The following is a 144,179-nucleotide window of genomic DNA, read 5'->3' as shown; positions in this document are numbered from 1 at the left end:
CCTGTAAGACAAAGCAAACAAGGGTTTGTGTCTCTAAGATGAAACCATGCTTTTCTTTTCACTCTGCAGGCAGTACTCGCTAGCTCCAAGGAAAGAGAGCATTTCTTTTCCATCTGCAGCCTCTAAGGAGGAGAGAACATGCCTGATGGGTAGTGATAACTCAGAAAATAAATTATCTGTTTCATAACACTAAGCCTCAGAAAGAACAGAGGTGCAGGACTCTGGTGGTGAGAAGCTGATGTGAGGTGCACAGAGCCATGGTCCCCATGGGGCTGCTCGCTCTCCTCCCCCTCTAAGCTCAGTGAAGGGGCCTGGATCATCCCACCCTAACACAGACAGTCAAAAGAAATTGAATTAATTGCATCATTAAGTGACATCGTTTACAAAAAGAGTGTAACGAGTCTTGGACGTATTGGTATAAACACTCTTGAGGTTTACATTTGGGAAAGTGAGTCCAGTGAGAGGCACTGAGGTTTCTTGTACCCGCCTGCAAGATGCAGTTGTCGTCTCTCAAAAGTAAATACATACGCACAGTATGGTCAAATGGTTATATTCTCTATTAATCTCTCTCCCTGCCACTGCACACACACACGTGCACAAAGACAAGCAGATGAGTCATGGTAGTAAATTGAAACAGAAAACAAGCCAAAAAAACCCTACAACATACCTTGCTCATATATACAGACATACACAGACACGCATGATTTTGCCACAAATATATCTACGTAATTTCTTAGCTGGCAAATTACTTCTTTTTGTCATCTTTAAAAGGCAGATAAGTCAAAGTATAGAGACCACTGTGAAAATAATTAAGCAATCTCTCCATCTGAAGGATGAGAAATAGGCCAGCGACTTGTCCTAAATAAACATGTGCAAAAGCAATACAGTCAGTTTGTTAAAATGTATGATAGACAGAGATCTAGACAGAGATTTTATGTGAGACATAATGCTACATGACAAAATGTAAAATATTCAAATTCAGATTTTCTTTCAAAGCACGCAATAAAACCCATGACTTTGAAAGGGGTTTGGATTATTTCAATGAATTCATGTTTGATCATCAACTATTACGTTTTTTTTATTTAGGTAGTCATTAATTATACTGAATTATAAATTGAAAATTCAAACACAGTGAAATTTATGTGTTTTATTGTACATTACAACACAGGCAAAAAACTCTATGGTGAAACATTTAATTAAGAAGTTTTCTGTGATTAAGGCTGATTAGCCAGCCACCTTGAGGTTCCCACAGGGCTGGAAAGGCAAAGCCCACCTCTCCCATTTCCCTGCCTGAGGGGTCGACTACAGAGGGATCGGCTGGAGTCCTGCACTTACTTCCCATTTCTGCAGATACAGAAGAAATGCCAGTCTAGGGGCTGGGAATGTCGTTAAACTGCCCTCTCCCACCCACTTCAGATTTACATACATAACCTGTAACTTACATCGATCCCTGTGTTCTTCTGTAGCATCAGAAATGAGCTGTTTCTCAGGAGACACAAGAAGAATCACTCCCTCCCTCAGTGCCCAGTAGCCTGAGGCAGGTGCCTCTCATTTCATGGAGTGCAACTATACAGCAAAGTCTCTCCCTCCCTCCTTCTTCCTTGTTGTGTTTCAGCCTTACCTTGCCTTTCTCCTCCTGCTACCTTTGTTTCAACATTAAGTTAACCTCCATCTGTAGGGTTAGTTAAGTCCTATCTCTGAAACCATGACACCAAACTAGGACCTGTTTGGAAAAGTTCACACCATTCCCCGCTCTAAAATGGTGACAATCATTGTCCACTCACAAAGTGTTACACAGAAAGTTTTGTCTGAAGTATACCATGTTACGTTAAACTTTGATGTTTCTCTTTCGCCAAAACACAATACTACTGAAATAATATTCAGCTTGATTCTCCTTGGAGGTCAGAAGAGGGACAACAACCAGAGGAAAGATTCATTCTTCAACCTAAAAGCTTTTAAAAGTATCATTATCATTTGGTTTCTACAGTAATAGCTTTTCATCATATGACTGCACATCTTCCTTCCACCATGACTGAATCCAAATATCTTACTAACCTTAAGTTAGCAAGCTTTCTGGTTTGGGTCACTCTCATCCTGCAGGCAGCAGAAAAACTACTCTTCTTACTTCCTAACCTTCTGCTTCTTATTTTTTGCTCCTGTTCAAAAAAAAAAAAAGCAAAACAAATTTGTTTGGATTTCAATTGCAGAGAGACTGAGTACATGAAGATGCTAAACTGTTTTTGCTGATCCAGACGTTACTTTCTTGTCCAGAGGTAACCGCAGCCCTTCTTATTACTATTTACAGCGGTATCAACCATATTCATGAATGATATGAGAAAAGGGGCAGTGGTGCAGTGAGAAAGTTTGCTGCTATTAAGGGGTTACGCAATGCTCTGCAATAAAATGGCAGGTGAAGTTCAACAGAGACAAATGCAAAGCTATGAACCTATGGAAAACTATATCATAACTTCACACATCCAATGAAGGACTCTAGGATGCCTTCAGGAGTGAGATCTCCAGGCTGTGACAGACAGTTCCATAAAAACACTGTTGATATGCTCAGTAGCAGCACAAAAATTGAGTTGAATAGGGAATAAAGAATAAAAGAGAAGCTAGATCACCACCTTATATATCCATGTCTTGCCCACACTTTGAATACTGCAAGTTGTTCTGATCCCCTCTGATCTCAGAGAAGGTACAGCTGAACTGGGAAAAGCTCTGAAGGCAGCAAGAGCGATGAAAGCTGGCTTTGCAGTGAGGAACGAGGAACTGCTGCTTAGTTAGCATAGGATTCTTCAGCCTGGAACAGAGACAACCTGGTTTATGGCAGAGGTCTGCAGAGCCAGGAGTTGTGTGCAGAGAGCAAGCAGGGATCTGCTGCTCAACGTCTCTCCTCGTACAAGAACCAGGGGCCATCTCAGAGGAAGCTGGCAGCAGCCAGGGTCAACCCGAACAAAAAAAAGGGGTTCTTCCTCTAGTGGATAGAAATACTCCCCAAAGGACAATGGGGATGTGAGAAGGCATTTTTCCAAACATATGTATACATATATCCCTGTTCTTTGTCCATAGGCCACTCCTGGAGATCAGATCCTGGGGTAGACGGACCTTTGGCCCAAAGTGCTACCATGACTTTGATATTCTGCTTACATCTTTATTCACTTTGTAAATTGTGTTACGCAGCTCTACTGCCAGCCCACTGGACAACGCGATTCAGCATTGGGTGCACCAGGTCCACCAAAGCCAAAACGCTGTCCCCAGCCTCTGTTGGCTAACGGTGAGTGTTGTGACTGCTTCCCTCCAAAGGGAAGAGCAAAACAGGGTAAGCACAACATTGTTCTTACCCAAAATACTCTCCTGCAAACTGTAATTCAGTGTCTTCTCATTCAGCCATTAAAAGAAAAAAAAAACTAGGAAAACTCTTAGCAGCAATTATTTCATTCTATTTTAAAAACTTAAGACTTCTCAGGGAATAATGCACAATTATCACTCAGTCAATTTAACACCAGCGTCTCTATGCCTAGGCTGTCATATACTGATGACATACACATATAAATAATACTCTTTCATAAAATGGCTGGCTTCTATCCTTATAACATTGTGGTGGGAGCAACTACAAGAGCTCTAATACATACAATAATTACTTAGAAAAATATTGATTTGCATTTGCTATTCAATTCCAAGGACCGCTTAACATAAAAATAGCCACAGTAAAAGAAGCAGGCAGACTTACTGGGATCCAATCTTTAAAAAATTCAAGCTGTTTAAAATCAAATTACTTTTTGGCAAAAGGTACGTTGTGGTACATGTAAGGAAAAAAGAAAAAAAAAAAAAAAGTTGTCCAAATTGTTACATTTAATGATTAGCCACAGAAGAAATGAACAATTTCTCTAATTTAAAAATATTGAGTAGCTAATTTTTTAGTTGGATGTCTCACATGGTAGAGGAACACAAATTATATCCTACTCCCAACACTTCTAATGAAGTGAGAATCCTGACAAAGTACATACGTAGAAGTTATCAGTGGGCGCTCTGATGGAGATAAACAGCACAAAGATAAAATAAAAATCAGTATAGACATTCTAATTCACACAGGGGAAAAAGAGACAGAATTTCTATGTTTGTTTGACATTTGCTTTAGTTCAAGACTGGAACAATCGTGTTTTATTTGCACAGGCATTGGCAGAAAGCACATTTTACACTTGCTTTTGCACATGTTCACACTGGCATACCACAGACTTCACACTCCTTGTTCTTCCAGGTCCTTCTCTGCACCCAGCCAAGCAGGGAACAGAAACATCTCCTCTAAATTTGTGACCAGTCACAAACACACAAGAGCATTTAGGGGACTTGGTTTTGAATGGCCCCGGCAAAATGTTTTCTAGTCATAACGTAGCAGAAACTAATGCTCACAAACCTGTATGCAGCAGCTTTGCCTGGCTGAAGCCGGCAGCTGCCTGACAGCTGCCTGTACTCAGCGGCGGCAGCTAATTTTGTCACATGCATTATTCACTGTGAACTACTACCAGCTTATTTGGTTATGTCTTCAGTGATTAAGTTCTGCCACCAGACACGCTTTAAACAAGGTTTTCTTAGAAGCAGTTCCCTTTGCAATTGGATTGGGAAGAATACCTGATAGATAGGGGTACAGTAGCTGTCACAACCAGTTAAGGCAGTGGCCCATCTGGGTCAGTGTCCTGACAGTAACTATTCCCCGGGGCAGAGATTTATCTCCATCATCATAAATTAGTTTGGTTTAAGTTACACAGTTTAAATGTTTAAGGCAGCAAGACTTCTGGTTGCCTTAAGAGCACGAATCAGAGTCTCTGCAGAGGTAAGCTAGTGAGCCTGCGTACGTCACATCGCTAACGCGAAGCCCCCAGGGGCTTTAAGCTTTAACAGTGCTTTTTCAGAGCATTATTATTAGCAATGCAGTAACTCCAGCAAATCTCAAATAGGGCTGGAATCTTATTGTCCTAACACTGTACAAAAATTTTTGAAAGGCACTCTACACCCAGAAGCTCTTATTCCATAAATTGGTTAGAAAGACAAGGGAAAGGAGGGTGGCAGAATTACACATCCTTGTCTGAAAGCACTTATGTTTTCACTAAAAAAAAATCACAGTAAAATAAAATTAATTCACTCAGTACAGTGTCAGAGGTTCAGTGTTCCTAAGCACAATTTTTTGCACTCTGGACCACAAGCTAATATTTTACACTACCCATTGTTATTGCTTTTTTAAACTTTGTTCCTTAAGATCCTATTGTTACAATAAAAAAAAAAATTCTTTATCTTTAATATGCACAAATCAAATAGCCTTTAATAACATCATTGTTTTAACAGAATGGACTGGATTAGTAAATACAGGTCATCTTTGAATTTATTAAGCAATATCTCCGTGAAAGGAAGAACTTTTTCCAGAATATCATACCAGAAGTATTTTTCACTTCTAATGAATAATTTTCACAAGCATACATGATTTAAAACAGATCGGCACTTTTGCCTTGACACAAGACTGTTGAATGATGGCAAAACATGGCAGCAGAAAAGGAGCAATTTATCCTAACACCCTCCTTGACACGAGGAGAATGAGTGGATGGAAAAATTCCTAATGTCTGCCATGGATGACCAACAACCAGCCTACAGAGATTCTGGAGATAAAAATATACATCAGAGAGGATTAAATAACATTTTATCACATTTAGAGAGCAGATTTGAGCTTCAGAGAAGTGGTGATAAAAGCCAGCAATTTTCAATACATTTTCAAGTAAAAAATAAAATTAAAATTGAGACATATACAGACTGTCCCCATCCAGGGCTTGAGCAGTAATTGGCAAGGAGTATTTATCTCAATTTGAGGTGGGTCAACTATGGTCAACTGTTAAAAAACACAGCAACCTTTGTTTACCATGTACTGAAGAAGGTTATTATGAGAGATAATCCTCCAGGGTTAAAAAATTGTGAATTGATTCAGAGTATTTTGTGCTAAAGTCCCACCAAAATGTCTCCTTCTGTGAATGTTCCCATACTTGAATGTGATTGCCCTTTCAGTTTGGGGTGTCCCCTTAAGAGGCCAGTGGCTTCTCTTATTATGCTCCCCAGCTTTTACCCAAACAGGGTTCCCTCCATGCAGTGAATAGTTGTAGGTGCCCTTAGAGTACAATTATTCTCATCTATCTCACATAGACTAACTTGGGGTACAATGAATCATCCTCTGGAGGTGGGATCATCCTCTGCTATGAAGGGAGCCTGGATGACTAAGACTAAATAGAATCACAGAATGGTTTGGGTTAGAAGAGACCTCTGAAGATCACCTAGTCCACCCTCCCTGCCATGGGCAGGGACGTCTTTCACAAGATCAGGTTACTCAAAGCCCCATCCAACGTGACCTTGAACACTTCCAGGGATGGGAGATCCATAACCTGTCCCAGTGTCTCACCACCCTTAGTAAAAAATTTCTTCCTTATGTCCAATCTAAACCCACTCTCTTTCAGTACAAAACTGTTGCCCCTTATCCTGTCACTACAGGCCCTGGTAAAAAGTCTTTCTCCGTCTTTCTTATAAGCACCCTTTATGTATTGAAAGGCCACAATAAGGTCTCCCTGGAGCCTTCTCTTCTTCAGGCTGGAGAGCCCCAACTCTCGCAGACTTCCTTCATAGAAGAACTGTTCCAACCCTCTGATGATTTTCAAGGCCCTCCTCTGGATCTGCTCCAACAGGTCCGTGTCTTTGTTATACTGGGGACTCCAGAGCTGGATGCAGAACTCCAGGTGGGGTCTCAAGACAGCAGAGTAGAGGAGCAGAATAACCTCCCTCAACCTGCTGGCCACCCTTCTTTTTACCCAGTATATGATTGGCTTTCTGGGCTGCAAGTGCACAGTGACAGCTAAGGTCCAATTTTTCAACCACTAGTATCCCCAAGTGCTTATCCACATAACTTCTAGATGGCTAAAGTCAAAGTAGAAGCAATCCCATCTTACAGAGCTGTTCCTAACAGTCCGTCTGTTACGGGCAAACATTCAGGGCCTGGCCAATGCAACTGTTACTGACCACCAATGTCCTTCAGGCACATGCAAGTCATCAAAGTAATAAATGCTGCATGGTATGGGAGTCTTACGTGGAAATTTTGGGGTTCCGAGGAGGCAGAAATCGTTCCAGACGCCATTTTCTTTGCATACTTCTGTCATAGCACAAAGAGATGTGGGTGGGACATGATCAGGCAAAGACACACTCACTTTAATCTTTCCATCTAGCTCTGTGAATGTGGGGATGCAAGCTTACCATGCTCTCTAACCAAACAAGCACCGGCTTTCTCCAGGACAACCCTAGGTGAAGGACATGTACCCCTTCTGCACTGCCACTCATACCTGCAGAGGGGCAGGTGCTATAAACCCGTGCCTCGGTCACTCCCCATGATAACGCAACATAATCCACATCAGAAGGAAATTACCGTTTGTTCAGGTTCACATTCTTTGTGCCTTTATGGTTAAAACAGGAAGAAATTCAATACAGCTAGATGTAATTGTATTGCCACACTTGTAATGTTACTGGCTCAATAAAGCATCCAGAATATGAGAGTGCCCGAATATAAAATTATTATTTGTAAAAAGAACAGACTCTGAAGATGAGTTCTCCCCATGATATTCCTCTATGACAGACCAAAGCACTAAACTGGCTATTAAACACTGCCTACAGTTCGTTTGACTTTGGCAAAGAATTATCATACCTATCCACCCATGCACTTTGTTACCAGTTTTTTCCCAGGATGGGTGGCAATATGGAAATCATCTGATGTGCAAAGTAACCCAGGGCATACCCTATGTCTCATCAAAGGATGCTACATGATGCTACAAATCCAGTCACAGTTAACTGTGAAGGAGTTTATCCGCGTTTCTAAACATTATCCCAATTTTTAAGATCCTGAAAACAAGAAACACAATGCCAAGGAAAATTAGAGAGGCACCACCTATAGAAGGGCTCCTCTGACAAATGGTGTATACTACGTGTTATGCACAAAACTGCAGAGCTGTGGCATTTGCAGACTGAAGTCCATACACTACTTGGTACTTTCCCTCCCTCCACCTGATCAAGGCAGTACTTTTTCAAACATTCAGACAGACACTCATGAGGTCCAATCTGGGTTTATTCAAATACATCTGGGGGTATGGCAGATGCTTAAACAAATAAGCTGTGCACATTCAAAGAATGTCACTGAAGACGGCACTCAGTTTTCTTAGTCTTTTTAACCTGAGTTACGCGGTGATGAAAATAACTGAACTAGCTCAAAATGCTGGGGATATAATGCTCAAAAATAAAGATTCAGTTCACATAGAAATGCTACAATAGTTCCAGATTTGCCATTTCAAGAGAAAGAGTAAGATTTCCTTTTTTGTTTTGCCACAGCAAGACATTAGTGACATTTAGAAAAAATGATCATTCCTGAACAAGGCAGTTAAGTTACAATACAGTTTACAACATTGAGATTTATTTTGGCTTGAGGCGAAGTTAAGATTAAAGAGATGGTGCCGCTAAGACTACAAAGGCTCATAAAACACTAAGCCATTATCATGACCTTAATATAGAACTTAGGATTCAAGACATCAGTGGTTATAATAGTCTTATATTCATTTAAAATTCAGCTACAGTTTGTCACAGTCCCCTTTTAGTTTTGATCTAAACTACCCTGAACTTTAGCTGCACAAAGTATTTATTATTTCTTTATTAGCTGCAAAATTCACGAGGTCCAAAGGTGGAAAGCATCAAGTCCCGGAGAAATCTAAGAAGCAACTGCAGCATTATCCAGGCTGTCCTCTTGTGCTGCCTTTTTATTGTAGAAGGTCAATTTACAGCATAATAGAAAACAGAATTACTACGATTTCAGGCTTGCCATGCAGGAATACATTTGCAGTGCGTTGAAGACAGAGATAAATTTTCACAGCATAACCTTGCAGTCATTAATAAAGAAGATTGTGGTCTCTGTTTGTCAATATGTGTTGCTCTTACAAAATATCAAATCAGCTTTTTTTGAGGATGGAAGGAGCAAAGTGAGTTTGCCTGTGAATGCTCTTGATTTCAAGTCTGTAAAGAGCATTATGCTAGAAAACTTAAACTTTTGCACCTTCTGTTTGAAGGTCACCCTCAGTCTGGTAATTATTAAACTGTAACTATTTGAAAGTTCCAGTTAGAACCCTGCATTCACTTGTATTCCCACAAAAGTAAAGACTGTTTTTGTGGGACAAAACCGCATAAGCAAAAGATAAGTCAGTCTTTTGAAAGAAAGAAAAAAAACGCAAAGTTGCAGTAATGCAAATATAATCAACAACAAAAGTTCGGTGAAAAAGAAACATCTGCTGGCCCCCAGGCAATGACTCTGCTGGAGAGAAGGGACAGGGGTAAACCAACATGGAAAACTTGAGGCATCAGGACCAACCGTCTTAGGACTTTTCTTGTGGCAGGCAAACAGTGGAAGCATTAGCATATATCTGAAATGCAGACCATAGATGGCAAGCAAAAAGACCGTATGAAAACCCTCATGTCATAATATTTGGGTTTCTAACCACAAATAATAGGAATTCTGTAAGAGGGTTTTTGCTTGTTTAAGAGAAATTATGAAATTATGAAAGCTACTAACAGAATCCCAGCCTCTATAGAAACACACCCATATTTATACCCTTAAACTAATACATACAAAGCAGATGTTTCCAACAGGAATAGGAGACATTACAGTAAAGGTTTCCCAGAGGCACGCTGCTGGAAAAAAGGAGGCTCCTGAATCCATTATCACACAAGAGCTTGTCTCTCTGGCTCGCATTTCCCGATAACACTACCCATTTTCTCTGACTTTCTTCCTCATCAGATTGCTAGCATGATTTTGCTTTAGCATGGCCTCATAATCTGTTCCCCTCTCACAAATACTATCTTTCCAGGGTAATGCAGTGGATCTTCAACTTAGGGGTAACTTCTCCAACCCTAAAATCTAATAAGGCGGCCAAACCTTCTCAAAATATAGCCAGCACGTCTGCTGGGTCCAGCAGCCAGAGACCTCCCTGCAGCCATGGCTTCCACCTCAGGGAGCGGTAGGTCAAGTCTCACATAGGAAGGAGCACCCATGAGAAACAGATCTGGACCATATTTTTTATTCAGCTTCAAAATGAGCCGGTTTTCAAAAGCAGGAAGAAATAACTCAGCCAAGTGCCTATTCTTCAACAGATACATTTGCCAAATATGAGTTACAGCAAAAAGATGTTTCTTCGCTCAAGTCCAGTTTCATCCCTTTCTGGTTCTCCCTTTTCATTTATGCCACTTTTTATTCCCCTCAGCCCCTCACCCACTATATTTGCTGCAATGCATACTTTCACACAGGAGTGAAAAATGGAAGCAATCAAAGGGTTGTCAAAGGATCAAAAACCTTAAGCTGTTGTTTTCAAGTTTTATTTATGTTTATTAAACTTTCCGAACTCATTTCATTATTTTTTGCTTACCCACCCTGCCAAACACCTCTTTGGTGGATAATAAAATAATTCAAATAACAGAAAAACAGACGTCTGAACCAATTTCTTTTGGCAGTCAAGAAAGAGAGGGAAATACCAGATAATTATGAAAAAAAGAGAGAATATTGCACATCCACAAGCATTTTGTAAACCTAAAGACCTCACTATCTAATGATCTCTATTTCCTTCTAGGTATTCCAAGTCTCCAGAAAACTACGTGATGTATATGTATCAGGGCATAAAATCTTATTCTCTGTGTGCCTCTGAGTACCTGTCCATGTAAGCCACCACAATTGATCAAATTTAAGTGTCTTGGCTTTTAAATGGCCTATAAAGAACAAAGATGGAAAGTGTCAAAACTGGTATCAGCAAATATTCTTCACAAAGGAATGGGGAGAGAGTCGCTATGCCTGGTTATTATGCTATTAATAAAAGATGAATAGATGAATTTCAGTATCTTTTCATAGTTTATTAGCAGACTGATACCTGGGACAATGTTCATTCATAGTTGCTTCACTGTTTCATGCAAACCAAGATAAGTTTTAATAAAAATGAGTCTGTTCTCCTCCCATCACCTTGCCTTGTTAATAGTATGTAATTTTCCACCCTCGCCTCATGGTGTTGTTTCTGTTCCCTGGGTGAAAACAGTGTTGCCTTAATAAACAGATTAACATGTTTGAAGAGCTGGACTTTGACCACTGAAAGGAGCCAAATATTTTGTAAAACCACAGACTTCTCTCAGATTAGGTTTGCACCTCTTGACCTAGGCTTTGCTCTGTAGATCATAATTAGGCTAATGAGCTTGCAAGCACCATTTTATTTCCATCCCAGTTGCACAGTTCATGGAAGGGAGTATCAGGCTGTGCAGCTCCTGCCTGAGAACCCCCAACTAGACAGGTTACTTACCTCTATTCAAAGGTATCTGGAAAAACAGCTCATCACAGGTGTGGTTTCTCCATTTGTTCCGCCTGAGCCCCTGGCAGAGCGCAGCCCCCAGGGGCAATAGGGATACCTGCACTGCGGCTCCCGGCCATGGCCCCTTGCTGAAGGGAGCAGTGCTGCTGGCATCCTTCAAGCACATCTGCTAATTCTGTTGGCCTCTAATTAACATCTCCATCACCAGTCACCCAAATCACTGTTATAAGCAAATTGAGAAACACATTGGCGGAAACGTATAGTCCTGCTTGGTGCGGCGGTGTGCCCTGAGGTCTGCACCCAGCTTATGCTCGACTTCGGGGTGGGGGGACAGGGGGAAGGATGGCAACATGGTAGCTAAGGGTTGTCTGGAACAGGGGCCCAGACATCTCGCTGGGATGCAAATATGACTATAAGTCAATCACCTTACTCTATAAATAGTGGACAGCCCAGGGCCTGTTGGGCTGTCCTGCGCAGCGGTAGACTGTGCGCCAGGATCTCCCCTTGAGCAGGGACACCTTTCAAGATTCCTACCTACCCATGAGGAAGGTAGAGTCGGACAGCATCCATAGCCTCTTCTGCTCCATTTCCTGGCTGTGCGGGGTAGCCATCTGCTCGATCATCAACCCCAGGGAACCCAGGCGGGTCAGGAGGCTGAACTGCGGGGTGAGAGGCAGGTGGGGGCCCCAGCACAGCCTCACCGGGACATGTGAGCACAGGGACCACCCGCGATGCCCCAAAGGCTCCTCACCTGGAAGAGATGGGTCGCCATGTTGATGTAGGCCCCTGCTGCCATCACAAACATGCAAAGGACGAGGCTGGTATAGACCCTCTTCAGGTGCTCCTGGCTGGAGGCTGAGCTGTGGGTGAGGAGGCAGCAGTGAGGCTGGTGGTGGGGCTGGTGCAGCCCCCCGTGAACCCCCCTACTTGAGCCTGGCCTGCCAGAGGCATTACTTGCATGTGGGAGAACACGAAGAGGGCGTCAAAGTTGATGTTTTGGTCTAGGACCCTCATCGTGCTGGGCTATGAGTGGTCCCACCGGCTGCTTCACAGAGGTGCAAGCTGCAAGAGGGGAGGAGGGTCAGGAGAACTCCAGAGGCCTCCCAAGCTCCCAAGGCTCCCGCCCTCGGCTGGCATGGGAGAGGACCATGGCTGCCCAGGTGAGGTGATAATGTCCTGGTTGCCTGCGCAAGGCTGCAGCAGGGATCTGATGCCCACGGGGCCAGGGAGAAACGTCTACAGAAAGCTTATGTGTCAGCGATAACCCTGAGGGATGTGGGTCCTAGGGCGAGCCGGGCAAGGGAGGGGGGGGAACTAAACTCCAGCAGGATCCGCAAATGGGCCAGTTTCTAATCAAAGAAAATCTAAGTGAGAGAAAAATGCACAAGGTGAGAAAGCTGCTTTTCAGCAGCAGCAAAGTGCAGCTCCTTTAATGAATCGTAGAAGGGACAGGGATAGCTCCACCACGGTCTGAAGACGCTTCACTTAGAATAATAGGATAGTTTGGGCTGAAAGGAACCTTTAAATGTCATCTATTCCAAACTCCCCCTGCAAGGAGCAGTGACATCTTCAACTACATCAGGTTGCTCAGAGCCCTGTCCAACCCGACCTTGAATGTTTCCAAGGATGGGGCATCTACTACCTCTCTGGGCAACCGGTTGCACTGTTCCAGTGTTTTACTACCCTTAGTAAAAAATTTCTTCCTTATTTCTAGTCTAAATCTTACCTCTTTTGGTTTAAAGCAATTACCCCTTGTCTGATCACAACAGGTCCTGCTAAAAAGTTTGTCCCCATCTTCCCTGTAGGTTCTCTTTAGGTACTGGAAGGCCGCAATAAGGTCTCCCTGGAGCCTTCTCTTCTCCAGGCTGGAGAGCCCCAACTCTCACAGCCTTTCCTCATAGGAGAAGTATTCCAACCCTCTGATGATTTTCATGGCCCTCCTCTTGATCCACTACAACAGGTCCATGTCCTTCTTGTACTGGGGACTCCGGAGCTGGACACAGAACTCCAGGTGGGGTCTCAAAACAGCAGAGTAGAGGGGCAGAATCACCTCCCTCAACCTGCTGGCCACTCTTCTTTTGGTGCAGCCCAGGATGTGGTTGCCTCTCTGGGCTACACAGGCACACATTTCTCCATTTTCTTGTTCTGCAAGAGGAACAAGGTCCTGGCCAGTCAGTGGCAGGTCTGTGGCCTCCATCCTGCCACCACTAAGGGGGAGATTTGTGTCCCCCCAGCCATGCCTGGGGGACCATCACCCACCCTGGTCATGCGTAGGATCATCAGGAGCTTCTGGAAGATGTTGGTGAAGTTGAGGAAGAGATTGACCAGTCCTTGGGGGAACAGAGGCATGCGCTCAGGGGGGCCTGGCCCATGTCCCCCCTACTACCCCAGCCCTAGTCCCCATCAAGTGTAATCCTTGTCCCTGCTCTCCATCTCCTCAATGATGACCTGCCTGTCAAAGAACACGCTACTGCCCATAATCATCAGCACCAGGTAGAGGCTGGCCTGCAGGGAGAAGAGGGGACGCTACATAGGGACACTCCCATGTTGACGTCACAGGTACGTACTGATGTCTGTCCGTCTTTCTGTCTGTCTGTCCACCGTGATGTTGTGGCAGATGGGAGGGGACTCACCATGAAGAGCCAACGGGATCTCATGAAGGCATTAACCTTCATCAACATCCACGGTGATGGACTTAGCTGTTTCCAGGAGGGGCCCCAGGTTGATGCCTGGAAGGACAAAGCAGCATGTCACCAGAGCCATTTCAGAGCTGGTTGGTGCTGTGGCAGGACCCTCTTTCCCCCATCCGCAGGGCAGAAGCTTCCCAGGCCAGGGCTCCTCAGGGTGAGCAGGAGCCATCCGCCCTACTGAGTCTACCACAACATCCGCATTGACTGTAAAGGATAAGAAAACTCCAGCCCCACAAATTTCTGAAATTGGACTGTATGTCATTAAAAATACAGGCCAACAACAAGTGTTAGTTAATCCATCATTGTCTCTTAAACTATTAGAATTATTGATGCAAATTAGCATGACAGTTAGTATGGTTACATGGGTGAATCCTCACCTCTCCAAGATGAACAAGAAGAGATGTGACTGGTATCATAGGGACAGGATTCGGAGTCTTTATTAGCAGAGATGCTGAAGTAATTGGGAATAAACTGAGCACAACAACAAGTGATTTAAACAAAATAGAACACCCATTGCAGTCTTCTCTATTAGCATTGGGAACTAACCAATGGCTCTTATCTGATATATTGCCTCAGTGGGAAAGAATTAATGAAAGGGACCACCAATCGATTGTGGATGCACTTAGTGCAGCCCAAAATAATGTTTCTCTGTCTCTTAGTTGTATCCAGGCTCAGCTGGGAATGTAATCTACGGAAGCAACAATTATTCAAGAAGGTGAAGAGTGCACCTTGCCCACTGAAATTCAAAAGATAATTTTGGATAATGCAACTAAACTTGAGAAAGTATTCCAGTCCTGGTGGTACTTAGTCAATTTTTCTTACGACCCCACAGCTTTTGTCTTAACCATATGCAATGCTTTGGTATACACCATATCATATACCAAATCATTACATTAGGATTATGTCACAGTGGAGTTATTTTCTATCCCTTAGAACATAGAGTGTGAGCCCAACAAAATGGGAGCAAATGGCAGATTGTTGATGTTAATGCATGTGTTGTACAGGAATAACAGGATTTATTTGTGAGAGCAACACCATCAAAGCCCAAGACAGTCTTGACACTGAAGAACACATTTGTCATTTTGAAATAGACCTGATGAAAATGTTAAAACTGTACTTGTATATGTGTTGTGTGAGAACCCTTTGTGATTTTATATTCATAGATAATGTTACTGTAGATAGAAGCAACCACGCAAATACTTGTGTTGGTAACTTAACTAAAGTTATGGGATGTGACTTTAATTACTCAGGTCCTGTTATGTGTTATCAATTGTTACAATCTAATTATACATTGAGTCAAGATTTATTGCCTACCCCCATCGGAATGAATCTTAGGTTGGTGAAGAATCTACTACAACACAATGACCTGTGTCAGCTGCTGGAGTGTGTCCGAAACAACGGACACAAAGCTCTAATCACTGCTCATCATGATACAGAAGCGATATGCCATGTCTTAGAAAGAGTGAAAAAGGATGGAGAACACTGTCAGTGGGAAATTCATCTTGGATGGTCAGCAATAGCAACAGGAATGTTTAATCTTATATTTTACCCCATTGTGATTTTTGCTTACTCTAATATGTTTATTGCTTATAACTATGTTGTATATAAAGGTTTGGTACATAATAAAACAAATAACCCACCTTCAATCACCCAAAACATACAAATCAACAAATAACAGTGCTTCACTGTCTACTTACCGTAGATCTATAAGCACACAAACTATCAGTGTACTATTTATGGCACAGAGGCAATAGCTGACTGTACCACCACTCTGTGAAGGTAAAATGAATTTACTATAGTCACAGGGTGGAGTGTGGCAGTGTGGTGTGTGTCCCCTGCCTTCCAGCTTAAGCTGTAACCACCACTGAGGGTTGTTATGGCTGCACCTTCCTTACACAGGACTTTGGAGGATGGACAGCAGCGTGGCAGCCAAAAGCTGTCTTGGTAAGCGAAAAGATGTCTTGCTCTATAAGTAGTGGACGGCCCAGGACCTGTTGAGCTCTCCTGCACAGCAGCGGGCTGCGTGCCAGGATCTCCCCTTGAGGGAGTTCCTGAGGAAGAACCTCCCTTGAGGGAGAACCACCTCTCAAGGTTACTTCTCAAGGTTGAGAGACTGCTTGCCACAACAGATCCTCAGTAAGTGATTTATAGCATGCTAAACATTGAATTCTTAGTTGGCTGATGTAAAGGACTGATTGATATAATGCTTTGGACATAAACCATTGACCAAGTCTGGGACTAGGATTGGATCCAGACGCACCTAGACTCTTCTCTGAGAAGGAGTTCAGAAAACAAGAGGGTCCTCTCTGAACCTCATGACTCAACGGGAGGGTCTCCCTGACAGTACCCTGATTCTTTCAATGCCCAAGTTCTGATACAACTCTGAGTTGACTATATCATGTTTACATTCGAGAAGAGTTGTCCTTATGGTCCATTGTATTAGGATTTGGGGAAACAACCACCATGAAGCATACACAATGGTGTCAAACTGATGACACCCTTATAAACTCCTAAGTATACTTTTGGCACTTTCCTGCATTTCACTGATAGAAAGATAAGGCTTTGGCTGTATATCGCTCATCTCCAGTCTTTTAAACACCATTAAAATCAGCTGTCCAAAAAGTGTGGGCTTTCACACATTAGCATTTTCAAATGCTTTACAGTCATTTTATAGTCTGAAATTTGGGTAAACAGATTGACTTTGAATTTTTGAGTATGCCAGCTGCCCTCCATTCAGGGTAATTGAAAGAAGAGACAAAAATTACTTTAGCTTCAGCTAAAACAACAGAAAACTGCCTGTGGGTTAGATCACATGCAAACCGTGACTATAGAGAGTTTGTAACAAACACAAGGGCAAGTGCAGCTCTTCACTTACTTACAGTTAAAACAGCATGTTATTTTGCCTCCACTTGGCCTGAGCAGAAAGCAGCAGACTTCAAGCCACTTGTGCAAGAAGTTTTATGGTTTGCCCGCCTGGCAATACTGGCTATGTAATGTTAAGGATGTTAAACTGAGGTGTGTAAGACAAAGAATCCGCAGGAGGTTGGACTGTAAGCAAAGGAACAATCGTCTGCCGTTTCTAAACTAGGAAACTGAACGTTCACAGGAAGGGTCAGTAAGTACACGTGTCTGAGTATTATTCGTCATCACCACTGTTTTTTTCAATCCTAAGGGAGTCAACCCTCAAACCTCTGACTATGATACTAGTGATACAATATTATTCAGAGCTCTGTATCACAAGGAGATGAGCAGGATTTTAGCGATCTCACAAAACAAAATTTCCTATTTCTACTATTGCCATATAAACATTAATTTGGGAGAACTAGGGGAGTGTTCAAGAGTTGTGTTTACACCATCAGGTTTCTGTCTCTTCCTCCCCTCCAAGCACTGACAGCTAGGAGGCAAAAGAAAGAAGGTATTTATTTCAGAAAAAGTTCTTAATCACAGTAAATCACAGAGCTGATTTTTTGCCATTCAGAAATTCTCTACCTGAAGATAAGGTTTGCCAGTATTTCAGAAACTATGGTGTGGTTGCTCTGGGATTGGAGTCACTGAGGGAACAGAATAAAGGAATGCAGCTGTGTATCAGCTGTGAAATGGAGAATGGTAAACAAAGAGCTTCAGAATTTGAAGTTATCCCAGCAAATGTGTTGCATACCATGAGAATCAATTGCTTTTAAAAAAAAAAATTACAAGAAATGGAGGCCAGCCAAACTAAGAATTGCCAAATCCTCCGTAAATTCAGCCATCTAACCTATTCTTAAAAGTAAAAAATGTTTAAGTGGCAGAGAGAGGACAAGTTTTGGTGGATGTTTTTCCTGGAAAGGACCATGGGGTTTTTAATGACATAATCTTGATCTTTCATCCAGCAGCAATATCCAAAATAACTCCAAGAACACTGTAATTGCACTTATTTGCTAACGCTTAAGCTTTCTAGAGAATAGACCTTGGGTTTGTAAGCTTTTTTCCATCCTAATGAGGGGTTTGGGGAGTTCATTCACTATATTTAGTCATTTTACAAGATATCAGGGTATTGTCATTCCTCTGAAGGTACAGTATGTCACTTCTGTGCAGCTGTGTAATTACAAGTAAGGATTATTCTGAAAACAATCAATTAATTGTTCAAGTGTTCTAACTACACATCAGCAACTACGCACAGTAGAAGTGATCCTTGAGTATCCAGTGCAACCTCAAGGAAGACACTATCCGAGAACAAGGCTGCATCACAGACCTCCACAGCAGTTAGTGTCATGATTTGAACCTAAACGATTAAGCAGTGCAAGTCCTGGTTATCGGTATATTTACATGGTGGAAGAAGGTAGCTTTAGCAAGGCAAGTCATGGAGGGGGTTTTGAAAATCTGCTCGCTCTCAAAATTCACCATCATTTGGACTTCAGGCTCCTGATTTTTATGTATTCGTATATCTCAAAAATATTGAGAAGCTTCACAGGTCTCTAATCAAGTACATTCAGTCTATAAATCAGTCACAATAAGAGCCTTATGCAGCTCTGAATATGCCAATTTTCTCAATGGATACTAATAATGGAAGTAGATAACATAATACTAAATGTAGTTCTAAACATACTAAAGCCTTGCAATCCAGCTATAAGACTTGTTATTTCATACTAACACCCAACTTTCAAGAAACAACATTATTCAGAAGGAAGTGCAGCTTTACAAGCATGGTTGGACAAGCGATAAGTCAGTGAAGCCATCATTGCAACAGACAATCCATCCTCTAACAGAGGAGCTTTATTCAATTTGTATATAATTATGTAAAAATAAGAAGCTTGAAGTCCACATTGACAAGATCTCACCAGAAGTTTGGCAAGATCTCTGTGGAGTCTTGGGAACCTGAACATACTATATGTAAGAAATCCATGCAGATTCAGTTTCTTTACATTCGAAATGATCAGAGGGTCTTTGTTATTGTCACCTTTTAGAGTACCAAAGACCTTGAGTCTGGTAACACCTCCATTTACTGCAGAAGTCACTTTTTCTACCTCAGCTGCAACATCCTTTCCGTTATCTTTCCAAGGACACTTTCCTTGGCTTCCTTTATCTCCTTCTGTTCTGCTTAGGGAGTTTTAAATCACACAGTGGCAGCTATTCTTCCCATTACTTTTTATGGTTCAGTCATTGGTTCTTCATGCAAATGTGCTGCCAGCAACAGACTCCTTGGTCTAAAATCCTCTCTCTGATGGCCCTCTTAGGATAAAGGTCATCTGGCGACCATCCAAATCAGGGTCTGGCATGGAAAGTGCCTCCACCACTCAGCATCTCCAGGGATGTAGCAAATATCAGAGCTAAAAGTTCTTTCTGGCATGTGCACAAGAAACTTCTACACAGTCTTAGGTCATTGGACAGGTCGTCAGTTTGGCACTTTTCATCACTCAGCCAGCAATGACACCGTAAGTCATTGACATGACATTTCTCACGTTTGCATTAGCAATGCCACTACCCAGGCCGACATTTCAGAAGTAAGAATGTTCCCTGGGAATTTCTGCTTGGTTAGCACAGCCTGGTGAAAACCCACAACGTAAAGTTCATTTAGAGACTTTAGCTACCTGGACCATCTTAGAGGAAAGCCAGGAGCCCTTTGCAGTTTTGATGAATTGATGCTTTAAGACCTTTTCGTTTCAAGAACTAAAGCTTTTTGGAACAAGCCCTTGGAATAATCAGTTCTGGCAACATTCATCCCACTTCAGGCTATTCACTCAGTTATCCAAATTATGAATCAATGCTTACTCCTTCTCATTCATTCCCTTGAGGAACGAAAAAGAAAATATTAGAAAGCATCACTCATGAAAATATGACACTACTGGAAATGGTCTGAGAGAAAGTGCTGTTGTATAAACACTACAGTCATTTTTATGTCTCCTAAACAATAGCTGACATGAACAATAAAAGTAAATGTTCCTATTGATTTCCTATCTGGTATTCTTTTTCACTCCCAAGGCATATTATTCAAAATATAGCAGCACAGATTCTCTGTGAAGAGACAACTATTCACATCAAAATATTATAGTCACTAGTGGAAAGACTGTAGTAAAAGAACAGGATTTAACCTTATGAAATCATGTAATCTCATTTTTCTTCATTCATAGCTTCAATATGGATTACTTTTCGGTTCTCTCCAGAAATCAACTAATATATTTATTATTGGCACCTTTCGTCAGATATTGAGCATTTCTTAGACAGCTTAGGCATCCATAAGGCCTAAAGCCACATTCAGTAACATAGACCTCCTCCTGTGCATCAGAGAATAATTTTTCTTTAAATATCCAATGAAGAATGGCTTTCCACTAAGCAAATGGCCTGCTTTTGCCATGCAACTCAGACTGTGTGCATTCAGTTCCTGCTGCATCTTCTCTTTCTGCTCTCTTCTGCTGCCTGGGGAGAGCGGCAGTGGAGCCCCAGAAGGGCAGACTGATGTGAGGAGCTCCTGAGGGGCTGTGGCCAGCACAGAAGTGAAACAGGCCAACTGCAGGTCATCCTGAGTGACAATCAAAAAGTGAAAGGGGGACAATATATGAGGAAATTTTAACTAATCTGTCTACAAACTGAAGGAATAAATGTTAATAGGCAAGTGTCAAAGAGAGACGCCTAAAATTCAGCACCCAGATCCATTTTTAAAGGTATTCGTACAAAGTGCTCGAGTGTCACAGATGAGGTGCAGTACACCAAAGATTTACCATCTTCCCCCCGCCTCCTGAAATACATCATTTAACTCAGGAGGTTTCCCACTTCCTTTGGGACCATCCTGGTTGCTTTCCAGATCCATAAGATTTTATGCTCCAAAATTAGAACAGCTGCTGCTCAGCTCCAGCGACCCAGCACTGCACCGTTCCATCTGCACCTCCTTTCATTTCCTTGAGAATTACCTCGGTGCCAAACTATACAGTTCGTACTAACCGCACGGTTCCCCTGTGCCCTTGGACAAGACCGGCACAACAGGCAGAGTAAGGAACTTGATGTTTCACATTTGGGCACTTTGCCATAATTAAAATGATTCTTGTACATGAAGTCTAACTACTGGTCATGATTTCTGCTCTGTATGTGTAGAGGATTCTATAAAAACCCTAAAGTCTTTCTCTCTCTCATTACCTTAGGTTAATTTTAGGCATGTTTCCTTTGCATAAAAGGCATTATAATACTGTCATTACAGAAAAGAGTGCAATGTGCCTCCTATCATCATCACTAGGCAATTAACCTTAGAGCCATTGAAACCTAATTTGAGAATTTTGTTTGTACAGGTGCTTTCATGCCACCATCATGGCAGAGCACTTCTGGCTACCATAAAAATATCCTTTGGTGGCACAACTCACATTTTTCAAAAAATTATTGCCATTTTATATACAAAACTCAGCACTACCATGCTCTTAAGTTGTAAAAGAATAAAATGAGCTTCAGTTATTGCAATGGCTTCTCTATCCACTTGCAAAAATGTGTGCCAATGTTCCTGCCACCACCTCAAGTGAATGCACAAATATTGAACGCACTAAGAAGTTGACAATAGAAATCCAGAAGAAGTATCTAATTGTCTATGCAAGACAGTATATACATTTAGGACCAGATCAATTATTCTAACTTTTTGCATCTAATCTGAGGAGTACCATCACTTAAGTCTCTAACAAATGGATAAAAATAGGTAATTGCAGAAGACGAGTCAGGCCTTAGATGGCTGGAATTAGACAGCTGGCACCCACACTGGTGCCTCTATAATGCTGCCAGTTTGAAAGGGATTGTGGAGGACTATGCCCTTACGTTAAGAGCTTTGGCTAAACATTTTGGAAAGCTGAGGTAAATCCAAGCCTTCATGGCAAACAGTAAAATGCTTGTGCCAGCTGAAATTCATCTTACTCTTTGAGACCTACTGGAATCAAATAGAGGCATCAGCAGGAAAATGGCCTGTTAAGGGAAGCAGATAGCCCTGTAATTCTACCTATACGGACTCAACATTATTAATGTTTTTGATATGCATTAGTACTTACGACATCAAAGCCTAAATAATACTTAACACTGACTTGCTTACCACACTCCAGTTCTTAATGCAGGGAAAGAAATAGCCTTTAACATCAGTCATCTAAGAATTAAAACTACTGTTTAAAAATACTTGCATCACATTAAAAAGAATTTTAGGATAGCCTATTCACAAAGCTAATTTGAATTCACAGCTACAACCACCGTGAAATGATAAAATTAATATATTTACTTTCTGATTACAAAATTTTTAGTTATGACTATAATTCTATCTGATTAAAAAACTTTGGTTTTTTATTATGGTTGATTAAGTTTAGATTAACATGGCCTTCTTGCCACTAGCATGTAAATTCCTCATCCGGAGAGGGCAAAACACTGAACATTTTTCCCTGGACACCTTTACCAACAAATCCAACCTTTGCTGCCAAGTTTTGACACCAAGGATGGATGATTAGATTAGGTGAAACCTGTGAAGCTCCTTTCAGACTTGTAGTCTATCTAGCCCCAGACCCAGTGGCTCACTTCTGAGCCTTCTGTTTTCTGAAATCCAAATTTACATTTTAATAAAGGAGTTTCTCCCATCTGCTTATTCTTTACTAGTATCAGTTAGTTAAATAAAAGATATTATCTCTCTCTACAAACCCTGCCTTTTTTCTACCCTTCAACCACAACAACTATACCACTATCACAACCCTTTCCCTCTCCGCTCCAGCCCCTCAGCCGTGCAGCAGAGATGACCAGATTTCAATCTGCCCATATCCAGCATCCCAAGATCCCTAAACTGATACGGTAGGTATCATGCCGAGGAGGCCTATCTCATTGCCTAATAATATTACATTGGTGTGTGCTTGTCCTCCTACCAACTGTATTTTTAAAGACCTGGATGCTGCTTCTGCTGAATTAGTGAACTTGCACACCGAGCTCACAGAGCCTTTAAAAAGAGCTTCATTTCCAGTGTACGCATACACGTGTGGCATTCCTCTGCACTGACTGATTTTTAAAAGCCCAGTTTCTGACAGATGGAAGTCTTAAACAGCTACATTCTTCTTATTTATGTGCAAAGATCTTCCAAGGAGACAGATAAAGTTTCATTTGTTCTCCTGAAAAAAAAGCCTTCTAAATAAAGCACAGGAAGACATTGCATACATTCAACGTTTTTCAAGCTTAATTCATCTACTCATTATCTCAAAAATCTACTCAAGCTGTTGACACAGAAACACATAGGACTTCAGTTTATTACCACTTCATTTTCAAGAAGCATTATATGAATATTACCTGTGCAATAAACTGTTTGCTGCATTTCATAGAGTTCAACCTGAATTCCCAAAAACACCCAAGTGATTTAAGGTGTCTTGACTTTATATTTACAAAAGCAAGCAACTGCGGGTTATTAGGGGTCCTAAACCTTACGAGCACCTGTCTGCTGTTTTTTCATGTGTAGCAGAAGCCTGTCCACATCTGCTGCTTGTGTGGGGATTCATCACTTTGAACATCTCTCCCTGGCACTAGGTCAGGTACACAAAACCAAAGGATCCCATTTGTAAGTTGCTTTGTAAATGTGGATTCAGGGACTTCTTCAGGCCCAGGCAGTGTGGTTCAAAGCAGGACGGACAATACAATTGAAGGAGCCTTTGTTTAAATCCACGTGCCACACAGACAACTCTCACTTCAACCAAGCCCAACTGAGGTCATGTTAACTCAGCATGTGCTAAGTTAAGAACTCACATCTAAAAATAATTACTGTGACTAAACGATAGTTGATATCAATTGTGTCACAAAAACATCATAGTTTGCCTGGAGGTAAAGCTGAAATGTTAATGAGTTGTAAAAGTGCCTGTTTAGTAAGAGAAGCTATTACTTCCCTTATTAGAATTTTTTTTGGCTTGAGTAAGTTTAGCAATAAAATTTCCTTTCATTTTTGTCATCTACCTTTCCATGAGCTATACCATCTGCTTTCAAGCTTCATTGTTAAACTTATTCTGAAGGCAATTTAAAAACTACTAGATCTCAGTTTTTCCAGCCGTAGTTGCTATGGTTACATATATGCCAATATACATCTGGATAAAAGGAGGAAGAACATCTGACTGTTTGCCTTTTAAAAAGAAGGGCATTATGTTCCACAGCTAAAAGCATGACTGAAGATCGTTTCACCCACTCTGCTTCAAGTCAGCGGAAGCAGAGCTGAACTCCTTGCCACCTTCTCTCCACCTCCCATTGGACCACAGACCGCTATGAAGATTGACCGCCCTACCTGCAAAAGCGCCACTGCTTCTTCTGCATGAGCCATCGTGCCCAGCAGGGCAGGCAGGATGCCTCCATTCGCCAGGTACATGATCCCATGTAGGTCATGCCTCGGAGTGGTGCTCCACACCCTCACACAAAGCACCTCAACCATCGTTCCCCTTTCTGCTCCCTATCACTCTTTCACTGCATGGTTTTCTGGTGTATGCACTCTGTGTCATCTCCAGTTTTGCTATATTTTGCAAACAAAGGCGGGTTTATTTCCCCTCCTTTCCTCACACTTCACTGCCTTTGGTAATTGAGATTTGACCTTGTGGTTATTGACTCAGACATGCTTCAGTTTTCGGAAACGCACAAGTCAGGTCTAGCAAGCTATTGTTTAGTCCCAGGGTCACCAGTGAACAGCATTTTGTGCCAAAACTGGGCCCATCATGTTAGCCGTAATTTGGAGCAAGCAAGAAAAAAAAAAAATCTAAAGGAATTTTGTGGCATTTTTTCTTTACAGCTGTTGTGGTTTAACCCTACTAGGCAGCTAAGCCCCACACAGGCACTCGCTCCCTCCTCCCTGGTGGGATGGGAGAGAGAATAAAAAGAGCAAAAGGTAGAAAACTCATGGGTGTAGAAAAAGACAGCTTAACAAGAAAAAGGAAAGAAAAAAAAAATGATGTACGAAAAACCTAATTGTTTACCAGACAGTCTCCAAGCAACCACAGCCCTGACAAACTTCCCCCAGAGGTTTTCTTGCTGAGCAGCACGTCACATGGCAGGGAATACCCCTTTGGTCAGTTGGGGTCAGCTGTCCCAGCTGTGTCCCCTCCCAGCTCCTCGTGCACCCCCAGCCTACTCGCTGGTGGGGCAGTGTGAGAAGCAGAAAAGGCCTTGATGCTGTGCAAGCACTGCTCAGCAATAACTAAAACATCCCTGTGTTAGCAACGCTATTTTTCAGCACAAACCCGGAACACAGCACCACACAAGCTACTATGAAGAAAACTAACTCTGTCCCAACCAAAAGCAGTACGACAGCATTTTGCCAATTCTGTGTTCCCAAATATCACAGTAATTCAGGTCATTAGTCATTATTTGTATTTTTGTGAGTGTGGAGGAAAAGTAGTCGCCTTTCAATTACATCTGCTTTGCAAGATCAAATTCCGTAGCATTAGTGCAAGGCATTGATCCTGGCACAACGAGCTTAAGTGTCTGTGAATTGACTTCAGATCTCCCACGGGAGAAGGTGATTCCTCTGCTTGTCTTGCAAAATTATAGTACAATTTTTCTTAAATGAGCATGGTTCTTACCAGAGCACAAATCAATCGTAAGTAGACTCTAACTTGAGTGGTTTCAGAGAAAAACCTTACAGTACTTTGTCCATCAAAGTTATTGAAGCTGCTCCCTATTGCATACACAAGATGTAGCCCTGGACAAGCCTCAGAGCAGGGAAGCTCCACAAATAAACTATTTCACCCCAAAAACCAGAAGCCATGATACAACAGAGCCTTATCAGCTGATCAGACCAGACCGAGCAAGAAAAATTCCTTCTTACTAACAATTATAGTGACCAGGTAAAGTATGAACATGCATGTGTTACCCCTTTTTACTGTCAACAAGAATGAGGCAGTAAGAGGAACTAAATGTTGAAAATCCCTCTCCTTTGGGAAACCTCCACTCCGCTTGTGTTTATGTTCTGTTCCAGTGCCATGAAAATTAATATTAAATTTACAGTGTATTAACACAATTGCACAAAGCCTGAACAAGGAGATAGTCATTACTGATATTAAGCTGCTGATATTTAAATAATTGCTTTCCTTTATCAGCCTTATTATCAAATGATCTTGTTACAGCTAAAGAATTACCTATAATCACTTGCACAGAGAGGATTTTAAGCCTGATCAGAAAAGAATCATTAAACATTAATTAAAATACTGCATGTGAACTCTGTATTTGACTTGACAGTTTGCAGGAGCAGCCTGTTAAACAATTCTTGCTCAGTGCAGAGATAAAGCAAGGTGTGTCTGTACTGAGTGCACAACTGGGAACTGGAAACATGACTTTAGTCCGTTTATAAAGTTTTCTCATTAGGTTTCGATTCAGGAGAAATGCCACAACGGTATTTAAAGGATATTCAATCACTCATGACAGAAAAGCTAGACTGACATTGCACAAATAGTGTTTGATTATTACCAATCTATCATGTCAGTTACCAGGAGGAAAAGATACATTTCAATTGATTTCAAAAGACCACCGAAACAAATGCGTTCAGGAAGCCGGGCAGCAACAGATTTCAGGTGCTGATTAATCCAGTATACACAAAACTGTATACCCTGGTCTTTTTTAAGCACACAACACACTCTTGAATAGAAAATTTGAGCATACATGACCAAACACTGGATTATTTTCTTTCTAGTCTTTTATTTGATTTTTGTGTTTGTAGGCTCAAGCTGACCGACACATTAGTCTGTTCAGCTCTCCAAGAGGTAGTGGTTACATCATTCATTTAAAATCTGGACTTCTACTCATTTGTTACATTGTCATCATAAGTAAGAAGCAAAACAGTGTCTTTGAGAAAATGACCTGAAATATTTGGGGACCATAAAAGTCAGTTGGATTACATAGGAGAAAGTAATACCATCAGCCAGGTTACGCTCCAAACATGGTGGAAAGGGAATGTCATCCACTGGCAATGCATTGTACAATCTGCTACCTAAAGCTGCTCTAAGGGGTACCAGGTGTCTATTGAGGGGTCTCCCTCAATAAGCAGACCTGTTTGTCAAAGAAACATCTCCACTGAGTTGTTTTTTCCCTTGCTGTGGACGCTGGTAGTGAAACCTGATGTGTAGTGTTCTCCAGAAACAACACGCAGGTTTTCCCATGTCTTCTGTGTTCCCAGATCTGTTTGCCAAGTAAACACAGAAGAGATATTGACCTTCCAAACATGAAGAAAACATGAAGTAAAAATAATATGTTCAAATCCAACACTCCGCAAGCAGAGGGTACTTACACAGAGGTTCCTGGCATACGTGATTCCTTACAAAGGGTCCCGTTACAACAGGGAAATCCATGGAAGTAGGTTAGGTTTATTTGTTAGATTATCTAGTGATTAGGACAAAGAATTGTCCTTGCAGAAATTCCCTTTTCTTTCCGAATGAGTAAGATAGCCAGACATTTTTCCAGGTCTTCTCCGGTCAGGATACCACAGAGACACAGAATCTAATTTTTTTTTTTTTTTTTTCAAAAAAAAAGGTCCCTTAAAAATACATTTTCAAGGGTGGAGAAAGGAGGAGACAAGGGAGAATTTCTTCTATGCAGGCTATTGCCTGTCTAGTTAGAACCATGTGGTTGGGGAGATGGCTTTGAATATTACTGGATGTCATGAAAGACTAAGTACAGGACCTGGAAAAAAAAAAAACAAACAAAAAAACAAGCTCCTTCATCATGCTCCTTTCACATTAACTCTGATGGTCAAGGCAATCAACAGAAAGAGGAGAAGAGTTACCCCTTTTGCTAATGTGACTAATGATTAACAAAGACTGTCTGGCACTGAGGGAAATATTCCAGCAATTAATGGGGAAAGTGTGAAATGTAATCTGCTGGCTTCTTTGTTAGCTGAGGAATTTGAGAAAAGAATTAAGTTTAACAGTAATTGATGTGGGCTGATGTAGTGAAAAAAACAATAGAACCAATCCTATGGTTCAAAGTCTCGTTCTCTGATGCTCCGGTGCAATCATAGAAAAACATCTTTTGCCTTCACGCTGGGAAAATGAACCAGAATACGAATCAATGTGAGGCAGTCTTTCATTGGAATGACTGTACATAGAGACCTTTTTGGCACTTCTATCACATTTCCTCCTGCTGGCAACTGGCAAGAAGCATAATACTGTTGGATGACTCCCAATAGACTGATCCATAACAAAGGCTTTGGGAAACTTGCTGAATTCCAGGTAGGGCTCCTGAATTCTGTATAATAAAGCAAAAAGGAAAGTAGGCAATCGGCTTCCTTCCATACGTGCCCGTGGTTGCTGCCCTCTCACTGGGATTACAACTATGGCTGAATGCTTGAAAGTCCGATTTCAGATTTTTCTCAATGTCGGTTTCTCAGTACAGACGTCTTTATTCCCAGCTGTAATGGCAGCAACTTTCAGTAAAAAGCATCCCCAGTTTGCCTCACAGTGACACTGAGCTACAAGGTCTAATCACGATTAGCTAACAGGATGCTGAACACAGTTTCTCCTGGTCTAGTAAGGCTATAAAATCACAATCAGAAACACAGCAGCCATTTATTCTTCAGGAAAAATTTCCACTTTGATAAGCATTTAGTCATGTTTTCAGTGACACCGTTCATAAAGTGAGGGACTGCTCAGTGAGAGTAAAGGAGGCAGAAATGAGATTTGTGATTGGCACCGTCCTTGTCGTCATATCAACCACAAAAAGTCATCTCTCTCCAGTTGGGTCCTATGGGGTGTTCTGAGCACATGGAAAAACAGAACTGGTGAACTAATTATTTCACACTTCTCATAAGAACAAAAAACAAATCTACTTTTGGGTCTGAAGATTTGTGTGACAAGTTCCAGTCCGTTTACTAAAACCCCTTGACATATGGAATTCATAACCACTCTGATGGCCTTAGTTAAAAGTGTGCCATTATAATCTGCCACACAACGTAACTATCTATTACGCAAAAGTGATGTTCCTGCATATTGACTTTGTGAAACGTGGGCAGGCAGGGAAAGAGGGAGGGAACTGGGATAGGGCAGCATGGCACCTGAAGAGGGCTTCACTGTCTCACGCCATTTGTTGAAAAATGCACTTTGAAGTTAATCACATTGCCTTCACCTCAATAACCAATGTAGACCCGGAATGTTTAATTATGCTACTGGTTTTATACCTAATCAATCTTTTTCATTAAAATCCAGTGAAGCAGACAACTGAGATAATTACTGAAGAATCATCTTAATTAAAAATTTTAGCTTCTAATTAAGAGTCATTGTTTACCTCATCAGAAAGCCATTAGGATTCAGGACAAGGTTGCCCTGTTCATTATGTTTTCACCTTCTTTTTTTAAAAAAAAAGCTTTGGGCGAAGAGAGCGATACAGGTTTTTATGTTAAAAAAAGAATTATTATAGTTGTCCCACAAAAAGGGAGAATATGTACAAGCCAGTGTCACCATTTGTCAGAAGCCCCATAGCATATTTACATCCAGAGTAATTGCAGAATATCTTTGCATATAAATTGACACTGCCTTGGTCCTTGAAGATAAAGCCATGTCTATATTTAAAATGGGCATGGCCTCCTAAATTATTTCTTTATTGCTTTCCAGCTACAGTGAAGATAATTTCAAAATCCCTCAACACTCCTGTCCTGCAATCATAACTTCTCTCTGCTTTTCGCTGTTGTTTTCACAAATGTCTGACACTGACTGAGGTCTGCTTCAACTTCAGGGAAGTACAATCAGACATTTCAACTAGGGAATGAGAAATGCTTAGCATCACTGAAGATGCGGAGCTTCACCACGCTGACACTTGCTGCAAGGTATCAGCACCAGCTATACAGATGCAATGATGTTTCACCTGACAGAATTAATCAGGGAAAATTATTATCCAGTCCTAACCCTTGCAGGTTTCCCCTCTATATATATTCCAAGGCAGAAGGCAAAAAAACAAAGATATCTCCATATGGAGGGTTTTTCCCACCTTCATTTCTAGCAGGCAAATTTGTAAAAATCATGATGATGTCAGACTAAGATGCTGAGTTCAGACATTTGAAGTCCAAAGCTAAACATGTCTGGCTGAAGTGGTTGCTAAGAAGCACTTGGCCATCCGCTATTAGATGGCAAACAATGTTAAGATCAGCACTAAAACAAAACAAAACCAGACCTATTTTATAGAAACATCTTGTTCCATGTATTTACTTATTTACTTTTAGTGGCATCCTGCAGGACATGGTGTAAAGAGCAATACAAACCTTCAGTCACACTTCTCAGCTGACACAAGGAGTTCACACTTTGGAAAACAACAGATCCACACATCCCATGGGGAACTGAGAAGACAGTTTGAAGAGTATGGAGAATTTCTTTTTCATGCAAGTTGTTTGTAACCATTTAAATAGGTAAGGGTAGAATGAATAGCTGCCAGGGAATTCATATAAAGACTTTCAGGTACCACCTGGCTGTTATTAAGTGATAATTGCCTCTATCAGTAGAAATGACATTTGCCAATAATAGAAGGTAGGCAATTATGGTTGAGAAGAAAGTATCAAGATTATAGGTTTGTTTTAAGGGAGGGAGAGAGCGATAGAGAAGACATTTAAAGGAAACTATGCAGAAGAGTAAATAACAGCAACTCCTAGCTACTTTCAGATAAAGAACTCAGTTGTGCTAGCTGGTGCCAGCACTTGTTAATCAGTCATACTTGCTCTAACCTTTTAATATAGTCTGATTGCAGGAGGCTGAAACAGTTGTTGCTCCACTCAGCAGGCAATTTGAGCATGCACAACTGAGTGGCAGGCAACCAGCTACAGTACAACAAAGTGGCACGCCAACACAGGCTTTAGGGGTCTGAAATGCCAGTAGGCGTACGTTTGCTGGGACACTCTAACACAGAGGAAAGGCAGGATAAAAGGTTGCATCTACAGACGCATCTGGGTGACCTCACTGAAGTTTCAGGTGATCTAATCCAAAACTTAGATGTTCAAGCTATTGTCAAATGCTGACTGCACAGCATGCAATACACAAATATTTCTATTACGCTCTCACTGAACTCACCAAAAATCTCTTCTCCAGTAAGTGTCTCAAGCCCTCTTAGGAGGCCATATCCTGTAAGTGCATTCAGAGATCAGAGACCAAGTTCAAATTCTCACTCTCTCTGACTTGCATGAGTAAGCAGAGGAAGACCCACACCACAGCCTAGCTGTTAGGGAATTCAGACCTCACACAACATTTCGCATTTCTGCTCCCAAGTAAATATGGGATCTTATCACTGGGATCTTGGATGTAGAGGAAGGAGAACCAAGGGTAAGAACAAATCAATCATTTTAAGAACCGATCAAGTCCCCTTAGCTTCTGAAACAGGTTCATGATTGCTCATCCAAAAGGAGGAGCAGAACATTTCTTTCCATGGGTTGGGTGCTTGCCTACCAGTGCTAGAGAACAGAAAGCTTTTCAGTACTGTGTCTGTGAGAGCTTAGGCACCTCTTCACTCAACTTTCTTGATTCTCAGTTGTTGGCACTTTTGCCTCCCCGTGCACTATAGGGGATCCTATCTAGCCTGATTTTGCAACAGAAACTTTCTAGTTAAGACTAGTCCTTGTAAAGCTAAGCCCTATCCACCACTACAGGGTTGGTTGTGAGTCACTTTTACTCATCACTTTACACTGTGCCCGTATAAAGCCTTTATTGTAGTCACTAATGAAAAACACATGCCAAACTAGTTACCTATTACAGCTGTAGGAAAGCAAGTGACATAAAACAGGCACAGTGCCTTGCCACTGACCCCCTATAAAATTTCAGGCCTGCTATTTTAATTGGTAGAACTAAATCAATTTATCGCTTAATTATGTGTCAATTTATGAAGAAAAGTGATTTTTTACTGAGCAGGGCTGCAGTGGCTAGAAAGTCAGTGGTTTAAACATAAAAAACTCCCATCTTGCATACCCATCCACTTTATCAGCTCCTTTAACAAAAGAAATTATCTGCTTACCCAAGAAACTAAATTCCAGAGTTTCTGAAATGCAACAGTACTGAAAAGCAGTTGTAAGGAGTCATAAGGTAAATGTGAAGATTTTCTAGGCTGGGAAAACGCATTTACCATTAGGGTAGATGAGCAAACATTCTCCATCTCAGTCTTTTGCTATCTAGGAAACCCTGAGACAAACGACAGACAAAAAAACCTCTAGCCTTTTAATCATTGGACTTACCTGGGCATAAGACCCTCATGTCCACCCATGTAACCCAAACTTACAGAGGGATTTTATGAAGTCTGAATGACACTTAACACTATATCCATGTGAGGCATAGGGACTGAAAATGCCCACGCTTGCTCTGTCCCTGGGGCTGGTTTGCTTGGTTGGTGGTAGGTCGTCGTCTCTGGGACAATGATGGCAGTGGCCACTGCGCAAACAGGTAGTTTTCCATATAGCAACGCAAGATCTGGCAGAATAAGAAGAACTGGGAGCTGCTAGCCAGCAGCAGGCTCTGCTGCTAACTGTATAAAAAGTTAGTCATAAAAAAAATCCCCTCAAAGGAAACCTAGTACAAGACAACATGCGCTGGCAACCATTGCGAGAGAGGTGTTCACTTGCGCCAGTTTGAGGAAAGGGAAGTTGAGAGAGGCCTCTGACTACAAAAAAAAGAAGGCTGTAGTTATTCTTTCTGTGGAAAGCTGATGGGCTTTCCATTCGAGGGACAATATCACCTGCCTGCAACGCTGAAGACAGCCTGGGGATGGGCACAGCGCATCAAAACTAGTCCAAGCATGCCCACACTTGCCTTTAAAGCTGAGTGGTTACAAAGCTATGAAACAGGGTAAGGAAAGAGATAATGAAGAGCTACAGCTAAACAGACAGCTTAATAGATCCAGGAAAGGTGCTGCCAACCCTCAAAACTTCCAGAAAGGCATTAGTAAACTGTGTCCTGGAAAGAAAATGAAAGAAGGGCCGAGCAGACCTCTAGACACAAGCACTGCATGAATGTCAATGGCAACAGCAGGGTACAGGAGGCATTTGCTACACATATCAGGGAAATACAGTGTTAAAGGAAAACTGTCAAATATCCAGATTTCATTCTGATAAGCACAACCGGATAGAGAAAAAAAAAAAAAAGAAAAAAAAACACATTTAGCAGTGGGACTGAAAGTTGCCAAAAATCATTAATCTTGACAATATGCAGCGGAATCCACATAAGGACAGCTCAAGGCAGAGGAAATTAGGAGATTTACTGACATGTCGGAGGGCATGAGACATCTGCAAAGACAATGAAGAACTCAAGCTCTCACTGAACGCAGTGTCAGTGGTGCATGTAGAGCAATGTGTGTCAGTAGCATTATGGCCAAAGTGGGAGAGTAGCTCCAGCATACAGCGTAATTAAGCATAATTGGAAAGGTGGAGGAATCCTCAGAATGGGTTATCTTGATTGCTGCAAGTAATAAAAACCCAAGCACATGCTGAGCCAGTCTGAATGTGCAAAGTCCCTTGGGACACACACACAGCTAAAAAGAGGAAAATTGTACCACAGCCACCCTCCCAGATATAACTTACAAGGACTCCACAAAGGCTGTGCATAGGAACAGCTACAGCCTACTCTCATCTGCTGGGGAAAGCAGAGGGGTCATTACTTCCATTACTGTGTTAGGAGGAAAGGATTTCTATACATTACAAACACTTCATATCTTAGCAAAGGCAATGAGATTAGGAGAGGGGAAGCCATCTGATCTAATACTCAAAGGAGAAAACTTGCAAGGCTTTAAAGCACCAACCTCCATGAAAGAGTTGAACCACACTGAAGCTGTGAACTCCCTGTTAGTATTTAAACAAAGATTAGGAGAAACGTCAGCACTCCCTTCAGGTCCACGGGATAGAAGAGAGCGACTGTTAGTGAAGGAGATGGACAAGAGCATCCAAAATACAAATTATGACAATCACACCCAAATGACTCAAATTAAAAGTCAAAAAAAAGAGATAAAATCCTGTAGCACCTTTCCTCTCATGCAGCAGGATGATGGCATACAAAAGAGAAGGTACAGAGGTTCGCTCATACCTATGGTCTGCCAACAGATGGGAAGGGAAGCACAGTGTGTAGATACCATTGATTTCTTTTTAATACAGCCAGAGAGGTCTGCTTGTCAGGCACAGAGCAAGGCCATCAGAGATGTTTGGATTAAAAAAAAAAAAATCAGGCTCTGCACGTGGGATATGAACAAGTCCAAAAGTGGTTTAAAAAAAAACAAACAAACAAACAAAAAAAAACCAAGGGATTACAGAGAATATTTCCTCCAGACATTTGAAAGAAAGGCTGTGAGGAATGCTAAGGTGTGTCACTGTACAAAAGGCAAACAAGTGCACAGGAATTTTCCAGAAATATTTCACAAGGAACATAAATTCTCCTAGACTGTTTTATTTATGTAAAGTATCAGAAAAAAAAGCAAGGAAGCAATGATAGTTCATGATGCACCTAATAGACGCTTGGCAGCAATTGGTACCTGATTTATATGAACCTAGGCAGAACCACTACCTGCTGATACTTGATTATTACAGTCGTTTTGTCAAAGTAACTCAACTTAGAAACACATTATACAGCACTGCCATGAGTCAGACCACGGTAATATTCACCAGGCATAGTATTTACAGCAAGCTAATTTAGAATAATGGCTTGCAATACATACCCAAGGAATTCTGAATATTTGCAAAGGACAGTATTTCACACACACAAGCAGCCGTTTGTATTAGCTGCAGTCCAACAGAATGGCTGAAAACACACATTTGAGTAAGTGAGCAGTCATTACTCAAGACAAATGAAGAGGAATGGAAATTCATACCTGGGTTTAATACACTACCCAAACCAAGTTGCGGAGCTTTGTCAGCACTGATATTAAAAGTGCAAGTAGCACTAAGAAAAGTGGGTAACACCCAGAGGTGCAAATCACTGAATACAGTAAAGCATGATGGGCAAAAGATAATGGAAATTTCACTATAAAATGTCAGGCTACTAAAATCTTTCAAGAGAAACATCAGTGTCACAGTACCACATCCTGTGCAGGAACAGGAGAAGACTATTTCAGGTTCTTCTGTAATATAGAATATTGTAATATATATGTATTATAACATAGCATACTACCTCATATGAAGTAAATACCAGCTCGTAGTCAGATACATCCCACAAAGAACCTGCCAAACGCAATGATCTGGCTAATAAGTGAGAAGTTGTTACTCTTGCTAACACACCTCTACCACCTCCTGGAGTTACATATTTCCCACCTGCAGCTGATGGATCTTCTGCTATCTGACCAGATCTGCTTTGCAAAGCCTGCTGATATCCCCAGGCAAATGCTGCACCTCCACATATAAATATGGGATTAATAGACAATTAAATATAAAATAGCACAGGAGTGAATATTAAAAGCATTAAGTGCATTAAGATTCAAGCACTCAGTAGTCAGAGAATATCAAGATAATGTTAATTCATGCATGCCTCATTCTGTCCCAGCACATGTAAGGACCATGAATAATTTAAGTGTTTCTTTTATTCCACACAGGAAAAGTGGCAAAACCAGGCCTGCAGAAGCTGATTGGATGCAGAGGTGCTGTACATACCATCCAGTTGCAAGGCATGTATAAAAAAGGCAGAAGAAACCTTCTTGGAGTCATGCACCACATCAGTATTCAAACTGGGACCAACACTAGTCGTCCTGAACCCCAGTTCAGAGTTTACTCTTTAGATGTTGCATCATAAGAAAAGTCAACCATTGGCCAATAACTTGGGCACGCTGCAGGATGCCGTGAAGCCATCAAAGTGGTTCCAAATTTGACTGCAAGAACACCAGCGTATTCATAGGTAATGAATCCTTCCTCCCAAGGTCACGAGTCCTGCAGACTCAGTGGTAAAGCAGACTAGACCTGCTGGGAGTAAACAGGCCTTGAGTTCATAGCTATGTAACAGAAATTCCAATATTATTCAAATCTTTAAAATAATGACTTACTTTTTTAATACCTAAATAATCCAAAGAAGTAGACTAGAGGATGCTGCTTCTCCCCAGACAGTTATAAGCAATGTCATATTTCTAGTAATACCCCAACAGCAGCCTGAATATGTAACAGATTAAAAGTACACTGAAAGAGTTGATTAACAGTCCATTATGGGCTCCCTCAAGTAACATTTTCTGAAATATTAATATTTAATTATGGAGGTGGCAGCAGGCTGCAGGGTTTCCCTTCTTTCTTTTCAATGTGTTCTCCTTATCTGTCACTAAAATATTAGAGATAATAAGAAATCATGTACCTGTGTAAACTCTAATAGCAGTAATATGGCAAAGCAGAACAGAAAAAGGAAAAGAAAAAAAAATAGGCCTCAAGCTGTTCATGGGGTTTCTGGTAATTGGAAGAGTCAATGGCTATATGATTCAAGAAAATACCTTCCCTGGAGAAGGAGACTGATTGTCCTGCATTTAAACAGCAGCTAACCAACACTAAGCAGGCTTTCCTTTGCATATTATTGGTGCCAGCCCAATGAGGCAGAAAATTGCATCGTGTCATTTAATTTCCCAATCTTTGTTTTCATTGTATTAATCTTTTGGCTTTGCTTCACTTTATAATTTGAAGGCTCAGCAAGAAGCAAACCAAATGGAAATTCAGCTTGCTTTCATGTCTAGCTGAATGTACGTTGCAGTTTTGGAAAGTTTAATTCTGTGTAATCTCACCCATGAATAATAATCATCTGGTTTTGTATGCAGACATATTAGTGGTTATTAAAGACTGCCTTAAAAATTCTTGGGATTGTGCCCAAAAGTCAGTCACCAAAACACGATTAACAAATAAGTTACAGGAAGAGAGCAGATAGATAGGTTTTTTTAAGCAGAACCATGTGCCCTGTTGTTACGGAATAAAGTAAAGAAGTTGGCAGACTTCCTGAACTTTACTAATGATTTTAAAGTTTACAATTCCCAAACTGGTAATTCAGATACTAAGGATGTTGAGAGAGAGTGGTTACCTTGGAAAAAGCACAGGAAATAAATATAGAGGTTTCACTTAGCTATATGGAAAGGGAGGAAAAAAACTAAAAAAACACTGATTCTGTCCTTGTGCTTACCTTAGTTGGCCCACCAAGGGTTGTGTTGTGCTGGGTACTGCTCAGGCAGCATGGCCCTGTCAAGATCTTCTCTTCAGAACCAGGAACAGGTTAGCAGGAACATCTCACAGAGAAATGCCTTACCTCCACCTCGTTTGCCATGCCAGGGCAAAGTGAGGAATAGATCTCAAATCCAGACCTCCAGTTCACTCTCTTCCCTCCATGAAACATGTTGACTCCTTGAAGAAGGTCTGAAGGCTCACTCAAATGCTCTTGAGTGCCTTATGTGCGTGATTCTTGTTTTCATTTATTGAACTATCATGAAAGACACACTGCAAATTTATACAAGACATCTGATATATATTTCATGCTGTGGTTATATGATTCCCAGTTCATCAAAAAGGATTCATGAGCCATATCCGATGAATAAAGCTATTTTAAAAATGAGATGTCTTTTTCATGATTCTGTCTCTGTTTTGTCAAAAAAGAGGATTTTTCTTTCAACCAGAATCTCTTGTAACCATGATGAAGAGCTTAAAGCTTCCCCTGCTCAGATCTCCAAGGACGTGTCTTACCCAGAAAAGTTTAGGCGTTTACCTATTATCTTTCAATTGTGGGAAGTTTTCACACTTGCATGCACCTTAGTCACATGAAAAGAACACTTAGCAAATATTGCTGTCACTGTCTCAAGTCCTAAACGATGAAGACCTAAACAAAATAAAGCTCGTGTTAAAAAAAAAGAGGAGAGGGTGTCCTTGAAACATTCATGACTCAGGAGGCAAAGGAAGACCACCATCAGCTAGACCCTGCACCTCAGTGCAGTTCTCCACTTCTCAGTGAGAGCTAGGAAACGTCTGACACGTTGCTAACTAACTGATGGTGAATGGAAAGACCCAAAAGAGACCACTATCTGACACAAGACTCACGAGAGTCTCATTACATAAGTTTAGCCAACATATTTCATCCCTGTCAGGGTGAGTAGCCCTACCCATTCACTTCTCTGTTTCCCAAAAAAAGATGTCCTCAGGGGACACTTAAGAAGCTGATTGTAATTAAAAGACTCCAAACTTGCTCTGTCGCTGTCACTTGCTCTACTTGTGTCCCCTGAATGCACAAATCATGTAGGGGTGCAATTTCTTCTTGCTACCGGAGCCTGTTGCAGGTATCTACAATTAAACGTGTCAAAGTAACTGCTAATCATCGCAAAGTAGGTAACATGTTTTACTGCCTCTTATGAGATGGTCATCATTCATGGAGATGTGTTTTGGAGTTTAAAATTGGAGTCTGAAGCTTCAGATTTTGAAACAGACTTTTGAAAAGTTTAGGAGAACTTTGCTAGAGTCAACCCTGCTCCAAATGCACCAGAAGTTATTGTACTGGAGCATAAAATATGTCAGGAAATTCTGTATCTATAGCATTCTAGATGTCTAGTCAGAGAGTCATAACGTTCCCTGTAGCTCCCAAATTTCACAGGAAAAGTTGAGCAGCGACTCAGAGTCCCTTAGTCTTACTGAAATCCTAGAAATACAGTCCTCATTAATCTGACTTAATCTATCCTCAAGCAAACTCAGAGCATACAGGGCTGCTTCAGTGTGCACAATGAAATAATCATTCTTCTCCCATTGTAGATTCCCTGTGAGCTCATTTAAAATAGACCAGAGATACCCAGAATAGTTTCATGGACCTCAAAACTCCCTGACATAAATTCAAATACTCCACGGATTCTGTTCAATGAAGTTTTCAAAGTTCATTAGCACAGAGAATTAGATTTAATTCCATATATCTAGAATAAAGCAAGTTCCAGTAACAAAAGGAATTGCAATTTTTTACATTCTGCCTTAAATTGTCAAGAAACGCAACGTGCTTCACCAGATTGTAATTGAGGCAATAGATGGATGTCAAATACTATGACATGGTATAGATTTAAAGGGTTTTCTTACATAAAGGTCGATATGTTTCTGGAAGTTAATTACTAGTATTTTGTGCAAACTGTCAAGCAGTTTTCATAGACAGGGCCTGTCATTAACGTATTGCTGATACTTAATTGCTGAACTGAGAAAAGAGGGAACATGTATCGAGACAACCAAATTATAAATGACACTTACAAGTCCTGAAGTTGGTAATTCCTGTTTTTCTTCCACACTTGATATCACTTTTTAGTGGACTTTCTGCTTTCTGTAGGAATGTTTTTCTGTTTAACTTGTTTTTTCCAAATGCTTGTTTTTCCTTTTTATCGTGATTTGATGCAAAAAGGATGAACCTTTTCTTTTGGAAATCTTGGCTGCAGAAGTAGCATGGGTATTTCGGGGCTGCGTTACTGGAGGAGGAGAAATAATGCGCACCTTGCCCTCTTCTTCCCACTCTACTTGAGAAGACCCCAGGATGAATCCATCAGTCTCCAAATACCTCTCTTCTATCTTCCTCATAAAACACAAGTAAATTACCTCTTTCAGCTCCTTTCTCTAGTCTGCTCCATTGACAAAACTGCTGGGAAGCAAGAATTTTAAATATCAGCCTTTTGCAGCACCAGAGCATGCCTGGTGGATCTCTAACCTGGGCGCCAGCTGAGGACAAGGCAGATGGGCTGGCAGCCAAGGAGAGCAGCCATAGGTCTAGGGCAGCAGCACAAGCATGTCTGGAGGATGAAAGAAGGAGGTGGGATAACCCTGGTACAAAAGGTTTTCTGCTACGGCTCAGCCTAGATGTTAAGGAGAAAAATGCAAACAATGAAGGGTTAGTCTTCCCCAGAAGCCTTTCCCAAAGACCTCACTTGACAGTTAATTTATATCTTCATGAAGATCTGTATGTGTGCAGACACATTTGTCAGTAGCTTAAGGCAACCATGAATACACAACTATAACTGGAATAATAATGAAGTAAACAGAATGACAATATTAAGAAGGTTGTCATCATCTTCAGTAGAAGAGTAAAAGGACTGTGCAAAATATTAAATAAACAAAATACACTCACAGACACTGACATGTTGTACAATAGGTTAACGTCCATGAGAAATTACACGTAGTAGAATAGCTTAATAAGCATATTTATTATAATGAGAGAAGAGAAAAAAAAAAAACAACCCCCCAAAAAAACAAACCCAAAAAAGAAAGTTGTTGGCAAAAAAATTTTAAGAAGTGTCATTAACATTATAATTATGCAGGATTTTTTCTTTTTCATTATGCCAATTATTCATATTATCCAGATTGCATTGTGTGAAAAAAATGAAAGCAAATTTGATCAGCCAGTCTTCCAATCTAAACGAATTAGTAAAGACTTGTTTGGTACCTGAATTAAGGGGTGTCATCTTTTTTTTTTTCAAGCTCAATTCCTTGAAACGTTAGCAAATCGTTTAACAGCCATTTAAACCCTAAACTGTTAATAGATGGTCTTCTTAATGCACCACAAGTCGCAGAATCTTGCTAACAAACTTAACAGCTCATACCACAAAAAAAGACAGGGAAAAAAAAAACAAGGTACCAAAGAAAGAAAAGAGCGCAGGCATCATCAGCTTTTTAGGTCCCCGTGATAGCAGGATATTCATTAAGAGGTAAAATCCTATTTGTGCTGGAAAATGAGCAAGAAACAAGAAAGTGTTCACGCTGGCAGAGAAAGTTCAAAAGAAGTGATGTTAGGTGTTTACACATAGAATTATGATAGCTTTTTTAATGCTTTTAGTTGGCAGAGTTTAAATTTGGTCTCTAGGACTCACTGACAGTATGTTTTAGCATACATAAACATATACATGTTCCTTGCCTGTCTGGAGATAAAGGTTCAAATGAGCTGATACCAAAGAAACAACTCACAGTTTCAGAAAGAAGCTCTCAGAATGTTTGCAATGGAAATTACAGCACTGTTTCCCAAATTTGTATCTAGTTGCTCTTCCAAAACCAAAACTCTCATACTTTCCACATCTGTCTTCTGGATGGACTATAGTTTTCTTTTACAATTAAAAAACAAAGGGGGAGAGTTTTAATTTTGGGGGCGGGGCGGGGGGTGGGGGGAGGAGAAGTTGGAGGGGATGTGGGGTGTACCTTCTGTGTAAGGCAGAAGAAACAGATGTTATAGCTAACAGCAATGAAAAAGAGCATTCTGTGGTCTCCTGTGTTTTCAGAGCTTTGTATGGGGACATCAGGGGCAGGAGGCTGCTTCATTTGTTTTTAAATTTCCACAGACTGCAGAATATTTTTTGTACTTTCCCACCACTATAACACTCTGCCTTAAATAGTTAGTGTGGTAAAATACCTTCAAGCTTTAAACTGTTGAAGAAACTTGAGGAACAGTTTTAGATTGCTCGACACTATGCCCTTGAGACCGCTATAGCCTTGTAGTGACAATAGAAATGATCTTTTGACTTTTCCAGACTTTCGATCAGACCCTAAAAGTATAGTTTCAGTTCCGACTAATTGGCTCAGATGAAAGGAAATGGTGATAACCGTTGCCCGAAGTGTTGGACCCATATGCACTTCCATGACATCTAGATATTAGAATAGAATGCCTGTACCGCCTGTGGCTCTGGCTTCTGACACCGCTTTTTAGGAAGACTGTCACGTTCAACAGCACTGGCAAGCTCTCAACAATAGGGGAATTCTGATGGGAGTGGGAAGGAGTGATACAGAAGTTATGGCTACAGGCAAGTGCTATTTTATTACTCCATAAACACCCAAATTTTGGGGCCTCAGTCTGGAGCCGGTGTCCCCCCCCAGAGTCTGTCCTTACTTGTCTGTCACAGCTTGTAGGAGACTGCTGCTGTATTTACAGTGGTGTGCACTGCAGCCCTACCATGTCCCACGACCATCCTGGGACTTGCATCTTCTTAGTTCTGCTCTATTTGGGAACAACACATCTCCTAAAATGTGAGAAAAGGCCAACAACAACAACAAAAAAGAGAAGTTCTCTAATAAGCATTATAGTGTCCATTTCACACAAGGGGAAACTAGGGCAGAGAGATTTGTTTGCCTGAAATCAGGGAAGAAATCTATGCCAGAACCAAAAACTGGAACCAGGCTCCGTGCTTTGACTGTAACCAGCCCATCCTCAGGTAGGTATTACCCGCATCCTACGGGGTGCGGTCACTAACCAAATTACCTCTGATGCCAGAGAAAACATCAGGTGCGGTGATGGCACCATGTGAAAATCCTCAGTCCAGCATTGTCAGGGTGGTTTTTACCTTCACCAGAAGATACAAATTGCCCCGTGGCAGTGTTGGGGTGTTGGATGCTAAGACAACACGCTCATCCCAACCTGGGAAGACCTGCACGAGGATGACGAGGTGGGCACTTCCAGGGAGATGAGCAGGTGTGTCGGTAGGAACAAGAGGCAGCCCTGCCCTGCCAAGGGCTCCACCAGCGAGCGACATCCCCCAGACAGGGAGGAAAGGAGGAGCAAGAGGAGGGAACCAGCTGGATCTATAAGGAGGTTCATGGGAGAAGTGCAATTGGAAAAGGTAACCTCTCAGCGAGGAAGAATTTGGTAGTTGGGAAATGGGAACATGTCCACACTCAATAGTTTATGCAAAGAATTTTGACAACTATTTGGAACAAACGTTTTGAGTCTGCATTTAAAGTTAAATTGGGAGAGACGGCAAATAATAAGAAACAATGCAGACAGATAAAGAAGGTCTTAGAGTAGATATTTTAAATACCAACCCAGCTAATAAATGCAAATGAAGTTCAGTGCCGATAAGCACAGAATTATGAGACTGAAAGCAAAGAATAAAAAGGAGGAACTATCTGCTTAGTGGCAATCAGCTGCACTGTAATGACCAAGAATGAGATCTGGGGAATTATTGTGAAAGAAATCCCTAAAGCTTTCAGCCCAGTGAGGAAATGATTGAAATAAACAAAATGATAGGCTTTATTAAACCACTAAAGTATAATGTTCAGCTTCCACACCCTGCGAAGGGTAGGAGTGAAATGCACCAAAGCAAACGGATTAAAACCAAAAAAGCAGCACTGGCCTCACAGAGTAAGATGGATTTTTGCCCTTGGCTTTTGTCTGGAGTCTGAATCTTTTCGATTGCTCTGCTCCTTTGTTACTATAATGTCCTCTTTTATTATTTCTCTTCCTTTTATTATTTTTTAATCTGTCATATAAAACTTTATGAGAACTTAGCCAAGAAAGGACAACATCTCCTTCACAATCACTGTAATCTATTGTTCAGGTCAGGCAGATTTTTAAAACATAAATCCAAATTCTACATTGGACGCCTGCCTGGATTACCAGATGACCTCAGAATTATGTGCAGGAGTAAAACTAAAAGCAGTATTACTGCTGTATAGCAACATTCAGAGAAGGTGTGAGCAGAGCCTGGGATATGGCAAGGAGGAAGCAGATTGGACAGAAGGAGAGAAGGACTTGCACTGACAAAGGTCTCATGTGGAGATAATACAAGAGCTGTATGCAGAGGAAACCTATCACTCCAGCAAGTCAGTTTTTCCCTCCCATCTCTCACCACAGACCCTCCAGTAAAGACTGGGCAGCTCCTGGCAGCCACTGGCATCTTCTGGTACAACCAGATGCCCCTTCGTCCCCATCCCTCATCCTCACTGCGGGCTCTAAGAACATGGCAGAACTGAAGAATGGCCACAGCGTGGCAGCCTGAAAGCTCATTTAGCTCAGACCTGCTAAGGGGTTAACCCTGGGGCGCACATGTAGCAACATTTTCCCAGGACTTTTTTGAGCCCCTAAATAAAATGCTGTTGTTCAAACGGCACATTCTGTTCCCATTTAGTTTGTCAGGTTATCTTCTAAACTCATGTAAACTTTTAGCACCCACACAATCTTGTGGCAAGAAATTTCCCAAGTCCACACAGAATAAGAACATAATCTTAGCTGAGGCCTTTCTATTGATGAACAGAGCAGGGGATAAAGTTTTTCTGCTTTTTATTTTATGGTTTCATACTGTGCCTCAAGAACATTCAGCTTGTGGTCCCCAGCAGCCTTAGATTTTTTTCCACAGAACTGGTTCCCAGCCAGTTGTTCTTAATCCTGGTTTTGGCAGCAGTAAACAACTGCACTGAGCATGGAATCCTGCCTTTGTCATTATCTTTTTTGTGTTTAGCCTGTTTTTGCGTGTTGCCAGCACGACTGAACCTGTCCTTCACATGGTTGCTCTCCCCTCCTTATTTTGTTTCAACTTTAAATTGAATAGGATATTTCCTATCCCTCAAGCAGGACATTAATGACAGCATCGACTTGTACCTGAACAAGAACAGACCCCTGCAGATACACTTCCATTCTGTCAGTGAAATACTGTCTGAGTGCTTTTCTAATGTGTTTTGCATCTACCTTGCAGTAGTTTCATCCAGCCCGTAACTCCCAGCATGCTTCCAAGAATTCTGTAGACAGACTCAGAAGACTCACAAACTTCAAGGGTTTGTTTTGGTTTGTTTTGATTTGTTTTTCCCGAAGGTACTTACTTGTATGTAGTTCATCTACTCCTGTATTTTCCTACAGTTCATAGAATCATAGAATCATTTAGGTTGGAAAAGACCCTTGGGATCATCGAGTCCAACCATCATCTCCACTCTACAAAGTTCTCCCTTACACCATATCCCTTAGCACCACATCTAAACGAGTCTTAAAGACATTCAGGGATGGTGACTCCACCACCTCCCTGGGCAGCCTATTCCAGCATCTGACCATTCTTTCTGTGAAGAATTTTTTCCTAATGTCCAGCCTAAACCTACCCTGCTGCAGCTTGAACCCATTCCCCCTTGTTCTATCGCTAATTACCTGTGAGAAGAGACCAGCACCAACCTCTCTACAATGGCCTTTCAAGTAGTTGTAGAGAGTGATGAGGTCTCCCCTCAGCCTCCTCTTCCTCAAACTAAACAGTCCCAGCTCCTTCAATCGCTCCTCATAAGACTTATTCTGCAGGCCCTTCACCAGCTTCATTGCCCTCCTCCGCACTTGCTCCAGCACCTCGATATCTCTCTCATATTGAGGTGCCCAGAGCTGGACACAATACTCAAGGTGTGGCCTCACCAGTGCTGAGTACAGGGGGACAATCACCTCCCTGCTTCTGCTGGTCACACTATTTCTAATACAAGCCAGGATGCCATTGTCCCTCTTGGCCACCTGGGCACACTGCTGGCTCATGTTCAGCCACTTGTCAATTAGAACCCCCAGGTCCTTTTCTGCCAGGCAGCTCTCCAGCCACTCTTCCCCAAGCCTGTAATGATGCATGGGGTTGTTGTGGCCCAAGTGCAGGACCCGGCACTTGGCCTTATTGAAGCTCATACTGTTAGCATAGTTGAATTCAAGTTGACTGGCCCTCAGCAGCTCCTCCACCCATTTTATCCTTCATGAAAAAATATACTACCTGACATTCTCCCAGAACCTCACCCACACTCGCTGAGCTTTCAGAGATAACTTCCTATGGCTCCAGGATCATTTTGGGCTATAAACATCCTAGTGCTAAACTTCTTACTGCACAGCAGGACCAGCGAATTCAAAAACATGAACTTCAGATAACTATGCTCCACCTTCCCAAGTTTAATTAGGATGTACCTGCACCTGCAATGAAAATGAAAAAGCAAAAGTCTTTAGGCACCCAGTTTCAATGACATTTTTGGTCCACATCTTTCCTGCTCTGTTGAGCAACAAACCAACCCTTTCCTTGGGCATCATCTCCTTCAGCAAGTATGGCTGAAGAACGATTTCTTACTGCTTCTTATGTCTCCTGCTAGTCAAGTCGATTATTTTCATGCAGAAGAGTAACGAGCAACTAAAATGACAGTGACACAGCACTGATGTGATCAGGGTTCAAACTGCTGAGCTACAAGTGCAGGTCCCCCATTGCCTGGTGATGTATTAAAAATGCCTCCTCTGGTCTATTCCTGCAGACAGCTGTTTTCAGATGGATTCCCGCATAATTGCACTTTCCAGGGCACATTGCTTCTCATTCTGTTCTAATCCTTCTATTTTGGTCAGTCCAGTGTACGAAAGCTTAAATCGAACATTTTCAGGCTGTCACAAAGGTTAAAAAACCTATTTACCACAAAATTAGGCTCTCACTTGCAGGAGACGCCGAGCTCCTCCGGGCTCAGCAGGGCTCCAGTCTTTATTAGGACCTCAGAAAACAGCCGTGCTCTTAATCAGGAGCTCTCAAGGTTGGGTCTTTTTGTCTCAGCAAGGCTACTTTGAGCTTCTCTACTGGCAAAACAGAGCCCCCAACTTGGGTTAAGTGCTGCCTGGGCATTTCTAGAGGGCACAAAGCCTCCAGAAACAACTCTAACACTTTGCCTAGGTGTTCCCAACACAGTAGTAAACAGCTGCTTTCTTTACCCCTTTGATTCCTTGTGTATTTAGAGGGAGGTCCCAAAGGGCAGAGAAATGCCATAGTAACTTTTGCCTCACCACCAAGCCACACAAACATCTGCAAAATGTGCCTGGGTCAGGGTCAGCTGCGGCTCAGCAGCCCCAGGGGGAGCTGGCACATGTCAGAGCAAACCCAGAGCACAGCTCTGCCTTTGGGTCATTGACTTTGTGACTTTCCTCACATTGAAAATAAAAAAAAAAAAAAAAAATGAAAGAAGGACATGATGAAGCATAAGCGTTTTAAAAGTACACCTTTAATAGCCTCTTCTGGGCAGAATCAGCTGAACTCAGATGCAAAACTGCTTTTTGCCAAACTGCATGAAAGCATCATAAGATCTCATTTTATCTCTGTTCTCTAGATTTATCGTAGTGATGCCCTCTCATACTTCCACTCCAAAAAGCATTCCCATTATCAGCCGCCTCCCTTTTTCAAAGAGTTTAACTCATCTCCGTACGTGCATGATGCTGTAGCTTGGCATACCAAGTCCTTAGTCCAGATGTGATTTTTTTTTTAAAGAGGCTAAAATGAGCTCTGCAGTTTTTGATTTACAGACACATAAAAACCATAAGATTTACACTTTAAAGAGCTAGGAAGAGTATCTGAAAAGCAGAAATGATTGAAACTGGGAGGGGAAATGAACTATCCCAGATTTTAATCCTGGAATCATCTATTTGAAAGGCAAAGTATTTTTCATCAGACCTCATCTTTTGGGTATCTACCCTTTTTAAACATAGCAAAGGCTAAATTGATTTCACCTTCACTAAAGGTGCTGGGGGGGGGGGGTAATATAGTAGAAACTGAGAGTTTTGCCTGTGATCCGTGGTTTGAGGATTTGTAGTTATGATTCAAGGAGTTACAAGGCATGACCAAAGGAACAAATTTAATGTTACCAGACACAGAGGGCAGCAATATGGTGTGCTAGCAAAGCTGGCACTGCATGCGAAAAGTAACAACTTTTGAGAAGTAAAGAACATGGTGGCTGATCCCTTAGAAATGCAGCTGCTGGCAAGCTGTCCACACACCCACATTGGGCAGTTTTCTCTGTGTGGTCTGAGCCCAGTGTAGTGGCCCGGGTAGCCCCAATAAAGCCAACTTAGTTTTGCTGAGAAGCAAAATCTGCCACACGCCAGTCAGTACTCAAGACATCCCAAAGGGGGCTCTAGGTGCCACAAAGCAAAGAAAGGTCCACCTCTGCTTTCCTGCATTATTGCCTGAGTCTACCTCTACCTGTTTAAACAAACAGGCATAAAAGTCCTAAAGAGTTAGTTTACAGCAAAAAGGAACAAGATGCAACTAGTAAAGGATGTAAAAAAGCAGTGTTTCTATGTCGGCTGTTGAAAACATCTTGCATAATTTTATAAACCACATGGTGTTTTCAAAAAGTGAAACCACCAGTGGTAGGATCTTTTATACCGTCCTGCTGATAAGCTAGAGTGGGTAACACAGGAGACCTGCTGATCAGATGTTCAGAATGGACCACTGGTCTCCTTTACTCTCTCCCTCTCGACCAGCTAAGTATACAGTGCTGCACCTTGTACCTCATGCCTCAGCTCGGCAGAAGCCAGCGGAGCCTAAACTCTCCAAGGGGCTGAGTACGTATTTCTTTTGCTAGTCAGTGCCATCACTGCCGCCACCCACTCTTGCTACTGCTCTCCCTGTGCAATAACCCAGGTATTCCTCTGTCCGGGCAGGAACCCTGTTAGGAGACTGAGCCAATAGTTCAAAAAGTTACACGAGCTCCTTGGTACGTACTTTGCTCGTCTTTCCACGTAGAAAAACCTAATTGACTAGTTTTTCTGCTGCCTCATGACAGAAGGAGCCTCTTTGCATGCATTTAGCCTCCATGTACTTTGAAAGACATGCCAAGCGCGGTGATGGAAGGGGAAGCTGAGGCTATCTCACACCCGGCATCACATCCTCCAAATCGCCTTGGCTTTGCTCTTATTCTCTCTCCTTCACCACAACACATGCATTGAAACAGTCTTTGAGCTATTTCAAGAGCCGTGCCAAAAATTTGGTATTTAACGAAGGCTGTGTGCTGTAATATTGCCGTCATAAACTTTGCCTCATGCTTGGAAGTGATCCAAACAAGAGAAAGTAGGAACTTCACACTTAAATTAGACAAGTTCGAAAGTCAGATCACTGAAGGCATTTCAGTAGCAAACCAAAATGGGTCAAGACACTGTTTACGGCCTTATTAATCGTTTCTTGTAAACTGAGTAATAGAAGAGATAAAATAATGACTGCTTCATTGTCTTCCTTTTTGATACATTGCCTGAAAGACCTGACATACTTTAAAAGGACACCGTAATTGAACATTTTAGAGTTCCCTTGACATTATTTTACTATATATTCTAGAAAATATTTAGCTTATTGAAACATAAAAGAAGTGCACAAGGAGATGGAAAAATAGAAGTGGCATCACAATTTTCTTTTTTAAGGTGATTCATAAACCAATGTCTTGGTAACTGCTGACTGAGGTATTTCCGTATGAATTTCAGAGTATTCAGTATGAAACTTCCTCAATCTGTTCTGCAGTGAGCAAGCAACGTGGGAACAGGATATTGACAAAGGTGCAGCTTTCTGCTAATCCACGAAACCAATAACTTACACTGCGTTCAAAAAATTAACTGCATTTGCTCTTACGTTCTAGTTACACTTTCTCTTCAAATTTACATGTAAATGCCTTTTAGACGCAGTATTCTCACTAGCTATCTCCTGCAGCTGTGAAGGTGTTGTTTTTCCCTCTTGATGGTGGGTAAAATGATCCCCCAACATAAGCCTCAATGGTAGGACATGGGATTTAAGTGGTTTTTGTTTAAGACAATTCTAGAAAAGAAAGTGGCATGGTATTGCAGTGCAAAACAGTAGCCTCTGTTTTGCAGTTTCACTTTTCAAAATAAAAAAATCAAACCACTTGAAAACAGAATCACTTAAAATTAAATTGGGGAGCTCAGTACTTTCTGCTGTGCTTGTTCCACCAAGCAAGCTCAGTTGTGGGCAGGGACTTTTCCTTCAGAGCAATGAATCCTGCAATAACACACGAGCATAGAGCATTTACTTTCCCTCATAAATAGTCGCACTTGAAAACATCAAAAAAACGTTTCTATATTCTCTTTAATCAAAATCAGTCCTATAAAAGCAGAATACAGGTTTAAAGGAGGCCTCAAATAGTACATTACCATGACACTATAAATCACAGGGTGTATGAGGTACGCTACACTGACGTTGCTACTGAGCTGGAGAGACCTGCAATGCAGTAAATGTTTGATAGGAAATGAAAGGCTAGGAAGGTTTTCATTTCCCTTACATGTACTCAATGCATTTCATATTTCCACATACTTATATAAACGTGCCCTTGTTTCAGGCTTTTAGGGAAAAAAAAACCAAAACAAAACAAGCACAGTTTACTACTAAATGACTACTATCTGCAAGTGGCAATTCCAGCTAGCAGCCTGTAATTTGTCAGGGACAGATAACAGAACGCTGTTCTACTGCACCTGGTTAATCCTAGCCCACTTTATCTTGTGTGCATGTCTGCGCAGCCCAGATGTAAGCAGTAACAAATCTCATGGCATATGCGCACGTGCTGTTGCCTTGTTCCTCTGATTTTATTGTACTTTTTAAGCCCCATATAGAATGTTCTTCCAAGGTTTGCTAACTATAGAATGTACCTTTGAACCCTAGGACAACTGAAACTTAATGGGAACCTCAACTCTCATTCAGCTGTTTTGAGAGAGGTAATGAGAGAGGGAGAGAGATTTTTCTAAACAAATGAGTTTTCATATTGGAAATAGTCTACTTTATGTTTTAATGTGTCATGGTGGAACATTAAAGTGTGCTGTGGAGGCTTTTAAAAGAGAGAATATTGCCATTTGTGGTTAGTCACCATCCACAGCCCATTATTTGAAGGAAAATATTACCCACTAATGGCAGCACATAGGAAATTGCTCCCTTGATAGAAATGGTTTACAGCAAGTAGGAAACAACTTTGGAATGTAGATTTGCTAATAGCTTTACCTTGTCTTTGCAACTTTTTATATTCTTCTTTGCCTTTACTGCAAAGTTGACTCCTTAATAGGATAGAGCCTTTACCAGAGAATATTAGTTATTCATGTAGCTTCTGTGAGCAGCAGAAATAAATCACTGCAAGTTGAAAATGTTTCTCAAAGACTATGAAAAGCACCTCTTTTAAATTGCTCCATTAGGTAAAATTATTTTATTTATTTCCCGCTTTAGATTTCACAGTTAGTATCTTGTTCAGTTGTCCTAGGGACGAGTTGTAATTTGTCTTATCAAAATCACCCAGACCAGTCCAAGGTTAAATTTAATTGGGAAAACAACCAGTAATGATATAGTTCATCTTTAGTAAATATAAGTGCAGTGTGCCCAGACTTTTACATTAGCAGACAAATACTACATGGAATAGCATGGATCCAACATTAACACTGGATGCCGCATCTTCCATTCCATCAGTAGACATGGCAAAATGCAGACGTTTCAGTAAAGCTATTTTTCAGAGTAAGATTTAACCGTGTAACTGTCTTACACACTACAGAGCGTGCACTAATACCTTTTTCCCATATTGTCTTTCACCTGACAATCTCAAGTAGCTTTTGAGATATTAAAGTATTAACCAAAAATGGTTAACATTCTACCAAATGAGATTTCTTTCTCTGTTCTTGACCTGTTCAAGTTTCTGTTCCCTTTATGGCTAGAATCCAAACATTGGGGATTTTTTCTAAGCCAGCCATAGAAGTCTGTTCAAAGGGGTGTTTGCTGTGACTTATTTTGAATTGCTGACACACAAAATGATCTTCATGATGTGTTGATATTTGCAGAGAATGAAGCCCTTTCTGATTTCCACCCCCAGTCCTTTTCCTCAGAAGTTTGGAGGTGCTGGAGAACAACTCATGGGCAAAAGTACCTGGTAGTTGGTTATATTGTGAGCCTCTGTCTTCTATCTGTCAGAAAGCGGGTAGTCAACATAGGAAGCAGAGGTCAAGGAAGATGCCTGCTTACCCATAAAACTCATGGGAGCTGATGTGGGAATCTGAGCAAGTAGCAAGCTTTTTCACAGAATCACAGAATGGTAGGGGTTGGAAGGGACCTCTGGAGATCATCTAGTCCAAGCCCCCTGCCAGAGCAGGGTCACCCAGAGCAGGTTGCACAGAAATGCATTCAAGTGGGTTTTGAATATCTCCAGAGAAGGAGATTCCACCGTCTCCCTGGGCAGACTGTTCCAGTGCTCTGTCAGCCTCAAAGTGAAGAAGTTTTTCCTCATGTTGAGACAGAATTTCCTGTGTTCCAGTTTGTGCCCATTGCCCCTTGTCCTGTCTCTGGGCACCACTGAAAAGATTCTGACCCCATCCTCTTGACACCCACCCTTTAGATATTTATAAGCATTGATGAGATCCCCTCTCAGTCTTCTTTTGTCTCTCTGGGTGCCCCAAAGAAAAAATAAATTTTCTTTTTCACCCAGTAAGATTAACAATATGCTTAATTCACACTCAGTTCACGGTCGTTTAGATCGGAACATCCAATAATCTGGGCACATACTTATCGTCCTCGAGAGCCTGAGTTGCCAGCTTACATTCCAGCTAAGTACCCTCTAGAGTATTCAGAAGACAGGTCTGCAGGTTCAAGCCTTACATAGACAGACCATGACTGTCTTCATGCTTATATAAATTGACACGTATTTTGCCAACTCTCTGTATCGCTACCTCATATGTTAGCCAACAGCACAAACCATAGCAGAGCTTGTCTCTTTTAGCTTGCAACAATGAAAAATGAAGCTAACCCATTTGAGCATCCCTCCTGGTCAGGAGCATATGCAGGCACAACCCTCTTCTCACATCGCAAGCCCATTTCTCCAGCAGGCAGTGCTTGTAGTCAGCTCAAGCCTGAACCCAAACGGATCAGCTCCGCGGTGGGAGGAACAAGCTAATAACCCACCAGTGGCAGGAGAAGCAAGATGCTGAGCCCTTCCAATAAATTCTCCCCACCTAGTAGGAACAGGCTGTTAGCTGTCTGCATAAGTTATCCCCACAATTCGTAAAATAAGGAGATTCTACCTGTCCAGCCTTCCCTCCCTGAATATATCATAACAGTAGGATATAATTCAGCTGCTGAAGATTAAAACTGTAATTCAGGTGCCCAAGTACTTTATAGGTGAATTAAACCTGTGTTTGAATTTTGTCTATTAAGCATTTCAGCTGAAAGGGAATGAGAAAGTTGCATAATTTATTATTTAATGTTTTCAATAGACCTCACTATCATATTCAAAAGCAAATAGTTTGCATGAGATGCATATGTAGACAGGAGTTATAAAAAGGCTGTGCCAAAAGGTTTTATGGTGATGCAGATGCAATAAGAAGATTGCTTTATAAATGTGCTTTCTGTGCAGTAGCTCATTTAAAGACTGGAGAATTCTTTGTTCATTATCACAAACGCATACAAGACAAATTCAGATTTTTTAATGACTGTGGAAAGCATGCCTCACTCAGGCTTCCAAATTTTGGTCCTAGTCTTTCCCTACCTCTCCTTACAATGTGACATTTGCCTATTTCCTAAGTAAAGGTTAATTTCTTTAATATCCCTTACAAAAGATGAACCAAACCAACACACTCCTTTATGCTTTTCTTTGGAACATCATCATTGCAAGTTACCTGTCCCATCAGCTCTCATTTTCTATTAGCTAGATTACTTATTAGCATCATATTCAGTTCCATCACGGGCTGTGCAATATAATAAAACCTCCTCAGTTTTTCTTTTGAGATGGTGTTTAAAAATACTACAATCACAGAATCCGGCTACTGTCACTACCTAAAACATGAACGGCCATTTCAACCATTAAAAGTCAGGTATTAAACACCAGTGTTGCAACCCAGTAGCATCTCCACCTACTTTTTGCAGTGGTACAGGCATCATTCCCTGCTCAAATTGTGATTACTGTCTCTCATACTGCCAAGACCTTTAAGGAGACAGAACCATTACAGTTGCCAGCTCAATGCACCATGCTAATAGAAAATCAAGCACACATTTGACTCCACAATGCCATGCAACAAAAAAAAAAAAGGCATTTTTTTCTGTTATTTAACCTAGACATTCTTTAGCTACTAAACACTGCAATCTGTAACTCAAGACCATGAATAGTTCTCCTATTTCAGGGACAAAAGGCAGAAGCTGATATCATCGCAGACGAATTATTAGGTTGCTTCAACACTTTCTCTGTCATCAGGCACATAACTTTACACATCAGATGTTGCCAGCAGGCTTGTAGGAGGCCAACTTGCTCAATGTCTAGAGACAGCAGCAATGACACGGCAGCTGTTTGCGAGAGAAAGGAAACCAACAATCCTAACCACGAGGGCCCCGTTCTGTGTAGGGGCACTGGATGACTAGGGAGCAGCAGGGAACCAGATACAAAATTCTGTAGACTCAAGTTCAATCGAGGGACCCTGTGGGATACCAGTGGTTTATGACAGAAGCGATCACCAGATGGGGTGGGGAAAATGCACAGATAATTGATTGAAGCAACGTTTGTGCCCAGATAACCCTCCAATTCTCAACTAATACTTAAAGGAGATGCCAAAGGAGCAATAGAGCTACCAATAACGATTATACCACTTTTCATCCTATAAGATCTTTGGATGCTTTTCAGACTGCAGGATTGCTCTTCCACTGCCGAATTACAGCTAGCTACAACAGCCATTTTGCAGCACTATACAATAGCTATTAGGAAGGAAATGAAGAATAAACTTCTTCTATTGATCCAGCAATGGGAATCTTCAATAGACAGAATGTAATTGCCTGAGCTAAAGCAGAGGAAGGCTGCAAAACAGCAGTAACTATGAGTATTAACAAAGCACAAACAAAGTTAGCAAAGCTAGCCTTGAAACAGCCAAGAAATCTCTGTGAAAAGTTACAGAGGACACAGGGGCAATCAACAGCAAGTTTTAGCATCACATCAGGGAGCAGGGAAGAAGGGAATCTCAGCTCTGCCCAACTATCCCACTCTCCTTCCCCCACAAATACAGCATCCTTTCCAGCCAAAACCACCACTCCCTATGGTCTTGTCACAGAAGTAAACAGTGACTGCATATGCAAATATAATTAACTTGGTCTGAAGAAACAGAGTGAGAAAGGAAGATAAGGAAGGCTTCTTTCCAAAACAGTCTCCCTCACACTGCCTGTGGGGAATTACACTACTTACGGGCCTCTTTGGGTGGCAGTCCTCCCTCGTTCTCTGGCTCCAAGGGAAGCGCTGGCTTTGCTTGCAGAACAGCAACATGTCCCGGGAGCACCCATGACTGTCATTGCACAGTGTTTCGTTCCAAAACTAGCTTGTAGAGACTCTCACTCTACAGCTTGAGGGCCCATGAAAATACAAGTGTGACACACTCAGCTATCTTTTTGCTCAGATTCTGCAGTACACCTTTGTTGTCTCTAGTTATTGCTCCTGCAGAGGACAGTTGCTTTCTTATGGAATGAGGGTTTCATGTATTCCCACAAAATACGGCTGCTTCAGAGCCCTAAGGAAAAGGGGATCAGAAAATCTCATCGTCCAAAAAAACAACATCATGTTCTGAATTTGCATGTTAATGTGCGAAACGACTCTTTTCTTTGTCAAAGACCGCCTGACACGTGCAGTGGAAGAGAGGAGCAAAGGTGGTTCTGAAATTTACCTACAAAAGTAGTGAGCTCAGGGATCTGCCTTTTTCTTTTCCCTAGATCACCTCAGATCTTCCTGTCCTCACTGATATCTTCCTACCCTGTCATCAGACAGCCCTTAGGATTGTTGTGCCCTTAGGATTGTTTTTCCAGAAATGTGTTGAATTTTACATTAAGTCATTAAATTAATTCATTAATCAATTAAACACAAAAGACATCGGACTTGAAGGAGTCGATGGGGTTTTTTTGCATTTACTTTTAAGATTATCCAAACATCTTCGGCTTCATACAAGTAAGGAATGTACCTTTTCACCCAACAGTCATACATCTGCAGGGGAAACAAAGGCCATACAGTACCAGCTCCTGGTAGTAAAGACCACACTTGGAGCCTTAGGCATCTGAAGGCAGCTTATTCATTTGAATTGCAAGCTCTTGAGAAATGTGAAAAGAAATACAAAGTCATTACAAATGACAAAACTCAGAAAAGGCATAAAAATCACTCCTTGACAAGGTGCAACAGTTTATCAACCATTCAGGGATGGACAGGAGTACGAATAAGAAGGTGCAGACCATCTTCCACTGGTACGGAGGAGAGGGGGATGTTAGTCGCTGGAGTCCTTTACCTCTTCCATCTATCATTTATCTGACAAAATCCATCAACTTTCAAAGAAAAAAAAAATTCATGTAGAAAAGTCCATTTTGATCAGACTTGTTGATCTGCCCACCATAATGAATAATACTGCTTGGAAGTTGGCATTTTCTACAGCTTGCAGCAAGTCACATCAGCAGAGTCAATCTGGGGAAAAAATCAAACAAAAAAAAAAAACCAAACAAAAAAACCCAAACTAGCTTTCATCTCCTGTTTGTCAGGAAACTGTCTGTCTCTCAGGTACGTTTAATCCATATTTTATAGACTTTGTAATATTCTGCAAACATTCCACTAAATGTTAGTTGTCGTGCTGGGGCATGATGCATTTAAACAACCTGATGACTTCATTGATTCAAATAGTCTTTGGATAAGACCCAAGCTTGCATCCTCACCTAGTCTCATATTTGCCAAAACCCAATTTAAAAACCATTAAGTCCCGTGAGGAGAGGATTATCATTAAGAGATTATTTTAATTCAATACCATTTAAGCTTAAAGTGATAGCTATTAACAGCAGGCAATGATTAAGAAATGTCTTTAGTGCTTTGAAGATAGAAAGTGTTCTTTGGTATTTGTACTGAAAGAGAGAGCGGATTTTGAGTAAACAGTGTCTCTTTTTAGGGGAGGGAGAAGGAATAAAGCAAGCTGCTATGTAACAGTCTGTAAATAAATAGCTTTTATGCTACTTGAAAAGGCTCAGACAGCTAATAAGGTTGACATCTGAACCAGAAGATTTCAAGTGTTTTGGTGCTATTAGGTACTAATCTATTTCTTTGAACGCTTTCATAAAAATGACCATCTTCATCAGACAAGTAAAGCAGCAAAAATCAGGTCTCAGCAAGACAGCTTTTCAAGAGCTTGCTAAATTACAAAAAAAAAAAAAAAAAGACACACAATTAATTATGGATTTGATTTAATTAGCTTGGGTAAACTACAAACTAGCTCTTCTAGTTTCATTTTTTCCTCACAATTGTACTCAGAGTTACTGCGCTTCAGTGATCAGAGGTGGATGAATCTCACAGGTGAACAGTTCTCCCATGCAACAGCTAAAGTCGTACACGTGTTGATTCATTTCCACCCTAAAGAATGGAGGTCGCTGGGAGCTCAGAAGGGTAGAGGCAAACCAGCCTGAGTTGTATCACCAGCGTGAAGCTGCAGCACCTAAAACAAATGTTATTCCAGCACATGTTAACAAGGGTTTAATTTGTGAGATAGCAAATGGGTTTTTCAAGAAAGCCTGAGACTGCTGCCTTAACAAAGCAAACGTCCAGGACCTTTGCTTCAGTGCTCTGCCTTCAACACCAAGAGCAAGATTGAGCAGCATGCGGTTCTACGTGAACCCATGACCTTCGTGGGGACTCTAATTGAATGTCAAATCTGTGATCAGCCCCAGTTTGACTTACTGTTGTCAAGCGTTGATGTAAAGTCATCTTCTCTGAGGCCCTTCTTTTGGCTTTGCTCTGTGGCAAGGACAGGAATGCAGAGCTGGCTCCCTCTCCGGGTCGGGGGAAGGTGGATGTGAGGCTGAGACAGGGCAAGGATGACTCGTGACTCACTGTGTGAAGTGCTCCACTGCTGCTCGTGCCCTGAGTTGTTCTCTAGCAGCGCTACTACATTAAAAAACACAGACTGAAGTTAATTCTGGTTAGCCTTGAATGGTTATCTTCTTCCAGACCCGGCTATGCCAGAAAAAAGGGTAACCATCATAGCTGCTGATCACCCTTCTCCCCTGTTGGAGGCTACTGTCCCTGCCAGTCTGTAAGTGGAGAAATCTGTCCAAGCAGTCTCATTCTATTTCAAGCCAAGCCATGTGAACTCACTCACATAACACCACAGGAGTTCTTTTCCTGAAGCAAATAAGAGCGAAACCTTGCACAAAAGTCCCCATAGTCTGACCAACATAGGACATAACCTCTTCCACCAGCTCAGCCAGAAGATACCTATGCACTGCCCGCACTGCTGGTTTCTTACATGAACAACTTTTTGTTTCCATGGACAGATCCTCCAGGTCTCAACCACATAATACCACAAGACAGTTTGCACAAATAGGTTACCAGTCTCCAGATAATCTGGCCTGTTCTCCTCAAGGTTCACTGTATTTCAGGAGTGCAGTAGAAGGGATCAGCTAAAGAAGAGGATGAAGAGTAGCAGCAACAAGATGACGCCTCTCTGTCAGAGTCTTCTTGAAGCCAGAATGAATAGGCTAAGACAGAGGGACCTCAGGACATCAACAAACAGCCTCAGAATGTTAATGCTGTTACAGGGCTCTCAGTCCTGCTGAGAAGCGTCTCCTGGGAGAAGTGTTTGCTTGTTGGGAAGCAAAGAAAGGAAGGAGACCCCCTTTGGGAACTGGGAAGGAAGGAGGTCCCTTGTTTTGTGCACTGTTGTGGATCACATGAATCTGCTACAGCTTCCACTCTTCACCCTATGGGTGCCTTGCTGCCTATGCTAAATGCTGTCTGATGACACGTTTGCTTTCAGGTGTGTGTTTGCTCAGGGTGACTTTCAGCAGATAACTGCTATGAAAAATCCTCTTACCTGTGCTAATAGAAAATGCCTTTCTGTATCATGAAATGGAACCAGGACGAGTAAAATGACATTGAAATTGCACAGAAAATTATAGTAATGAATCAGCAGGAAGACAAACAGTACTTCTGCAATTACATGTGCTACACAAAAAGCTCTCTGTCAACAAGTGACCTCTTCAAGTTGTCGTGCATAATATCCGATTGTACAATTCACCATCTATAGCACTGAAGGGAGACAGTTGTCAAGCATCATTTCTTTATTATTATCATTTTCCATAGATTCAAATGCTCTTGGAAGTGATCAGAGATTAATAAATAGATGTAATTTGTCTGTTCCATCACTCTGCAAAGATTAACACAATCGTGTCCTTGGCGAAACCTTGCCATGCGAAGCTAACATGAATGTAGCAGTAAGGAAGATGTTCAAAGGACTCTTCCAGATCTTGGAGAAATCTACAGCTGCATCCCCTGGGTGTCAAAACAGGACTACAAGATGAGGCCTCGTCCTGTAAAGGTTGAGTCTGTTTTAATATATCTCAGGAAAGGATATGAAATCAACTGAAATTGGCAGTGTATTTAACAAAAATTAGAAGAAAAAAAAAATAGAGCAGGCTCCAGTTTTTCCTTTGATACCTTGCTGATGTTATTGCCAATCACCTCATAAACCATACCCACAACACTTCCATGAGCTGCAAAGTGAGGTTAAATAACATGCCCAGGCTTCTTTAGGAAGTCTGCTGCAGAGCAACAAAAAATAAAAATTCAACCTGATCATCCAAATCCCAGGCTAGCCTCCCAAGCGCTGGAGCATCTTTCCTCTGCCAAGTATTTATCAGACCCCTTCACGATTCATTGCCTTTCCAAATAGCTTTCCACCGAGGAACAGTGAGTTGCAAAAGGCTTTGTAGATTGAGCTAGAAAGGTCTTCAGAAGGTGAGCCAGGAATGATTTCAGATACAGAAAGCAAAATGCTGTCTTGAAAGAGGTCAGAGAAACAGGTCCACATCACTTCAGTGATGCCGCAAACTGATACGCTGAACATTTAGCCTCAAACATGAACTGAGGCGCCTCCACCCCCCGCCTCCCTGCCCCTGCAGCCTATTACTTAGGTGCCATTTCAGAATTTTTCAGCTCTTTCATCTCTTACAACTGCTCCTCAGAGCTCTTCTATAGTCCCAGGGCAGACTCTGCTATAAAAATAGAATTATGCCAGTTACAGATGTGACTTTTGATACATTATCAGCCTAACCCTTTATGAGACACCAACTGCATCATGATGGTACCATATATGAACATTATTTCTTTTCCTCCCTATCCAATTAGACAACCAGCCCTACTGACCCTGTGAGCAGCGTACAAAACTCCTGTGACCGAGAGCCATAAAAACGTTTGTTATGGTCAGAAAGCCAAGGGGAAAGGAGGGGGCAGGTGACAAGAAAGGCTAGGGGATAACAGCAGCACAGACTCTAGGGCTCCATTGCAGGATGAGACTCAGCAAAATATCCGGCTGGATCCAAGGGCGCCCCAGCAAAGTTCAGCCAAACATCACCTAGTGACAGGATCCTGTAGTGGCATGCTGCACGTGGCTCAGGAGTCACAGGCTGGCCACGGGGAAGCCACTGGTACCACTTTCAGACACCTTCATAGTGGTATTCATGGGTCTGCCCTGGATTGAGAGGAGGGAAGTTTGTGCCCCTGCCATTATCTTGACACAGTTAGAGCAGAACAACTTTCACACTCAGGCGAGATTTCATTTCACTTATCTGACAAGAAAAAAAAAAAAAACCAAACTCCAGGGCAAAACCTTCTCAAGTGCATTTTGACAAAAAGAACTACTGGGAGCTCAGCCACTGAGGACAGCCACGTTCTTTCTGTCTGAAACTGTCAGCGGTTCCCTGCTTGGCACAACATCGACTCCAGCGCCACAGGGTTTGGGGGCAGCAGGGAGGAAGAAGGTAGATTTTAAACAAGTTCCATCAATAATGTCTTACTGGGTAAAGTGCAAGAGGTTATTAGACCCAGGACCTTTCAACAAGACTTTCAGTTTTCTTCTTCTGAAATCCTGCAGACTGAGTTTTCAGAGTCACTGAATATTTTCCCCAGTCTGATCATATGAAATGCGATTGAGGGATAAACAGACACCTGGACACTTCACCTGAATACCTGTTTTCAAACCGCATATCCAGTGGTGTTCAGTAGGCGATGCCACATGAAGTGCTCCTCCACATTTTTCTTCAAGCTCTCCACAGCCTACCAGCGTTTTTCAAAAACAAGACAGCACGTCTGTTAAAAAAACAGAAACTAAAAAGAGCTGCCAGTTTAGGGTCTTGAAGTCTAGTTACTGCTGTGCTAGAGGAAGAAGACCGCAAGCAAGGGGTCTAGTACGAGCAGAAGAATAAGGAGGAATAACTACACAGGTGCTTTTTTCATCCAGTGTGCTCACCTCAACTTGCCTTGGGGAGGGAGGCAAGGTGCCTGTTGTTTTGAAAAGAGACTGCACAGAAATAAAGTTCAAAGCTCTCCTAGTTTGGGGGAACTGTTACTGACCTCTTTCACTGAGTTGAAGGGTTTGGGGGGCGGCTTGTTTTTTTTTTCTTTTAAACTGTGAGATGACACTTCCCACACTAAACTCAAGTCTGCCAGAAATCAGCTGCTGCTTCTTCCTTACCTCACTGTCATCATTAGAAGCACTTTGATTTTAAAAAACAATTGAGACAAAAGTGTTTTTATTTACAATTCCAAAATGTTTTAATCTAGGCTTTTCTTTAAGGTGGTCAGTTTTGAGCTCTTAAAAACAAAAGAATTCAATTTAACATAAAGAAGTATTTGGTTTCCGTCTACCATGAGCACACCACTTACCTGGATTGTAGTTTGGCTTTTTGAGCTACCTCAACTATCTTTAAAGCACACCAGGGTTAGCGAGGCATCAGACATACCCTGTGACTGTTGTGAAATTGGCTGAGAGGTGGAACCAGTAGAAACCAGGCTGCCAGCAAACTGGGGGGTGCCATTGTCACCCCCAGAGACAGGTCCTCTGCTGTGCCACCCCCCAACCCCACTCTGACACACACATGTTGAGAGCAGAGCTTCAGCTTTCTCCCAGGGGCATGGATTGATTTAACCCAACTGACAGAAAAACACACAAGCACCTGTGAAAGCAGAAAGCGTAGAGATGTATACTGTGAGTATGCCTGGATATCAAATACTGAAATGTTACATGCTGTTATAAAATATTTGGGGAAAAAAAAAAAGAGAGAGAGATAAGGGACATCAACTTCTAAGCAGAACATCTCTTAAAACAATTTATTAGCAGCTAGGGAGGTATTCATAGTTCATTTCTTGATAAGAATATCTATTTGGAAACTCTCAGACACTATTAAGAGACATCATAGTTTGATGTTGCTTTCTTCTAATCAGTATCTTTAGAGAGAGTTTTAGGGTTGGGAATTTACTTGCACTGTAATCCATAGATCTTCCTCATATTTCTTCACTTCTCTATCTCATGATTGGTTTTAGCAATTTATTCTGACAAAAAACAAATACATTCACGCTAAGAGGTTAAATACACATGCAGCCTCCCAAGGAATTTCAATCTTGTTTATCACAAATGCATCTCTCATTTCTGCTTTTTTCTATTCCACAGTGGTAACCAGATGAGCTCTTTCTTGTTCATTTGCATCCAATCCCATCTCCCTTTCAGAAAGCTCAAAAATATACTGCCAGCTAGGTGCACTGTATTTAATTATTGCCTGACAGTTCATACAGGCTCCTTTCTCATTTGAGGCTCCATGGATAACACATTTGCCTTACACCATGAGCAAGCAGTAAGGTTGGGCAGCTCTTTCTTCTGATACCCAGCCACCTATTCCATCTGGATCTCTAAGCACTTCTGCAGTACAAGATATCATTATTCGCAATAATCATCCGCACTTTATTTGCATAAACAGTACCTCTTGATGCGCAGCATCAAAGCAGCACTGCAGAATCAACGTTGAGATCAGCAGTGCGTTAAGTTCAGTGTCAAAGAGCAGTGGAAGATTTCCCATATAAAGCGTTAAGGTGGTGTGTGTTAAACCAAAATGAAGAGTGAAAAAAAAAACCCTTCATGAGTCTACTGCAGTTTTTCCATTCAGTTGCATGGTCTGTTTTACCATACGTATGCCTTTCAGTTTGTCAAAATGGTGTCAAATTTGGGGTTAAACTCTTGAAACTATAAAGAGGAGTCCCATGTGATGCCAAGCAGGCATTTGTCTGTGCATTTGTCCTGCCTAAAAATAGGGTCTGGGAAAAAGGTCTGTGAATAGGAAGGCATTTCAGTTAAAATATAAAAGCCAGGAGAGCTGCATTTCCAAATTAAACACTTTTGACTTCCTTCTGTTCAAATTGGATGTATCTCGTGTCGTTATCCTAACTTGTAAGAAAAGCAATTGCTGAAACGATCATCCCAAACTCCTTCTCATGGGACAGAAGGATTACACTTTTCCTAGAGCACTTCCACACTTCCAAAACACTTCCAAGCACTTCCAAAACATTGCTGGGGGTCTTATTAAACCCTCCATATGTTAGAACTACACGAGGAATTTATCAGCTTCTGCATGCGTGTTCAACAATGGCATGGTCTGCTGGCCTATTGACAGCAACCTACCCATACGGTCGTGCCATGGCAGAGCTGACAGTAGGGTTGGCTCGTCTAACAGCACCTTAACGTTCAAAAATATCCCTTTGAATCTTACAGAAACATTACAACATCCTGCCACAAGCTCAGTGAACTGTGACACTTACTGAGTTTTCTTGAAATTCTCTGAGAAAAAATAATCTTTATTAAATATGAACAGAATTAAAACCAAAATGGAGTAGCTTTTGGCAGGAAGCTGCTGTATGTTTTTTATCAGAAGTCACCCATGATTAGCAGTCCACTGGGCAAATGCCAAAATCAGGGTGCCCAATAAGAACTGGAAATACGTCACCTTCATTTCCAGTTCCTGAAGTATATTTCAACCTGTATTTTTCCCTCTATTCTAGAATTTGTTTAATCACTTACGACAGAGCATCATTTAAAACAAGCTTTCTAACTTGCTGAGCTGTAGGGCGTTGTTCGCACAGGTTAATTTTTGCATCCGTATTGCCATAAATAAGGCCTTCATTTACGGCCTTATTATCTTTCCCCTTCTAGTATCTCTCAAAGCAACATTTTGCTGGGTGCTCTTGTGTCTGAGATGGAGTAACAATACGCACGGGTGCTGAACCACATTTATTAGAGAAACAGTCCCTCAGTTGTTGACTTACACTCCAACATGGTTCTCCTGTACATTTTCCTTGCAAATTTCAGAACTAAGCATTTCACGGGTGGTTTCAAAGCAGAGCAGTACAGCTTCTCACATACTTTTCTTTCCTCTTGGAAGCATGCCCTTGCAATAGCAAGCTACACTCATGTTTTACTGCTCATAGATTGAATTACATCTATCACTCTGCGAGCAGAAACAGCATGACTGCCCTTCTACATGTGAAACATGCAATTCATTGATTTCTGAAGCTGTAACCACAGCTTTGCATTTATCATATGTCAGTTCTGGTTTACTTAGCAGTCCCCTGTGTAGGACAATGTAGTTTAAAACATTGCTATAAAAAAGAAAAAAAAAAAAGAGAGAAACATTTCACATACAATGGTAACATTCATCAACTGTTCTTTGCAGAGCAATGTAGCACTATTTATCAACTACCAGTTTCCAATCTCTCTAGCAATAACTTTCCTACTCTCATAGATGGCTCAGAGATCTAAGTACAAAATGACAAAAAGAATAGTTCGAACACAACCCATATAAACCTGCTACTTGTGCTGAATGTCCCTTTTTTACGATAGGAAGAAGCAATTCTTGATCCCAGAACTTTTTGTCTGAAGGTTCAGATCAGCTTCACAACCCTTAAGGAAATTACTTTGCCCCCAAAATTAACAGCTTCATTCCCAGTTTTGAATACCTCCATCTGAGTGAACAACTCTGTATTGAGGCATCCTATTTCAGAAGCCCCCGAATCCCTCAAGCACTCGGCTTCGTGTGGGCAGCCCCTGATGAAGGGGACTCTCTGCTGACCTCAGGGATGCATTACACACTCAAACAAACCTTGGCACCTGCCACTGGGTTTTCAGATTAAATAAAAATGAGGATAAGTGACAAAAAAACTCACCCCCATCTCAACTATTTAAGTTAATATCTGCAAACACATTACACCTTTACCTGGCTCTGAAGCTCTTCCACCCACTTGCCCCTTTTTTTAATTTGTGGCTCTGATCAGCACGACGGCTCTGACAACTGGTTGGGTGTGCGGGGCCAGCGTCTCTGGTTCCTGGCCAAACAAGCCTATTCGGTTGTCTAGGAAGTCAGGAGACAGTTTTCTTCCCTTCTCTTCCGGAGGTGTTGCACGTCTCTTCCAAATCCCAGATGGACAGTGGGAGGGAGGCTACAGAAACACACCTAGGATCATCTGCAAACTATTCGGCAAGCAAAATTTCAACAGCCTGGAGCTTGTCACATCTCTCTAGACTTGAAGGAACAAAGTGTATTTCGGCAGGAGGAGCAACAAAGCGCCGGTTTTGCCTGCTGCCAGACCTGGAGGCACAGCAGCTGCCTGCCTGACGCCGTGACAGACGCAGCAATGCAGTCACCCACTCGCTCCTGCTCAAGCATCTTTTCTTAGTGCTTTGCACTGGAAAAGACAGCTCTTGCCAGAAGAATAGCTTGTCTTGGAGTAGGAGGAATGTGGGGGGAAGAAGGTGGCAACTGTCACCACACCTTGTTCCTCCAATTGAAATAAAACATCTTCATCTGGCTGAAGGGAAAAGCAGAATTTGTTCTCTCAGATGACCACGGGGACACATCAGCACAACTGCAGGAACCACCAGACTTCTTATTGAAAATACATTCTCAAAGGCAAATGAAAGCAGAATGGCTTAAACAAAATGACGTTTTCTTATGACACTTAACCTTGAAGATTGTTTCTTTCTTTCAGAACTACTTTCATGCACTTTACAACATGAATAGCAAAATCACGGACTCCTTAATCACAAAGCAGGTCCTATTTGTTTGTTGTTGTCTGTGTGTGAAAATTGCTTTTCTGGTTAGTGTCAAAGACGTCTGAAATGAAAGGCTGCAGAAGAAAATCTTCCAAAAAAGCATTGGCTTCCACTATTGTGCAAAAATATGTTAGCAAAGAATAAATTATGTAACAATTTTATCTGTTTTATCGGTTCAGGAGTAAATTATTTTTAGATGAAATAGGGCATAGGAAAAGATAACCCCCAAGAACTCACATTTCTACCTCCTGCAAAACTTGTTTGTATGAAAACAAAGGAAGGTCTTTCCAATGTTTCTTATTAAGAAAATGTGACCATTTCCACCCACCAGTTAGGAAAGTCACTTGAAAAGCGTGAGATCCACATTTGAGGTCTCACAGTCAGTTGGGCAAAGCAGAGACTTCAGTTTGTCTTTCTCAAATCCCAGGTCTGGAAAGGACCTCAAAAGGTCAAGTGATCTGACCTCCTTTCCAAAGCAGATATGCTAGATCAGGTTGCTTATGGCAGTGTCCAGGCTAGCTCTGAACTCCTCCAAGAATGGAGATACCACAACCTCTCTGGGTACAGTGTTTGATCACACTCAAAAAAATTCCTAATATCTGCTTGGAATCTCCCTTGTTGCAGCTAGTCTCTGTTGCCTCTTGTTCTTTCCCGGTGCACCTCAGAAAACATCACTAAAGTCTAAACATCACCCATTGCACTCCCTTCATCTGCTCACCACAGAAGGCAGACAGGCTGCTCAGGCACAATCTGCCAATGGTACATCCATGTTGGCTGCTCCCAGTCACCTTCCCATCCTTCATGTGCTTGGACATGGGTTCCGAGAAGACAGGCTCCATAATCTTCTTGAGGACAGAGGTCAGGCCAATAGGTCCCTGGATTCTCCTCTTTGCCCTCCGTTAAAATGGCCAAGACATTTGCCTTTTTTCTCTCCCCTGACTGTCATGACCCTTCCAAGATGGTAGAGAGGGACCAACGCTTAGCACCCTCGGATGCAGCCCACGTGGTTCCACAGTCTTTTGTTAGCCCTGTGGACTTAAGTGCTCACTAACAGTCTGCCTTCCCTGTAAGTCAAGTATCAACCCCCTGGCCTCTACCACTAGACTCAGAGAGCTGGGAGGCCTCAGGACAAACCTTACCAGCAAAAACTGAAGTAAAAAGGGTATTGAGTATCTCAGCCTTTTCCATGTCCTTTGGCCTTAGGTCCTGCGCCACACTGAGCCATGGCTTCACAGCCTGGCTCTTCCTTTTGTTGCCAGTGTATTTATAGAAGCCCTTCTTGTTGCCCTTCACTAGATCCAGGTCCGCTCCAGTCATGCAAGATAGCCCAGCACATTTCTGTAATCCCAATAGTCTTCAACTGCATGGGGACTTCAAGTTCCTTCCATTGGCTGTATCACCGTTCTTGGATAGCTAAAAACTGGAATAGTAAGTTAAAAGCTTTCTTTTTGCCTACACATGGGTTTCATAAGCTAGTCAAACACTAGTTGTTACTCCCATGTCCATAGTCTGAAAATAAACACACAAAAAAGCAGATAAACCAGAGAGGGTGAAAAGGACTCTGAAGGGAGAGTTGCAGGACAGACAAGAAGCGAGAAGTGATGTACAGTTGGGTATTCTTGGGTATTGATACTCTTCCCTAGTGGTGAGGAGTATTCCCCGATACTGAGCACAGAGTTCAAATTATTTCAAAGTCTCAAGAATTAATTAGAGGCAAGAAAGATTTTGGCTCTTGTGTCCAAGTGCCATGGACATCGAAAGCGCACCTTACAGAAGGAATATTTAATTTAATGGAATCGAAAAGGCCAAGCTCCAATGGAAGTTGAAGCCAAGTAAATTTAAGTTATACTTAAGTTTTTTAAATAGTGTGGCAGTTGTAAAGAAATGCACTACAACGCATTTGTAAAGAAAAAGGTCGAGTCTCCAGCTCTTCAGTTCTATTTAATGACAGTCTTTCTGGAAAGTATATTTTAACAGAGCAGAAATAATTGGCTCCTGAAAAAACATATCTTCTGGCCTCTTATACAAAAGGTCAAATGCGAATGTACTGATAGACCTGAATGTCGATAGACTGAAACCAGCATAAAGCGTGTCATTTCTTGGTTCTGCCTACACAGCAAGCAAAATACTCAGCAAGCACCATAGCAAGTCAGAGGTGTCCCCAACAGCATCACGTTCAGTGTAGCTGCTAAGGCACTTTCTGCTGTAAAAGATTCATTTTCTGTTTACTTGAATTAATAAATTCAGACAAAGTTTTAGGCACACTGATGTGAATACACCAGCAATGCAGTAGGGCAACCACCTGTTTATAGTTCTGTAGAATGACATTTATTGCAACGGTGAACGTTACAAACACTTTGGACCAGATGGTGACCGGTCTCCTTGATGGCACACGGGGGAAGGAGAACCCCTAAGAACTGAGCACAAAGGAAATCTCGGCAGGTCACAAGGTAACACCTCCACTGACAGTGGCTTTCCCGACGCAACAGGGGTTTTTGTTTGCCCTTTACAAGGGGCTAAGCCTCACTGGGTGTGAGCACATCAAGAGGAGCAGACATGGCAACCTTGTCAAGACGGACAGAGATGTCCCCTGTTCCTCACAGTCTTCAGAGATTGGGCCCTTCAACTGAACTTTTGAAGGCAGTTCAAGCCTAGGTTGAAGTGTATCAGAATGTTCGGAGAAATCCTAAAGTGAGAACAAACAAGGACAATGTTTTGGCAGGTAACTGTCCTTTCTTGTTTAGGTCTCTGATCATTTGCTCACATTCAGCAATCCTATTTTAGCTTTCTTCCTTTGCTGCCTGAGTCAGCCCCTTTTAAACAGCTTGCTGTCCTGACCCTCCAAGCTTCAGATTTTGGTACCCCACTGCAATGAGCAGAACTTCATGCCCACGCTGCGGGCACGGAGCAGAGCCCAGCCACTCCAGCCAAAGGGGCTGGGAAGCAGAGACATCTTTCCCCTTCCCTCTCCCCTAAGATGACTCCCGTGTCCTGTTCGACTCTCACAAATAGGCTTCAAATTGTTTGCAGGTAAATGCTAATCTTCTGCCTGCACAGGCACACTTCTGTCTGCACACTGCAGGCACATTCTTTTGGTTTTATGAAACGCAACTATTCGCATCAGCAAAATCTACATGCCTTACTGGGTCCTTCACTGTTCATTCTCACCTGTACCAAAGAAACAGGATGCTCTTTGAGATAGCTGTTGAAGGTACTCTTTAAGCGCTTCTCACTGCGTACATAGTGCATACAGAGCGCCACTGTTTGCATATACCTCTGCAGTGCAGCATTTGAGAATGTACATTTACATATTACCATATTGCAGGCAACAAATACAAGCTTAGTGTAACGACGTATCATTTTCACAATCATCCAATGTATATGTTAGAAGGTCAACTCTGCAGACTCCTCTGCACAGACAGCATAGCAAAAACATTTTAAAGAAAGAGTTTTAGAAATAAAACTCTGGATGCTACAATTCTAGGAGAAGTGACAACTAAAAGCGAGAAAATCATGCAGGCTTCATTTTGGACTAGTTGAACTTATAAGTACAGCTGCTTCACACATTTTCCCAGAAGAACTGAAAGCCACTGGAGGAAAAAGCATTTGTGTGCACGCATGCATATCTTGTGCATACACACAGACCCGTACTTTATATTTATGCATGCACATGATGTGATTTCTCCTTTGCACTGAACAAAAAATACAGGGTCCTAAGAACTACCAGTTAATTTGGTGGCTGTATCTTCAGATATAGAGCACATCTGCCAAATGACTGAGAAACGGATTGATAGCCACCGATATTTTTTTTTATTATTATTTGATGCTGATGTAATTTATCTCAGAAGCAGAGCTGGAATGCCAGCCCGGACCAGTGGCGGGCTGCGGCCCCAACGCTTTAGCTCCCAGATTCCTCTGTTAGTTGTGTACATCTGTAGATCTATCAACCTGTCAGGCCCAACTTCTGAACCGCTTTAATGTGCTCCAAATATAAACAGTCCTATATTTAGGAAAGGAAATGAGAGGCTTCTTTTGCTGATAAAAACATGATTTACAACAGGCGTTGGGACAGAACCGTTCCAATTAAAAACACCACTTTAAGCCTTTTTTTTTTGGTCCTCAATATCAATGAGATCAGAACACCAGTGTAATTCTGTTTGTTAATTTTAACTAGATTTACTGGGAATAATCCCCCTGAGCCGGTAGCTGACCTCCAAAGCATTCCAGCTTCCTGTGGGATAACAAGGAATAATAAGAAACATGCTACTGGAAAGTAAGCAAGGCTGGTGTGAAGTTTGTTCCTGTGTTGTCAGATAGTCAAGCCTATAGCAAGTACTCAGCAATGATCAAATAAATGCCCAGAGACCTTTTTCTAACAGACAACTCAGCAACTTCAAACAGATTTCTTGAGCTAATTCACTCGTGGTATGGGCCGATAAAGCAGTATTAATCTCCTGCTTTAAATCAAGTTTCTGTCATAAGGCTCCATTAATCTCTCCCGTGTTATCAAGTGTCTTAGTGGTAGGAAATTATATTTTTAAATTGAATTTTGTTCTCTTTCAGTGTAGTAAGAAATATTCTCCAGACTTCTAATAAGAAGTGTAAAACCTATGATGCCGACAATACATTTGAATAAATTAAAGCTATAAATTAAAGCCACTTTCTTCCAAGCCCCAATGTTAGAGCAAAATAACAAAAATTGGTTACCTATAAAGAAGAAATTAAATACAAGATTTTAAATGAAAGTGAGGCAACAGATGGTTAACTTTTTTATTTACTGTTTTATAGCAATTGGATTTAAAAGAAAAAAAAAAAGTGTTATAGCCAAATAATCTCCAGGCACTAATAAAACACTTACTGATTTTTAGTGTGTATACTTATTCTACAAGATGTCCTAACCTGCAGCCTCTACTATTTTTAGTGGAAAGATACTCTTTACACAAGTCTGCAAAGTTAGTGCCCCTTTGTTTCATGGGAGATAAATTTACAGTAAGTAAACGTCCCTGCATTAAATTTACTATGCTAAAGCTAAAATGAATAACCACAGGCAACAAAACAACTTAATTTTATAGCCAGCAATACAGCCGCAGGGTGGATAGGGGTAAGAGGCAGCAGAATCTACTGCAGCATTTACAAATTTTACAGCCTTTGCATTTCAAGAACAATACCGCAATCTCAGTAGTGTTTAGACTTGTCCCACAGACTTCTTTGAATCTTATCTACTGTTGACCATTATCATCTCACCAAGTGCAACAAACAGCACTTGTCAGGGGTTTAGATCAGAGATACCACCTGCACTGTCGCACAGCAGTTAATACAGAGAACTTTTACATATCAATATATTTGGATTTCCATTAGGCAAAGCCACATGCCTGGGCACCACCACTCAATCCACCTCAGCTTTGCAGCCAACCCCTAATCCAGGTGGTACAAAAGGAAGGAATCATCTTAATTTATCTGGCTTTGGATGAGTTACATGGATTTAATTTCACTCAGATGCAATTTACATTTTAAAAAAAAAAGAAGAAGAAAAAGACAACCCGTGTAGCTGTAGATTTATTGCCTCTCTATAAAAATCAGACTTTTCTCACAAAGGGAAAGGCAGAACCTTTGCCACAAAACCTTTATTTTGGGGAGCAGTGGGGGTGGTCTTAACTTTTAAGTTCAGCTGGGAAACATGACGTAGTGGCTGAATACAATCAAGAGCACAGCAAGAACTGATTTGCCTTAAATATTCATGTTGTCACTCCTATGACAATGGTCTTGGAGAATCCCCTCCAGCATCACCATGCTCTTCATTCCTGCATTTTTTCATATGTCCCAACCTTTAAAGTATCTGTCCTCAATAAATAGAGCCGATCATGAAAACACAAAATAGTTGTGAAAGTTTTGTCCATAAGGAAAATTTATTATAAACAAGGCTAATACAGGCATGTGCACGATGTATTTACAAGTAGAGCAGTCGCATACACACACAAAACAACTAATAGCAGTGAGCCGAGGAGGCCATGGTGAACACCATCTCTCAGACCACTGGCTACTTCTGGTGGCAGGAACTAAATAAGACTTGATGCAGAGCCAAAATATAACTTAAATGTTTCCACAAAACTGTCCTCTTGGGTTTTGGCCAACTTAATTTGTGACGGAGGAAAGGATCATTCTCCCATTCAATAGAATAACAGGGAGAGAAGAGAGAAGGGGGGGAGGGAGAGAGAGAAAAGAAAAAGCAACAGAGAAAGAGAGAAAGGCAGCCGTGACTACTGAGGCTGGGGAGAAAGGGGGATCGCATCCAGGAGCTGGCAAGCCTTAGGTCAGCATCGCAGCAGCTGTACTGCAGTCTCTGCAAATGATTAGTAATGAAAGGAGCCTGTTCCCGTCGATGCATCCAAAGGGTCCTCAACAGTTTTTATAGTCCCTTCGTTTGCCCATTGGGCTACTCCCTCCCGACATTAATTTTATCCTCTTTCAAGTAAAGCTGGTTTACTGCACGCATTTGAGAGGCGTTTGCAGCCCCAGCTCCAAAGCAAATAGATGACGCGTACCACCGTGTTCCGCAGCCTGTGCACAACACATCTCTGCGGAAACTTCTTCTGGGGTTTGCCCTAGGTATCCCTCTGATAAGTAGCAGAAGAAACGTCTTCCCAAAACACTGATGTTTTCCCTGGAGACTGCTGATCAGAGTCTTTTCCTACCCTAAATGCGATCCAGCAATACAGGGGAAACATGGTCTTAGGACAACGTAAGCAGAATGACACGCTCCTCTAAAATTCAGGATTTTAAGAACTTCTCAAGAGTACACGTAAAAATGTGTAGAGTAGGGCAGATGTTAACTCTCATATTTGAAGGTGCTTTTCTACAGGGAGAAAAATATTCTAAAGAGAGAAAAAGACTCCTTTAAGATAAGTGTCCTTATTTGTATTACCTGAATTCAGTAAAGATTTAGATAAGTCTCTGCTCAGAACATAAACATAGAAGTTTGGTGCTAAAAAGAAAGGCCAGTGATCAAAAATGCAAAGAAATGACAAAGCAAGCTATTCAAAGGTCAAACCCACACCTCCCACAGACAGCAGTCTGTTAAAAAAGGGCTAGCATACAAACACTAAATTCACTAGAGGGAAGAGGAATTAGACTAATTATCATATAATACTGCTCATTAGAGGAATATTGTATTATCTTCCCACCCCAGCAATTTCTTATACCAATTTACAAGCAAGAGACCATTTTCTTAAGCAAACTGTGGATACAAATGATGCCTTTTCCCAAAAGTTAAATGCCAAGCACCTTTGGAAGTTCGGCAAAGATTTCTGAATAGAGATTTCCCTTTTTCCACCAAGTTAGACGAGCCTGATGTACAGGACGGCAAATATTTCGTTGCGCTTTTGACAGGTTTAAGGCCAGGCATCCTGCAAAGACAGAAATCAGAGCATTCTACCACTGGCAAGGGAGACTTAGCAGCAAATATTTCAAGACGTTAGACTTAAATGCGTTCCCGTTGCTTGATGATATTGATTCATTCCTTGCATGAAGTGTGCAGCAAAACAAAACCAGATGTTTACCTCCTGATGTAACCTTATATGCCAAAAAAAGCAGCTTAAAGCCCTGAGGTAACAACGTCTTATAATATTTAATGGAATGGCTGGCAAGGTGATCTCACTTGTAAAGCTGGGTGCCACCAATATCTCAACTCTCCTGCAGTCAAAAAGGAAACACAAGTGTCAGCAGAAGTGTGTGTTCTGCAAGCAGCCCTGTACGCTTTGAGATCTGGTACTCTGAGACCATAATCTGAATTTCACGTGCTATAATCAGAGATAGAGAGGTCATGCCACCTACAAACATGGCTTACGTCTTTCACTATGAAATATTTTTAATGTGTGATTTCTTGCTTCCGATGATGTCGATCTTTACATCACACTCAGGGAAATACAAACGACATAAAACCCACAAATAATTAAGTTCCCTTGAGCAGGTTCAGACATACTGAACTAGCACAGCTTTATGGTCCAGGATCAGGGTAGATAACTATCTCCTAAGGCAGAAAAAGCAATGGAAATATTTTAGATAGATTTATACTTGGCACTCCTTTTTTTAGGGCTGGTGGGAGCTGATGTTTGGCATATATCACCACCTGGCTATATATCACATTCAGAATTAAAGACCTTCAGACCTTGCAGATTCTTTGCTGGTTTACTGCTTTCTATCCTTGCCTTCATCAAGACGTGTTCTGAAGCATTCCTGATGCTGTGAAGTTTGATTTGTCTGAAGGAGAGGACGGGATGAAATTTAAAGGTCTGATATTCTACACTCACAGAAAAATAATATACATTTTTAAAAAACAGCGTCTCTGTAGAGCTGCACCTGGATGAAAAGACACACATTTCTGGAAAACCAAGAAACTCCCCACCCTTGCTCCTCAACTTTTTTTTTTTTTTTCCTTCATTTAAGTGCTGCCTGCTTCAAATACAGACTTAAAGTTCTTTCATGTACGTAACTGTTCATCTTACAAAAGATACAAAGCGCAAAACAGACCAAACACCACTTATCTTTACACTGTCTGGAAACTGCTTTCCACTTTGTAGAAAGCACCAACACCCAACTCACTATTCCCCTCCAGAAAAATTATTACAGAAGCAGGAGGCATGTACCTACACCAGTCAAGATAACGGTGGGCTTTAAACCATGATGCCAGTGCAATACTGGGGAAAAATAACTCAGGAGTTTAAGTTAGACAAAACCTGCTAAAATATAGGCATTGGGCTTTATTTTAGTAAACTAAAAAAAAAAAAAATCATTATTTGTAGCAAATATATATTGAAGGCACATAGCAGATTTAGTCTCCCAGTCTCTACGTAACAGAGAAAAAAAAATGCAGACTTATCTTAAGTATAGGTTGTACTACTGAGAGCTTGCATGTATAGCAAAAAGGTAGGAGCGGCCCAGGATGGACTGCGGGTTCAACTTCAGGTGGTTAGTCTTGGTAGGGAAGTTGCCAGGAAATGTTGAATGGATACAGAAAAAGACCCAAACAAGAGGGCACTGACATCAAGGCATCGGAAAATGAATTTGATTTCTGCTGTGAGGAGAAAGTAAGATTTCCCATAAGATAACCCCTACTGCTTAAAAGCAACTTTCCAACTATGTCAGAAGTTGGAAAGCAACAACTAGAAACTTATTTATCTGAAAGTTAAGGAATCAGTGTTAAACCTTGGGGATTTCCCACCCTTATCAAATGCACCTCTCCATTCAGGTTTCTGGACATAAAGCCTCCAGTAACAAAGCAATGAAGAGTCTTGAGAAGATGATGCCTTGAGGGCAAGTTAAAGCACCTGAGTCACACTTTTACAGAGCATCCCCACCAGTTCGCTAGTTCTTGAACATGATTGGTTTCCAGGCAGATCACAGGAATGAACCCGTTGCCCCACACTTTGCCAAGCATATAGTCAAGGTGACACTGAAGCAGAAGCAGCAAGCCTTGGAGAGCGCTTGGCTGATCCTAAGTCCTTCTGTATAACTTGATCACCATTTTCAGACTCTGTGACCAGTGAGCACTGAACGGCATTTTCAAGATGGAGAGGTTCCTAACTGCATGTTTGTGACAGCCATCCGCTCTGGTTTGCTCCAGCCGCCAGAAGAGCTCAGCGGGATGGCGAGACAGAAGAAGAGCAAGGAGACTCCTGAGGTTTCACTCAAGGGCTGTCTCCAAAGAACTGTCACCAGAATTAAGCCCTGGGTAAAAATACAGACACTACATCTGGACACTTCCAGATGTCCCTACCGAACTCATCTGTTCTGTGAGGCGTCACACAGCTACACAAAGGGTGTCTCCTTCCCTCAGAAGTTTACAGTCTAACTATAATAGCATGGGCCTACGTACAGAGGGATGAAGTGATTTACTGAGGTCACAAAGGAGGTCAGTGGCAGAGGGAGACATCAAACGTGAGCCTCGGCAGTCTCTGTGTAATCTGTCCGTTGAACTTTGCTGGCTGTTAAACACAAAGGTACATGATGGAGCAAAAGCCCCCGGTGAACTCACTTCAAACCGGTCAAGACTGAGTAACAAAAAAAGCTTGGTACTAGATACAAGACAGACACAGAAGCAGAAATAAACACTACAGTCCAGCAGTGCAAGACACGGCCAAAGGTGGTTTTCTGTGAAAGACAATAAGGAAAATATTTTTATCAGGCTTTTACACGCACACACAAAGTACACATAGCTGAGCTGTAATTAACACACTGGCCTCTTGAACAGTTTTAATCAAAGTATTAATACAACTTACAGAAAGCATAGCTTTACATTAAAGGTTATCACAGTTACTCACTCATACTTTTCCATTATTTCAGTCCATTTATCTGGTAACGCTATTAGCGGAGATGCAGGAAATCATCGCCAAATACACAGAAAGAAACTGTAATGAATAGCAAAGACTGTAAGTATGTCTGTCTGGTCTGAGACCATTCTTAAATTGTCACAATCCGGTCCAGACTGGAGATGGAGATTCTAATTATGCTAAAACAAAAGGACTTCCACAGGAACACTGAACCTAAATAAAGCAAGCAACATCTACTTGAATTTAGTCCAACTGGATTTTCAATTTCTGTGCGTGAATTACTTCAGAGTAAAGGCAGGAGAACGGCTCTTTGTTGTCAAGGAAGGTAATATTAACATTTAGAATGTATTTTTGTTTTAAAAATACACACACACTATTTCCAAGACATACAGGCAACATAAATGAGGTGCATTTGAAAAACATATCAACAAGCTAAGGACCAAAAGCAGAGATATGATAATTAACTCCCACGTGTCTTGCCCATGGAGTTTACATTTGGAGTTTTCTGAAATTAGAGACACATTTTAGTAAAGTTATGCATGCCATTGTGCTTTATGAGTAGCATCTTGCCTGTACAGAAGGGAGCCCCTTCTCATACACAATCCTAAGCGGTGGCCTTTCAGCAGAAGCTTAACTTGCTTTAGCAAGTACTGCCAAGAAAATCTACCTTAAGGCATAGGGGAAAAAAAAAAAAAATCAAAATGACAAGTCAGCAGAAAACTCATTCTGGACTAGTATTAAATGCAAAAGAGAAAATTCACCATCTCCACCAACCCTCCCTCTAGACCTGCCGAGCCTGACCAGTCTGACCAGTGTCCGAGGCAGACTTCTGTAGCCTTCAGAGCAAGTGCAGAAGAAAAAACGGATCACATCGCGAGGAGGCCCGAGCACTTTTCCCACCTGCCAGCTGAATGACATATCAGTTGTCGAAAACATCCCTGTTATTCCACATTTACACTGAGAACACTACTCACCCCTTCCCTGAAGGTACTCTTCACTTCCAGAAGTGTGCTTCTACCATTTATTTTCTCTTTCCTCTTGCTTAGGTCTTACACCTAGAGCATCAGTAATATGTGCCACAAATCAGGGGTAAAGCGCAGTAGTTGTCTCCGGGCCAGCTCACCAGGCCTAATCTATTATGGAATTTAGATTCCCTGTAGGACAATCCCTTCCTTTAGGTGACATACGCCTAAAAGCCAGACTGCCATTACATCCGCGGGCGTCCAAATACCAATCAACAGCTGCATCACTTTATTTCCACAAAGGCAGCAATTAGAAGAATTAATCTAAAATAGCGCTTATGCATAGACTCACCTAAACACGTCAGAATACGCTTATTATCGCAGACAAGCCGTGTAGTAGATACCTGCAAAATCTTTGCCCACGTGCATGTAAACTGGTATCACTCCTCATGTATTCAGTTTTCCTTCCAATCCACGTAATTTGTAAACCAAGGTGGTTTTATATACTGGACAGCACTAGGGTTCAGTTTCCTTTTACCAAAGGTTATAAATTTGACTAGACAACAACAATTGCTTTTTAATCTAAGCAAACTGATCTGTCAGAGGCAATCAGTACAGTGAAGCTATCCCAGGAGAATCCTAATAATCCCGATGAATCACTCGGTGCTGTATGAAACTCAATAGTTGAACTCTTGGCACAGACTGTCACAAGCACTTAATGCAGCGAGTATATACGGCTGCAAACAGTGGGCTCGGGGATGTAAGCCATCGCAGTGTTTGCACTCCTGCGGAATTTCTACACCTTTTGGCATAAATCAGCTTCTAATCACATTAGAACTACTTTTTTTTGTTGGTTTTAAACAATTTCTCATTAAAAAAAAAATTAACACACATTTAGGGATGTTATTTGATATCCCTATCAATGGGTAACTGTCACATTCAGAGAAAATGGTCCCAAAAAAATCTGGGTGAGAAATCGGGAGGGTTCTGTTGTAAGAGAAAATTTAGCAATAAACAGTAGTCGATGAAATGAGAGGACCAAAATGGACGGAAGACACTGATTTCAGAGGAAATATTGCTATGGACCTTTGCAGCCCTTCTCATTGGTGTTTTGAGCCTATCTATCTGCAATATTTCAAATGTACTAAGTGAGCCTTTCAAAAATAATGTGCTACAAATAAGTTACATGCCACGCACAGAAAAAAATGCCATAATGGCATTTTTTTAAACCCAAACTGAAGGTGCATAGGAAACCCATTCTATTTTAATCCAAATTTTATTAATTTATTCTATTACTTCAAATTACATGCATGTTTTTATAACTAAAACTATAAATACTGCTTTATATGCGTAACTAGAAATGTTTCAACCTACCCAACTGTATAGGACAATTTTCAAACGAAACCAAGTATAAGAGTAAGCCAGTAACCTTATACTAGATTTACTTGTGTGGTTTGATTCCTACTGCCTCTAAGCTACACGTCATCCCACAGAAGTACATTAACTCTGTTATTGTCCTTAGAGAGTAAAGAAATTGTTGAATTGAGAAGTGTGTCTATAAAACATGTATCACAGTCTCTAGACTATCAGCTGTATGATTATCTATAGTAAGTCTGGGTACAAACAGATGTTCTGACTTGAAAAGCACTTATCTTTACAACTCAAGAATCCCTGAGGAAGTTTAATCTAGTTGATTTAAAGCTTTGGTTCTTAGCGTCAGTTTAGTAGTTGGCCAATTTTACTTCTTAACTGCAAAAATACTCTTCTACGGACACGCTAAAAATTCTTAGTAACAACAGCTGCATACACAAACTACTGATTTGCCCACAATTTCAACAGCCTCACTGAACACCCACCCACTCTTTCAAAATGAAGGTAAAGAACGCGGAAACGTACATCTCCAACCACAAGGCTAACAGTGAAAGCCTGCTTTATTTAATCCATACAAAAATCATCCAGTTAGTAGCATTAATCAAAGAAAACAAAATCTCCACAGCCTAAAACACTCTGGTATGTAGCATTTTACTATAGTAGTACTAATAATATTGTATAGATATTTAAAACATGTGATGTGTAATTAAAATGCTTTGGGCTTATGTAATGTATATATTTAATATATATTGTTGGTTTATACTTATTTAAATATTTATTGTTATATATTATATATAATGTAGCATGGAAACTATAAAGAAAAAGAAACTAGCCTTTACGTTCTGAAAAGCTGTCTCAGGAAAACACTGTCTTGTTCTCCAGTCTTGAACATCTACGTCACATTCCAAAAGCTTGTGGTGGAGATAAAAGGCACTTAACACAGATCACTGTGCCTGCCCGGTAACAATTAAAACAGGGTCATCCATTTCCTCTTACCACGGTTCATATTTATCAGTCTGTTAATTAATCAGCTGGTTCTCCTCAAGCATTCTTTCTAACGTGCAAGAAAAATTCCCATAGAGGTAGTTTTTTGTTTTCCAAATTCTTTGTTTTCTGACTCCTGCAAAGGGAACCGATTACTTACTACCTGGAATAGAGGATACCAGAATGGCAGTCAATAAAGCAATACGTTCGATTTAACGCTGCAGCTTTTTGGCTGCCTGAAGTACCCACTCCAGAAAGACTTTCTGTAGAAAGAGCGGCTCCTAGAAAATAATCTTGCATGAGAAGGGTTTGTAGGCACTGAGTAGTGCAAGGCTTCCCAGGCAAACGGCTGTTCCAGTGATATACTGACACCATCTCCCATTTCTTTTAGAATCTATCCTGTCTTCCTTTTTGTCCCTCCCTCACATCTCTCTTGATTGAGACTCGAGGTTGACATCTATCGTGATCCAACAATTTCCGTATAAGACGCATAAAGAGAGAAGCATGCAACGTGGGAAAAAAAAGAGAGAAAAGAGACCTTGAAGAAGTCCTGCTTTCCACTCTGGTGTAACAGCATTAGGCAGACATCAGACATCTGACCTTATGGAAGACTCCTCCCTTAAACTACGGGCATCGCTCTGTTCGATCTCATCTTTCTCCTCTGCTTCCCCCATCACTAGGCCAGGAAGTATTCCTCCTCCTTTGCCTTTTCCCCCCAGATGAAACCCACTCCCCAAAAGCTAAGACACCAAAGGAAAATGGCACCTTAGGAAAGGAAAAAAATGTACCACAGGAAATCACACCTCTTTTTACAGACAATAAGCCATTTAAGGTAAAGATTGTCTCTGTCTCTGCTCTGGAGACCGCGGTGGTGTTACAACAGGAACAAGCTACTACGATAAGGCATTCCTTAATTCACTAGCTGTCTGCCTTCTTCATAAAGGTGCCTAAAAAAATAAAATATTTCCTGTGTGACTTCACCGGACTTTTCAAAATTATCAACACAAAAGTTGTACTAGAAAGTGGGATACGCTAGAGTACTTTTTCAGTATCGTTTAGTATTTTAAGAATTGCTTGAAACATGTATGTAATAGAGTATTTTTTAATAAGCAGTTATTGACAAGGTCTTTAAAATGGTGACTGGGTGCTCTTAGTGAGACTTCTGATTACGATGGGCTGGTTTTGTTTGTTTTTTTTACTTCTAGAAGAAACATGAAAAGTTTATCAATTGATAAACTCGACTTTTGTCAAGATTTGCTGATGCACAGTTAGCATTGGTACACTGCAAGGAATTCAAGGTTACTCTAGATAACAACCAAACCACCAAACACAGGGGCTTTACTGAACCAAGAATCCAGAACTCAGCAACTCTATTTCAATAATGCCAAGAATGTCACACAAAGAACTAAAATTGTGTTATTACAAAACCAGTTAATCCTGTTGGGATCATTCAGCAGCTGTATTCTTTAGATTCAATCGATTAGAAAAATTAAGTCTTGATCATTGAGGGAACTCCAGATTCTGCTGGTCAGCCATGGACGCCAGCCTGGCAGAGGGCACTGGGAGGAACGGAAGGTGACCAGCGCCAGGGAAAGAATTCCACTGCCTGAAGAGCAAAGGACCTCTTGCGTCCGGGGGGGGCAGAACTGCCAAGACTACTTCGCTTCGGAGTGAAAGATCAAGCCACTATGTGTCAAAAAAGGAATGACAAGCGCTTGGTTCGATTTCTACACCTGATTCCTGTGCAACGCCATCGAAGTATTACTGGAAAATCACCTACACGTTAAGACTTGGAGGAACACCTATGGAGTATTGCTGGTCTGTGTATTGTGAGGGACAAATAAGGTTTTTTATTTATTTATTCAAAAGCTCTAGAAAAGCAACCTGAGCAACCTTCTTAGCCCTTCCCTGCTCTATGCGCCGTACATCCAGGTTGGATGTCATGAAGCGAGCTTCCACTCCTGCTCAGGCCTGGAAGGGGAAGAGCAAGGCTTCTCTGAGGCACTACTGAGCTGCACTTGCAGAGCTGAATCAGCTCCTTAGACTTCAAGAACAATCCAACTAAACTAGAACTACAATTTTGAGTTTATATTCTTAAATAGAGAGTTCACACACTTCCGGAGCGGAGATGGTCCTAGTATTTTTCTACTGTACATGGAGAGGTCTTCAAGTTTCTGGAAAATTCGGGCCAACCCACCTTCTCCCCCTCATTCCATTTTCAATCGTACCGACAATGGAACATACAGTAGAAGTCATTAAGCTACATTTCACAGTTTATGGTTTTAATGGTTTTGCAACATTAGATGCACAACACATTTTCAAGCATCAAAAACTAGGCTTTGCTATCTAACATTTCATAAAGATAATAAAAGTTAATGAGCGCTCATGATCTATGATCTGACAAGACATCTGTTCTGTTCTTTCCGAGATAAAACACTCGCCCTGCCTTGTTCTGGCACAGTAGGAGAGAACAAATATAAACCAATTAATCATTCTAAACTATAAGCTATATTAAGTTATAGTTTCTCAACAGGCTTTTCATACCCCGTTGCTAATAGGCCGCAGGTGTCCTAAAAACAGTCTTCCAATGCAATAATTAAATCCTGTGAACTTCACATGGTCAAACGCAGCAGACAGTATTGTTTAGCATTTCATCAGGAAAAAAAAAAGACCGTTCAAAACGAGCAACAACAAGGTTGCTCTTACACCAAGAGTCCAGTATTAAGAGCTCTGTTCCCATTTTCTACACATTTTCACCGTGCTTTTTTTATTCCAGGAGTATTTCAACAAAATTTCATTCTGACCTATCAAGGGAGTATTTGGTACAAATATCACAAGAAATCCTACAAGACACTTCATAGGGGACATGAGTAACATTGGCATGGGGGAGGAAGGGGTAATCTGCTGACGAACCATTTCTGAGGCTGTACCAGGGAGATCTGTCATAGGCAAGCGTTGAGAACATTAAAACTCTGCACTCCGTTACATTTCCAAACCAGCGGCCGAGCATTTTGGGAACAGTTTGAGAACAAATTCCGCTTGTTGATACCTATGTCACCTACGGTATAATACAAAAGTGAAAAGGAAAAAAAAAAAGAAAAGAAAAAGAATCTGGTTCTTTTTTCCCCTTCACTCAGCCTTATGGTATGACATGTTTTGGACACTACACCGAGTATGCAAGGTTTCTGTTTCCTGCAGACTGCTGAATGTTACCATGAAACAGAATACATGAAATAAAAAAAATAAAAAAAAAAGAAAACCACAGATTGTGTAGTAGTTAATGAACAACAGTATTTACAGTAAAACCCTCGGATAAAGATAAAATCCTAGTTTACATAAAGAAAACAGAAATACATAATTCCTGACAAGTACCTTGCACTGCTCAAAACACCGTCCTGCTATCAATCTACGTCGCAGAGGCACACACAGAAATCAGCTTTATAGCCAGGGAACCAAGCACTGCCCAGCTGTGCAGAACAGTGAAGTACTTCTGCTAACCGAGGGATCCAAGATAACTGGGATTTAAACGCTAAACCCCCCTGCAGCCTCAAACATCTAACGTATTGAAACAGTGTAAGCTTCCTAGAGCATGCCAGAGACGAACGGCATCTCTCTGCCGACTGAAGCAACAGTCTCGCCAGCTTTCACTGGATTGCCCTGCTGGAAGGGTCTGCTCTTTCTGCTAACTAAAAGCAGTATTCTCCTTAAGTCGCAGCCACAAACACCGCATAAGAATTTAAACCAACATTTACACGTGCACAAACAGAACCAGAAGGGACATAAAGCTAGTTAAGTCTAAGCGTAAAGCTTAGCCCTAAGGAAAATTACTGTGGCACCACAGAATCAGGTGGTCCACAGATTTCTCTCTCCCACCACCAGAGGTTATGTATGCTTTAGATTAAAACAAATAAATAAAATCCCATAAAACAGCACCAAGCAGCCTAGACAGATCAGCTGGTGAACTCAGGGTACACATGTACTGGCACTTAGTGTAGGAAAACATGAACGGATCAGTAGCAAACACCGTGCCGAGGACCTGAACCTTAAAATTTACGTCTTTGGGGGGTTCACTATGTCTCAACTCATTTACTAACTCTTCAGATCACCTCTTCTGATCACTTAGGTCTTGTAGACATAATTAGCTATTCATCCATTAGCATTTGGTACCTTTTTGGATCACGTTTTTCTGTTTAGTTTCACCTGGAGAGAATCCAGTTAGCATTCTCTGCAGCAAAAGCATGACAAGCAGGGATGACCAGATTAATTTAAAAAAAAAAAACAAAAAAAACCAAAAAAAAACCCACAATCAAAATCACCCTCAAAACAACAATAAAGCCCACACTCCTAACCTGAACCAAAAAAATAATGTAGATCTACCCTAGGGTCCCTAAAAAGCAGTTATGCAAATGCATCACCTACCCCAACCAGTGCAGCTGCTTATCATCAAAAACACTTGCTGATGAGCCATTGCTGTGTCTTTTTACATTTTGAGTAATATATTCTAATTTTATATAAATTTTGACATGAGATTCTAATTATTATAGTCTTGCCTGTTAACCTCAATAAGCTCAAGTTCCTTCCTTGTGCATTTGCTTATGTGTATCCATACAATTTGACAATGCCTTCTCAAATGCTGCTTCCACGACAATTCAAATTATAGTAAGATGAATAAAATCCCGAGGGAAAAAAAGAATAAACCACCCACAAAGACACACAAACTTGTCACATTCAGATTCTGGTAAAAAATATTAAAATTTAATAATACCTTTTGAACATACAATTATGTCAAAGAAAGAGTAAAGGCATTCAAACAAATGGATATAGATCTTAAATAATATTTACAAATTCTAAACTGCAAGTTGACTATAAAGTCACAAATACTTTAAATATTTAGTAGAATATAGTGTAAATTCTAATATAAATTAGATATTAACTTCATCTGTTATTTTTTCCGGTGATAACAGTCTAATCTTTACATACTATATACATTGAAGTACTAAAAAGTTATAAAATTTTATTTCTGTTACTATGCAAATAAATGGAAAATACATCAGATTTGTCTTATTGTACAAAATCCCAATTGAACTTTCTATAGAGTGTTCTCTGCAAAAATAAACGGCACTTTCACATGCAACGAGGCATAAAGTACAAGTCTGTCCATTAGTCGCATGCCATTTGAGTGCAAAGTAAACTAAAACACATATCATTCAACCATATAGTTGAAAATCAAAAGTAAACTGTGGAAAGAGATTCTGACAAAACCTCCTGATTCAGACTGAAGCAATAATGAAAAGCATGTAAACTGATTTCCATACAGATCTGTCATTTTACAAAATGAAAATGCAGCACACTGAGAAGTTTGTTGTGACGGTATCAAGGTGACTTTTGACAACATATAATGGAGGAAATAGCTGATGATCCTGGATGAGTTCAGAAGCCCAGCCCTGCCAATGGGCTGCAGCATCTAAGCTGCTTTTCTATTGACAGTTTCCAAAATTACTTCTGCCACTCTGAATCGCACATCAGTAGTCAGATGAGTTTTCTAGAGTTCATTATGCCATTGTATAACCGTAGCTTCCACAGTGCAATGCCACAAGAAGCCTATCCTTAAGGATTTCTTTACTTGGGTATTCGGGTAACTTCAGCATGTTGATACTGAAAAGAATGAAAAAAAAAGTCACAACACACTTCAACAATAAACCCACCAGTAAAGTATTTTGATAGAAAACCCTGAAGATGTCACATTTATGGAAGAAAAACAAACCTGTGCTGCATTACAGTACCACTGAGCATTCAAATATATTGCAGGAAATCAGGGTTTTTTTTCACTTCAGTAAATTGTAAATACAATAATTTAATTTGAATATTCCCTTACTGATCCCCCACTGCCTTTAGTTAAGCAAAATGACATAGTAAACAAAGAGTAAACATAGTGTAACATCACCTGGGTTAAAACCTACCACTTATGTTGGATAGTGAATACTTCACAAACTAAATTTTTTTTTTTGGCCTTTTAAAGAAAATACTCGAACTGTACTTCTGACTGTGACTGACATGAAAAAGCCCTGTTTTGAAGGTATTTCAGTGAGACTAGTTAACATACCATGTGCTTGACGTTGGTAAAAGATTTGCAGTATATGGCACAGCAGCAATTGTAAAATTTTGCAATCCGCTGCCACCCATTATATGGGCAAAACCACCATGAGGCACCCTGGAACTGAGAAAATTCACAGCAATCAGACCATTACAAGAATGTTATAAGCCAAAAAATACAATCTTTACACTGCAAATACCTCTAACTGCTACACATGACCAGTTACTAATATTTTTATCAAGGTTCCCCCTTTCTTATCCATATCATAATTCTCATTGTCTAAATGCTCTTAATTACAATATTGAATAACACATCCATTTACATTAGGCATCAAATTGTCTGAATGATATTTAAGAGAATTCTGTCTGCAAACAGGACTCATTTCTACAACCAGTTTTTGTAACAGAACGTTATCTCAGTGTAGGCAAACATCTATGGTTATTTATATTTACGGTTTAAGGAATACTGCAGCGAGTAAGATGGAGCACAAGTATCAAGATGGAGCACGCAAGTGATAGGACAGGAGGCAACGAGCACAAACTGAAATCCATGAAATTTCCATTTAAACATAAGAAAAACTTCTTTACTGTGAGGTGGTCAAACACTGGAACAAGTTGCCCAGACAAGCTGAGGCGTCAGCATCCCTGGAGACAGTCAAAACCTGGCTGGACAAGACTCTGAGCATCCACCTCTACCTGACCCTGCTCTGAGCACGGGATTGGACTAGACAATCTCCAGAAGTTACTTCCAACCACAGCTATTCTGCAGTTTTTATAGCTAGCAAAGAAAGGATCTGATAAAAGAAAAAACCTTCCAAAAAAAAATATATAACAGCTGTTAGAATTTTGGATTACAGATACTTACATTAAAAACAATGCTCCCATATCCACAAAATAAAAGGAACTGTAAAAACCAGGAGCAAGAATGAAAAAGAAGAATGAAGTAATATTTCCACTCACAGTAAAACTACTTGGCAAAAATGCAAAAGAGTAAGGGTTGCTACTGCCAAATGTTAAGGAGCTAGGACAGAGCTCACAGTAATACTTTTTCAACATGCCTTTAACAGCTAGCTATAGTGGCCAACACATAAATCTGTATCGCCTACCTTAATGATGGCAACATTGGGCATATAGTTCTAGCACTGGTATATAAGGCAACCACTATGGAGGGAAGTACTGATTATTTTCAGCACACTATTTCTGACATACGATTGGAATTGTGCTCACAGCCACAGTTCAGAACAGTTGTAAAGATTTTACAGCAGTACTCTTTTATACCATGGTTTTGGCTCGCATTTCTAATACAGTGCTGCCTCCCTTTCACTGACTTTTTTTTCCCCCTCTGATGAACCAAGAGAATTCCACATTCAAATTAACAATAAAACACAGACATAGCTGTTGAAAATTTATCATTCAGCCCACTATTAGCTAAAAGTTTTTACAATCTAACTTATTAAAATGTTTTTCATACAACAGGTCAAAATCTTTAGTATGATCAGGGCTTTGAACATTCAGAAGTAACAGATGGCTGCACACTTACGCCTCCAAGAATGAGTTTTCTTTCCAAGTAAAACACTGCCAATACAGTAAAAAAAGCCTTCCAAGTATGTGCAAATAGTACCCCAAGATCTTACCTCTCTTACTGCATGTGCAAGTAGCCTTCAGCAAGAGCAACAATATGGTTTCATAGCTTTGGAAATTTCAATACTATTAAAACGTTTAAGTTCACATCTGAATCCTAACTTTTCTATCTTTTTTTCCCCACTTACAGATTTTGCATAAATTTAGTTAAAAAGAAAACAGTGTAGAAGAGATACTTTAAGTCAGTTCCCTTATGTTTTGTTTTACTATTAAAAGTAGTCATATATATCTATCATATTTATCAAATACACAGTATTTCCCTTAAAATAGCATAAAGCTTATTACTCAACAGAAACTACAATCCCCTAAGAAGTTAAAACAGCAATCCTGATATCCACAGAATACCAATAAAGTAGAATTTATCATGATAAGCTGTCAACATTTCCCTCCAACTGTTAACTAAAAAGCTGATCAAAAGTTGCCAATGGATAATTAACAATAATTTAGCCAAATACAATTATAAACACCAAACAGATCAAGAGGGAAAAAGTAAAAGCATGTGGAATTGGTGCTATGATCTCAAGCAGCTGTCAGCAGAGAAAAAGCAGGTGGTACACATAAGTAAACTTTCAGATCCTCACCATGAGGCACAAGAATATTTAGGCTTTTTTTCTTAAGTGTGCTAAGACCTCCAAACACACAGAATCTGCTACTCAAACACTGCTCACAACAACTACTTTACTGTTTAAAAAATGGCTCAAAATTGGTATGAATGATGAATGGAATGGTGTCTCTGCCAAAACTACCCAAGCAAGACTTCATTATATTGAAGAGAAAGAGGTGTAAGAATGGGGGAAAAAGACAAAAGGCAAAGTTTAAGGAATATTTAGAGACGTCAGAGAAACACTTAATACATCATAAGTGTAACTGTTTTATTTAATTAGCTAAATTAATTTCATAGTCTTTGATTGGAAAAAAAGAATAGTACCACTTCACGCACAGACACCAAAAAAAAAAATAAAAATCAAGTAACTGAATATGCAGAAGAGATTAAAGGGAAATGGCTAAAACAAAGAAAATTTTGAATGCAGCCTGCTAATGAGTACACGCAGAAACAAATTCTTCACTAGGGAAGCGTGACACCAGAAAAAGATCGTAGTTTAAAATCAGGTATACTTTTGGTATACAATTTTACTTAAAATACTGGCCTGTACTAGACTAACTGGCATTTTAGTTCACGAGGCAATTCAGCATCTAAATCTTCCATGCCCAGAAACTAGGACTGTCTGGGGATTTATGTGCAAAAATGCCAGCTGCATTCCTCTATTAGAGGTAGCTTTCAAAACCTAAATTTTTATGGGAAAACATACATGTTACATTTCCATTACTGAAGAAAAACCACAATGGGTTCCTCCTAGCTGATACAGAAAAAAACTGACCAACTTGTTTTTAGATTCCAGCCCAGAGTTCTGAAGAGAGACTAAAAATTTCTTTCCTACTAGCAAGAAATGGGTAAGAACAAGTCAGTACGTGATTTGTGACCAAAATTAATGGTGCTCAAGCACGTATTAATCAGACAGCAAAATTGTTTACTTGATAGAAAGTGTCTCTTAGAACCCAGCAGATTATCCCAAATGGCATGAAAATAGTGAATGCCACTTCAGTACTATTTGGAATGTTATAACAAGTATTTGAAACATGACCTTACATCTTAAAGATCCTTATTTGCTATCTAGATTTAGAAATGGACTAGTCCACTAAAAATGAAAGACCAGCAGCTGGCGTGCCACAGCTGTGCAGTTAGAACTGCAGGAATCGTTTCTGCAGAGGGCAAAAAGAAAAGATTGATGTGCACAGAACTAGCTTCTTAAATTATCTGTGATCCCTAAAAACAATGAAATTCATAATAAATCAAGTGAAACTAATAGCATTTGAAGACCGTGCCATTTGATGATACCTCCGTGACTGTGAAATTCCTTAGTATAAAAGACAAGGTTGATGATCTTCATTTGTATTTTACCATTGCCTAAGCACAAAACTTATGAACAAAAGGTCAACTACTCTACTAATCCTAGAATATGACGGGAACATCAAATAAAGACGATAGTGCGATCTCCACCTGCCACCAGAAAGAGACATTGATTACACAGCTCAGGTGCCACATGTATGTCTATGGTTCCACTTTGCAAAATGTCTGTATACACAAACTCAGCAACTCACCCAGCTCACAGGGGCATTTATTGCTCAAAACTTTCCCCCACTGTCCCCAAACCATAAGGGAAATAAAAGTAGCTTTCCCTGAAGAACAACTAGAATTTAGGACAGAAATCCTATATAAAGCAATCACAGTCTTGCATAAGGTTACATCTTCACTTGATCTTGACACGCTGCGCTAATGTTAAATTCAGCTGAGCTTTAGAAGGATGTTCTGTTTACACTGACCAAAGTGATACCTAGTTATCTCATATATTAAAGCCTATATTGATTACTGAAGAAGCCAAGAGCCACATAAACATGCAGCAGAAAGAAGAATATAAAGCACAGTTAAATTCACTACTGCCTTGTTAAAAATTGCCTGGGACAGCAACTTAACTATACAAAGACCTCTTGCAAAGCAGCCAAGTATAATAAATATGTAATCAATCATTTTGCTGGCAATACAGGCAGCAAAAGTATTAACACACACTTTGTCTACTTTGATCAACATATGGAACACCAAACTATGCAAAATAGTTTCTAGTTAGATTATCTTGTATGGTAATCAGAAGTCTCTTGACTTATTTCAGAGTATCCAGACAACATATGTGTTGTTACAGAAGAGTTTCTCACCTGCCAGTAACAAACTGTAGTAGCAATACTCTCTCTTCCTGAGTTAGTTCTTCCACAACATCCCAGAACCACTAAATGAAAAATAAGTTAGTTTGTATTTTCCATTAAATAGTTGCAGTACTTGAAAAGACAATGGTAAAACAATAAATGGAATATTTGTGTTTGTTACTTAAATGATGGAAATTTTCATATGAAATTTATATATAACCAAGTCACGTAATACAGGAAAATAGTATTAAAAAAATGTCCACAAATTTCAGTAAAAATAAGCTTCCATAAACACGCACAGAAACTGACAACAAAAACAACTGCATCTTTTTGGGGTTAAAAATGCAACAGTCTACATTATTAAAAAAATAATTTTACCTGTATAACTTGGTCTCCCCTCTCATAGCCACTGGTGTATTCTGTATTTTTTAGCCAATCATTCACATCAATTTCTGGCATACCAGACAACAAAAGCTCCTTCAGAAGAAGCACAGAGATTACGGTTAGTTCTCCTGACTAACCACTAATTTCAAGTGTTTATGCTATTTTAAAAAGTAATGCTTTAAGAAGTACAAAAATTACAGTGCTTTTTCTGTTTAGTTGCAACCTCACGGAATCTACAACTAAATTTTAATACAAGAAGATTCTTGAATTCAAGTAACTTCATGTGATCTGTTTAAATTCAAGCACATCTACATCAAGATGTAGAAATTATTGCCAAAGAACCTAAAAGAAAAAAGCTCTGAGTTTTGGCATGACTTAAGATTCCTTGGTTACAGAAGATCAAACCACCACAAAAACTTAATTGGAATTTGATTTTGTGACTCAGAAAAAGTCAAGACAATAATAGACACCACCTCCTTTCTTTTAAAGAACTTCTGTACTTCTGAAAGAAAATATGAAAAGGTTTGAAGGCCACAATATGCTGATCCCACTTTGAAATTACAATTCAAGGCATTTATCGCTGGCATGTGAGGGAAGATGGTCATTCAAGTAAACAGGATAAGCAGAAATACACATATTGTGATCCTCACTGATAGATGCCCAGGAAAAAAGTGAAAGGTACAAAATGTTTATTTTTTGGGTACTGAGCTTTACGTTTACGTCACTACACCACTGATGAAGTATGCTGAACAAAGTATTTTCAAGAAGCATAGACATTTTTGCTTACCAGTTCATATTCATCAAAAAGCTGGATCAAAGATGGTGGAATGAACATATGGAAGCCTTGTAAGAAGGCATTTATCTGAGGCTGAATGGCTCTTGTCATTCTAAGCTCTGTGACAAGCTGGACATACTCAGCCTGCAACACAGAAAATTACATTAAGATATACAACAGCACAAATACATAGTGCTCATGCAAACTCTCCCACACACACAAATGCAGTCCTCAATACATTATAAATATCATCTACTGTAAAATATTAAGAGTCCCTATGCACTTTCCACGGACAGAAGCAACCCAAAATAATTCAGAAGGTCCCTCAGAGTTCAGAGCCCCTTCTGCTCTTCCCCCTTCCTTCCTTCCACAGAAAATTCCCAAACAAAAGTGTTTAAATTGTAACACAAACCAGTCAAAAAACAGGGATTTGGATTAAGACAAAGGAAGTGAATAAAACTTAGTTTGTCATGCCTGCATCTAATACAACCATGGTTGTGATCATCCAAGGACATAAACAAGGCGATACTTGTAAAGAAAAATATTCTATTAAGCAAACTGACATAACTCAGGAAAAAGGGTAAACTTATGAAGGAATATTTGCGAGACAAAAAGCCTAATTGCTACCTCCCAGTCTAACAGAATAACAATTGATTTTTTTTTTAAGAAAGTCTTGAAAATCTCCTCAGTTTTTAAAAAGGAAAACAAAAAAATAGAAAAGCATTTATAGCATAACCATGTGACTAGACAATATCATAAACTGCATGCTTTAGAGATCTGGGGGCTCTGTCCCCTTTAAAGATGCCAGTTAGAAAAGGAATCCACCAGAACTTTGCTTTTGTTTAAAACACAAAAGCCTAGGAGGCAGTTAATGGAGGAAGGTTTTTAGAATGAGACAGACAAAAGTGACTACATTAAATCTGTATAAACATGTCTCATCTACCCTGACAAAACTATGCTACTCTAATAAAGCTTCTTTACTCAAGAAAAGAGATTTCTACTTGAGAACAAAATTTATTCCTAGATTCTTTAAGGTATTCAGTTTCAAAGTAATGATTTGGCTTCCTAATCATGTTTTTTAATAATGAAATCATGAAACATAACTCCCAATTAAACCATCTCGACTATCACCTTCCTTCAAGACACTAATCTTATAAATAGACTACCTTGATTTTTAATTTTAGAAAACATTAACCTAAACTTTTAGGTTCTGAACCTGCACAAAAGCAACCAAGCATTTTTTTCTTTCTCCCCTTTCAGAAAACAGGGTATTTTTCCAAGGGAGCTCCTTACATTCACAGAAGTATAGAGGGGTTGCCACTTGCTTTACAGTTGGAAGATATTTTTAAATGCATTACTACCATTTTATTAAAGTGAGAAGACAATTAATTTGTGAAGTGCTCTGAAGAGGAAGAACATTACCTAATCATATCTTCAAATGCAGAGCTGTTCCCAAAAATCTAGTTTCAATCTAGTAATCTCCCTACGTTGCTTCTACTGTCAGTGGAACTGAAGACACCTCCCCTCTCTAAGGAATTAGAGGGGTAGCCAAAGGAAATTAACTGCACTAGACAAAAGTCAGTCTCTGTGAAGACATCTTATGTGCTCTAGGAAAAAATCAGAAACTTTAGCAACATCAGGATTAGAAGTAGCATTAACACTGGTCTTCAATGATCAGAAATACTTGTTTTACATGTCTTAAATTGCTGTTACATAAATTAGGCTAGTCAGAAAACAGGGCTGTAGAAAGAAAAATTCACAATCTTATTTTAAAAAGATCTAATAGAAAAAAAAAGGACAAACTTGTTTTCTGCATTACAAAAATATTTACATTAAAACACTTTTGTTATGAGAGAAAACAGTTGCTGTGCTTTAGGTGTAACAAGAAATGTTTTAAACAGCCCAGAACAACCGAGCATCCTATCAGCACTGGCACATACTGAAGGACCTGTACCACAGAATTTACATAATATATGCCGGTCAAAAAACTGGTCAATTTGTTTTTCCCTCTTTTCACTTCGTTTACATTTTATTCCCTCTCAGAAGCCTTAGGAGCACATTACAAAACAGAAATATCTACATAATTTCAGATCTACATATGCATTCCTACATAGTGCATAAAAGCTACAATCCAGCCTTCTTTTAAGAAGGGAGATTTGATTGAACATACACAGGCATCACAAATATGATGACAAAGTCTAGTTTGGGTGAGGGGTTGAGCTGTATTTTCCTTTGAGGTAAATCAAGCTGAGATCGTGCTTCCCCGATTTCACAACCCCATATACTGTGAGACGAGGATCAATGTTGATTATGATGTTCAGAGAGCGGCTCCATTCCAAAGCTGTTTGAAAAAAAAAAGTAATTTTTTTTTTACGGCCAAACAGCACAGCCAGCTCACAGATAGAGAAGTTCTGGGAGGACAGAGAGCACCACAGGACTGTGGAGATTTGCACCATTGTTTTTAAAATGGCATATGGTCTAGCTCTAATTTTATTTTTTCCTAAAAAGTAAGTAGAAAGCTGCAAAAATATACACAGCAAAGAACAAAGAGAAATGCTTAGCATGGACACTGGAGAAAGCCTGACTTTTTGCTTTGAAGTCTCTCCATTACCATGACAAAAGGCAGCTGAACCACTCCTATAACCAATACTTCAGTTGGAGCTACATGGACCTTGCAGTTGCAAGACTGGAACATTTGTGTCATATGGTCCTACAACCATTCACCTATTACACAGCTGATGTTTAAAACGAAAATTCCCTTGTTCAAAGAAAGCAGCTTTTTACAAACAGCTATTACTACCGCTCCTCAATGGGGCATTTACTCTCTTTATTTTCGTTTTCAATAAGAGGGAGGTGGATTGTTTGGGTGATTTCGTGGGTGGGGAGGTGTGGGGGGTGTTTAGTTTTGGCATTTTTATTTTTTTTTCGTGGGTTTGGTTGGGGTTTTTTAAGGAATGGAGAGTCACTCAATTTCCTTTTTTAAAAAATGCTATCCTTTAAACAGGTAATCTGCTAGTGTGCCTACGCAGCAAATTCCTTTAGAAGCGGAATTCTCTTCTCCCAGAGGTATAGCAAATAGAATGAGTTTTAAACAGCAATCTTTTATTCTTCGGGTAAAGGCAGAAGAAAGATATCTCTTGCAGGAAAAAAAGATGTTTTATAAAGTAAAGTAGAGACTTTCCTGTTTAACCTGTTAGAACTGCTAAGCTTAAACATACTGCAAAAACACGTCAACTTAAAGAAATTGGGAAAAATCCCCAAATGCCATTTAAAATACAGATCTAGTTTTAAGCAATTTGGCTTGCCACTGTCAAAAAAATCAGTGAACAAGAGACAGTGCCATCTTACAGATGTTTGTTGACTTCACACTTTGCAGCTTCAAATTCAAAAATCAACTAATATTAACAGTTTCAAAGGTACCACAACAGCCATCTGTTTCTTACCACCTTTCAAATAGAAGCTACACACACTCCTGTCCCCTCTTGCCACAGCTGAGGAAAGCTGATGAGCTAGAATGGAGGCATCTGTTCTACACACGTTCAACCACCCTTTTTAGTCTACACCCCAAGCCAGAAGTTAACAGAGCAATGTAAACTACTAATGACTGAGGGTATCCTCGCGTGGGCAAACTTCCAATTTCATGCTAACTGATAACAACTTTTAAAAATTTGCTATCAAACCACAATTTATGTCACATACATCTATTTTATGTATTGAGAAGCTAAGACTGCCCAGAAACAAGAATCAACAGCCTTGTTTTCTCTGATATGTTATAAAGAAATTATTCATCCACTGCCTTCACAATTAGACTTGTTTTACCATCTGTGTTCTTTCATGAATGACTATATTGCAGGAAACAGTGCAGAATCAGGCTAATAATACGTATTCCTGCTATTGGAATGACACTCTACCTTAATGAAAGCAAGGATTAAGCATATAAGAAGCAAGTGCCAATTGCTCCAACATGAACTACAAGTTAGAACAAATGCTGGCACCAAGCGGTCATTTACTAATACAGCAGCTGTCTACGAGACTGGCAGAGCTGAATGAATACTGTGGACACAAAGCAAGTTTAGGCTAGCTCAGTACAAATGAAATCCAAAACACAAAGCAGACATAAGGACCAAAAGAGTCAATGATACAAAAAATTGCAGGTCTGCCCATGGCACTCCTGCAGTTACTCAGAACTATCTAGTGGGTAACTGCAGAATTCAATTAGACTGATGTCCATCTTAATTTTTAGATGATTTTCAAAATCTGCCTGTATTTTTACATATCTGTTTTTGAACTAATGCTGCAGAGAACTCGGGGATTTTACAAACTGTCCCTATTAAAGTAAATTAAAAAGGTTTATTTTATTTCTATCTATATATTTCTATATATATTTCTATACACACTGAGTGACTTGCAAATGGCTGAAAAAGCTTCCTGCAGCCTTTTACTCTGTCAATTATCCATATGTTACTGTAGAGCAATCCAGCACCATAGACTGCCCTAGCAGGCAGCACACTTTGCAACATCACCTACAATTTTTCTTTTAGCAATTGCTACTGTTTTACCTTCCTAGTATATATACCCACAACTTAACTTTAGGAATATTTGTAACTTTGAAAATAAACCCTTCATTTAAAGCTGACCCTATTTTCCTTCCAACAGTTCTGTCAGAAAGAACCTCAAACCTCCTCAAACCTGAACGTTTACAGAGATTTTAAATAGTACTATTTCTATAACTAGAAAAGCTAGAAAAAGGGGGAAGAGTGTCGGCAGCTTTTTTATTTTGTGTATTTCTTTCAAGATGGGTATACCATTTATGCTTTCAGTTATTCACTTGTTTTTCTTATACTATCAACTTCTGAATAAACCTGTATACTCACCTTGTTTTCCTGTGTAACAAGTATACTTGCACCCCCTGGCTTCAATGGTACTTCTTCCATTGCTCCAAACACATCAGTCTCAACAGAGAAGGTCAGCTCTAAACCCAGATCACTGATATCATTATCTAAAATCCACTGCAAGTTCTTTGCATACTCTGGATCAATAGATGCTACATCCTGATAATTTACAGGTATACCTAGAAAAAACAGAGAGACAAAAAAACCAAATAAACAGGATAAAGCAAAAAGGGTTCCAAACTTAATATATGGTAGAAGATTGCCCTCTAGAGAGAAACTGGAATAATGCAGTAATAGGAAAAGGGAAAAAGATTCACCATTACGAACTATAGCAGAACTGTACTTACTACACAGATGTAGTATGTTTTAAGATGTACTACTACATCTTAAAAGTATAAAAGAATCAAGTTTCCTCTGTATGTTTTTCTTCCCAGTGCAGCAAATAGCATACCACTCAAGCAACAACAGTTTGCAGAATTTTAGTTCGCTAATGTATTTCAGTAAAAGCATCTAACCATACAGAACACACAATGTTAAATGAGTTTCCAAAAAAAAATTTTTTAGGTTTTCTACATAGCTTTTAGAAACCCAAATACTATATTTCTCTATACAAAAGTATCTTTTCCCTCAGAAAAGGATTTATAACTGGGGAAAAAAAAAAATGAAGACAACTTTTCTGTACTTAGAAAATTCTTTTGCTCTTCTTTTTTTTTTTCTTTTTAATCATGTTTGCTATGAGACCTAATATTCAGTTGAAAAAACTATCAGGAATTACTCTCTTTGCTTCACCATTTTCTGTGCATTGTGAAATGTCACCAGGATGCCGATTAGTAAAGGTCTTAGCATGCTACGGACTGAAGAAGCAGTACCCCAGAGAGCAACACAAAATTCAAAGGTTAGCAACCGGTGCAAACATGTAAATGCAAAAACTGTTATAGTATTTCCCTGGAAGAACTGACTAGGGCTGAAGTGGCATGTACACAAGCTGTAAGATGTTGTTTTTCTAATAAAAAAAAAAAAATCAAGCAACGTTCCAGTTAACGAGAAGGACAGATTATTTACTAGTGAATTTTCACTGTCATTTCTCTCTCAAAAAAAAAAAAAAAGAATCTAACAGCTGTCTAGTAGTTTCTAGAGGACTTTCGGTTTTGCCAACTAGTACGCATATGCACATTTCACATATGAAATGTGGAAATAATGATGTCTCTGAGGGATATAAGCAAAACACGTAGGAAAAGAAGCAGATTGAAAAGTAGGAATCAGAGACTCCTTTAGAGAAGAAACTGAACTAGAGTGTTATGATGAGACTACACTTATAGTCAGCATGTTGTGAGACAAAAGCACTAAGCTCACACATTTGCTTGACAGATATTTTGCCAATCAACAGGCTCAAGCCAGGCAGTTTTAAAGAAACTCTCTCAGATTTACCAGGACAAAATTTGAATCCCATGAAATACTGTGTAGCTTTCTCTTGATATGCCCTTAGGGCACCTGAGTTTGAAAAGGAAAAGAAATCTACCTTAGCATATTTGTGATAAACAGGTATTTCTGTGCAACACAACTTCAAAATGATACCACAGGTGAGCTCTGAGACAAGTTCAGTAAGTATTCAAGGATTTAAGGCCTCCAGCTTGATATATACACTGACCCAGAAATTAATTTTCATTTTTTATGTTTATGCCATTTCAAGGAGTATTTTATATTATATCGGGAAAGAGCAGACTTAAGTCTAACAGCAAATAGCACAGCTAGGAATTTATCTGCTACATGTCTTCCTGTGTTGGAAGCGGAAGTTTCCTTTTCCAAACAGAAAAGTAATTGGCTACTTAGAAAAAAATACAAAGTAACTGGACAACTGCACTAGCGAAACTATCTTCTCCTCTCTTGTTTTAGCAGAGGGCAGACAGATAGGCAGCTTGAGAAAAACAAACCTAAGAGGCCTTACTAATTTCTGACTACATTTCTGCCTCAGTTTTACATCTGTAGCACAGCGCAGCCCTTATGAACAGGAGGAACTATAGAATAAGGTTTGATTTAACAGAACAAAAAGAAATCATGCAAGCTATGTATCTAACATTATAAAGCATATTAGTTGTGTGTTAGCTGGGTCGTCACTTAAGTTGGTGATCTTTCGTTGCCTACCAGACATTGTTGCAGAAAGATCTCAAGCCACCACAGTGAAAAAAGGTGATGCACCCACCTGAGTCTCAAAAAAGTGGCCATCCTTGTTCATACAGGTTTCAGCTCCTAACTAAGTACTTCCTCATCATGTCTGTTCACTAAAGAGAAGAGCTCCTCTTCCTCAGATACAGGAGATCTTACCACACAACTGGTGGATTCAGTGCCATCAACAGGAAAGGCTACGGAAAACAAGGATCTCGGTGCAAAGGAATGGAAATGGTCTCAGGCTTCAAAAGATTTCATACTCCACTACTTAAGGCCTGACAAGTAGCTGAATGGAATCCCTATGTCTGTAACCTGGTAACTTGTATTTGGCATGAACAACAGTTAGCATAACCCATAGCTGAACTTGAAACAAAAATAAAACAAAAATCCCTCAGGAGCATCTGCTGCTGTGCAACTCAGGTTCCTTAAGCAAGGAAAGAAGAGATGCACAAATCTGAGGGAGAAAGACTTGGAAAGGTTTAAACAAACCACTGTGATGCAGAAAAGGCAACTACTCTGGGAAGTGGAGGTGTAATTTTTCCCAATTCTCTGTCTCCATTAAGTAACAAGAAGTGATAAAAACCTGTGAACTTAAAGAAATCGAACATGCACAAATCTCTAGAGAGTTCCAGGATGCCTATTCAACAGAATGACAAGACCTTACTAAGAGGGATTGGTGAGATCTTATTAACAGAGACTACTTGCTGCTGTTTGGTTTGCAATAGTTACTCCAGCAGGGAAAAGGGGAAAAAAAAAAAAAAAAAAGAGTAAACAATAGGTCATCTTATCAATTCAGAAACCAACAAATCCAGCATATAATCATGATTCAAACTAGAAATTAATTCAAATTCATTAGTAGTCATTTTCAAAAGAGGTGACAAGAGCAACACTTGGCTACTCTCAAAGTGTCACTGAACAGCAGAAAAATACGTTTTTCTCATTTGTGAATACATCACAGAGATCAGCCTGTGAGCATCATTCTTCTGCTCACACAGAGGAATCTCTTGAGGCCAACCCTTAAGTCAGTGCCAAATTGTGCCACATAAAAATACGTCTACCACTTTCCTGTGTGAAGATCAATGACTAGAGAAGCTTGATGAGGCATTGCCATCATGGTGCTGTTCAGATCGGCTGTCCTCCACTGCCATTTGCCAAGTATACACTCACTCTCCTGCAGCAGAAGGCAGTACTGAGGGAGAGAAGTAAAATGCATCCCTTTGTCAGGAAGATCTTGCCTGTACCATCAAGCTGCAACAGTGTTCCCTGAACACTGAGGGAAGAGATGCAGTAAATCTGAAGTTAAGACATGATCTGTCCTGAACTCAGCAAACAGGACAGGAAGACTGTAGGTGGACAGAATGACTGCAGAAAACTAAAATGAGATGCAAACAATCCCTTGAAAACCTTGCTAGGTCTTAAAGTAAGGAGCGGTTCTTGAGGAATGGTAAAACTTCCAACATCAAGCTATCTTATACTTCCAAAGAAAATTAAAGAATAGCACTCAAACACAAAGCAAATGCTGCATACAGTGGCAAAGGAATTTATGTACTTCGAGAAGTAACAGGAATGCAAAGTGAATTTACTCTTCTATCACGTCTTCCTGAGGGAAGTGATAAATTTCCCTTCAAGAGGGAAAATTTTTCATGACAATGCAAAACAGGTGCATCATGTTCAACAATTAAGGTTCTCAAAGAAGAGCAGAGAAAAGCCCTAGACCACAGATACCACCAGCTAACAGCAGGCCTTCTCTATTAAAAAGAAGTTACGCTTTTATAAAGATTTATGACCAATCCTCTTGAATGCTACAGTAATCGTATGAATTAATTTTCCTCAGGAAGGAGACAGGATGAGCTTGCATTAGTGCTGAAAGACTATTTCAGGAAGTAAGTAGTATTTGTTGGAGTCGGTAGACAGGGAGGTTCGCAACAGTATGGATTCACCTTGTTAAAATATTACCCGACTGAAGGACTCCAGGCATAATAAAGAATGCCTGATAGATTTTTGCCAGATTACATAAACGTTATCAACTTTGTAAGTCTGTCCTAAATTAACTAGGGACCGATTATTTTCATTTCTCAAGAACGACATTACATGGCAAGAGAGATGAATTTCACAATTGTGATGCGAAGAATTGCATACACCACAAAAACAACTGGCTGCACCAGTCTGCCTTTCAGGCATTCCTAGTCAGCAACATTAAAGACAACTAAATTATATGATTATGCTTTAGACAGATTAATGATGCCTGCCTTGTTTTTAATTTAAGATTCATATTCAAATCTAAATGGAAAGATTAACTATTTTAATAAAAGTTGCTAACTGTATGAAATTCCCACATAGTTTTGCTAATGTATTTCTGTATTTTACAACTTTAACAGTTCCTAAGAGAGGTTCAGACTGGAATAGCAATTACTGCCATATTACGCTGTGACTCTGATGTACATAAAAGATTAACAAGACATTCATTTCCAAGACTTTTTCACTTTTAATACATACAAAAGTAAGAAAGGAAAAGATTTACTGCTTAGACAATTGTTATGACTAATAAACAGGACTTTAATAAAACCATACCAAGAATATGTTTGTAGAATGACCTCGTGAAGTAAATGTTCACCAACTGCCTGTGATTCAGAGCTAGCCCCAGGATCTGGCCTGCGAAACGGAAGTAGTTCAAATGATCTGGATTTACAGAAGAGTTGCTGTTGGGCTGGAAAGTTGTTCCTACAAAATACAAAGATTATCCCATTTCATGACTTTAAAAAAAACAAGTAAGCAAAGTTCATATTTATCGAATACACTAAGCACCTGAAACCACTCAAAGAGTTTTACTTTGTGGTTCTGGAAGACCGTTTGGGGTTTTTTGTTTACAGCAAAAAGACATCAGAAAGAAATGTATTAGAACACAATGACATCCTATTATTACAATGATACTGCTTAGCCACTCTCCAAGGCACCACTCTGAAATAATTATCAACAACATAAGGGTAACCACGATCAGATAAATTTGGTCCTCCATCTTACTATACAGCTATGTGCATTTTTTTGCTCACACTAACAGGCCACATTTCTATCAACTTGTGAACATGGTCAAAGGAAGGATCAGAATGCGTCCACCTCCTTTCAACAGACTCCAGATGCAGACAGGAGACAGTTCAGCCCTAATCTCCTTGAAAAAGGCCACCTCAAACAAACACCCCTGAACTTTTCCTTTTAACTTTCGGGAACTAATGTATGCCCCTACTTCTGACTGAATCCCTTGCCACTTGCCAAGACTTCATCAGGTAGAAAGTAAAACATTTATCACTGATGATTATGTGAAATCTTTTATTGATAAAAATTTGCTTTATAGGAAGCACCCAAAAGAAAAAAAGTCAAATACAAGGTAGACTTGTGGATATCAACATCCAGCTTTACCACAAAAATTAACTGATTGAATTTGTGGATTTCTAAAAGGAAATAAAAGAATACTTCCACAGTTCCCTTGCAGATGCAGAAGAAAGGAAAACACTTTCTATACTACTCTCAAAGTGTTACGGCCTTCTAGTACCAGGCAGAAATAGCATGGGCTCATTAAAACCAACTACTCATTCTCCTCTTAGAAAAAAGAGGACAAAATCAAGGAAACATCAAATTAAGAAAAATACTTCTTCTGTAGTTATAAAAATGTACAGTAGATCACTTCTCTATATGAGATCAATGCTGTTGGTGTTGCTTTTAAAAAGTAACAATCATATTCTGAAACGAATTAAGTGGCTTTTTTCTTGGATTATAAAAACGCTTTTATGAAAGACACCCTAAAATCAGGTTAAAAAAAGGCAGACATACCATCAGCTGACTGGGTAAATAAGGCATAATCTGGGTTAACTATTTCACTGGATAAGATATCAAACCACTCACGCACCACACCCTGCCCCTGCATGTCAAAAGAATAAAACATATTAGTACATAGAATTTTCACTGCACAAACAGTTATGCTGGGTAACCACATATTTCTTAATAAAGTATAAAAGTTATTTTCAATTAGGATTTAGTTCTAAATAATACTTGTGAAAGCAAATTAGTATTTACCTATATAAATACCATAAAGGAAAATCATGCAGTTTTACCCACCATGCCTTCTTCTCCATGAAATCTCACAGCAATCCCCTGCTTTAGTTTTGCACAATTTGCTTTAGACACAACTTCACAGCTACTCCTAAAAATAGAATCTAAATACAAAGCACCGATTAATTTTTTTATCTTAATTCATTATATTTCAATGTATTTCAAAGATACAGTACTTCCATTTATAACACTATACCTCTGTGAACCAAAAGGATGTCATTTTCATTGACAGGCCTGTGCACCATGTCCGAATCTGGCTGCCCGGCATGCAGATGTTCATAGAACCATTCACAGCGATCTTTAAATGGCTACGAAACAAGGGGTAAACCACATTACACAGATGCATTCAACTGAGTAATTCCTCTCTCTAAGCATGACTAGAAAACAGTTATGCATATTTCTCAATTCATTTTTGAGATGTGCAGAGATACTCAGTGGTGCTACCTCAATATGCTATAAAATATTTTGGAAAGAGGAAAGGACTAGACATGCCCTTGAGTGCTTGCTGAAACCTGGTATGCAGAAACACTAGACCATCAGTTATCCAGAAATAGCTATTGGAGTTCACCATGCAGTAGAAAAACAGCACAGAACTTCTTCCAGGTTAGTGGGGGGAAGGAATCTAGATAAGAAGCAATTCACTGGTTTCTGTAACACTACTGAATATCAGCCACAGCTGAGCACAGAGGCACAAGTGATATAAACAAGTTACATTTGTAGTAAAGTTCATTGGCAATAAAAAAGAGCCCAAAGGAACCAAAAACCTTCCAAAGCAATTCCTAGGTGAGAAGGCCCTAGCTTTTTTGATTCAGCGTTTAGATTGGTATTTTGCAGTACTTTTGATACAGGTATGACACAAGTATGGCCTCTTTGATCTATCGATTCATGTCACATACTTTCAATTGATCTGCCAAACAGGGTACCAGCTCTCAAGTTCTCTTCATTATTCATAGGTAATGAATTTCAGAAATAAACATTTCAACCAAAGAATACGTAAACAATACCTCTACACCATGTCCTAAAACCACAACCAGATTACCAAAAACAATGTACATTTAAAAACAAAGGCATAGTACTGTTTACAACTAAAGAAATAAAGCTTTTGGAACAGACCCTCCACAATTATTTGGGGGGTGGTGGCGGGGTTCTGGTTGGTTAGAGGAGTTTTACCTTTGTTTTGAGCAAATTCTGTCATTGATCAAAATATTTTAATATATGAAACCTTTCTCATAGAGAACAAAGCAAAAGTATACCAGTGAGTGTTAAACGAAGGAGTTCCAAATAGCTCATTATTGCCCAAAGATCATCTTCATTTGTGATAGAACAAATGCACAGCTGTCTCTGAGCTACATGTAGACAATCACAACCTTTTAAAGATAAGTGATGAAAACACGGCAGAAGCTTAACGCTACAGAGTTATGTAAAGTAGCAGACTTCCATACAGGGGTTTGCCCGCTATTTTTTCCACTTAACTGCACTAGTCTTCCCTAGAGTAACTCTTCAGTCTTGAATTCATGTTCTGTGTTAAACTGAGAAGTGAGTTTAGGTTATGCAAGACATCAGAATTTTACTCAAAAACATCCCAATCAAACAAAAGGAAATGGCAGGAAACAGAGTAAAGGATAACAAGACAACTCGATGTTTCACTGAAGGAGCTGCTGCTAATTAACTAGGGCCAAATCAACTAATAGTGATGTATTTATCCTCTGGTTTGTCTCAAAATGTAAGTCAACTACGGAAAAAGCACAACATTTTAAAGATCAACATATTAGATGTGCACAAACAGATTTAATAATAGAAAGTTAACTCTGTTTAACTGAAAGTTGGACTTGTAAGACATAGTTAACATCGGTCATCCCAAATGGACTTACACATGTATTTTAAAGAATGAGAAGTACAGAAATCTGGCTGCCATGTCTGTTTAATCTGATTTTTCAACATCGCAGATTCAGAAGCACTGTAGGCCACGCTTTGTTCTTCCAACCTCCCCAAATGGATTTTTTTTTTTTTAAAGAAGTATTATTATTATTAAATGAAACACCCTCTTTATATTCATAAAAGTCGTAACTAAGCATCTCCTCACACTTACCTGAGCTTTTATGATGTGCATAAATCTGGACATTAGTTCAGGACATTCAAGAAGAAAATGAAAGTGATCAAAAATTATTTTGGGATTCCTGAAAGAAAAATAGGTTAGAAGCCTGTTAGTCAGAGATCTAATAATAATGCTTCACAATACACAAAGTCTACATAAAGAGACAACGCACTCTAGTCATATAAAAAAAGTTCCAGTAGACTCTTCTATTTTGTAATGTTTTCCTACTTCTTGTTTCCAAATGGCTTATACTACCTCATCCTTTGAGCATGGAGGATTACAAGCAGCTCTCCAGACAGAAGCAAGGTTATGAACTGGGCAATCCCAGAGAAACTCTGGAAACAGCCAAGTGTACAAAGATGGTTTAGACTCCTTTAAGAAGTCATTAAGTATAACACATTTGAGGAAGAATTAAATTTTTCATCTGCCTCAAAAGGGAAGGCTTTATTTGGAACAAAGATGAGGAAAGAATCCATTAATGAAATTGTTCCGCTGCTATATGAAAAACAGTTTGTTCACAAAATCTCACAGAATCTTACATAACGATTGCTTATATATGTGGAAGAGTTCATTTAAGCCCGAGCTCTAAATCATTAATACACACTCCCTTCAATCTGGCAGGACCATTAAAGTGCATATGGTACATATGTCACAACAATAACCTAAAAATACAACCCAGTAACAAGGAAAATATGAGTTTGAAATATTTTGGGAAAAGAAAAAAAAAGAAATTAGAAACTCTGTATTTCTTGAAGCTTACCGGTTAACAAAACACTTAAGGACATCATCATGTTTACAGACAAATTCTATAAAACGAGGCGATGTCATCCTGTTCAAAGAAAATCATAAGATGCTTTTGGTTAATGAAGTTGAAAAGAATTTGAATTACACAAATTGCTGATTCTTTTTAATAAAATACTATGCAAATAGAAACCGATGTTGTTTAACTAGTGAATCATGAAACTAAATACTCAGCAGCATTAAGATTTCATAATAAACTAATAGAAAAGGCAAAAACGCCAACAATCAAGAAGGTCAAGCAGCCTGCCCACTAACTGTTACTAACTATGTGAACAAAATAAGCTCAAACTAATGGAGATACACATTTTTCTACTGAATCTTTCCACCTTTCAATACAACAGTGGAAGCACATATACGGAAGGACTGATATTACATGCACAGTATACTATATTCTTGTTCATTGTATAAAACTCCCACGACAAACCTTGTAAATTGTGGTAAGTAAGAAAAAGAGCCAGGAAGAAATATCATTACAAACTTAAACTTAATAATGGGGGGCAAGGTGGTATTTAATGGCTTTGTGAAATAATAAAGCTACTTGCCGGGCAAGCGTCTCATACACTATTATAGAATTTTATTTTTTCTCCTAGATAGATCGAGAACAAGGGAAGGATTAACATGGCTGCAAATTTTACTCCATTTATTTACATCTATGTTCTGCATTTTTTTTAAAAAGCAAAATTCTGATTTGGATCCTTTAGTTTCAGCAAAAGATAATGAATACTTGCAAACAAGGATAAAACCCTCTCATCAAGTGCCTTGAAAGGTTATGAAAAATAGTAGAACTGTTCCTGTTCCCAACACCAACTTAGACAAGAGCTGCTCATTTTCTGTAAAACAACTGAGCTATTTTTCTTCTCTCCCTTACTGTTTTGAAGAAACAAGCCTTGCCGCATCATTCCACTCATCCACACAAAAAACAAACAAGCAAATAAAACCTTCCATAGACCAAATACGAACTCTGTAAACACTATTCTGGTCTGAAAGATAACCTGAAAATATTAAACAACTTAAAGAGAGTCTTTCTTCCCCAAAAGGCAGTGAACTCTCTCTACCTGTAAACTGACACACAAGCTGTAAGGTGCAATATACAGAGAAAAAAAAAAAACACCTTAGCATACACTTGTCAGTTTTGATGCTGAAAACTTGGAACATTGTATTTCAGTATACTAACTCAGAATGTCTAGATTCAATATCAGCATTGGCAGAAGCAATCATGGCAAGTAAAAGAAAATAACATCAGTAATTCAAATGTTAACCAGCTGATTTTCCATTTAAGCATGAAATGCCATCTTTATGGCATGAATATTAGGAACAATGGAAAACTATGAGCTCTGTTTACTCTCCTCCATTAAACATAAAGACACTCAAATCTAAAATTAGAGCCATTTTAAATTATTTTGTCTGAAAATGTCATTTGCTATAATTTCAAGTGTTATTTGAAGATGGCAGCAGTATTGAGTTACACCATTGTGCCATTTACTCCTATTAATATGAAAACTTCAGTAAGTCTCAGATCTTTGTACTTCTCTAGGCAGTTCTGAAAAGCCCTAAAGCAACACAGAATTCAGGTGTGCTCTGCCTTACTTTCCTGCATCCCAGGGAGTTCTCCCACTTGTCACTGAAACACTTCTTACTCTCCTGGCTTCTAGGATAACAACTCTCAATTAAACTTACATAGTAACCACGGGAGTTCTCTCTAACCTGAAGCATAAATTATGCATAGGGACAGACTCACTGGGTAAGGTCCATCAGAGAGTCACCCGGACACAGGGAGACAGTCACCTCTCCAATTGAATTTTGGTATAGAGAAATAAAGCTGGGGGGGGGGGGGGGGGGCGGGGCACGGAGTGGGACACACTGTACTTAATCACTTCTATAAACAGTTCTGCTTTTCATTTGGCTGCTATAAATAATTACTGGCATTTTATCTTAGCAATGTTTGATGGACATTTCAAGGGAAATGGCTATCCAGCAATCCTTTTTTCAAGGTGGAGTAAAACTAAAAGTGAAAGTACTGAGGTGCTCATGGAATGTGCTGAACCCCAGATCATCTTCCAGAGTGTCCACAGAGGGGTTTGCCCCAGACAAACAGTACTGACCGACTTGAAAGCTTTTATTCCACTAGGTCTGGCAGAAAAGAAAAACCCTTACAGTGGCTGGGAATAACCAAGAGTTGCCATGTAGTGGGAACCTTGCTTCCAGATTCCTCAGGAAGCTTGTAATACCACCATACTTGCCTAATCCTCCACTCGAGAGGGTCAAAGGATCCTTTCCTTGCAAGCTCACAAATATAACCCATAACAACCTTGGGCAGACTAAGCTCTCAGTTAAAGTGGACATGCTTTTTTTCTTTTTAAACCAGATACTGATTGTATTAAATTTACCTAAGTTGTAGTACCTGTTCCACACAAAGCTATGTTTGCCAACACAGGACAGAACTCCAAGTGAGCATTACTTTGCAATTAAACTCTACTTGTTATAAACTTCTCCAATATAGCCAAACAAGTTTTGCCCCAGCTGCCATTTTCATACACAAAGAAAATTTGCGTTTTTTTCTGAGCTTATAGCTGTTGTTGGATAATCACATTAAATTTAGGGATAATTTCACATTAAGCACCAACAGCAAGAACAGCTAAGTTTCAAGAGATCAAAATTAGGTTACCTGCAAGTAACCATGGCCATCTTTGTAGCCTACAAAGAGCCATCAGACATTCAATATGAAATCTGCCCCAACGCAGCCACATTCATAGGCAGCAGCAATATGGAACATTTGCCATGCTGTTTGCTACCATTAAAACCAGAAGAAAAAAAAAAAATCATTCAAATAATTGAACTAGTGAAAGCATTAAAAAGCATATCCTTGACTGTCACTAATATCATCTAGTCAGCACCAACATTCTGCCAAGAAAGCATACATGATATTTGAATGGTAACAGTTTGGGTAATAAACAGGATCCCCTCCTTACCCCTGAGGCATCTGACAGGAGCAGCACATATAAAAGGCTTGAATGACAGCACTTAGCCTGTTTGCTGTCATGGAGATAACATCCTGGCAATCAGCACAAGCTTCCTGCTTCCCTGTAACATCAGTAACATCATATGTTTTTGACTCGCCAGCATCAGAGGATAGCTCTTCTCTGCCCTCAGTTCCTGCAGCAGCAAAGGAAGGTGTAGGAGAAGCATCCTGGTGATCTGGTCCTTTTTGCTTCAGTAAAATAGAAGTAATGTTGGCTGAGTCCCTTTTGTTTTTCATCAGCTCTGTGGCTATAAGAACAAGCCATTCATCTAGAGAATGCCAGAGCAGTTCCAACGGCTGCGATAAACACATGCAAAAATAGACAAAAAAGGAACATGTTGATATTAGATAATATTAATGATGTGATAATCCTCTTAAGGCAAATAAATATCATGCATATTTAAAAGCTTTAAATGATCCTTTAGTAGTCATGTTAGAGATAAGAGTCAAATACTCATAAAAAATTCTGTACTTGTAGCCATACAGCACAGAGAGAAAATTTCATATACAAGGAAAATAACCAAGCAGCAGACGGAATATATAAAATAATTTAGAAAGGGTGAAATACTGAACTATTTAACCAAGTTTGGCTTCACAGTTGTTACACAGCACACTACTGCAGTCAAGCAGAGACAATAATACACATGTCAAGTTTCCAGAACAAGAACACGTCAGTTCTTTGTTACGGTCCTGGCCAAAGAAGCTCCATGTACCAGGTACATGGAGCAAATCCCAGAAAACACCACTGAGACTCAGACTCATGCACCCATCTAGTGTTATGTGCTTTATGCACAGTGTGAGCTCATACAACTCATTTTGATAGTATCTCAGATGTCTTAGAGTAGCAAAATATCTCAAATGTCTTAGAAATAGCAACAAGTATCAGGAGAATCACAGACCAGTTTTCAAAGCCATAAATTTTATTTGAACAAAGTCATTCTTTATTCATTACCGCCAGCTTAAAACCAATACAACCGAAACCTGGTACAACTCCATCACTACACATATGCTCTGAGGTGCCTTCTACAGAGGAGAGAAAGGGCTGAGAGACCTGTGGCTGTCTCACAGGCATTTCAAAAAACACAAGGGCTGACTGTGCTGTCCCTTAATGGTGTTTGAGGGGACATTTCACAAGCATACAGTCTAGTGAGCACAGGAATGTGTATATCCCACAGGGAGGCAATTCTGGCTCAAGCCTTTCATAGCATTCCAAAACTAAGAGTGAGCTTCTAAATGCACTCCTTTTTACATACATTAGTATTACATCAACATTTTTCACCAATTAAAGCATTCAAAGACTTAGCAGATATTGAAAATTATGTTCTCATCTTCTAAAATTGCCTTTAAAAAAATCAAGAGCTATTTGCAGAACAGCATACCAGAAGCCTGCACTATCTGGAGCGCTGTCAGTACACCTAATAGTGACACGCTCGCAGTACACAATAAATTGCTTGTCATAAAAGCTGTGTATTAAAACATTCTGTTGAAATTTACCATTAAAAAATTTCTAGTTTTTCCCCAATAAGAAGTTTGGGGAAAGCCAGCCTGATCTCTAAGACTGGTAGGCTTTGCTCAACGTACTGTATGATACTCATTTAATCCTTGTACTCCTTGTGACCACACATTTCTCTAGATGCTGATCTGAATACCTCCAGTGTAGGCACCATTTTCTACACAAACGTCTGCCATACAGGATCGAGTTAGCTTCTTTCCAAGCTACGTGGTTTTTCTACCTAGCAGATCTTCACCTCAAAACATGATGTAGATAAACTTTCTAATGGAAAATAGGATTCATTGAATACATGGAAGAATTGAAATGCAACTGTGTTCTTTACATGTAAAGCATGAGAAACTAGGTAGTTATTTACTAGAATACGAAATGTAGTTTTCTTCTCTCAAACTTTGCAATGCCTAGCTTGCCAGACACCATTTTTCTGCTGATAGCTTTTATTATAGTGTTATATTTATAGTGTTTTATCTTTTATTTCCCACAGACTTAGCATGCCTTTCAGAACTCTCACAACTGATTTGTGTTTTTCCAAAGCTAGTTTTTCACAGATTCTAATCACAAACTCATTCAGAAGTGTAGTCAAGCATAGAGACTTCAACATTTCACTTTCTTTTTTTCTAGTCTAACTTCAAGATATAAAGCACTCCTCTAAACATTGCCCACCACCTCCATATCCATGTCTGTCAGCATTTTACGTTAGTATGCACGATCAGACCTTTTCAAGCACAATATGGACATATTCAATCAAACCATTAGCACGTTTTTTTCAAAACTACAAGTCAGCATTTTTCACTCGATTCTTACCATGAACTGCATGTTAAACACAACCCTCCACTTAACCTTCAGTTTTCATATCTCGCACTTCAGAAAAGTTTCTTTGGAATTATACACCTGAGTCTGATCAAGTGCTAAGCTTTTACAGCTGCACACCTCATCTCTCAAATGCGAGGATTTAGCTACGCAATTCCTTCCTCTTTACCCATCTAGAAAGCAAGACACTAGAAATCAAACCCATATTCAAACTGCAACATTGGAGCAAAATCTTTTGCCCGGTGAGATAGTTGGTCTTTTAAGACACAGGGAACAGGAGATCACTAATCCGTGAAGTGATTGTGTCACAGCAGAGAAGTCAATTCAATTCTAGAAAAGAATCTTAGTATTGGAAATGAGAGAAAAGAGTTACGGGCTTCCCAACTTTGTTCAACTAGAGAGGGAGATTTTGCAACAAGTTTCCCTGATATGTGATCAAGCTGAACACCAACTGGAAGAGCAATACATGAAAAAGCAATAAATGTAAGCCTGGTCAAAATTACTATTCACAAAGTTTCTCACTGGTAGAATCTCATCTGAGTTAGCAGTAGTTTCTTTCAAGATTGGGTGTCTAAATTCAATGACTATTTTGTTTCTTGCAAGATCAGCACAAGAGTGTATCTTAATTAGCTAATGTTTCCACTTTACAGCATTTGGATAGGCCTGAATTGACCAGGCCTGTAATGAATTACATACAGGGAACTTCAGTAAAGCAAAGATGGCCCTGTGATTTTCTTGTCCTTGTCAAGCAATAACATTCATCGGTAGCCTCAGATCAAGATATAGTCACATTTTCAATCCCTTCCACATTATATTACAGTGACAACTCTTCAAAATACGTTCAATCAGTATACTAACACAGAAAATCTTAACAAAGCATTAAGGAAGAAGTCAGAAGAAAGATTTTATTTCTTATACTGGATAAAACATGTTTTTGCACCAGCTTTTTAAAAGGAGTTGTGAAATACACCTTTAAAGGTCATCAGGTACAGATATATTTGGACTCAATGGGAGTGTATTCAGAAGGAAAGAGAACAAGCCTTTACACCCTGCAATAAGGCCTGATCATGTTCCTCTGCATATCCCACAAGGGTACCACAAGACAGAACTCCTGCCACTGCTACCCTCAGTCCTCCACAGATAAAAGTTTCTAACTCCATTCTTGACAGAAGACATCATTGAACAATAGATTAGTTTCCTATACAGTAAAGAAAGACAATATTGAGAGGTCCTCACTTGCACAAATAAACAGCATTCAAAGTGGGTGATGACCTGTATCACCTTCTTGTGCTCTAGAAAGTACTCAAGATCTTACATGGGACATGAACAAGCAGTCTGAAAGACTTGGTTTTCCCCATAAAACCTGTATCAAAATTCAAGTTATCTGCAACATTTATCCCCACAAGTGAATTTTAAGATCACCAGCAAATTCCAATTTAAAGCTACTTGCCGCTAAAATTTCCAATATGGATCTCAAATTTAAAATCTTTAAGTTCCATGTTGACTTTTTTAATACAGATTTAACTCCCATTTTGGGGTAGCAACCTCAGTGGTTTCCTTAATGGTCTGTACTAAACAGTCACACAGCCTATATTCAAGAAAACTCAAATAAAACAAAAAAGCAGAAAAGGAGTTCTGTTCCACTGACCTGCAGGTCCCACATGCAAGTACTGGTACCAATGAAGACACGTAACTGCCAGGTCAAGTAGCCTCCATACCATTGTAATAATCTAGAGAGAGAGTGGGCTTTTTCCGCCCTTCTCCCAAAAGGGATCATCACAACTATGTTTTCAAGAGAAGGCCAAAAAAGAAAAACGAAAGGGAAGGTAGGAAAAAGAGAGAACAGGAAGTCACCCAATTGACTCAGCACTATGTCTCATCTCCCACTATCCAGTTACTGTAAATTCAGGGAAGAACAGGCTAATCCAACCGCAACTGAAGATTAACTCAGTGTTGCCAGAACAGTATGCCCCATTCCCAAACAAGAACAAGTTCTCAGCAGCAGTTTTGTATTTTTGAGTTCGAAGTTTAAATCAACCTTAAAAATACCACAAAGACAACAGTGACCCTAATGAAGGGCTGCCTCAGTTTTAATACTTCTAAAATAACTAAATTAAAATAATAGCAAGAGTAATTTTTAAATCACCCTGATTTTGTTTTGTTAGCTAGTGCAACAATAGTATATATATTTTGCTCATTTTTTAAAAACATAAATGTTGTTTTTACATAATTAAGAATTACTGATATTTTCTGACACAACTGTGCCAGTTGTGTAATGTAAATCTACCGCAAAAGACTTAGCTCCATACTAAATTGAGAAACAATTCTTTCCGCATACAAAGTAGTTTCGGCACACAGATAAGTGATTCTGCTGAAATACAATTTCCTTCGCAAATTGCAATTGAATGTTTTCATTTGTTCTATAGTGAGTTCTGAAGTGATCTGGAGTTGAAAAGCACAAAACCTTCAGGTTTTTTTTTTTTCCTTTTTGGGCTATGAGCAAACACAAAATGGAAGGAGATGAGGTCAGCTACTCCTAAAACCTTGAAGAAAAAAAGGTAGCAGAAAACCTACACAGAAAGGTAACAGAATAACTCACTGCAGACAGTTCCTGTAATAAATGCATCTAACATCTGCTTGTTATTTAATCTGGTATATTTAAACCAATCTTCATTAAAACTGTTAGACAATGCTGCCTGTAATAAAATTATTCTTGTGATTTGGGTAGGGCTTTGTTTTTTGAAAATGGAAATTTGGTTAAACTCACACCAATCTAGCTCAACATAGAATCATAGAATCATAGAATCATAGAATCATAGAATCATAGAATCATAGAATCATAGAATCATAGAATCATAGAATCATAGAATCATAGAATCATAGAATCATAGAATCATAGAATCATAGAATCATAGAATCATAGAATCATAGAATCATAGGGTTGGAAGGGACCTCTGGAGATCATCTAGTCCAACCCCCCTGCCAGAGCAGGGTCACCTAGAGCAGGTTACACAGGAACGTGTCCAGGCGGGTTTTGAATGTCTCCAGAGTTGGAGACTCCACCACCTCTCTGGGCAGCCTGTTCCAGTGCTCTGTCACCCTCAGGGTAAAGAAGTTCCTCCTCATGTTTAGGTGGAACTTCCTATGCTCAAGTTTGTGCCCATTACCTCTTGTCCTGTCGCTGGGCACCACTGAAAAGAGCCTGGCCCCATCCTCCTGACACCCACCCTTTAAGTATTTATAAGCGTTGATAAGGTCCCCCCTCAGCCGTCTTTTTTCCAGACTGAAGAGACCCAAATCCCTCAGCCTTTCCTCATAAGAGAGGTGTTCCAGTCCCCTAATCATCTTTGTAGCCCTCTGCTGCACCCTTTCCAGCAGTTCCCTGTCCCTCTTGAACCGGGGAGCCCAGAACTGGACACAGTACTCCAGGTGCGGCCTCACCAAGGCAGAGTAGAGGGGTAGGATGACCTCCCTCGACCTGCTGGCCACGCTCTTCTTGATGCATCCCAGGATGCCATTGGCCTTCTTGGCCACAAGGGCACATTGCTGACTCATGGTCATCCTGTTGTCCACCAGGACTCCCAGGTCTCTTTCCACAGAGCTGCTCTCCAGCAGGTCAGCACCCAACCTGTACTGGTGCATGGGGTTGTTCCTTCCCAGGTGCAGCACCCTACACTTGCCCTTGTTGAACTTCATAAGGTTTCTCTCTGCCCAGATCTCCAACCTGTCCAGGTCTCTCTGTATGGCGGCACAGCCTTCCGGTGTGTCAGCCACCCCACCCAGCTTGGTGTCATCAGCAAACTTGCTGAGGGCGCACTCTATCCCCTCATCCAGGTCATTGATGAATATGTTGAAGAGGACTGGACCCAGTACTGACCCCTGGGGAACACCACTCGTCACTGACCTCCAACTAGACTCTGTGCCCCTAATCACAACCCTCTGAGCTCTATCTTTCAACCAGTTTTCTATCCACCCCACTGTCCATTCATCTAACCCACACTTCCTAAGCTTCCCTATGAGGATGCTGTGGGAGACCGTGTCAAACGCCTTGCTTAAGTCAAGGTAGACCACATCTACCGCCCTCCCCTCATCTATCCATCTAGTCATGCCATCGTAGAAGGCTATCAGATTAGTCAGACATGATTTCCCCTTGGTGAATCCATGCTGAGTACTTCTGATAGCTTTCCTTTCCTCCACATATTTTAGTGAACAAGTCTAAAAGAAAATTATTACATCATTTACTGCAAAATGCATTACATTTTGCACACAGTATTTTTCATTCTCAAGCACGAGTTTTATTTTAATTATATAAATCAATTAATTATTAAAACTTTTGCTATCAGAAAAACAAATGTTTGTGCTTGTTGTTGTTTTTTTTTTAAATAGTCTAATGCTTTCCTTCTTTCCAAGAGAAGAAATTTAAACAAAAACTGAGCTACTTAACTAAATATAGCTGGATATGATGACCTGATAAGGTCACCTTTCATGACCTTATCAATATACTTCGGTCTTAAAAGCCATTAGAAGTAACCCGAAGAACATATCATTAAATAAATGCAGTAATTTCAAAATATCATTTTCAGAACAACCTGAAAGAAATGTAAAGGTTAAGGAAAATTCTCACATAAAGATTGGCATCTAAATTTGGTGATATGAACTGTGCCCTATAGAAGCATGGAGAGAGACGGGGGCGGGGGGGGGGGGGGTGGAAAGGAGACTATCCTTCATCTCTTCTTACTTTGGTACTCTGAACAGTATGTCAGTTATATGCCCAGTGCAGATTGAGTGGCACGCAGGAAACTGGAACAGCATTACAGAAAGGCAAGCTATGATTTTCTACATAGGGACTTTCTACACTGACCCCTTCAGGAATTAAACATCTAAATGACAAGCACCTAAAGCAAGTGTTTGAAAACAGCTATAAATCAATAATCTTGTAAGGGTAGTAGTAAGCTGGTATGTCTCAAAGCATGTAAAAATAAAATTCAAGAACAACTTGGAAAAAAACTTCATGATCACAGTGAAAACAATTATCAGATTAAGAATTCAATTATTTCCATTTATCTTGTAAATGGGATAAAACTAAATGATTCCAAATGATTCTCCAAACACCATTCTGAAATTACATTAACACAATCTATATTAATATTATCACATTTTGAGAATACTACACTCTTAAATAAAATAATAGAAATAAAACCAAAGTTTACCAAAAACAGCTGAGTAAACTAAGCCTTCAACATCTAATAAACAATACATTAAACAAGAAATAAACAGAAATCATAAGATGGGATGTGCATCGGTGGTAAATGAATCCAATGGGAAAAAAAAATCATTAATGAGAAGGAAAGAGGTAGGCTTAACTTAAAAAGGGATAGGGACATCAACCAAACTTACTTCCTGTTCATGAGATGTCTGATAAATGAATGCATGCTTTGTGAAATTCATCTCTTTAACGTCTATCTTCCTAACAACATCATATACTTTTCTGACCTTGAACACCTGACTTCTTGGAGTTTTATTTCCATTGTAGCCCATGTCATTTCCATTACTGGGAGAGGATGGGCCAATGCGAAAGACATGGCAAAATATCCTCACGATCCTTAAGAGACTCTTCATTTGAGCTTCATAATTACTTGACAAGCTGGGGGAAAAAATGGAATATTTAAGTTTCTTTTCCTAGATGAAACAATTTAGTATATTAAGGAATAAACAATCTAATGGTAGGCCCTAAGAAACATACTTGAAAAAAAACCCTAAGCTTTAAACCCTAATGAATTTTAATTTCTCTTTCCTGTACCAGCCCCAAGCATCAAACATAAGCACTGTATTTTTATTAATACATACTCAAAATTTTAGTTAGAAGTGAAATAAGAACAATCTTGCACAATAAGAAGAATCTTGCAAATACTTCATTTCTTTCTACAACCATGCACACTTCTTATGAACCACTGGTAAGATATTCAACTTACTACAGTAAGGATTTCGGTTTATGAAGTAAGGTTATCGATGCATGAAACAAATTGGAATATTCAGTTGAAAATGTTTTTCAATCCAGAAAAGACAGGATCCAAAGGTAAAAGTGTACTGAATAAACACATATGCTGCCACATCGCATCCTCAGCTGCCACATCGCATCCTCACCTAGCTACTATCCTAAATGCCCACTATGTCTCTCAATTAGACAATGGATCAGGATGGTAATTTTGGCACTGTTTCAACTCAAGAGAGGCATGATCTAAAAGATACTACATAAAAGCACCAGTATGCTTTTTATTTACACGATTAATATACTTAAAGTTTTATGCCTTCTTAACTGAACTGGCCAACACTGAACTCCGTACCAATACAGTGTAGAATCTGACATATTCGTGAGTTCATGCACAAGCAGAAATTTCTCCATCAAATTCAACTTAGTTTTCTTTCCTTAAACTCCAAGCAGTAAGAATTCTTCTATCTTGAACACATAAAAACTGCAAGAAATTGAAACTTTTTCTAATGAAGTCTACTTACTTATAAATATTACACAAGTGAGTACATATTCAATTCTATCCTTAAAGTACCTGCAACTTGCTTTTTAACTATAAGATCAGTATACACCAGAAAACTGACACCTTAGAGGATGCTGTAAACCTCTGATGCAATTACTAATCTATTAATTCACAAATCTGAAACATAGCTAGTTTAACATCATAGTACCTTTATCATGACTTCACTCTCCCTATGGTATAGCTAAAAGCAAAAGCCTTATTTGTTTACAGCACCACATTTTAATGACTGCCAGTGAGGTGTTTATTTAAAAAAGCCACACACTAAGAATTCTACCAAACTGACAAACAAAATACGACTATCTTGTCACAACTTAGACTTCAAACAGATTAAATTTTCAGTAAATCTAAATTAAGAAAAGAATACAAAAAGTAGACCATGCAAGAGTAGGAATGTTAAGTCTTCAACCAGGTAATGAGAATTCCCGGACTGGCAGGCTGTAATTATATTCCCAGAAGCTCTGGTCACATTCAGAAATAAGCATTTAGAAAAATCTTTGCTTGTATACCAAAAGAATCTACGAATACAAGAAGCTAACTCAAGAAGCTAATTTAAGTATTGGAAAAAAACCATTTCAATTGAGGTTTACCATCCCTCAGCAGCAGTGTTTTCCTGGTGAAATTTCAGTTTAAATTTCCTGGTCTCCAGGAAGAGGACTTACATAAACAGGAAAAAATTTAAAGTGCTCTTAACAGTTTACTGAAGCTTTTACTAGCATATTTGTGAATATTCATCTAGGCCAAATCTGCACCAGCAAGACCAAATCATGTCATGCTACAATTATTTCTTGGAAAGAGGAAATACATGATGGAGGTAATGCTAACTGAACAGGCTCCTTGCTGGTGCTCGAGGCAGAAGTCCTCAGGCAGAAGCTTGGTGGCCCTCCTGGCTACCTGCTAGAAGCATTACAAAAAACAACTTAAGACACTTTCAAACTAAACAACCAACAAACCCAACGGCAATGGGCTGTGGGACAGCACCCAGGAAACTAACAGTGGTAATACTGGTTCAGCCATGCAAGAGTATCGTTATTGGAGGTTTTAATGTACAGAGGGCATTTTACATAGTGTTTGTTGGAAGGAGGAGGGAGCGGAAAGAGGCCCAAGCTCAGAGTTCTATATTTACCAAGTACTACCTTCATCCTCCTTACATTAATAATAAAGCAACTGGTAAATACTTAGTTGGAATACAGATTGAGGCCTCTGACAGGGAACAGAATTGGAGAGAACAGACACACAGTTTTTGTGAAACTGTTTCTTGTAATAGAAAAAGAAAATAATTCCATTTCCCTTGTGACACATTACAAAGTACCAAAGAGAAGTGGAGCAGCAAGAGTCCGCAGGACACCCTAAGTATAGGCATCTCTGGAAATGCCTGCCCATCTAATGCAATGCAATGCTTCCAACTCGTCTTCAGCCTCTGTTAGTCAACCCACATGCAGCAGTACAGGAGTACATACTGGCTCAAACTCAAAGACAGAACAGGCACATAGGTAGTGTTTCTACAGCCGTACTGAGGAAACATTGCTCAATACAGAGAAGCAATAACAGCAATAAATCAAATCTAAACACACAATAAGTTTAATTTACCTCTGAAGATACTGAAATAGAAATAAATACTGCCTCATACGATCTAATCCAGCTACCACAACTTCTGACAACATCCCCATACAAAGCCAGTTTGAAACTCTTTCCTGAAGAATTGTTTTACACTATTACAGTTTATTTGTGGGAGATCTATTGGCTCTAATGAACTCTGGAGACAAAAGGAATGCATTACAAGCTAAGCTGATTACACACTGAAGCCCAGCAACAGCTAAAGTTCTTCAAAAAGTTATCTTTGCAGCAACAAAATGTCATTAATACGTCTATGCACTTTAACCCCAAACATTTGAAGGGTTTAAGTCTTTTATGCTCATTCACCGAGGTGAACACTCACCAGAACAACATTACGATGAACAAAGTCATGAATTTCCTGGCGTTGTCTAGGAGTTCTGACCTGCTATCTACAAGCTCCATACAACTTTAACATGATTGATGTGGGTGGGGGGAAAACCACACCTAAAACTAAGTATATATTATTTAGTATCCATTTAACTGATGGACTCCTTATGCCCTGGATGCAGTTGAAAAGAAGCATTCAAAGTCTTATTCCTCTACAACTATGCTGACATACCACCCCGGTTACGGAATACTCTCAAACCTCTCTTTTCCAAAAAGCCAGCCAGAACATGTCAGTAAGGAACTTCCACTCGCACTTTCAGGCTCTTGACCTCCTTCAGAAAAGATTTTCTTGGCTTCTAGTAAAGCATAAAGGTCAGAGCAAATTCAGCTAGCTATTGAAAACGCTAACATCTTAGTGGTATTCCAACAGATTACCAATGAGGCATTTTGCAAACACCCTCAAACAAACGCCACAGAAATTAGGAAAGTGTACTAGGAAAGTTACGCTTGCCTATTTTATGTGTTTCCCCAAGTAACCGCTCCTTGTGCTGCTGAGACAGCACACTGGTAGGTGAAATTTTTGGTCTCATATTAGTAGCCATGGAAGGAAATCAGAGCCTGAAGTAACAGAAGTAACAGAAGTCTCCTCAAACATACAAAGAAAGCATGCAGAAAGCAAAGATATGGAAGAGAAAAGAGGAGAGAGGGGAAAAAAAGGAATTATTGATAGTTGGCTAAAAAGCTTCCCCCTTCCTAGAGCTGATATAGCCAAACTAACCAAACAAAAAATACACTTCTCTGCAACCCAAGCTTCTAGGCGCCAGCAGCTATACAAGGACACCAACTTTCTCTCTTGAAGTCCTCATGAATACACTGACCCAAACAGGCGCTGTCAGACAGAATCAGATTTGAGATCCATCTACTCCAACATGTGCCCAGCATCAGACAGTCTAGATTATTAAAACTATTCGGTAGCACTAACTACCAAGTGGCTTATCAACTTACTCATGATCCTCTCACACTTACCTAAGCAGTTTGTGACCATTTGTTGTAGCAACTTCAGCAAGACTTGTGAGAATTTTAAGATACTGGCTTTCACTCTGCTGAGACAAGTGTTCCAGAACTTGCCGCAACTGATACATTAAAACAAAAGAAATTGCACAGTGTCATGGAGCGTTAGATCAACGTTTAATTTAGAACATTATCATCCAAGCATTAATATCCAGCAATACTAATGTATGTCTATATTATCCAACATGTAATCTAACTTCAGTTAACATTTCATTATAATTTACAAAGATTACTGAAAAGATATACATTCTAATCTCAATGTATGTACTACAGGATATGTAATACTATAGAATGCTATGAACACTGAATGCTTAACCATGTGTTATTAATTCATAAGAACAACTTATTTTCATCTGAAAAATGAGTGGGATACACTTTCAACTTCTGAAAGCTAAGAGCATATTTTGAGTTTCATAATTCATAATTTACCTGTCTCCCCAATTCACTGCTCCATTAGTTTATGACACAGTGTAAATGAACCCTGGATCCTAGAGTCTGCTCTCACAACCTTCATTTTTGCTGAAGATACTGAACATCCTTCCTTGGATAAGAAGTCATATCCTGCTAATCAATAATTGTTATGATCACCCTCTTCTCAAAATTGCCCCTTTTTTTTTTGGCTAATACAATCACTTAGCTCACAAAGACTAGATGCTGCAAATGCCCAGACATGCCCTGCCTTCAGCTCCTTTGTTCTACACTTTTCTCTAGCCTAGACTTTTTTTTTTGCAGATGCATTAACTCTTCAGTGGCACTGCTCTTCATACATTCCTATCTTATCCTCATTTACTCTCTTCTCTCTCATTTTCAGAAAGTTCGGTAATCTTCCTCACAGAGTTGTAGAAAGGTGGAATGAAAAGGAATCTCACAAAGGTAATCTAGTCCAACACTCTGCCCCAAGGCAGGAGCACTTGTATCTGTGATCCAAACTGGCTTGCCCAATTTGCCTGCCTGGTTTTTAGATGTCTTCTACTCTGGAAGCCCTGCAGATTCCCTAAGTGATCTCTTAGAATCCCTCACTCTCCTTGACCACATGAAAGCTTTTCCTGAGGGTTCAGTTGAATCTGTAGCTACAAATGTGTAAGGCAATATCTTTCTGCCCGCAGTCTGTTGATAAGTTTTCCCGTTTGACATATTCAAAATGTGAGTCCCGACTTCCAACAAGCATCCTAGTCTCTTCGTATCACTTCCAAATCATATGAACTGGTCATTATCCAAGACTTTGGGCAGACCAGCTCAGACTTGGCCATAGAAAACCATACTGAAAATATGCTTCCATTTTGGCTATGAAGCTTAAATATACCAGGTATTATCTAATACATTTTGCATATAGCATCACAGGGTTGGAAGGGACCTCTGGAGATCATCTACTCCAACCCCCCCCTGCCAGAGCAGGGTCACCCAGAGCAGGTTGCACAGGAATGTGTCCAGGCGGGTTTTGAATGTCTCCAGAGGCGGAGACTCCACCACCTCTCTGGGCAGCCTGTGCCAGTGCTCTGCCACCCTCAAAGGAAAGAAGTTCCTCCTCATGTTTAGGTGGAACTTCCTATGCTCAACTTTGTGCCCATTACCTCTTGTCCTGTCGCTGGGCACCACTGAAAAGAGCCTGGCCCCATCCTCCTGACACCCACCCTTTAAGTATTTATTATTTATTATATCCTCTCAGTCAGTTCTTAAGTTTTGCACACACCTCCACCATTACTCAGACAGACAAAACATTCATTTTTGTTGTTTATTGTCTTCAGTTCTACAATACACAATAGTATGCTTTGCCATTTACCTTCCTGTAGGTCTTTTTTATTCCATGGTTTTAGACCTTTAATTTTCTCTTTTATTTGAAAACATCTACACCATCCCCCCATGTTTCTAATATACACTTTGAGAATTCTCTTTGTAAAACTCAACCCTGTCTCAGAAATTTAAACACTTATAAATCCTCAGTCTTTCAGTGGAAGTAATGGGATTACAGAGAACAATAAAAACTTCAAAAATCTAGCAAATCAAGTTCAGTGAAGCGTCAGCCAACACCTTACCAAATCTATTCTTTTTTTTTTTTTTTAAATGTACAGTCTGTAAGATTGTTTGCAGTTATTTTCAAGCAAACAATATATTAAAAAGCAACAGCTAGCTAGATTTGGAAGGGAAAAAAGCACCCCATGCTTCCTTCCCCCTACACAAGAAATAAAAATTCTTTTCCTTACTTTTTCTTTGCTTTAGAATGCACTACCCCACAATAATAAAAGAAACAAGGTACAGAAGAACCACTGAAAAAGGAACAGAATAGGTTCATCTACAGCAATAATAACCAAATGAAATTGCAACTGCAATCTTTCACACTCTAATTGTACAAAGCAACTTCATACAGATAAGTGCTCATACTCCGAATGTTCAAGTTCATTCTAGATGGTCCAAGCCTCAAGACACATCCTAGAAGAGATATCTGCAGATAACCACTAAATGAAGGAAAATAGGCCCCATTACACAAAGTAATTGTATATATAGAATGCTCTACCAGCAGCATTGTATTGAAGCTTGCAACAAGTCTGCTCTTTCAGTTCTTACACTGTCTAGATCACTTTGGCAAATATGCAAAGTTAGAACACTAAATTAAAATAGATCCTATATTTAATCCCAAATTCTTGTGTTTAAAACTATGTGAAGACTGTATATTTTCCACGGGAGAAAGAAAAGTACAGAGTGGTCAATGACTGTGGCACTGACAGTCAGCTGCTCGTAGCGTCTTCTAATTAGGACACTCATATTAAGCATTAAGCAATCAGGTCTCCACAACACAGATAGATTGGTAACTATAAAACACATAATACTGTATTACCATGTTTTCCCGTAGATCTTCATTCTGTGTCATTTGAATTATTGTCTGGAAAAGTCGAGGATGATATTGTATTAAGACTTCACAGGTCTCCCCATATCCACCCTAAAAAGCAACAGTTCAAAAAACATTTTAATTAAAAGAAACATTAAAATTGGGTTTCATACCATTATAGGCATTAAACCTACTGAGGATTACAAATATATTTTTTTAATGGAGAAATGCAATCCTAAAATAAACTGAAATTCAATAGTGTATCAAGGTTATCAGGAGACGATGAAATCAAATTCTTTCAGTATATCAGCTCACATACATCTGCTCTCTTTCTTCTTTTTTTGAAACACTTTCCTATTTACATTTGAACACTTCTCCCAACAATTTACCAGAGATTAAAAACAGTGCAATATTTAGCTTCTCTTCCCATCGCTGATGGATGACACTTGTCTACCTAATTACACCCAGAATCTAATTCTTCAAATGAATTATTTTCCTAAAGGTTCATAACGCACAAATCTGACTTGATAAAGAAAGAAATAGGACAAACTCATGAAAGACTCATTTAACTTTAAAATTAATACACAAGTATGATTCCACTTGTGCCTTAGATCGACAACTCAGACTAACTTCACAACCTTTTGAGAAAAATGTTTTTTTGGAAAGAGTAGAACTTGAATTTTTGGTTTATTTGTATCAACTCTTATTTATCACAGTTTCATTTTAAGCAGGCACCTAACACATCAAATGTTACATTGGCAAGATGACCGTGTAATGTATTAAATGCTGCAACTCCACAGGCTCCTTCTCTTTGCATGACAGTTCGTTACTTCCTTCAGTGGTAACAGATCCATTAAACAGATTCATGTAATTGTTCCACGTGACAAGAACTTAAGTATTGAAACTGAAACCACCCAGAATTTGCAAGGATTAAGGAGAGTCAGTTCTTCAAAATCAAGGTAATATCATGTTGACAAGAACTACATAATTCTATGATATCAATCTTCTAAAAACGCGTATCTACTCTGAAAAGCAGACCTGTAAGCAAACAATAAAACCCTTGATGTAAAACAAAGGAAATGCTTTGTTTTATCCTTTTTCACTTAGTATCATAAGCTTGTGAACTAGATGATCTCGAACACAATAAGATCATCACTACAAAACAGCAAACACCAGGTGTCACTACTCACACTTAAAAAAAGTTGACAGAATTTTTATGTATACAGTGCCCTACAGATCAGAGAACTGGAGACTGAAGCACACATTTGAAACGCAAACCATAAAAAAAAAAAAAAGAACAGTACCATTAAGTGAAGACTGGTATACTTTCTTACAGGTCTGTGGCTACAGAAAGCATCAAAATTGAATAGGCTTCACGTGGTTTTACGGTAACAAAATAACTGAGATTATTTTAAATCCGTTAGTACAGAACACGGTTTGAACATGTCGACTTTATACGGCCAAACTAATCACACACACCAGGGTACCATGATGTCCACTAAGTGCAGTAGACATTATTTTTTTTCAGTCTCCAGTTCATAGTTTTTCAATCTGCTGATTACTAGCGAAGGTTCAAAAGCTGCCATTCATTCATTATGTGTTATTGACACACTGACCTTAAACTGATCCTACAGAAAAACATGCAAGTGTACACAAATCAAGAAAAGACATCTTAGCAAGCAGAACAAACAATATTTGGTATCAAGCAAGACTGTGGTTTTGCATAGCAGTTGAAAATGCTTAAGACTTTTGTTCCTTGTTCACCATCCAGATATAGTATTTGGAATACCTTTGAAGAATAAGAGTCAGCACCATGTCAGTTTTGTTTGGGTTTTTTTTTAGTAATAACTCTTCAAGAGAAATCATTCCTTTCTGCATGCCTTTACCTCTTACTTGTTAACAGTTAAGCACCTAAACAGAGATCAAGGATTCCCAAACTTTCTAGTCAAATGGAGTTCTGCAAACTCTTTGTTTCTTATGAGCTCCAATCTTGCAAAGTCTGTAATGGGATCTCACTGACATCTTTAAAAACTTTTGCAATGGGTACAAACTTGGAACCTGACAAAAAATTATTTGTAATTTAATTGAAAAAAAATATTTTTGCATTTCTGTTTTGTCAGGAGTACCATCTTTCATAGGCCTTAAAACTAAAAACATAATACTGATCTATCACTTACAGCCAACACTGTAGTAAGCGACAGAAGTTCACAGAAAGTGCATTGCTTATTCCATACCTGTACACAGAGATCCAGTGGAGTAATACCATTTTTGTCTGGTAAATATTTGGCTCCTCTCATCAAAAGAATTTGTGCAGTATCTCTCTGACCATGGCTATTCAAAGGAAGAGAAGAAAGAGTTAATTATGCTCCACTACGAGTGATAAATCTGACTTTAGTGCATCTAACAAACAAAACAAACATAAGCTAGGAGAGAACACATAGTTAAGGTATGAAACTAAGCAGAAATGCAGGATGAAAAATAATACCACTTATATTCTACTACTACCTTTCAAGGCCACTGCAGAAGCACAGCATAGAATTAGGTATGGCCTATTTATTAAGCCAGTGTCATCCTCATCATTCAGAAATAATTCATCTTAGCCTAGACTCATAAATTATTTATACCCCTAAATACCTAGAGCATGTCCTTTCCAGAACCCTTTTTTCCTGAAGAAAATGAGAAACTGGGCACCAGTGATTAGATGTTGACTCCATTAAAAACACATTGAAAGACTAGTTGACTATCACCTTCACCAATATTTAGTGCATATACTGACCAATGTCAATACAAAAAGTATCTAAAGGGTGAAATTAAAGACTGATAAAAAGTAAGGTTAAGGATACAAGTTTTTCAAGAAAGTTTTAGATCACAGGCTAGTTTGCAGTGCACCCCTTACACAAATGAGTATCTCCTGTCCTGGAACACACCAAGGCTGCCTGCACTAACAATTCAACAGCAACAATTAACAGCTAAAGGGCAACAGGTAGCTTCATTGGTCAGTAGTTCCCAACTGAGTTCTCCTCGTGACAGCCCATCCAGATCTGGAGCCCTCAGTACAAGAAGGGCATGGACCTGTTGGAGCGGGTCCAGAGGAGGGCCACGAGGATGATCAAAGGGCTGGAGCACCTCTCCTATGAAAACAGGCTGAGAGAGAGTTGGGGTTGTTCAGCCTGGAGAAGAGGAGGCTCTGGGGAGACCTTATAGCAGCATTTCATTACCTAAAGGAGGCCTACAAGGAAGGTGGCGAGGGGCTGTTTGCAAGGGCATGTAGCAATAGGACGAGGGGCAATGGTTTTAAACCAGAGCAGGGTAGGTTTAGATTAGACATGAGGAAGAAGTTCTTTACAATGAGGGTGGTGAGACACTGGAACGGGTTGCCCAGAGAGGTGGTGGAGGCCCCATCCCTGGAGACATTCAAGGCCAGGCCTGATGCGGCTCTGAGCAACCTGATCTAGTTGAAGACGTCCCTGCCAAAGGGGCAGGGACCAGATGACCTTTAAAGGTCCCTTCCAACCCAACACATTTTGTGATTCTATGTCCTTTCAGCCCAGGAAACCAACAGGTTAATCTAGTATAGCAGACTTTGCCCCAGTACAAAGAGTCAGCTACCAGGTCTCTGAAAGGAGCTAAGACTCAAGGGCCTATTGAAGCACCTCTTCACTGTAATTCTCTAGACTAAGTGGACAACTCAACCCCTTGAAAAAACAGGGGTTTCAGAGTCAGACAATACCCTTTCTCCAGCCATCACCAGCCACTGCTACCACATCCTGCTCTCCCTGTCATTAGGGACCGAACCTTTCTTCCTGGGTGGCAGCACCATCAACTGGCACTTCTGAGATGTTAACTTTCACTACGCACTCCTTCCTACTGCTCCAATTGTTCATTTCTGAAAGAACATCACTGCTGTACTTGCAACACATTCCTTTCTCATAGAAAACCTCCAAGCTAAGGCAAGTTGCTTCCTTCTTTTAAAATGGATACCAATGCCAGTCCCGAAATCAAGCACCAAGGCATTCGATTAGCGAGCAACTATTTATGCTCCACTTCCCTTCTTCTCAACTGCGAAGAGTCAGTATATACTAAACTCCAGAGATCAGGGCTTCCACAACGTAATTCTTGGCAGGCCACCAGGTCTTCTTCTGTTTATATCAACATTCAATCATAGGTGAACTATTTAACTAAAGCACAGGGATTATAAAATTGTAAATGTTCTAACAAATATCAGAAATAGTCCAATTAAAACAAAAGATTGTTTACCATATGCAATTAGTTTTGAAATGAAAGTAAACTGTGAAGAAAACAGAACTGATCAAAGCAACAATATAATTTCAATCCAACATTAAGGCATGTATCTCCGAATCACAGAATACTAGGTTGGGAGGGACCTCAAGGATTTTCTGGCCCAACCTTTCTTGGCAAAAGTATGGTCTAGAAAAGATAGGCCAGCACCGCGTACAGCTGAATCTTAAACGTGACCAGTGTCAGGGAATCCACTACTTCCCCAAGGAGAGTATTCCAATGGCTGTTTTTTCTCACTGTGAAAAATTTTCCTTTTGTGTCTAATCGGAATCTCCCCAGGAGTAACTTGTACCCATTACCCCTCACCTTTTCCATGTGACTCTTTGTAAAAAGGGAGTCTCCATCTTCTTTGTAGCCACCCTTTAAATACTGGAGCATGGTGATAAGGTCTCCCCTAAGCCTTCTTTTCTCAAGGCTGGACAAATACAGTTCTCTCAGGCTTTCCTTATATGACAGGCTTCCCAGTCCTTTCCCACCCACCGCACTGACCACTTGTCTAGACCATAACACATCAGTTTCTCTAGGAAGACTGTGGGGTTCTCTCTAGGAAAACTCTAGGCTGTGAGGAACCACATCGAAAGCCTTGGAGGAATTCACGTAGACAGTGTCCATCACTCGCTCCACATCAACCAAGCAGGTTACTTTATCATAGAAGACAATCAGGTTTGTCAAGCACGATTTGCCTTTGGTGAGTCCATGCTGGCTTTTCCCAATCACATGCTTCATTTGACTTGTGACAGCCCTTAGGAGGATTCGTTCCATAACTTTCCCAGGGACTGAAGTAAGACTGACGGGCCTATAGTTTCCTGGATCCTCCTTTAAGCCCTTCTTGTAGGTGGAGATGACATTAGCCTTCTTCCAGTTTTCTGGGGCATCCCCCAATCTCCACAACTTCTCAAAGATCATGGAAAGCAGCCTCGCAATGATATCAGCCAGCTCTCTCAATACCCTCAGGTGGATAACATCAGAGTCCATGTATTTGTAGGGGTCAAGCTCCTGGAACATCTTGTTCACATGCCAACTCTTCCGTCATTGACAGTGGGTCTGTGTTCGCATCAACCTGGATTTTTGTTTCCAAGTCCTGGGGCCCAACCTCTACTCCTACCTCTACTGAATATATGCATATTTCATGTACACTGTAATACCATAATGGACATTAGAAAATAGTCAACCTTGCCTTATAAAAGGCTGCATTTTTAGAAACAAACATTTTTAGTAATCACTAGCTTAATTACTCTACTTCTCAACATAGGAGGCTGTCCCACGAAAGAAAAAAAAAATTAATTTAGATGGTATCTAAAAAGTGACATGGAAGTGATCTGCCTGGCAGACCTGGGAAGGAAGAGGCACGAATGTTATCATTACTTAACCATCCCCAAGAGCTTAGAAAAGAGAAAAATATTACTGAAAAGAATCTAAGTAACTAGATCTCATTTTTTCAGAAAAAAGCTCAGCAGTCATTGATTTATGACTCGTGCTAGAGCATGCACAGCCATGTGTTTAACATGTCTGTTAGAAAAAGGTATAGAAGCCTACAGTACTAAAGTAAGTATTTAGATGAGACACTAAACTACACTCAAACACAAGGCAAGACTGAATATCAGTCCTATTTTTTGTGCTTTCTAATCGCTGTTATTGCAGAAGAAAAAAAAACATCCATTTCACTTTTAGCACAGTACTCAAAAGTGAAAAATATATACCTGCAAGCAAAATAGAGTGGAGTTGCGCCTGACACATTCGGCCTGTTTATATCTGCACCGCTGTCCAGCAAACACTGCACCGTCTAGAAGAGAAGAAAATACCAGCATGAGAAAGAGAGCAACAGAAAAGTCTATTGGCTTGCATCTATTAATGTCAGGCACTTCTAATTACACTGAACGATTTAATTTTCAGTAATGAATCCCAAAACCAAAATTCCTAAGCACTACATGGAAAATCATGGCTGACAGAGCTCATAAAGCTTCCTTTGAACTTCCCATTTTAATAACAATGCTTTTCTTGAACTTCAGCTAATTCCAAAGACCCCTGGAACTACAAGCCATTTAAAAAGGAAAACACCACCTTTTAGAGAAGTAAAACTCAAGTTAGTGACAGCCATAAACAGCCTTATCACAAAGCTGAAGTTTCACACACACACTAAATAGAAGAAATAAGTAAATTCTAAAATATGAAAATATTGAGCAGACTCTCAAATGAATTTTGCTATATTCCAATCATATAGAGTAGATAAGTCTATAGACAACAGTTTTGCAGAATTTGGTCTTCCAAAGTTGAGCTCTGACAATGACAACAGAAAGAATCTGGATAGAAAGATTATTTTTTTTTTTAAACAGTAAATAGTGACAGAGACAATCTGTGTAATTCAAGATCACTATCATGGCTGTAATGCTGTTCAAGTAAAGCATCCAGATCTGTACTCTTGAGAGTGAATAGTCAGCCTGAATGCAAGGCTAGGCCTAAAAATTATTCACACAGATCAATAAATGAAGAGTCTATGTGAACCTGTTTACTTCTAGTGTTAAATATCTAACTGATCCAACTCTGTGTTCATTTTTTATTTACAGTATTCAGATTTCAAAAGCTCATAACAGCTGGTACAATTACGAATCAAACACATTCTAAAAAATAAGAACATTTTCAAACGTTTAACATTACATCAAAACCTGCAATCAACAAGGCAATAACAGTATTACAGAACAGCTGAATAGTATACAGTAAGTCACTTAAACTCCCACAAACACTAAAATCAATCATCTCCACAAGAATAAATTAGTTATTCCCATGGAAGTGTATGCAGTCAATACTACGACAAACAATAGAGTTCTTCACACTTCTAACCATTACCATGTGCATGACTAGCCTGAAGTTTATAAAAACACACACACACACAACACCACTGAGGCATTATCCAATTCTTTACAAATCCAACGTGTTAATAAAATTTAGAGACTTACTGTCTTGTGCCCGTTTTGACAAGCTACATGAAGGGCTGTCTGTCCCATCGCATCTTCAACATCTACATTACTGACATGCTGAACAAGATCATGAAGCAATTCTGTTCGTCCATTGACAGCCAACCAGTGAATCTAAGTACAAAATGATGATATAGGTTTCCTTTAGCAACGATTTAAGTATTTCATAAATATAATTTTAAACCTGACTGTACTATTGTCAACATTTTCACAAAAAGCTTTGAATAATATTATCATATGCTTAGGTACTCTGATCACATCTTTTGATTTTTAAGGGCACTCAACACAGCTGTTTTGTGTATTTACATGGAAGATGGCAGAAGCTTAAGAAATGAGAGTCTTCAAATTCTTCATTAAGAGCATCATGAGAATCAATAGCACTTACTGCAGTCAAGCCTTCATTATTACAAATGTTGACATCTGCACTGTATTCCAGCAGCTTGCTCATACATTTCTTCTGACTATAAACAAAAGAATACATTAAAACCCAGTCAGGGAAAATCATTTACAAAAACCAAGTATCTTCTTAGAACTCCATTCACTCTAATTCATCACAGTACAAAGCACAGCAGTCTTTTTCTTTATATGGGGTATGGTACTGAGCATGTGAACAAGAGAAGTGATCATCAGTAGCACCAGAGACTCATACAGTGCAAGCGCAGCATATAACAGCACAGGGCTAAAAGCAGAGTTGTACAGCTGAATGTTTTTGTGGAAAGTGTAGAAGTACTTAACGACCACTCTAACAGCTTTAGCTCAGCATGACCTATGCTCTCAAGACAAGAAGCCAGAGTTCAGCTAATGGAAATCTATGAAGTTCATCATCATTTGTACACTCCAGTGAACACATTTACAGTACACCACTAAATCATTATTTAATGAGAAACTCACTGTAACACTATGTAAATCTTTGGCAAGTAGAATAACTGCCTTAATGAAAGTAGGGGGTTTTCCTACTTAATGTTTTGTTTGGTCTTTTAACACTCTCTAATGCTGTAAGTGCTTTACCTTAAGAGTTTATCCTTACTTTTCCTTTTTATTTGGTCCCCATCACACCTTTCTCATGCCTCCTTCCACATAACTGTCTCCTGCGTGTATTTCTGCATTTCATCACGTACCATTTGGCTGATTCTTTCTCCCTTCTTCTGCAAATACTCCTCCCACATGCCTAAAGCCTACTAAACACTACCTCCTCCTCATTTGAAGTACCAGTAATGATACAATATAGTTACTGTAACACATACATGCTCTAAAAGGAAAAAGACAACATTATCATGTACAATTCAAGAAACCGAATTCAATTCAATTTGAATATATTTCAATTCAATTTGAATTCTTGAATACGATTCAAGAAATAAGATCTTAAAAGATCTTAAAAAGATGCTGGCTCACTGTTTTCTTCCCACATGCCCCAATATCATGCAGACAAGCTTTGCATTTCTTTCCTTGTAGTAAAAATTTCCTTGGAGACACTATGTGAGAAAAATCTGAAATCTCTGAACCCTTCCAAACCATCCAGTGTCCCTTCTGAAATCTCTTCTTACTCAGCTAACTGGAGGGTGAATGCATTCCTTGTTCAATCGCTGTTCTAAGAATCAGTAAGCTCCTGCTTAACAGAAAACACTAAAATGACTGGCACTGAAATTGACACTTCAGACATAACTTTCTATTTATATAAAATTATTTTCTGAATATTCAAAGTATAGATTTTAACCTCCACGTTTCCTGCAAGTGTGCCATCCTTATTTGCAAATGGGAAAACCAAGGCATTTTGTTTGAACTATGCAAAAATATTACAGAACATGTCAGCTCAAGCGCATTGCACACAAAACTTTAAGTTTTAAAAACTTTTTTCTTACCCATTCCTTGCTGCTAAATGGAGAGGTGTGCATCCTGAAATATCCTGATAGTTTGGATTTGCTCCTTTTTTTAATAATAGAACAAGGCATTCAACTGATCCACAGCTAAGAACAAAGTAAGGAAAGGAAAAACTGTAACAAGGATATTTACAAATCAGATCTAAACTGACAAATACAACAGCAATACTATGTACAGATTACGTTCAGTAGAAAAATCTTAACACAAAACTGTTTTTACACCCTCATAGTTCAAGTTACACAAACATTAAGGAAAGACACTTAAATGAAGTGAGAACTGACCGATCATAACTTGTACTAATGAATAGGTGTTAGCCTTCTACACGATTTTAGCGACTCTAAAAACCCAACAGTGAATCTTTAAGACTGACAATTGTTTAAAATGTAAACTGTTTAAAATGTTTTTCTTACCATTTCCTCTCACCTCTCTCATCTATAATCTATTCACCGGACTGAATTTTCCATTAAATAACAATTTCAATATAATCTTTTTTGTTACACTTCAGTGTCTGGAAGTTACATTTAAAAATTTAAATGTCAGAAAAATTCTAAAACTCTTATAAGTATTTTTGTGCTGTTTGGTTTGAATCTGTAACTCCCTTTTACTTTTCATAAAATAACAGCTCTTCAGGATAATCAATGTCACCAAGAACACAGAAACTTTGTTATATGTTTATCTTACTCCTGAACTCTTCAAAAGGAAGAGCTGATTGGGAGGATAAACATATAGTATTTTTTTATCTATCACAACCAGCTTGTCCGTTGTTGCTACTCTTCCCAATGACAGAACTGCTACACAACAATCCAAAAAAACTGAAGACTAGCTGTACAGTAAGTTGCAAAAAAAGCATCTTGGCAACCTCTTAATGACACAACAACTAGCCAAGCTAAAAAAGAATTCGGAACCTAACTGTAACACAATTTCTTGGGGTTTATGATCAATAAACACAGCTTTTCAAAGACACTTCTAAGATGCATGCTGATAATTTGTTAGCTATTTTTTCTTTAAGTACTTTCTTAAGTAAATTTTACATAAGCAGTATGTAATTCTGAAATGGAATGTTTGGGAAACAGATATTGCTAAAGCAGTCTGCTTAGAAAGCTGGAACTTCTACCTTAATTGTGCCTAAATACCTGCTATTTATACGCAATACTACTATTATTTCTTTTAGTTTATTATTTTAGCAGTTTAAATGTAAGAACTTGCTAGATATTTAAAATGGGACCCAAATAGAGAGCATTCATTCATTAGTCTAAAGTTTAGTTCCTCGAAAGGCCATTTCAAAAATTATCTGGTTCGTTTCTATTAAGGTTATGCTAAGTGGCAGTTTCTTGGCAATATAGATTTATCCCCATTGAAGAGCTACATAAATAATAAATAAGCTAGATCACAGATTTGAAATTTGCATTTAAGTCCTTTAGACAGTATACAAAAATTTATTAGAAGTGGCCAAGTTATACTCCCTCCAGTTATGGTCACATAAAGTACTTTGGTCCAGCTGCTTCCCAATGAACATCCAAGTGCTTCCCTCTGTTTTAGAATACTTCAAAAAAAAAGCAGCACCTGCAGACAGGGTACCTCTAAATCTACAAAGGCAAGAGTAATCCAAGATACACATAATGGCTACATTTCTTCACAGACTGAGATTTCACAGAAAGGAAAAAAAGTATCCACCAAGACTTCCTTCACTAGAATTTGAAAAGCCATTTGATATCATGTGTAAAATCTGTCCTATCAATGAGGCAGGCACACTGCTAAAAGAACAAACAAAATACAAAAAGGAAGTGTAAAAATAGTATCTTAACTGATACTACAGAGTTTTCCAGCTTACATTGGTGCCTTAGATTTGTGGTAATACTTTCATTGTTAACTTCTGGACTGGACTCAAGTAAGTCTTACTTTGCTGCAATATGAAGCAAACTTCTCTTCACACGTCCAAATGCATAATTCACATCAAATTTTGAATTTGATAGCAGCTCTGAGACAGACCTTCAAACAGAAATATAATTTTAATTAAAAAATAGTTCACAATAACGAAGCAAAGTATATACTGTAACTTGTACACAATACTCTATTTCTTACTCGGTCACTATTTATTTTCCTGCCAACTAATTTCTGAACAAGAGACCCAAGAGCTTTCAAGCATCTGCATATTAACAGCACTTCCACTTCTTACTTGTATAAAAAATATTAATTGTGACACTGGGCAATGGTTTCAAATGTAAACTAGTAAGAATTAGGCCAAATGGCGAAATCACTTCTTTACAAACATGGAAGACAAGCATATTAATAGCTTTGGTTTGAAAAACAATAAATTCCCATTTTCCTCTTTATCTCAACACAGACACCATAACCAGATATACAGCAGCTTTCCCAAATATAGGCAAAGTTTAGAAGGAAGATTGGTATGTGAAATCATTGTGATGAAGAAGGACATGTGATATGCCAATGGGATAAGAAATTTAAATAGGACCCTTCAAGCCCTAATGGATTAGTAAAGATGAAATAATAGTTAAGATAAAATATTTCAAAATAGCAAACTGCAAGTGAACTGGTGATTTCAATCTCCAGTAATGAGCTGATCACATGATTTAAAACCTTTGCACACAATCTCAACAAGGTATTATGTAGCAGAACAAATGTTTATCCTGATTAGATAAATAGTTTACAGCTTCAGTAAGAGTTAGTACCTGCTTGCCTACAAAACTCAGCAGAAGGTAGCACCACTTAGCTGGCCCCCAGGTCCCAACCACTTTGAGGACGACTGGGTAAGAGAAACAGCTGCTCAGCTGAGGAATCCCAGAAGTATCAATCTCATCGTCCAACTCTTATTCCGTGTCTTTCTAAGACATCTAATGATACTAAGAACTTCTATGTCATCAATAAATACACGCTCAGAGCTACAATCCAGTTAAAAAACAATGCTGCTGTTCTTTTCCTACAACAAATTTCTCTATGTGCATCAACAGAAGAAATCCCAACTCCAGTCTATTGCATAAAATAAAACAGGTTTCTCTGGTAAGAATATGCTGGGATGCATGCAGTCAGTGACTAACTTCAGCTACAGAAGGTATCTCAGCAATCCAGCAGCAGAACTCCTAAGAGTGCTCTAGCAGCTACAACTCCAGCAAATATGCTGTTTTTTCAGACCTGAAAAAAAAAAAAAAAAAAAAAAAGATGTTTAAAGAAGCTCTTACCTGTGCTGGTCAGCCATAACCATCGGCATTAGTGTATAGACAGCAGTTTCATTATCTGCGAAGAGATTAAATTACTCCATTATCATAAAGAAATCTTTTATGTAAAATAAATTCATCTAGGAACACTTTACCTTTTAAAGTGTCCATTGTTCAATAGATCATTCTTTTTACACGGGTTACATGTACCTGAAGTTTCATTATAAAGAAAAACCCACCATACTTAGAAGAGGTAATTAACAGGATTATAACACATGAAATTTCAATGTGACTTTTTTTTTCTTTTACAAAGTAATAATTACAGAATTTTCAATGGAGCATCATTTTTTTTTAAAACTGACAATTCTGTTAAGTATTTAAGAATTCTGCATTAACAAAAAAAAAGTAAATAGCTTATTTTAAAAATAAGGAAATTTCCTGTCTTACGAGGTGACTTACATAGTCCTTCCATAGTCCATGAGTTTATAAAAGTGATTTCCCTAAACTAAGTTGCTCCATAACCACTCATCTTTGCCTCTAAACTTGAATACTTGAATGCAATAAATTTCATTTTAATCTCTAATCCGTTTTGTATTCCACGTTTGAAGGCAATGAAAAACAGCCAGAACACAAAGATCTAAGTCAATGGTGGGAACAGACTGACATTCGGCTATACAGACTCTTGTCAGTACTACTGCTGTACGTACCAGCATGCTGTACAGCTATGATGTGCCTGTTTGGTCACTTACAAACTTTCCGGAGTAAAATATTACTTTTCAAGGATGAATTTGACAAAACCTAAAAGGCTTTTATATGTATAATAATTATCAATAATATTAATGTACAATAATTAATATTTATTATTGATGTACAGTGATTACATTTTCTAGCTTGAAGCAAACTACCCATTGTTGGGTGTACAATCTCCACAGACTCTTCACGTAGATGCCAGCTTATGACAGGAGGGACTACACTTTCTGAGAACACAGGTGTATGGTTCCAGGATATGGAAATATAGAACTGTTCTCGTAAAACTTTTATTTTAAACTTTTTCCTCATCATCTTAATTGATCCAAATACCAAAGTTACAAAGCAATCAGAACGGGAAGCATTAAAACAGACCCAAACCACTCTATGATTCTGTAAGTATAGCTTCTCATATCTTTTATGTAACATGCTTCTATACATCTACTACTTCCACTAGGTAGGCGAGCTGACATTTACCAAATATTAAACAAATAATTCTTCAGAGTTATCAAGTGGAGTCAGAGAAATGCTTATCATGCTGCAGCTATGCTATTTATCATTCTTCCACACAGGTCCAAGATTAGTGCTGCTACCCACTATTTGAAGTAGTCTGTGTGTAGCTAACAAAACAAAGAAGAAATGCTAATCTATTATTACCTTTGAACACTGAAAAAAAGATGTCATATTCAAATCACATTCATTCTGTTATTTATAAAAATAATAAAAAAATACATCTACGTTGCTTACAGTGAACGTATGTTGGAAGAGACACAAGCCTCTCAAAACACCAAATGACGTTTCAAAGCTGCAGAGAGTAATTCTAACCATCACCAAGTTCAAGAGTTTGAACTATCTATAGATTGTTCCTTATGGCAGAGCTCTGTGAGCATCAGATAAACTCCACCTCCAATATGCACCACTAGAATTTGACTGCTGGGGAGGGTGGGGGTAGGCTGGGAGGGAGGGGACACACACAGAGTCCTGGAAATAAAATTAAATGGATGCTAAATAACAATATCAGCTGCAGAAAAGATCTGATCACTTTTTAAAAATGTACCCATGATTAGCTCCCAGTATACACAAATGCAAAAAAAATTTCTTGCTTGAGCTCTGTTCCACAGATCTTTTGGCAGGAAGATAAAGCTCTCCAACTGAAACAAAAAACAGAACTTCAATAACACCAAGCAAATCTAGGCATGACATCCTTATGTATTTCCACAATCATGCCCTATTAAAGAGAAGGGATCAAATTAAAAAAGCTTTAAATATACCAGCACACTTAACTGAAATGTTTAACACTGATCCTAATTAAATTTAAACTATATTGTAAGTATAGTGACCTAGAAAAAGACAACAGTTAAATATGAGTGTAGCTGGGCCAAAAAGGTGTTTATGGTACAGTTACAAAGCTAAGCCTTTTGCTATTCTATTAACAGAATCTACAGTGTGGCGCATATGCAGATTTTCCCAGAGTTTTTCTGAACAGAAATAATTAAAAGGGTATGGGACTAAGGAGCTTTTGTGCCTATTTTTGGTAAATATTCCCTATTCATAAACAAACTCCTATTGACTTAAAGTAAAAGCACATGACACCAAGGAAAGAAAAAGCATTATATTCTTCATGCACTTACAGAACTTACTTGTTATCTAACATGCTTGCATTTCAAGGCAAAAAAGCATCCACAATGCAGAGTCAGAGACAACAAAGGGCTACAACATACAATTTTGGGCTGCAAGACCTAGTTTTTAGGCACTGAGCCTTAACAGTAGAGTCCAGAAATTTGTGTCAAGTTCTTAAGTGCCCAGAAAACACCTGCTGGAAGATACTTCAGAGAAGTGATGGAAAAAAACAATACTATTTCCTATTGGCAAGGTCAGCCCAGGGTATTCACTGGCACTGGACTCAGGTGTTAATGCTTGCTTTAAAAAAAAAAAAATAAAAAAATCACTTAAAATTCATCATCTAGAATCCTGCCTGACAAGGTACAGTTATTATTTTATTTCATAAGAGATATTGGCTTGAATTCAACAGAGATCACAATCTTAAAGAAGTGTCAGCTCATGCATATAATACCCTAATGGCTACAGCACATGAAAGGAAATTAAATACCTGGATTTAGTGTCTTCTTCAGCATAAGGAACTTCAAACAAACATACATCTCCATTTCCTAATACAGTACTATGACTCTTAGTTTAAGGATGGAGAGCTAAACTATATGTCTTTTAAATTAAAGCTATTCAAATGTATGGCAGGGCGTGAATCACAATTCAAGAGGTCAGACACAGCACACTCAAGAAGCCACCAAACCGCATGCCATACTAGACTGGTGGTGGTATTTTCTAAGCTGATCCTGTCAGTACATGTTTGGAGCAAAACACTACAACCCAAACCTGCTTCTCATGAAGAGTTTGGACAGGCCTGCATGAACCTAGGGAACAACCAATATGTAATAATATGTAATAATCTAAGATGTACTCAAAGTGAGATAGCCATTAAATGGAGGTTTTCTTGGAATTTGAGACTTCAGTGCCTGAAGTTCATTTATCTCCTTATTTCAGTCCAGCTGTGATTTGTTTCATGTAATTCTTAGAGAATACATCAACATTCCTTCTGCAGTACAGGGCAAGAGAAGTACTTGTTCCAGAGGTCACAGGGCTTACACTACCACAGACATAATTACCTCTGAAGTATACGATAATAATGCCCGAGACAGGAAGAAAACTGAACTCAAATTCAGACTTAATTTGCCTACACTAGCACTGGAGTAAACTTAAAGCAGCTCCAACTGGAATAGGTTGTGCTAAGCATTATTCATCTTACCATCATCAGTTAGTTAAACTGGTGCTACTACATCGTTTCTGCAAGTCTGAGCTTATGTTAACAGTATTAGGTCCATTTTCACTGCTGCCGTTCAAGAGCTTACAAGAAGCAGCAAAATCCATCTGAAACTTGTCTGTCCTTTTGTGCAATTTACGAGCAACTGCACTGGCAGACACTGAAACTGCTGACAGATGACAACAAGGAAAGGGTGTTGCAACTCAGCGTAGAGGGAAGTCCATGAGCAGCAGCCAGGAAGTCCAAACAGGGAACGCGGAGAGAAAACAGCATATCACTCCCTTTCCTCCACCACTGGAAATGAAAGCTGGCAGACAGCCAAAGACTCATCCGTAAAAATAAACCCTGAGGAAAGTACAATGACAGCATATAACTCACAGGAACAGAAACTTTTGCATTCCAAAAACTTTTGCAGGGGTAGTCTTCCCAAAGGCTGGACCTGGCTGGAACACTTAACTACTTGCCATAAGAGCCTCAAGCTATGTTTTCACATCCATCCTGATATCGGGTGGCTGGCACCCATGAGTAGTTTAGAGCCAAAAAAATTAGGCTGTAACCGGTGACAGTGACTTACAATATCTTTAAAAAAAAGAAAAAAAAACAAAACCACAACCACAAAGATTTGTCATCACTAGCGTGTCACCGAGTAAGCACCTAAGGAAAGGATTGAAAACCGGGTAAAACGAGGGCCCGGCATCCCAGATCACGCCGGGCCCGGGGTCAGCAGCAGCGGGCAGCGGCACCCTGCGCCCTGCCACAGGCACCGCCGGCGAGACACCGGCCGAAGTGAGAGGACGGGGACGCCGTCGCTGTTGTTGTTATCGCCATTAAAACCAAAACAAAAAGCCCCTCGGAGACGGAGAGGGGAAGCCGCCTTCCACTCTCTCGAGTCGCCTCGCCGAGCGGCCCCCAGCTCAGCTCACCCCCACCGGGCTGGGACGGCCGGGCCGAGGAGGCCGCCGCCGCCCTGCCGCCCCTTCTCCTACCGTCCGGCAGCTCCACGGTGCGGGCGCGGCGCAGGGACCTCGTCAGCCGGTTGAGCTGCTCCATGGCTCTCTCCATCCTCGGGGCGCCCAGCCTGCAGCCGCTGACACCCGCCACCGCCTCTCCCCTCAGCCCATGGCGGCGGCGCGCAGGCTGCCCAAGCCGTCGGCAGCCCCAGGTCCCCCGCACATGCTCAGAGGCCGGGACGGCTGCGCGCATGCGCGGAGGGTGTAGCCGGGGCCGGGCCCGGAGGCGGAGGGTGTTCCGCTATCTCACGTTCTTGAGAGAGTCGTGGAATGGTTTGGGTTGGAAGGGACCTTAAAGATCATCTAGTTCCAACCCCCCTGCCATGGGCAGGGACACCTCCCACTGGACCAGGCTGCTCAAAGCCCCATCCAGCCTGGTCTTGAACACTTCCAGGGATGGGGCATCCACAGCTTCCCTGGGCAACTTGTTCCAGTGCCTCACCACCCTCACAGGAAAGAATTTCTTCCTGATATCTAATCTAAATCTCCCCTCTTCCAGTTTGAAGCCGTTACCCCTCATCCTATCACTACATGCCCTTGTAAAAAGTCACCAGCTTTATTGTAGCCCCCCTTCAGACACTGGAAGGCCACCATAAGGTCTCCCTGGGACAAAAGAAAAGGGTTGGATGGGATAGATTTTCAAAACCTGTGGAATACAGATATTTTAACATCTGCTTCTTAGAGTTTTTGAAAAAAAAAATAAAAAATGACTGCCTTTTGAAACCACCTCCACAGAGTGACCCTGCCAGCGTGGCCTCGGGGCCTGCGTTTCCCCAGGGCTACAGGAGGTGATGGCGCCTGGCAAATGCGCCAGAGCAGGATGGGGCACCTGGACTTGCAGCCAGGCTGCACTGTGGACCCGAAAAGCCCCAGGCCGGGGGAAAATGTGTTCTCGCCAGCCAAACTCTCGGAACTTTAAACCTGAGGGGTTACTGAATATGAAAAAGGGAGCACGTAGCAAGGATGAAAAGTGTGATTGACTTTGCTGACACTTTAGAAGAAACACAGGAAAAAGAAGATTTAGGAGCTGTAACTTAAAAAGCATATAAACAAACATTTAATAATAGCAATAATACATAGATTAAGACATGAGAAGTAAAGAATAAATGTTCATAAATTATTTGTCATCTTTTTTTGTTTCAGTTGTCACTCCCAACTGCAACAAAGCAGATAAAGCACTTGAATCCAAGGAGAATTTGTTATACTGTGAGAACAGACTAAGGAAAGATCAGTTAGGTGCTCTCAAGTCAGCTGCACCTCATGAACTCCTTTCTAGGACTTGTCAAGACCTAGCTGAAATGGAGTCTTGGAGAACAGGTGGAGTTTGAAAAGAGCAGGCATAGTACTTGCCAGTGTGAAGGAGGAAAACCTGGGGATTTATCACCAAGTTCATGTGACTTAAAACCCAGCAACAGTGCCAGAACAAAAACAGTAGACATCTAAAAGTCAACAAGGAAACAACCGCCAGCAGAGCGCCATTTCTTCTTCTGGCAGGATAATGCATGCTGTCAAGTGTGGGGAAGCATGCAATATCAGGTATTTTGGCTTTAATGATCCTTCAGGTGTAATCTTGGCAAGCCAGGGAAGTATGGTTTGCATGGAAATGCTGTAAAGTGAGAGTGTAAAAATAGTGGGATAATCATACCCCAACAAGTTATTAATGATGTACTTCTGAATGCAAGGAAGTGTGTGGGAATCCACAAGGATCTGTCATAATCTGAATCAGTGTAATGGTTTCATTTTTCCATTCTGTACAATGTTTCAGTGAGATAATGCCACAATGTGTTCCAGTGACTCCAACCTGGAAGGATAAATTGCAGGAAAGAAAGCTAAGAATTCGTAAAGGTTCAGAAAGGACAACAAGGACTATCAAGGGATGTGGATTGGCTTCCATGTAAGTGAGAACTGAGTTGGAACTCTGCTATCTGGAAAAAAAGCACTGGAGAGAACGCAGTACAAGTGGAAAAATAACAAATAGCGTGGAGAGATGAGATGGGGATCTATTGTTCGCTGTTTCTCTGCAGTCGGGCAAGGGAACACTGTGAATGAAGCTGGTGAAAGTTCGTTTCAGAAGCAAAAAAAAGTACAACTTCGGTTCTTGCCAAACGATGTGATGATTGCTGAAAACTGTCATAGTGACACTGGAGAAGTTAATGGAACGAAAATCCATAGAAGACAGCTAAATACATAGAAGTCATATCTGCCTCAGGAAGACCCTAACTCTCCCCAGATTGATTGCAGCTTAGATTTAGCTTTGGTATTAGAAGAATATTTTCTGATAGCCATAGCAGTAGTAGAATAGGTTGTTGGAGGAAACAAATGATTAGATTATTGGCAAGAGGAGCATATGAGGGGAGTGATGTAGATCCATTGATCTTGTTTAGGGTGAAGAGATGACTGGATGACCACCTCGGAGTCCCTTCCTAAAATTCTGTGGAAAATACTAAATATTTATTACTTCTGTCACAGTAACACTGATGTATTTTGAACAAGAATCCCAAAAATACCAATCGCAAAAATAAGCAATTAACGTAATATAAAAAATCCAAAATGTGAGTAGGATAATTTTAAGCAAAAATACAGAACTGTCGAGGAGGAATGAAGTTATATATTGAGTTTTAATGTTGTAGCAAATGATGAGGGAATGCTGTGAAAATGTCATAAAACCCCCAAACTATTCCATTTTTCAAAAAGTTATAAGTACCCATAGATTGTAAAAAAAAGAACTCTGTAAGTTAATTTGTGATGTGCAAATTTTCTATTTCGAAAATGCTAATAAGCTTAATAAATGAAGCTTTATCATTAGTGTATAATTGAGATAGCAGCTAACAAGGCATAGACTTACTTTTCTCAGCAAAATTAATTCTTTGAATGCAATTTTAATATGTTAGATGTGTGTTTCTATTGGTTAGCATTACATAGAATATTGTAGTAGACTAGAAATGATCAGGTGTACCACAATATCTAGTTCCATGTGCCAAATTTGAATACCTAACTGCTTACGGTTTACTTTTTTGATCTGTCAAACAAGAGGGAAAAGAAAGGTGACTGTTTTGTGTCAGTAAGATCTTGTCTCAAACTAATACCTACTAGACATGTAGTGGCTAGACTCCAGCGTTCTCCAAGAGGTTATCAGATGGCTTCCAATCCTTTTATCAGATCTATATTTCACAGTGTTTTTTTAAAAGGTAATTGAGATGTTGATTATGCAGACAAGACTTGTGAATTTAACCCACCCTGAATGAAAGGAGTTATTGCTTCCTAGGGGTCAGTCTTAGTTTTCAGAGAGCAGATAAAACAGAGTGGTTGTTTACATTCTGAAGACAGCCTTTAACAAGAGAAAAAAAAAAAAAAGCAGAAGTCAAAGGGAGGTTCAGACTTAGGAAAACATGTTGCTAACACGCCAACATATCTTAAAAATAAACCAATATATAATAACACTGCCTGATCTTCAGAAAGCTCCTAGGTACCCGGATGACAGTCTTGTTTTCTCAAGCCTGTGTTTTATTGGTGATTGAAGAGTACTTTTTAGATTTAATTATGAATGACAGTATTTAAAGCTGTTGCTTTTATAGCTCAATAACATGCAAAAGGAATTAAGAGCAGAAAAAACCCCAAAAACGTATTTTGAATATTGTGGGCACGTGTCTGGTCAACCTGGCTCAGAAACAAAGGTTTTATTACCTCTGAAAAGTAACAAAGAAAAGCAAGAAAAATGGTCAGTGTTGTGGAATGGCTTGTCTATGAGATAAAGCAAGCAAGACTAGGATTCTTTCATGTGAAAAGGGTAGATTCGAGTTGACATGATAACGATTTATAAAATCTTAACATTTTCTTGGTGTGGAAAAGCTTAATTAAATTAACAGGCAACAAGCTTAAAATAAATGTATTACAGAGGCCAGGGTGCAAAGTGCATTCCAACAAAAATTAAACAGTTCATGGAGTCATCTGGGTCATCAGCAGATTTTAAGCATGATGGGTGTAGGTGCCATCTGACTCAGTTACTGAGATACAGACTTCCCAGCTGGGTGTGGAAACCAGGTAGAGAATCACACTGTGCACACCTTGTTCGGTAAGCTCTGTAAGTATGCCAGAGAACCTATTCATCACCTGTCATGGTCAGAATGAGAACAAGAAGCCAGACTGGCCTTATGTGGTGTGACAGTTCTTTCCTGGAACAGCCTGTGCTCTGCTCAGGCATTTTTAAATCCATGCAGTTGCCTTTGCTGATCTCCACAAAAGAGCAAAAGGGCCTATCCCTGGCTCCATTGCCAAAACAATGGTTCATCTTCCCTTGTTCACCGGGTTCTGCTACCTGGATCTTGCCACACTCTCCTCTTTCCTTTACAGACCTGCATGATATTGTTGCCAGGACAATATTCACCTGCAGAACTTGGACAGAAAACTTTCTCTAAGTGTGGAGGCTTGAGTGTAAGATGAAAAATGAGTCCTATACTGTTGTGGTTTGGGCTGGACTGGCCACTGAAAGCACAAAAAAATAAAGGTTTTTTTAAAATATGATGTGAAAAATATATGGTTTATTTTGCTGCAAATAGTTAATGGAGTGGAGGAGCCCTTTCAGCAAGAACATTGACCCAACTTGAGTTTGTCGTGTTTCTTCTGGCCAAGGAGAGAGAAAGATAATGGAACAAGCAATAGGATATAAGTGAGGTGTCGTCATGTTATTCATGATTTTGAAATCCATCCTATGTCACAGACTTCCTCTACTGGTCCAAAACATTTTGTAGTTGTCTTTTTCTTATTTCATTGGTGTTAAGAAAGAAAAAGGACCAACTGCAGAATGTCTCCATACTTAAATGTTCCTTAGAAAAATTAGTACATGAGTTCTATTTAAGTAAAATAAAC

General features: G+C 39.8%; 1 protein-coding gene across 5 annotated transcripts; it reads right to left on the bottom strand.

Moving 5' to 3' along the window:
* Positions 1–83,697: 83,697 nt before the first annotated feature.
* On the bottom strand, positions 83,698–139,472 carry HACE1 (HECT domain and ankyrin repeat containing E3 ubiquitin protein ligase 1). Of its 5 annotated transcripts, none has more exons than XM_074581035.1 (24): positions 139,290–139,472; positions 134,745–134,799; positions 133,447–133,536; positions 131,529–131,633; positions 130,055–130,130; positions 129,652–129,783; positions 128,398–128,480; positions 124,633–124,729; positions 122,408–122,509; positions 119,530–119,636; positions 115,409–115,655; positions 107,642–107,988; positions 104,632–104,700; positions 103,866–103,953; positions 101,973–102,084; positions 101,783–101,880; positions 101,498–101,585; positions 100,244–100,393; positions 95,489–95,685; positions 90,627–90,758; positions 89,834–89,932; positions 89,468–89,538; positions 85,068–85,181; positions 83,698–84,619 (listed from the first exon to the last, which is right to left on the bottom strand). In XM_074581035.1, the coding sequence occupies exons 1-24, from the start codon at positions 139,363–139,365 to the stop codon at positions 84,517–84,519; spliced, it is 2,838 nt and encodes a 945-aa protein (XP_074437136.1). In that variant the 5' UTR covers positions 139,366–139,472; the 3' UTR covers positions 83,698–84,516. The 5 variants fall into 5 exon arrangements, with proteins under 5 accessions (XP_074437136.1, XP_074437137.1, XP_074437138.1 ...); XM_074581036.1 differs by having other exon boundaries at positions 115,505–115,655; XM_074581037.1 differs by lacking the exon at positions 139,290–139,472 and having other exon boundaries at positions 133,379–133,536; positions 134,745–135,314.
* Positions 139,473–144,179: the final 4,707 nt, after the last annotated feature.

The sequence above is a fragment of the Larus michahellis genome, chromosome 3 (genome assembly GCF_964199755.1).
Source record: "Larus michahellis chromosome 3, bLarMic1.1, whole genome shotgun sequence".
NCBI classification, from domain to species: domain Eukaryota; kingdom Metazoa; phylum Chordata; class Aves; order Charadriiformes; family Laridae; genus Larus; species Larus michahellis.
The sequence above is the reverse complement of the archived record's forward strand: the minus strand, read 5'-3'. Positions and strand labels throughout refer to the sequence as shown.

What these genes read in the sequence shown, in the direction of transcription:
- HACE1 (XM_074581035.1), bottom strand. Translation starts at nt 139,365, where the DNA reads ATGGAGAGAGCCATGGAGCAGCTCAACCGGCTGACGAGGTCCCTGCGC. An exon ending in TTCATGGAGAAGAAGGCATG is followed by an intron (nt 101,586 to 101,782) that starts GTGGGTAAAACT and finishes TTTGACATGCAG; the next exon opens with GGGCAGGGTGTGGTGCGTGA. An exon ending in ATTTACCCAGTCAGCTGATG is followed by an intron (nt 100,394 to 101,497) that starts GTATGTCTGCCT and finishes TGTATTTTGTAG; the next exon opens with GAACAACTTTCCAGCCCAAC.